The following is a 106,716-nucleotide window of genomic DNA, read 5'->3' as shown; positions in this document are numbered from 1 at the left end:
AATTTTTGTCTGCCCTTTTCCACCAAATTTAGGTTGGCCCAGTTTGTACTGTAAGAATCACTTCATAGTCATGCCCAAAATTTTGAGCTAGCGAAACTGCCAAAATGCTCTCAAATAAAGAATATTATACCACTTTCAGTAACTTAAGATTTTTTGGTCAGCACCAGGCCTGCACTAAAATAGTCTACACCACAAGCGTTAAGCCCCCATCACACTTATTTCGAATCAAGCAGAATTGGCTGGAATGAAAGGACTATTGTTTGACCACCAGTTGGTCATTTAAATCTACTTCGAACACCGTTCGAAAGTACCCCTCGAATGTTTTGAACAAGACCAAAACCTTCGGAACGGCCAAAAAAATGACAAAAATATTTTGAATGCACTCAGAATGCAGTCAGAATATTTAGAATGCGTAGCACGAATTATCAATCTGACTCCATTGCGGTTCATTTTGACTAGTGTATGATGATTCACCTGGTCAATTTACTGAATTTCAACTCCAGTTTGGTGAATTGGTTAGCACTTCTTAGCGGGCCTGGCGCCGGTCTGGTGCTGATAAAAGTAGGACTGAAGTAGCCCTGGCCTGGCGCAGACTATTCTAGCCTGCGCCATTCATAAACTCAAAATTTTACGACTTAAGGCCCGGTCCCACTGCACTTACAGATGCAAAGAGGATGAAAAAAAATCTTGCCATCTGTTAGAAAACGCTATGCATGTGTTGTGTACTCATTGCATACATACTTCATACACCCTATCCAATGAACATCCGTCCACGCAAAAAGCTTTGAGCTGCACAAAACTTAAAGATCGGATGAACATTCTGCCGGTTACGATGTAAATCCGTAACATATATGAGCAACAAACGTTCATTGTCCGTTCTCCGTGAAACGTCCGCTGTATTCCTCTCTGCATCCTCTGGGCATCCTTGCAACTCAGATCCACGAAAGGTGAAAAACGGAAAGAGGGGGGGGGGGAGATAAGGTACATGGAACGTCTATACATCGTTAGTAGCACGGAAATGGAAAGGATGTAAGCGTATGCATCTCGTAAACAAAGTATTCAAAGTATTCAAAACCCCCGGTAACCCCTTCGATCTGTTTTCACCCGCAAGGTTTCCGATGAACATCCGTTAACATCCCCGCTACATACTACCCACATCCGTTCTTTTCCAATATACTTTTTTCATAAATTTTGTCCATTTCTGGAGCGGATGAAAACGGATGGAGCCACCCCCAAAATTTTGCTTGTCCGCTGTGTCTTTATGATGAATGCGTTTTGTATCTGTCGGCCAGTGGGACCAGGCCTTTAGCCTGGGCCAGGTCCAGACCAGCAAGTTACTGAAAGCGGTATTAGCAAGCCAAATTGAATCCTGGTGGAAATACTGGAACAGGGGTATGATATTTTGGAAGAGTCGTTACTTCTTACCTAATTTTGATGAAATTTTCAGCAATTTGCTCTGTGAATTTTACTCTATTTAGATATAAATATTTTCAGCCCGGACCATCCCTTTATTTGTAAGACAATCAGACACTCGTAGAATTGATATATTTATTTGAATCAAATCCTAAGGGGTTTGGGATTGTCCATAGTAGCTTACTATGCAGAAATTTTGTCTTTTGTTCACTGTGATCAGGTGAAATGGTCTTTCACAATTATTCAGTTTGAACGTGGTTTGTCGCAGCATGTTGGTTGGTTTTGTTTTAGAGTCTGGTAAATGCAAAAATATGAATTATAATTTTCCCCCAAAACCAAAGCCATGATAATGTCGGCCATTTGTATGCATCCTTTTCATGCATGTAATACTAATTTACATGAAAAGTGATGCAGAATTTTGCCGGTTTATTCGTCAGAGTTATCTGTGTAGATATTTTGAAAGAAAGAAAGAGAGAGAGAGATAAGAAAAAAACAAGAAGAGAGCATTTTATTATGAGTTATTGGTGGGCCCATCAATCCTGCTAGAGCCAGTGATGGAATAGTGAGTGCCTCTTGGATTATGAACCTCCATTACCAGGTTGAAGTTCAAGGCTGCACAGACAATCTTTATGGAACACATGGGGCTGGGCCGAGAGAGGCAGGGGGGAGACATAGGGAAATCATGAAGACATTCCCTTGAAGGAAAGACAGTAACTGCACATAGCCTTTTCCACTGCGATGCAACTTAATTTATATTACTCATACTTGTAATGATTGGATTAGAGGCTGGTTGGTTTCCCCGAAGGACAAGCGCCCCTATTCTCCCTCTTTTTTTCTCTCTTTTTCCCCCCATCTCCTTCAGCTGACAGAGGGGTAAGTCATGCAGCATTAATGAACAGAACACTTGACTGGATTTTGTATGGAAATGAGATTCGACTCATAGACAAACTTGCAAGGAGCAAGTCTTCCAAATTCTCTCTTGAAGCCTAGTTTCCAGACTGACATCCTGATGTATCCATTTTATTCTGAAAATCCTTCGAAAAAAAATGATTTGACGTCACTTCGATATACACGCAGCAGCATATCGCGCATCTCTTTGATAACGGACTGAAGCACATTCATGGGCAAAATATATTTCTGTATCAATATTATTCTGAGAAGTCTGTGATCAGTACACACTTTCACATGTCGTTAAATCACAGTGCATGGAGGCTAGGCCAGCTTGATACAAATCCGTTTTGCATGTGCATCGGTGATGCAGAAGGAGCTAGAACCTAGTGATGTGGAGGGGAATCGGGACTAAAACAGTGATGACAAGATAGGTTTTATTAGGACAGGTGCCTATCCATGCATATAACATAGGTAGAAATTGATTTTTACCACTTCCACGTTCAAATACAGATAGCCAAGTACTGACTCACCTGTGTACTACAAGCCTTGCCATTAGTGATAAGTATACAGTGTTCATTCATGCGCGATAAAGGAACATCCAAACTTTGCTAGATAATTACTCTGTCCCTCCAATATAAATTAAGAAAAAAAAATTCTTCAAGTATTAAAAATGAAGATGTTCTTTGATGCATCTAAGTGATTAACCACATCCTTCTTTTTTGGTCTTATGTGAACAGAAAAGAAAACCACTGCTTTGATATTCACTGTATAATGAAGTAGGTTTCAGTACTCAATAGTCTTACAGAGCTTGAGCACAAAATGAAATAATGTAAGGTCTTCAGGGTTTATGGATATCTAACATATATATTTTTGGCAGCAAAAACAAAATATTGATAAAACATTAATAGATATAATGTCAAATGGCACATCTTTTATCAAGTCAAGAAAGTAGATGAGAAAGATCCCAATCTTATCTGCTTTATTGAACCGGTTTTCCCCCAAACCAGTTAATGAAACAGATTTCAAAGATCGCTTCACTAGTGTGCTCATTACCATCTTAAACAGGTTTCCAGAACCACTTTAGGTAAAGTGGTCTTGTTGCTATAGGACCGCTGTTTCGCACAAAATTTAAAACCTCAGCAGGCATTCTACACACTCGTAGTTCCGCATGAACTTTGCTTCCCAAAGAACGGTTGTGTCCTGACCTGCAGTGTACGCATATTAAAACCAATTTAATGGGGCAAAGCGGTCTTGAAAGTTGCATCTCGAGATGGTTTTACAAAATGGTTAGGATCACTTCTTAGACCACTTTGAGCATTACCATTACATGTTTATTGGTTTCTCCTGAACTGGCTTCCACTCAACTAGTTCAAAAAGTAGATGAGAACAGGGTTTTACAGGCTCTGTTTTGCCTCTTATTTCATTGTTCATGAAGGGCAGAAACTGCACAGTTGTCTTGCTCTTGGCCAACAAAAAAAGAACAGAAAATGTTTATGATGTAAAACTGGAATCGGTATTCAAGTTAGTGGTGCACACATTGCACCAAAGCCATTTATCTGGCTGCTTTTTTCCTCCAGTACTAGCTTTTATCTTGAGCTGTATTTTCTTGGTGATTAGTTGCTCTTCACTGCACGCTTGAATATTAGTTTCACCTGGTTGCTTTGGTTTGATGCATGCCTAGTATAATGGCTGAAGCATCCCACAGCGCACAACTGAATTTTGATGCAAATTTTATCCTACAAGAGCTCTACAGGATCGTGCGATATATTGTATGACCACCATATGTGTTTCATATATACAGGTGAAAGATCCGTGTAGAAGGAAATTGGCAAGAATATTTATTTTGTTAAAGGAAAATGAAACCATTGGAACAAAATAGCTTGTGTGAAAACAGAAAAATCAAAGAAACAGATCAACAAAAGTTTGAGAAAAATCAGACAAATAATGAGAAAGTTATGAGCATTTGAATATTGCGATCACTATTGCTATGGAGATAGCAAATTGGCAATGCGACAAAGATGTGTGATGTCACTGATGAACAACTCTCCCTATTACTTTAGTATATACTTCACTTGAATTGCCTCTTTTATCACATCTATCCATAGATCATGTGTTCTTTCTACATGAGGGCATGTAATACATATTTTTAAGAATACATAATGGATAAAGAGTTTGTATCATCGTAAGAAAAAGCAAAAAGAGACATTTTGAGGGTATTTTATAGTCCACCAAAGGGGAAGTTGTTCATCAGTGACATCACACATCCTTGTCGCATTGCCAATGGGAGGATCTCCATAGCATTAGTGATTGCAATATTCAAATGCTAATAACTTTCTCATCATTTGTCCGATTTTTCTAAAACTTTCTTTATTCTTATTCTTTGATTTTTCTGTTTCTACACAAGCCTATTTGTTCCAAAGGTTTCATTCCCCTTTAAAGATGCAACAACATAACAATATTTCAGCATTTTATTATTCTTATATTACTTTACATATAAAGAGAACTATGAAATTAGCAAAATAAAATCAGATCAGATCAGAAGAGGAATGGAATAGAATACCTAAAATATATACACACAAATCTCCAACAAATCGGCGATCAGAACACACATGACCCCCTCCCCCCCTTCCATCATACACATCTGATGAAGGAACGTATCCAAATAACGGGGAAAAATACATGGGGGTGGGTGCGATTCAGCCCCAAAGTGTTTAAATCCCCATTCATTGCAATGTTAAAGCTTATCCAATGTTGCAGTTTATGGCAATGATGTCTGAAAAGTAACCCCTGAAAATAAAATAAAAAATGACATTTTTTTTTTTTACTCCTAAATAAACAGTAAAAATTTGAATTTTTGATGATTTTTTTTAATCATTTCTGATATTTTTCTTGTATACATGGTGAAACATGATTCAACCAATGACCCTGTAGTTGTTCCATGGAGCAAGCATGACCTTCAGGAATTGAGCTACATGTAATAGCAGCTCCATACTTTGACTGCATTTATGGTTGGCATCCCTGAAGAGAGAGTGAGAAAGAGAATACAAGCACCCTACCCACTGCCCATCACTGATCAGCTAGATCAGCTAAACAAGGGGGGGGGGGGCTCAGGGTTGTTTTGCCCCAAGTAGTGCTCAAACCAGCCCTGGAATATAAAAAAACGATTCCTGGGAAATACAAATTCACTGCAATTTTAAAGCTTATCTAGTATTGAAGATTTAGGTGGTGGAGAGTTGCCCCCCCCCCCCAAAAAAAAAAAAAGCATAAATAAGTAAATAATTATAATTAAATGAATTAGAAAAAAATGAAATAGAAAAAAAGTAAATTAAATAAACAAAAAAATTTACAGAAATTGCCACGGTCAGTGAGACCCTGCAATTGAATTTCAATTTTCAATCGTTTGAAAGATGTTTGAATTTACTACCGACAATTGGTTGCATGAAAGCACCATTAAGTAAACCTCTTTGATATTTGTGTATGGTTCAAAAAAGCGCAAATGCAGCCATAGAAAGCCTGTCTTGATCAACGTTTGTTTACAGAGTTTCCCCCACTTCTGTGATAATTGCAGTAAATCAGATAATTTGCTGAATTCCTGTGTCCACAGTGGTCTGTAAGATTTTAATGAAAATAACTAAGCAGGCTCTTTACAGGAATGCCTCCCTCTCTTGGGGTTGTGTTTGGAGTAATGGGATGATTAGCGCTGCTAATGAGCATGAATTCTGGGTATGTAAATGCAATCAGTGAAGCATATTTGTGATATTTATAGTGAAATTCAAGCAGAGGCACTCTGAATCGGAACAAAGGCATGGTGAAACTGTTTTGAAAATATATAAAATATAACAAAATCTGCTGACATGATGTTTGATCTTGGCAACTAGTAGGAGGTATTGTCAGGTACAATCTTTAAAATTTTGTTCATTCTATTTTTTTCTCCATTTTTATGATCACCACTAACTCTCAATGTATAAAGTTTTCATCAATGTTGGAAAAAACATGTTGCATAACATGACTATTGGTAATTATGTCTAAGGCATAGTGAATCTTTGGAAAGATACAGTTTCAGGATATATTTTTCATTTATTTCTTTGCACAAAACACACTCTGAAACCAACAAAAGGCTTGTAGGTTTTAAATTGAAGCTGTACAAAGAAAGGCCATTATGTGAGCATATTTCATACTATTTTCATAAAAGAAAATTAAACTTTTATATGACTTCATTGATAGGGAGCAGTTAAAGAAAAACAATGTATAATAGAAGTTTGAATCATTTAGTATTGCATGGACTTTTTGACTGAGAAATTGGATCTTAATATTATTTGTAATCATAGATTGAACAACTGAGCATTTTTTTAAATCATAAATGTTAAAAATACATTAATGGAAAATAAAAATGATTTATGTGTGATGGTTGTATTACCATAGTAAGAATTTCGTAAAAGTGGTTTTACTGAAGGTAGATTACAGCATCTGCTGTGATTATGAAATTCATGCAATGTTCATATCATTTTTTTTCTTTTCTTAAAAAAGGGTATTTCAAGGATGTTTGAAATAAGTTTTAGAATATGCAGAAGTAATCCAAGACACTGCACCCTATAACAAAGAATACGTAGGATTATTAATGTATGTCATCTTTGGAAGCTGTATAAAGAATTAAACAAAAGAAACCATTTTTTTTTACTACTGGTGATAAGATTAGAAGCCTAACAATCCAACTTGCCTCTACTGCCATTACTAAACAGATGCAACCCAGCATGATGTCTGAGGTTTGAAATCTCCTCAAGTAAAGAATCTTTATATTCCCATTTCAGTAGTCCCTCTACCCCATCCGCTTGACTCTCGATCTTCCTCTCTCTTTTATTTTTGTTTAACTCCTCATAAATGTGCACTCTACCATCCAGACCTACAGTTGTGAAAACATAATTCAATATGATCACTTTGTTTCTCATAACTCCTCTCAACTATTTGGATATAAAGATAAAGAAAGGCTATATCCTCTAATCTGCAATATGCAATGTCTGTTTCTTTACTTCTGATGCGGCTAACCTGCAAGTGAACTATGGCTGGATGTAGTTTTGCCAATCTAAACTTCAATTTTAATAGCTGGGACTGTTCAAATACTGCATCATTAATCAGTCAGAAAGATGAACCAGACATGATTCTCATTCCCACGGGTCTTCGTATGTTTGCAGTCTTTGGTAATGGCTTGAATCCCTTGTGAAAATATCTTCTGCATGTATGATATATGGGTGTGCAATTTCAAGTTCAAGTACAGGGTCTGGAGGATGTAGACTAAGTTATTTCCTTTGAAAGGTCAATCGCACAGTACAAAAGAATCCACGCTGTACCGATACCATTCTCCCATATGTCACAAAATCACTTGTGATAACTGTGGATCCCTATGCCAATTTGCAGATATTGCTTCTCATGCAGAACTAATGTCATTAAGCCAGGCAAATGTTGGAACATAGTCCAGATTTTCCTTATTATTCATAGCACCATCTTTACCTTTAATCCACAAGACAATTAAGATTTGTAGATGCAGGATGTGCTAAATTTATCAGATTAGTATTTTCTTTTGATGTATTCTTTGTCGTTTATGAATGTGGTTGTGCTACATTCATTTCAAGGGCTTGTTTTATTTTTATCTATTGGCAGACTCTTCGGCTAGAGATTTGTAAAGAAAATCAGTCATCATACACACCAAACGTTTTTGGTGTGAACACACACATTTTCATTGGCTTGACAGTGTGAATGAAACGTCATTAGAATGGAGTCTCATTTTTGTCTCACCTGCGAAGCAGAGTGAGACTATAGGCGCCGCTTTTCCGACGGCGGCGGCGACGGCGGCGTCAACATCAAATCTTAACCTGAGGTTAAGTTTTTGAAATGACATCATAACTTAGAAAGTATATGGACCTAGTTCATGAAACTTAGCCATAAGGTTAACCAAGTATTACTGAACATCCTATTAAAGTTTCATGTCACATGACCAAGGTCAAAGGTCATTTAGGGTCAATGAACTTAGACCATGTTGGAGGAACCAACATCGAAATCTTAACCTGAGGTTAAGTTTTTGAAATGTCATCATAACTTGGAAAATATATGGACCTAGTTCATGAAACTTGGACATAAGGTTAATCAAGTATCACTGAATATCCTGCATGAGTTTCACGTCACATGACCAAGGTCAAAGGTCATTTAGGGTCAATGAACTTTGGCCGAATTGGGGATATCTGTTGAATTCCCATCATAACTTTGAAAGTTTATGGATATGATTCATGAAACTTGGACATAATAGTAATCAAGCATCACTGAATATTTTGTGCAAGTTTCAGGTCTCATGATTAAGGTCAAAGGTCATTTAGGGTCAATGAACTTTGGCCGAATCGGGGGTATCTGTTGAATTACCATCATAACTTTGAAAGTTTATTAGTCTAGTTCATTAAACTTGGACATATGAGTAATCAAATATCACTGAACATCCTGTGCGCGTTTCAGGTCACATGACCAAGGTCAAAGGTCAATGAACTTTGGCCGAATTGGGTTTATCTGTTGAATTACCATCAAAACTATGAAAGTTAATGGATTTTATTCATGAAACTTGTACATAAGAGTAATCAAGTATCACAGAACATCCTGTGCGAGTTTCAGGTCACATGATCAAGGTCAAAGGTCATGTATGGTCAATGAACTTTGGCCATGTTGGGGTTTTTTGTTGAATAACCATCATATCTCTGTAAGTTTATTGGTCTCGTTCATAAAAAGTGGACATAAGAGTAACCATGTATCACTGAACATCTTGTGCGAGTTAGAGTAGTATTCAAAGTCAGCACTGCTGCTATATTGAACCGCGTGATGCAGGTGAGACGGCCAGAGGCATTCCACTTGTTCATTATTAAAACAACAAAAATTAATGTAAAAGAAAGCACTCACCAGTTTCCAGAAGTCCTCTTTATTTACTTGATGTTAAATGCATTGTAGTGTCCAGCCTCACTTCAAAAGCTATAGATCTGTTGTGTCCAGCCTACCTTTAAAAAGCCAGGTCAAGAAAACTTGTCTGGTGGTTCACCTCCCCCTTTCATCTTTCACTCCCTTCTGAACACCTCTCCCCCCTAAAGTTCAACGCAGGCCCTGTGTACCAGCGCAGTCAGTCAGTTAGCATACCACTCATTCGGTATACTATCAGGATTAGATGTGGAGTTAGTTTCATGATTTGTCCTGCAGAACAGACCTGGGTCTCTTTACACGGAGCTCAGCCATTGATCGTATGTCTGGTTGCTGTGATTGATTGCATGGGTTATTGTATATGACCAGTTGTAATGATCATCCCAAAGATCAATCGCTATGCTGTATGTTACAGGGTCCCATGCTATCCAGGGTTTCCTGAATCATCTTAGTCTAATCAACCAGTCTGATTGCTGATGATTATGGCTATCATCTTGTCTGTGACTCTGTTACATCATACTACCATTATAAACTGCTGTAGGTAGCCCTGGTATGGAATGGGGGGGGGGTATATTTGCCCACCCCCTCCTGACCATAGGTTTACGAAACTACCTCTTTACATCTAACCTTGCATTTGTCAAGATAATATGATATTCCCCTTTCTACATAGTATGCTCAATGTCATCTCTGCCCCATAAACAATGCAAAGTATCTATCCCTAATAAAGGAATTTTAGATTGTATGTAAATGCAGACCAATGTTGGGAAATGAAACTCAGAATTTAGTTGACCACTCTTCCTTCACTTTTTGTGTATTTTCTTGAAAAACATCAGCTTTTTTTTCCTTATTAGCATTATTTTACAATCTTAAAACCACATGAGTGTATCACATCTTCACCAGAAAAAAAGGGGAAAATGCAGACCTTTTTATTGATTTTAGGGGAAATCCCCCAATTCCAACCCGGCCCATCTCCCATCATTAGATTATTTACCAATATAATCAATACCATAATTTGTTGGTTCTAATTATCATTCCCTCATCAGTCCCTCCCTGATAAACCTCATGACCTACATCCCCCTGGGATCTTGTCATTCTCAATTAACTCCATTACCACCCCATCAACCTCTGTGTACTCTGATGAACTTATCAACGCTCTTGAGGAACTCCATCTGGACCCCTCAACACAAATTGATCATAGGGTTGGTTTTTGCAATTGATTGCCATGATCGTTGTATGCAGTCATGCTTCTGTACGATCGATTTCCAAGCTTTTTGTTACGACGCCCATGTAAACAATTTTAGTCGCAGATTAATTAGCTCTTAAGCTCTTGGTTAAGACGGCTTAGTACCCCCACCCTGGCTCTTCAATGGCTTTTACAGATGCTTCACCCTCTTTTTGCAGAGTGGGTACCAGGAGCACTCATGCCAGAGAAGTCAATTTCCATGCTAATATGAATTGCCCCCACGTCATGGTGTTAGTTTGATACTTGTGAGCCGATAAGTGAATCGGATCATCTATTTGTCCATCCTGTCACGACAATTGTTGCCTTGTGTTTATCACAAGGTTCAGTTTATGATAGAGTCCCCCTCTTCAATTCAATTACGGTGCCTAATCCTAGCGAATGCCTGGCATAACACTGGAGCACCGGGGAGATACACAACCAATGCTCTATATACATTTATTCCCTCTGTGGTGAGCAATATAAAAAGAGGACTTGCATGTGCATTTGGGTCCGGTATTGATTTTCTCAAATGGTTGTACATTGCGTACAATGCAGTTACCGGTAATTGCAATGAATTGTTCTACAATGAGTGCTAAAGTTTGTGTTGTATGGACCTCTGATAGTGTCCAGATACATTTTTACTGGAATTGAACATTGGTTTAGCAAATGGCCTGCGATACAAACATATATTCAAACCCTACGCCTTGGTTTTGGATGAAGTTTAGTATCAAGTAATGCTTGAATATAACTTAGCAGTGTAAATCGGACCAAGTCATATTAAAAAATATGACATGTACATACTTTTGAGAAAGTCATTTAAATAGTTTTCAGTACATACATTTGTAAATGTCCAGTTCTATATTCATACTGCCATAATATTCATGTGTGAACCTGGGGGTGGAATTCCTTGTTGTATCTTGCTGCTCGGATTGATAAAAGTATTTTGACATTTAGAGAAATAAGTGACTTGTGTTAAAGGGATTGTTTCAATTATGAAGTACACAAAAAGCAAGTGAATGAATATATTTTAAAATCAAAACTTGAATAGGTATGTCATGAAGAATAACGATGATAGATGTAGGTAGATAAATTTGAACGAATTGAACAGATTGAAGAAAATTGAAAGCATAAGACTATATCTAGATAGATAAAGGAACATGGATTTGAAATGATAACTACATGTACCCAATGTGTGAATACATATTTAGCACATGTATCATAAAATAGAAACTATTACAAATTACTATTGTTTTGCAGTGATCAAATTCATGTTTATCATGAAAAATGTCCCTGTTTCAAATAAAGAAAGGCTTGGTAATATACATGTAACAGTTTAGTGTCATGTACTCGTCTGACATGCCATCACTTGAGAATTGGGTTAAGTGAAGAAATCTTTTCAGCGATTTTTGCAGGACCATATCATGTTCTTTGTTCCTCTGGACTGAATTGTGTAGAGCTTTTTTAACATGGGATCGTGGTACATTTTTTCAAGGTCGCAGGTATTTTGGCAATGTGAAAGCAAATTACGGGAACTTTTAGCCCGTTGTCGTTGGGCACGGCGGTGTGGGTGGCTGCTGGGCTAGTGATTTTGAATCTCGCGCCTTGCCTGCTTATCAGACCATACTGCGCATGCTTGTAACTTCAGGAACTTATCCCGAAGGGTATGTTTCGGGGCGGTGTGAATGCAGGAATAATTAACGGGTATTTTTTAGCATAAAAAAGTTCTTGTAATTTAACGGGATTCTTGTGATCGAGGCAGTTTGAAACCACCTTTTGAGGTTTTTTTTTAAATTGAATATTTTTTCAATCCCTACTGATAGAACTTGGTATAATGACGAGCTTAGGATATGCTCCTTTGATTTGTGATTGAAGGTCCCTTCAATATCTCTCATCATGACCTTTTGAATTGAATGGCAATTTATACAAGCTGATTGGAAAGATTTTTGCTTGGGAATGGCATTAGGGCATGTGAGCCTCCTTCCCTACAATGCAGAGGAGCTGTGTTTGTGAAGTTTGGTGGGTGGGCAAAGGCTTAACACAAATGTTTCTGTGTTGTGAAAAGTACACACTCCAGCAGATGAAATGAAACAGATAGAGAAGTGACTAATGATGTATGCATCTGTCAATAAATTATCATGGCCTGGCACCCCTCCCATGATGTGGTGAACTATCCGATAAGGAGGATGGGAGGAAGGGCACGTATCTCCCTGGGCTTTTCTGGCGCAGCCGGCTGCGGCTGTTCCAGCTATCTCATCAGGGGTAACTGACTGGCAATCAGCTAACCCCCTTGGATGACCTACTAGACCAACAACTCGGCATACCGGGGATGCAATTGAACATGGTGGGTCGCAGGCCAATGCTAACATATGAAGCCTGCGGGTGGGACTAGTGGCCGGGCTTAGGCTTCAGTCCTAGCTTGTTACCAAGCCCCTTTTCGGCCTCCTCTTGTTGGCATCATATTCCAACACTTGTGAGCTGCTAACTTGACTGATAGTAATAACTCTAATAATCTTGCTTGGATGATCACTGACGAAGTAACTGATGCTTGATTTGTAACATTTTCATTCGCCATCATGATATTGAGATTTTAAAGTCATTAAAGTACATTGGTGCTCATAAATTTGACGTCAAACTGAGCATAGCGTGTTGTGACAATTATATCTGGTGTGTGTTTGGACGGGCTAAGAAGAAATCATGGAGTTTATGAAGGTAAACAACCAGAAAGTCATGGTCATGGCCCGCGTTTGTATCGGTAGGTATCTTTTAACCCAAACTTCCGGTTCCTAACAACTTTTGGCACCCCTCTAACACACAACCGCATCTATCAGTTGGGGTTTAATATGGTGTTAACTTGGAGCGCCCTTGTGAGGCCTTGTTTTTTCTTTCTTGCCAGGCCGACCAGGACTGCCTGCACAGAACCTTGTTTCCCCGTCTTTGTTGCAGCCCAGGGGCTTTTGCTCAGTCAGGGAAAATTCCTGCCAGATTTATGGCAGTCGTGGAATGCTGCGATGCACTTGAGATATTAATAAAACCCAGACTGAGGGATAGACAGGCCATGTGCACGCCTGTGAGTTACTCCTCTACCCTAGCATGCCCCCCATATCACTCAGATATACCGCTGCCCTCTGTTATATTTATCACTGTTTTATATCTCTTTCAATGGTTATCGATTTCCTGTAAACAATCATCCCTAGTCGGGGATGCCATAGGGGAGTGAAATTTATTTAAGCAAGGATTTGTCATGATCATGTACCAAGTTGGCTGGAATGGCTAAGCAGCGCCTGTACAGAGAGGTTCCCCATTGGAGGGGCGTTCGCTCTCGGGATAAACGCAGTTTTCTCAAGGGCAAATCGACTCCACGGGATACAGCAGGTATTGCAATTAAACTTCTCTTCAATTCTCATGCATGGCGCAGTACCATTTCACATCTTAATTCATGTCATGAAATGTAGGGCTTCTCTTTACTACAGAACAAACATGCATGCATGTAGGCCTATGTGTAGAATGTGTGATATTTTCGCCAAGCGCTCATTAGCCATGAAAAGTACACAGCCTCGCCACATGTGGCCAAGTAATTATTTTGTGGTGGTGTGGCTAATGGGACGCCATCCTCTGGTCTTTATTTTTACTAAAGCCGGGTATGCGCCATCTTTCACTGCAACCTTGCCACTGTACCATACTAGAAAGAGCCATCTTGCCCGCATGTTTAACAAGAACCGATATACGACAGCTTGCTTTCTCACTTTCATCTGTATCGCATTACAAGCTTGAAGATTAAATTGCTCAAGCAACCCAATACTACGCTTTACACACTGAAGAGACAGAGTGGTGTCGCATGATCAAGTCAATAGATAGACAAAAACTCTCATTTCATAAAACTTCATCATTCAATACAGTACCTTTCATAATTATGAACCAATTTCTAATATAAACCAATCATCCTATTATGATATTACAATACTTTGTAAGCCAATGTTTGGATTATAATGATGTTGTTATAAATATTCATGGGCCATTAACTTTGCAGTTCTTGCTACATTTATATGGTCATGTACAGAAGTGGAGATGATATTGAGGTTGACTAGGGAAATTTACAAAAATTAGATAAGGAAAAAATGTAGAGCTGCTCCAATTTGCATGGAGTGATAGGCTATTCATTAGTATTGAAATGACATTGAAATTACATTCATCAACATATATGCAGACCAAGCCACCAATTAAAAAAGTGATATAGTTTACCCACATTGAATGTATTCGATTGACGATACTCTCCTTTTCTGCAATATTACTTGAACAATAACATTTCCTCTATTCCTTTGATTCATAGTTGAGTCTCACAAATTATACTTGACTTTTATTAAGCTCCTGCCCACGATGTTCTAGGGCCCATTTGATAAAACTTGTTATAACAATGAATTTTGCGATAGCAGTTTTAAGCTACTGAAATCATTTGATTTGATTGGCTGATGGTAAATGAAATCAAAATGATTTCTGTGGCTTAAAAATGTTGTTGCAAATTTATTATTATTGTAGCAAGTTTTAAGAAATGGGCCCCAGATATGGAATATGTTGTTGCCAAATTCTTCAAAGTAAAATTTCTCCATGTTAAAGGACAAGTCCACCCCAACATAAAGTCGATTTGAATAAAAAGATAAAAATCCAACTAGCATAACACTAACATTTTTATCAAAATCGGTTGTAAAATAAGAGAGTTATGACATTTTAAAGTTTCGCTTAATTTCACAAAACAGTCATATATACATCCTGGTCGGTATGCAAATGAGGAAACTGATGACGTCATCCACTCACTATTTCTTTTGTATTTTATTATATGAAATATTCTAAATTTCTCTTCATTGTCAAGTGAAAAAAAATCTCCCTGAACATGTGGAATTAGCATTGTTTAATACTTTATGGTTTAGTCAAGTTGGTCCTAATTGTCAAATCTGTAAAAAATGAAATATTGTATAATTCAAACAAAAAAAACAAAAGAAATAGTGAGTGAGGGACATCATCAACTGTCTCATTTGCATGTCACTCAGTTGTGCATATCACTGTTTTGTGAAAAATAAGCGAAACTTTGAAATGTCATAACTTTCTTATTTTACATCTGATTTTGATGAAACTTTCAGCATTATGCTAGTTTGATTTTTCTCCATTTATTCAAATCAACATTTTCTGGGGTGGACTTGAACTTTAAAGAGATTCATGAAGTCAGGCTCTGACCTGCTTTTGATTTGGAACTAAAAAATAAACCCACAAAATACTGCTTTTGTTTTAATGTATAAATTTAGCTTAATGACCTTTTCTGTAGTGTACCCCCTGACATGATATGCAATTAGTTGTGCTATAAATAAGACAGCATATTGGAATGAAAAGCTCAACTGATTTTCTGTATTGCATGATTAGCTGTGCAAGATAAATGATGAGAGAATCATTTAGGTGTAGGCCTTCAAGTAGTTTTTAATGCCTATATTATGTTACGTTGTATCTTTTATAAAGGTTCTTCAAATTGAATGGTATTATGGTAGTAAAGCACTGGCTTGCCCTCACATTTTGTTTCAACAATTGAACATGTATGATGTAATGATTGGCAATTCATTTTTTTTCTTGAATGTAATGTATTATTTGGGATTGTTTTATTTCATGTGTGTAATAAGTGGGATATGGTAGAATCAGCGCTTCTCAACCGGTGGGTCGCAAAGCTCTCTCAGGTGGGCTGCAAGAGGCTTCAGAGGGAGAAAAAAGTTATGATATATTTTACAGACCTGTCCGAACATTTATGTCCGATTGGTCTACGTGGTTCAAACGAAACAAAAGCACACTTAGTTATCATGCATGTTGCAAAACATGCACATGTGCACTAAGTTATGATGGCTTCGATCCAACTCTGATGTAAACCTCATGTATATGCATAGTTAATTGTCGCCTATCCCATTTACCGGACATTTGCAATGCAGATTAGACCTCAAACTGTTTACTTCAATGTGCTTCAAAGCTTTGTGTTCAAATTTCACAAAATATTTTTTTCTTAAAAAAGCGCTGTGATAGATCATATGCTATTTTATTTTTTTTTTTGGGGGGGGGGGGTGATGCCCTGAGCCTCTGTTAGTTATATCAGAATGTTTTTGGAAGATCTAAGCACTTCTTTTTTTTTTTTTAGTTTAGTTTTTGATAATTTCTGAAATGGATTAGAATGTCTGATATTTTGTGTGTGATTTGGAGGCCATTTTGTCTAATAGAACCCACACCCCCTCTCTTGATGATATTTCTGTAATCATTTTTAAGATGAAAACTCAAATTAACTTATTTACTATTCACACACAATTAGATACAGGTAGGCCTACTCTGTGGTCTTTCATTAAGTCAGAGTTGCCCAGTTACGTTGTAGGTGTGGGGTTAAATTATGGCAAACTGTTTGTCCTATTTACGTCATTGGCATTCTTCAATTTGAAGTTCAAATCAAATAATTGCTTCTCATTTAACACAAACTTTATCTGATGGAGGATTTGCGTTAGAATTTAACATCCCTGATTGTCCTGGTCCGCATTGAAAATTAAGAATAATCATAGTCCTACAGCGTTCCATAATGCTACAAAGCTTAAGAAAGACTGAGATATTTCTCTGGCTGCAATGCCAGGAATTTTGCTTATAAATTCTCAGCATTCTGATCCCCACGACCCCATGCTGCAGACAACGCACCAGTGAAGTTAAAATAGATTTACACCAAGTTCTGAATTGTTTTCGTCTTCATGCAATATAGGCTTTAGTTCTAGTTGTTTTGCACATTAAATCTTTATTTTCTTTCGTGCAAAAATGACCTCTATCATTAATGGATAAGCTGCCTTCTTTAGTCTGAATATTTTCCATTCATTTCATTACTTGAAATTTTATATGGGGGGTGGCTAGATTATAATCTTTTAAGGTTTACGATAGTGTACATATTCTTGAGGAAACAATATTTCATAAGGTTTTATCTGACAGTTATGATAATATAGTATACCCCGCTTTAAATATTTATCAAAATATCAAAGTGCTGTATGCTACAACTCTAGCTCCCCCCTCCCTTCCTTCCCCCTGCTTCCTTCCCACCTTCCTTCCTCCCCCCCCCCCCCCCTCCCTTCCTTCCCCAGTCAGTCTGTCCTCATATTCATACCAGATGTCTTCATTATCTTTGTAATGTGATTGAATGTGATTTCCTGCAGTGTAATGTATTCAGGAATGTAACCCAGATTCCCAGAGACAACATGGAAGCTGGGTTGCTTGGAATCATGAATGTAGAGTTCTATATTTTACTAAAGATGATAAATTTACTTCAGTGCTGATTTGTCATTCCAGACTTCCCCAAAATAGTAAATTTATCATTAAATAAAGTCTTTGCTGTTAGGACATGCTTGATACTATTTCTAAGCAACTAACATGATCAACATAAAAAAAAATGATGGAGGAACATGGACAGTAAAAAAAACATTCTCATTGAAAAATTAATTTGAAAAATAACTTTTCAAAACTTTTCTTTTATCATTTTTGTCCCATTGATTTTAAAAGTTACGTTTGGTTAATCCTTTTCCTTATTAGAAAGCTGGAAATGAATATAAGTATTTTTCTTCATTGATCATATAGCTTTATTTGATTGATTTATGCAAGTTGAGAGAGAGTGAGGTAGATGGATGGAAAAGTGGAGGGGATATGAAATAACAAGGAAACTCTGATTCCTCTTCCTGTTTAGTACTATATATCACATTTATACTAGTTTACAAAATTATTAAAACTAACATCAAGAGGAAAGTCCATACTATATGTCCATACTGTAGTCCTATTTATTGTTGACAGACTGTGCATGAAAAATCGTACTTGTAGTACTTGATTTGGTAGCCAATCTAGCAAAGGCTAGCTCTATAAGCTATGCATCAGAATCAGATGCAAGAGACTACATTCTACATTGGGTGGGAAGCAACAACAATGTATACACTCTCATCTTGTTGTTGTAGAGGCCATTCTCATTACACTTTCTAAAACTAGTTTACTGGAAACTGATTCAGGAAACCAGTTTGGAAGACCGCTTTGCTAGTGTTCCTATTTGATCACACGAAAGGGGTTTTCAAAATCATGTCACATAAAGCGATCTTGTTGCAATGGAAACACTCTCAGTGGGGTGACAGGTTTCCCACAAAATTCAAAACCGTAGCGTAGGTATTCTACACCTGTAGTGTGGAGAAGCGCGCTCAAAATCATTGAAAGTCGCTTTCTGAAGAACTGTTGTGTACTCACTTATGCTAAAACCATTTTAACGAGGCAAAGCAATCTTGAAAACTACATCGCGAGGATGTTTTCCGAACTGGTCTGGAAGATCGCTTCCAAGACCGCTTCAACCATTCTCACTACGCGTTCAACTAGTTTCCACCAAACTAGTTTTAGGAACGTAGTGAGAATGGTGTCTTGGTCTGTATTTTCTTTTTATTCACCAGGATTCAGTACAGGTTTTTTGTAGAAAGAAAGGAAAACAAAGCAAGGGCTGGAGAGTCATTGTTTATAGTCTTGCTGCATCAGACATACATATATAGCTTCCATCTCATGTAAAAGCAAGGAGCTTCCAAAAGCAAAGACAATAGCTGCAGCCTCCACTAAGATTATAGGCTGTGAATATGGTCACTCATGTTCATAGCAAGGACATAGGAGAACTTCCATGACCCCACCAAGTACCAATTGTCCGAAATCATTCAAACGCCTTCAAGCTCATTCACTAGCCTGTAGACAAGTGTATCCACAGTTCCAAAATAAATTTCCCGAAACTGTATCCCAGATTTCCTGAAATTCATAGATATTTCCTGGAATTTTCAAATTTGATTTTAAACAAAAATCGGGCAATAATACAGCGAGCCGAAATTTGGCATAGGTGGCCAAAATCAAGGAATTTTGCATTTTTTTTGTTTTCGCCCGCTTTACAAATAGGAACAAATTACAAAATGCGAGCACGGAGCACGAGCGGAAGATTTTGAGCTACGTATGGATGTAAAAAGTTATTTATATGTAACCTGAATATTGATAGATTCTACGTTTAATAGTTGTTAAATTGTAATTTTCAGAATTCCCAAAATTTCCTGAAATTTCGGGAAGAGTGGAAATACTGCTGTAGACAACTGATGAAGAAAATTATGGGTCTTGAGAAAAGTCTACAAGTGCTGAATTGCTACAAAGGATTAGTCTACCATTCAGTATTGATTTCATAGAAGTATCATGGAGGTTCATGTCTGCAAAAAAAAGTTTGAGATGTTTTTCAGACATGATAAATCTTGACTACAATGAATCTTCAGACTGGTAATCAGGCGGAATTTACTTCCTGTCTGTAAATGTAAAAGCACACCTGTCGGTAGAATGTTATCACAGACCCTCTTTATAACAATTTTATGGAGAAAAATAAAATTCATTTTTCAATTTTGTTCATTCTGAAGGAAAGGAAGCATCATTACTAAAAATATATAATTAGTTGTCAAGGGGTGTGGTGAGGGGGGTTGTTTGATTTTCTTATCTTTGTCAAATCGACTTTTTGGGATGGATTAGGCCATGAACAAACCTGTCAACCAGTTCGTTTTTGGCTTATTTAGTACCTTTTTTGTAACCAAAATAAGGCTGTACATTTTTTTTTTAAATATGTTTTTATATAATTTTTTTTATTTATAAAATCGTTATTTATTGAGAAAAATAATCTCTATATGTCTCTATTTCAGAAAACTTGCACAAATATGGTTATTAAATCAATGTAATGTCAGGTAACTTTTTCAATCATTTAGTGCAGACCAGGGTTAGATATACACATGTTTAATTTTTTTTTCATCTGCAAGAGCAGTGCACATTTTAGCTTGCATGCAGCTTGAGCACCGCGATGAGCGAGTGTGCCACGCATTTTATTATGGGAATGGGATGCACTTTTTTGGGGAAAAATACACTTTTTTTATCACAGAATACACTTTTTCATTCCCAAAGGTTGGCAGGTCTGCATGAATTGCAAAATTTAGGAGCCTTTAACATAAGGAACTTACTTGATGGTTATTTTCCCATGGAAACTTTGATTTTGAGGTCTGCCTAGTGTTACCATGGTACTTAAATACCACAATTGAAAAGTTTTCAGAAGTTCTTGGCCTTTAAAAAACAGGCCTCTGATCTTGGAGTGTAAACACTTCCTCCTTTTATCATCATTTCACTCATTTCTGCTACTTTGGGAATAGTGTTATAGGATCTTCATTCTTCACTGTCTAGCCACTGGGTGAGAAGTCGGAAACATTTTCATCTTCATCAGCTACGTGACAGAGGTGGTGTTCAAGTCGCAAGTTACTCTGCCGAGAATCCACCTTTTTTTTTAAGATGAAGCAGACACAGTTGCGTTGATTTATTTTTTTCAATAAATCATGATAGAGAGAACATTTGTCAAGATTATTCTTTTAAAATGAAATTTTACCACAGGTGATTTTTATTGATACTTGATTCATAGTGTCTGGTCTCGATGAGATAGATAGCAATTCATGTGTCAAACTGCAGCAATGGCATTACCACCTATAATTGGGGTAAGAACTTCTGTTGGCAAAAGTTGTGTGAATTCTTTCCCTTCCTGCAAAACAGATGTTACAGTTTTTTTTTTCATTTCGACTGTTGTTAGGACCCTGAAATGAAAATTTGGCATGAACACACTCCGAGTTTCCCTCCCTTTACTTCTCTCTCCAGTTCAGGAAGCAACTGCTCCACTTTTTTTTTGTAAGAAGCAGTCATCTCAAGTGAATTAGTCATCACAACATACACGCATCATATTCAAAACAAAATTCAAGTCTGGGGCTAGGAATTGGGTGGAATAGTTCCAATTTATGAACTGTTCAACATTGGTAACTTGTTGATGATCTTGAGCATTCAGGCGATACAGGAAATAGATATAATTACTTTGACCGTGGACTAGTCTTCTAGTGGTATTCTCCTGATGGTACATTATAATGCAGTTTTCTCATTTGAATGACTTTTCAATAATTTATAGTTTAGAGTGCTTTCTGACTATGTTGGAACTTTTAGGTTATTTTCCTGCTGTTATTGGTACAACAAAATCTGCAGTGAATTTTTTTTGAACAAATTGTTGATCAATCTCTGGAGGGAAATACAAAGCATGGATTTGAATTCATACTGGAACAAAATATCAGTGAAATCATTTTCATCAAGGACTGTCCTCACATGAACCGGGAAAGATGCTGTAGTGTTCATTTCCTGTGCATATCTTCATTCTAAATAAGATCAAATAATGACAGGTTTGGTCTACACATCCTGCAAAACATCTTGAATTGTTTTTTCATCACACAAAAAGTTGTAAAAATGCCCCAGATGAACTGGTTTGAGGTTTACATCTTGTGAAAATTCAACCAAATGAGTGAAAGGTTTGGGTTTTACATTCCTCTCATTGAGTAGAAGAAAGTCACCAACTATTTCTCAAAGCTTTACACATCACCTGTGAAACAGTATTGGAATGCCAGACAGCAGTTCTTTTGTGTTTTGTAAAGACCACTTACAAAAGGGTTTCCAAGATCTGCCTGAGAATCTTGAGGAGCTGCAGTGGACTTGGTACTTTGGCTGGATGATATGCCTGAGAATAAGAAGCGTTCTTGGGGTAAATCTGTCTGCTTTCTTCTGATTGCTTGTTCTCGCTGCCGGCGTTACATAAGGGGTACGTTTACAGAGTCACAAAATACTTGTATCTTGTTTTGAAGCGTATAACGTGAGGAAGTACATTCATGGCCAGTGCCTATGATATCTAAACATACAATATATTATTGACCTCTTAGGGACCATGCATGCTAATGTATGTTGGTGTATTTATAGCTCCTGCAACAACACACAAATGCTTTTGTTTTTTATTAGATAGGTAATGCCAATATTTCAGTTATTCATGGCTTGGTTGACAGTCCCTGATACTGAATAATGAAGACTGTTGGAATCCAACCAATTTTTTCAATGGTGGATATAAAAAAAACCCAAATATTAACAAATCCAAAATAATTATCTAACAAAAGACAGTCATCTACTCCTGCATGCCTCCTTCATTTTCTTATCACCAACAATGTGCATATCAAGGTTTTATCAAAATAATTATCATTTCAAATTTCATTGTTGATTTTGATTAAACATTTAGTTAACATTGTGCTTTATTTTTCTTATTCTGTTCTACTTGTTTGTTGAGCTTGTCTTGACTTTTGATAAAGGTAGAAATCTTCCTTGTAGTCAATCATAATTGCAGAGAATGGGTACCAATCTAATGAGTCAGTGTTGAAGAAGTCTTTTTGTAACATATGTGTAAAGACCAATCTTGCTAGAGATGGCTGAAGAGTGTAGGTTATCAGCATGTACGTAGAACATTCAACATTCGGAGGTACCCCATGATGGTGGCATGCAAATTTATGTACTCATGTGAACTTGTGGCTTTTGCCTGAAGGCATTTATAGCCAGGATAGTCTTTGTTTTCAAACATGACATTAAACTGAAGATGAACGCTCTCTCTCTCAACATCATACAGGCAATTTTATGATTTCCTTTAAAGTGTAATCCATTTTGTGTTGTGAGTTTGGGGCACAATGAATTTCATATTGACAAATGTTGCCCAAATTATCTGTTTTACTAATGAGGATGAAAATGTCATTTTCATGTTTTATGATTTTGAATAGTCTATTCCTTTTTGCAGACCTGTAATTATGGTATTTGAGCTGAAACAGCATACAGAATATTGCTTTCTTATTAGTGTTTTCTTCTTTTTATTGAATGCCCTTTTAATGAGGGTGTCTTTTTGTTTTATTTTTTCAAGTGTGACATCTAGTAGTCATTGCTTTCAGATTTGAATGCAGTTTTAGTCATTTCAAGCGATTCAGGTAACTTCAATTCCTTCATCCAAAATCTAGGATATGTATCTCTTTTCACTTTCAGAACACAAGCTTCACATGCCATGTTCTTATGACCGTATCTTTTTGTATTCATCAGCCAAAAATCGAAAAGATTTTTTTATTTGTAGTCAACATGACCTTGGATGGAAGTCTTGTCCACACATTCTAAGGGTGTGTTCAATGTCCTCCATTTCTGGTTGTTAAAGTATACGTCTTTCATATCGCTATGCGGAGGAAAATTTAAATGTGGATAAAGAAGCGTTTGAAAATGCATTCAGCTTAGATTTTACGACCTTCGGCATCGCGAATGTGACATTGAACACGTTTCACTTTCGAAACATCTTTAAATTTGCTCTCACTGTGGTAGCCTACACAAGCACGTGTCAGAATTTACCCTTCTTCTGGTGGGTAAAACTGCAATAAAGCTGCGCCAACAAAAGCAGGAAATGTAAAGATTATCGAAGTATACAGCTTTATATTTTCGACTCTGAACGGAGCACCATGTCGTGTTAGGTGTTCTGTCATGATTCCTGTTGCTGTTCAAATTTGAAAATCAACTTTGAACACACCTTAAATCTTTTATCAAAAGGGTGAACATATCCCCTCTTTGAATGTTTCGAACCCTTCCTGAAGTGTGTGTGTGTGGGGGGGGGCAATTCTCCCCTTCTGTTTTTTTTCTGTTGTAAAGTGACTGTCACCTTGATTGAAAGGTCAAGGCAGATGCATTAATTGACCACCACTACCTTCAGTTCCTGGAAACTGAGAATGGGTTAAGAGAGGGGTAGAGCCATAGGGTCAAGCTGCCCTAGAAGACTATGGGGGATGAGACCAATGCCAGGAGTAATCTTCAGAAATACACTACTTTTCTTGTGATAAAGGTCAATTCTTGGCCATCCTAGTAATACACTTAGGTGTTAAAAAGTTGGGGGGTTTTTAGACAAAAAAGGGAAAAATTAAATATTTTCTCAGCTGAGAATGGAGAATGCATGCTCCTGGAGTAGTCTGCAGGCACAGACCCTGATGGATAATTTAATAAAAAAGTGGGTCTTCGCAAAATTGCCTTTGGTACACTGGTCTTTATGCTGCGCATTCAGACCCCTTAAAGGCATGCTCCGGGCTGAAAATGTTTATAGCTAAATAAATAGAGTGAAATTCACACTGCAAAATGCTGAAAATTTGATCAATATGCTGAAAATTTGATCAAAATCGGATAATTGATAACAAAGTTATTAAATTTTTAAGATTTGCATTATTCCAATGAAACAGTTCTAGGCATGTCTTCTTGAATATTCATTAGATGGGCTGATGATGTCACATCCCCACTTTCCTTTTTCTTATGTTATCACATGAAATCATAATTGTTTCATTTTTTTCATGTATGTGAATGATGTGTCTCCATTATTATGAAATAAGTTGCAGCAAGAAATAACTAATATACTTATATCAGTTGTCGATCCAATTGTTATAGTTCTTGGTAGGAAAATTTTGAATAAACCTTATATCATATAATAAATAACAAAAGAACAAGTGGGGATATGACATCAGCCCACCTAATATTCATGAAGACATGCCGAGAACTTTATCACCGGAATAATGCAAATCTTTGAAATTGAATGAATTTGTTATCCAATTTTGATCAAATCTTCAGCATTTTGCTCCGTGAATTTTACTCTGTTTAATAAGATATAAATGTCTTCAGCCTGGAACATCCCTTTAACTCTAAAGGATTGCACAGCAGACTACTTCAGGGATGGGAACTGAAATTACATCAGGTGGAGGTGTATATAATATAATCTTGATATCAGTTTTGATAGACTTTGGGATAGGTCTGAAGTTGACTATTCATTTAGGGTCTATATCTAGCTCTTCTTGCAAATTGGGCTTGTTGAGATAAGCGCCTGCATTTAGAATTGGCAAACGAGTAAAACAGCAGCTACATCTGCCATAATCTATTTGAATCACTTTGTAATGCTTTGGAAAAGTGTCACTTTAAACTCAATCTATATATTAGATAAAGTATGTTTTCTTCACTTTGAATATTAAATGTAGCATCACAGATGCTAACTATTCCTGTTTTGCAAAATTTAACATTGTTTTTCCATTTTTTTTAATGCTGGTTACAAGGTTGATGTATCTGCCAAAGATTGATGGAGATTGGTTAATGCAGGTGTGTGTGTGTATTTGAGTTTTGTCAGACGTGTATCAATCAGATATGATTATTTACATCTGGGACCGACCTTTAACGTCACCATCCGAAAGACGTGACCAGGGCTCGAACCTCTGCATCAATTTGTAACTTCCCCACAGCTTGGATTACAGGCGCACGCCACAACGCCCAGTTTGTGTGTTTGTGCAGGGTTTCACTTTCTAATAGTCTCTGAAATGGGATAGACTGGAATATTTTAATGTTTTCAATCACACAAACATGTTTTTCACTTTAATTTCGAGGTTAATTAAGACGCTTTCTCCTTGAATTGTCCTTTGATTTATTTTTAAATTGGTGGATGATGAAAGCAAGTCACGTTTTTGATCTGTTGTAAGATGTAGCATTTCATTATAAAATTTTTCTTTGTGTCAAGATATGAGAGGTGTGAGGAAATCACCTCTATAATATCTTATTAGGCCTGTGTGTCAACTCCCAGCCACACCGCCCAACCCCCTCCAAAAAAAAAGTTATTGCAGAGAAACTCATATGATGGTTTCCTTTTGCCATAAGATCATGTGTATGTTATTAGATGAAACATATTTTTCAATAACTTAGATTCACATTTTTTTGTAGTCATTTGCAATTATTAGGCTAGTCTAGATATGGCTTGATAACTTTTCGCATTTAAATTCCATGGTTGCTTTTTTCCCTTGATTCAATTCCATACATGCCAAGGTTTGTTTTGTATTCTTTTTTTTGTAATAATATTGAGTATAATGACAACCGTTGTTTTCATAAAATTTGGTGATTTCGTAAGCCAACCATCTTTGTTTATATGTCTTCAGTAATTTTATAATCCTATAATGAGGCATGGGTAATTGATTTACTGTATTTGGATTTTGGAATTTAGACAAATATTGCAAATTGAGCTTGAACAACAGTGGTAGCCACAGAAATCGACAGAGTTTGATTTAATTAATGAGTATTGAAATTGCTTCTTTGTTGTGAGATGTAAGACTAATTGCTCTCTGACAGCTTTATTTGAAATTTAATCACAAGAGTACAACATAGCTTGCATAGTTCAAATTATGTACTTAATGAATTGGTCATTCTGGCATTTCAATCATTAACCCCTTACAATATATAAATGCTACAACAAAGTTAATTGTTGTTTTGCTGGCCAATTACAGAGGGGTGGAGAGGGAAAATAAACCGTGAGTGAATGAAAATGAAACTTGAAAAGAAGAAAGGTGACACATCTTGTGGTAGAAAGTGCTTTAGAATTACATCCATGGTGAGTTATTCATTGGTGTTCATTGAGTTCATGGTGAGCTGAAAGAAAGAATGGGCATGGGCAGGTCTCCATCAGTCCAATTTCGCTCCTGAAGTCACACTAAGTTTCTATCCCATTTACAGGCTAGTTTACAAAGCGATTCAAATCAATGCTGTTTTTTCCTGGGAATGCACCCCTTTTCCTTTTAGTAATATTAAACTGCAATACTTGGAATCTAGTTTGTATACATTAGTTGTTGCTATGTCTAGTAAAGCTTTCATGTTGTCAAGAACGTATTGTTTAAGGAGTAGGCCTGTTCATGAAATTTTTATTTTTTAAATTTTTTTTTTAGAAAACTGGTTCGAGAAACCCATTTCCATTAGCCCAATTGGTGAAGTTTGTGCAAGCTTGTAATATGACCTTGGGCTTTGGAGCATGCACACTTTGGGCTCCATTTTGGATTATACGTGATTATATCACATCAAGAATTGAGCATTTTGAGCCGAAAAAAAGATTGTATACTCGCAAGCAAGTTAGCAGGAAGATTTGCCAAACAGCATAATATTTAGCAATAAAGATTTTGTCAAACTGAAGTTGACTAGGGTGTGCAGTTTTAAGAGGAGGTTCACATCATTATTACAATTGATGTCAACATCGTTCAGGGCCCTGTATCACAAAACTGAATGTTTGATTGTGGGGGCTGATTTTCACAATTGATTGCATTGATTATTTCTTATGATCGATTATGAAAATCAGCCTTGTGATCTGAGCTTTGTTGTGGGGCCCTGATCAAAATGATTTTGCTACATAACAAGAGTGGGAAAATGGGCTGATAATAGGCTGATGGGTAGGGCTCTGAGGGGGGGTATAGTCAGTTAATACATAGCCCCGAGGTATTGGTACCCCTGCCTTGCAGAGTTGGTTGTCATTTGCTATTTGCAACCCTTCAAACAAATTAATTCAGCTAAAGAAGAATAGAGAAGCATAATTTTAAAATTAGTCTTGGTCCCAAGACCTGAAACTCCATTCCAACATGTTTCAAGCTAGAGGCCCTATGTACGTAATTTTACCACAGATGGCCATCATTCCTTGGTAAATCCATTTAAGCAAGTTATAAAAAAAATCATTAATTTACATCAAGTAGGGCATATTTTTACAACTTAATTCTTCCAAGAAAAACTATACATTGCATAGGAGGTAGGCCTATGTAAAAGACATTAGGTGCAACAAACGATTATTTCATGAGAAAGTCTTTAAAATCAAGGTTAATTGCCACAATATTATCATTGATCAAGATCTGGTACATTGAAATAGATTATATCTTGTGGAAATCATGACATTTTAGCTGAAAACAGATAATTCTGATGATCACTAACACAGGAAAGCATGTGTGGGAAAGTGTATTTATATTGCTGAGAAAAATACCTGACATTTGATAGTTTTCTGTGCTCATTTCTCAGCAATTGCACATTTTCTTCCAGAGCCACTGGACAAATATTTTTTATTCATACATACAAACACTTGGGTGGTAATGTGATTGGATTCTGTTTTATCTCATTTTGAGGTCGTTATCAAAACTGGTATTTATCTTTGAATGGACAGTCAAATTCTGGCAAAAAAATTCAATGGATGGAAAAATGTAGGCCTATATGCTATTAAATGTTAATGTAGAAATAAGATTTGAATTTTGAAATAATGATTAGGCCTATACACTACAGGTTGATATATCTATACCAACATTTTTAAAGTAATGTATTAGATGTGCATTTCACTAATACCTCTCATTGATGTAAATTTTCTTTGTTAGCTTATTTGACAGTTGTGACTGTATAGTGGATGTTGGACAGAAAATTTGAATTGTGCCTGTATGCAAACACTTCTTTTGTGTATTTATTGTGTACTTTTGAGTAGATTTTGATTAGATTTTCATTGGAATTTGTCATATTCTGGTCATTATCCTTCATTTCTGTGAAGTTAACTTTTCAAGGCTGTTGTTGCAGACTACCTGCTTGTAAGCAGAGGTCAAATTAGGCCTACTGCAGTGACCTCATCACCCGGGTCACACACGAATTCTTACCCGCCAAAAAGGAAAGAGCAGGGCACCCCAATCTTGTGCTTGTGTGTGAGGTCTTTTATTAGAAGGGATCTAGACGATCGGACTGCATGCTGACAATGAAGGCGATGGGAGGCAAGTCTGTGATGTGTGTATAATAAGAGGAGAGGGTGATGTCAAAATCATCTCATTCTTGGTGTAGAGATTGGCCTTGGCAAGGTGGTGATTACCAAGCTCGTTTCTTTTTTTCCTGCATGTTGTTGTGCAGCTTGTGCTTGCGCATGCATTTGTGGGTAGACAGCCGGACAGCACAGGCGTATGGACACCGTTGTGAGGCTGCAGTCTGGGAGTTGTGTGAGATTTTGATATGGGGTTGTGCGCCGGTGACATTTTAAAGAGAGGGGATGGATTGCAGCGATCGTTTGGGTTTCGACGGGATCGAAGGAGACAGAGATGCGGGCTAGGAATCCCGGTATGGTGTAAGACAAGATGGCGGGCGTCTTGATGGAGCCGACATGTGCCTGTGGCTATACACAGGAATACGCATCACAGCGTAGTAGTGGTTCACTGCTGCATCTTACGTGCATTACATCTGTGAGGAGCGACAACCAGGCCAAGCCGATTTGCTCCCTCGCATACATACTCTCCCACTAGCATACCTTTCTCCATATTCATGATTATGCTTGTGCCAGTCGGGGACGGCTGTGGGAACCACATGTTATTCGATGAGTGCGCCAAGTCTCCACATGGCCAGCTCGTTTCCTGTCAGCCAGCGAGGAAGCCCCCATGCATCCACCACCATCCCATGCTTTCAGGGGCGTGTTTGGTATGTATTCCATATGTAGCACTCCCCCCCCCCCCCCCTTCATCCCACCTTCTGAATGTTCTTGCTATAATCATGGCAAGGACACGGCTTTAATAGCTTTTACTTTTTTGAAAACAATTTCATTGTTATTTTTTCCCTTGGACACGTTAGAAGTTTGAATCCATGAAAAAGGATGATTTTTATTCATTTTTTGTAAAGAGAGGGTGGGGATATTGCAGATATCACACTTGTCATTTTTTAACATCTCATTTTCGTGAAATAAGTTTTTTTTTATAATTTAAACCAAACAATTTCCAAGAACTGATGAACTCTTAACTTTTATTGTGGATATTTTTAGTCATTTTGATGGGAAGTGAATAGATCAGCATGATGTGTATATCACCTGTTAGAGCCTACTGTGCAGGGGCCTTTGTGCCTATTCAGCAAGTTGACGCCTACACACACATTTTTTTTTACCCTCTTGTATTGTAGCATCATGAAGAAAGCCATATGGTGTGTGGTATGCTTCATGTGGAATATTTTACACCACCAGCAGCTGGTGAGCTTTGTTATTATTACATAATTATTTTAATTAGTTATTCTGTAATCATAATACTTAATTCTTGCCCAAGTCTACTTGTAAATTCATTTATTGTGTTATCAGAGTTGAAAATACATTAGTGCCTTTTAGTGGTACTGGTAGATACAAACAGCTGAATTGAATGTACGACGAGTGATTTTCCCTGAAACTATTTAAGACAACCTACAAGATGTCTCTAAACCTAGACTGGTTGTTTCTTGTGAGTATCAATTTATCATCCCAGAAAACTTGCACTTTTGTTTGCCTTGATTCAGATAGAGCTGATTGGTCTCTGCTCATGGAATTTGTATGTATTCCTCATTAGTGATAATTAGAGCCCAAGCAGAAGCTCTAATTGCCACTCCTTGGCTGTTCCACAGGAAATTAGCCGGATTAAAGAAAAGATGGATTTGTTTGTTTGAAGGTACTAAAAAAAGGCTGGTTTATTTGGGTGAAGCTAACCAGGCATAGAGGATTTCCTTTATAATGAGCCTGGGATTCAAGATTATCCTGAGATCCCACATCAAGCTGTGCAATCAGTGCTGGCTTTTTGGGCCACCTTGGTTCCTGGCCACACAGATGTGGTGTGTGCTCATCCATGCGTGGTTAACAGCCTTTCTTCTTTTGTCACTCCTGGCACGTGGAGACCTCTGAAACAGACTGGACTTGCCTTATCAAAATCATGGTCTTATCTGAAGAAAAGAAGGGTATTGTGTGTTAAGTGTGTGTGCCTTTCTGGCGGGATATTTCATAATGGAACAAAGCCCATGAAGGTATGGGCTGGGACTAGAAAAGAGCTGGGAGTGCAGCTCATGCCTGGATGGACAAAGGAGCCTTTTATTCAGCCAGGAAAACACCTGCTTGCAGGAATGAGGCAAGACTTGGGGAAAGATATGGTCATTGATCTGCCATTGCTCTTGGAAGGAGGTGGTCTGTGGTGTGATTGGAGGAATGCTCCCAATAGTGGGCCACATGGAAAGTATTGGAATTGAACGTGTCCAGATGGAGAGGGGTGTAGTTGTTCTGAGAGGGGGGAAGTACGTGACTTGTGTTTCTACACTAGAATGGTGGTGAGTTATTCTTTTTGACTGTCCAATTCTACAGCATTATGAGGATTAAATTGAAATGCTGCATATTGCTCTATTACTGTACCATATGAGAGATCCTTTGTCTGTTTTTCTATTGTGCTAAGCCTATTAAAATAATATTTTGGAACTCATGATATTCAAACAGTTGAAAGAAAATTGGGATTAATATGATTCCTTATCTGGTGATTTTCACTTTCAGAAAGACTTTGATCATTTTTTTTTTCATGATTTACTGAGTTTATTTTAACCTGTGACAAAATTCAAGATAATGTCATCCCATTGCTTTGTACACTAGATTCCTATCTTTCGTAAATCTACCTTTTTTCATCATTCGTCAGTTCCCATCTTTTAAAAATTATCTCTAGATCCGTCTATTGCAGTTTGTTGTAGTAATGTCCTGTTTTGCTTGATGGTGGGTTTAGATTTGTTGAACTTGTAATTTGCCTTCTTGTGTATTCAATATTGGATGTTATAACTGAAAACAATTGGAGACATCGTTCTGATGTATGTAGTGCTTTATTTTTGTATTTACACTTACAGCATGAACTTCAAGCAACATGAGTAATTAGCCATTTGAATTTTTTTTATCAGTTCTGTTGCATTGATTGTGACATAGTATCTTCATGCCCACCTACCCCCCCCCAAAAAAAAAAAAATTGCCCTCATCATCTAGCTACAATGATGTCTTGATTTCCATGAATGGGATAGCACACAATAGAAATCGGATGAATAGAGATTGTCGTAGAACAAAGAAGTAGGGTCGTTCACCATTTGAATTCAGATGTGCTTTGTTTGCATAGTCCACATGTGTGCTGATCAAAGTCAACATACTAAATTATAAGCTCTACCACTTATATAACTGGAATTACATGGAATAAACCGTCTTTTCTTGACTATGTAGTCGTCTATTTGAAAGCCATTTGTACTGAAACTGGAGAAAAGAAATATTCCTTAGAAAATTCGCCCCCCCCCCCCTTTGCATAACAAGCTATCGATTTTGAGTAAAGCTGAAATTGAACTGAGGAAGTAGCCTTCAAATTGCTCTTCCAGCAGCAGAAAAGGGTTAAAATTGGCTTAGCGATTTCTTAATCTGGACCATGAGTATCGTGTACCAATTTCAATATTTGACCAGATGCTTGAATCAATGGGCAAAGAATCCCTACCTGAGCATGCAGCCTTTCTATATCCTACAATTTAACCAGTCACCCTCACAAAAGTAGAACTCTCTATCTCTCTCCCCCATCTCTTTCTATTAGGGTATTTGTTCAGAAATCCTCAAGACGATTTCTCAAGTAATTTGACGACACAGGGTACCTATCACGGCCGAATTGCCTGTCTGCCCGGCCTGTATCATGCACTATAAGAATGAAGAATGCCTGAGATTGATGGTACTAAAATCCAGAGCAGATTTCATTTGTAGGTGACAGAGTAAATGTCAGATCCTAACTTGAAACCAATATTGCGCTTGATAGTCTACGCAGATAGATGCCCAATTGGCAATCATTCTACCCGACATTGTAGTGCAACGTATTGCTGCCATAATGGAAGACTAATACTAAATAGTTTCATTATACTAGCATTGTTCGTTGCTGTTTGCATACAAATTACACTATACCTTAGATGCAAATTAAAATATGGAAAATTGTAAGTCCTGAATAATCTCGAATTGCGGACATTCATTAGGTTGCTGCCAAAGTTGGTGATGCTGGAAATATTTTCATAAATGTAATGAAGGTTGCTATATTGAACTTTCCCTTTTCTGAGATGAATACATTCACTAGGGTCACATTCTTCTGCCCCTGTTCCCACGGTTAGGGATGTAAAGGTCAATTGAAGGTCACAGACAAAAGTGGAACTATCCAAACTTGCCTGCCTTCAAGACTGATCTTTCCTTTTATTATCCTGTTTTAGATTGCTGGTACTGCTTTTTTTTAAGAGTTTGCCGCCATGTTTATGCATTTTTGTTAATTGGTACTCTTATTTCATCTCATACCATAGCCATTTTTTGTGCTGGTTCTTAGTGAGAATGATTGAGGAGATGTTTTTTCCACTGAACAACTCTTCTATCGTCTGACTTCACCCCTCATACCAAGCATTTGTTTCTGTTTTAGCTAATCACATTCTACTCCAGAAAATTGCATTATTGTATGATAATTTGATATTGCAGCGAACAGGGATTTGTCAGGGCCCTTTGATCATTTCGGGGGGGGGGGGGAATCACCCTGAGGCCCCCCCATGTAATTTCTTATTGCCTCAAACTATGAACAGACAGCATTACACATATAGTGTACGTGATCCCTGAATAGCATCTTTTTATGAGCAACCATGGTTTATTTTCTTACCCTCCCTCTCCCCATGTCATCTTGTTTTGTTATCTCTCATCCCATTGTCAAACTTTGCTTAGTGGGGTCATCTTCCTGATGCTATCCCCTTTGTCTTTACTCCGCATGAGACGAGGAGCAGGCTGTCTCCAGATATGAATTAGCAGGATGAATATAAATCATTCTCTTTGCTATACAAGACGTTTTAAGCTTTTTTTTCTATCTTTTAAAAGTGAGAGAGGCATATCTTAATGTAGCTACGTGTAGGCCTATATGACCAGAACTTTGGCTCTCCAGAACGTAACAATTAAAAATTAATGTTAAGTTTGACAATGGTTGGGGGATGGGTGGAGGTGGGGGGGGGGATGTCGACTGGATAGTCATGTAATAGTTCTAGTACTGGTATGGTATCTTGTGAATGGAATGAATCAATGTGTCCAAAATATATTTACCTTTTATTCCCATGAAGATCATATCCCTTTTTAAGTCCTACTTTCTTTATAACAAAGAGTATTGTATATGCATTTGTTAAAATATTAGACCTACACTCAGAGTCTTGGTGCATTACCTTATTTTTCATGCCAATATTTTTTTCATGGTCCCTTTCTCATGCATTTCATTTTTTGAGGTGAGCTTTGACACAAGCTCTTGGAAACCTTGTCAGAATTTAATCAAGAAGTGGCAACACCCGACGATGCACCTGTGCTTATCAACCGTCTCTAATTAGAACCCCATGCTGATGAGGGATTCACAAACCCTTTAATGAAAATTGGAAGTGAACTGGGGTAGTGCTGATTCTTCACACATTTTTGGGTGTCAAGAATGGTTTGCTCTGATCCCAGAGCACCAGGGGATGCATCACTGTCTGATAGCATACTATTGGCTGTATTGGGGCCCTGACTGATCTAGTATTTCTTGGAAAATTATGTAACCTACTTTTGGATCTTGTCTACTATTCAGTCTGTTTAGTACCTGTGATTTTCATTCATTGCTAATAGATTTATCTACTTGTGTGTCTTATCAATTTAGGGTTTGATTTGGGTTCTTATCCATAATGCCTATTCTCAAGCCTTTTATTTTTAAAAATATCACGTTTTCACCATATTTCCTTGAATTTTCTCTCCCATTTTTTTGCAGAAGAGGAAAACTAGTGGGTGTGATTGATATATACATGTAAAAGACAAAAGGAAGATTTTTTTTATGTAGTTGTAGAAAAAAATATGAAGATATTACAATGCTATTTTTTTATAGTAATGAGATTGGCTATTCAATGATTGTTCAGGGACTTATGCCTCAAGTACTTCTGTCTAGTAGGGCAAGGCAATTGTCAGCGAAAGCGCCACACGTTCAGATGCATCAAGGGCAGTAAGGATACTCATAGCCTCATTATCATGCACCATTGTTAAATGCAGCGCAGGGTATTGTGCTTATCAATGCATTTTGCCATGATGCCCCTATGTGTGACTCGAACTTTTGAAGGGGTACCATAGGCATAACCATTTCTATGTTAAAATGACAGTGATTGACATTTGCCACATAATAGGAAGTGTGGTGGTGGTGGTGATGTTCAAGCTACACTTGAACAACGATGCATATTTAACAATGAATATTAGGATAATATGTGTTATCAATATTTAGTGTAAACACATCATGTCTTCTTTTCTATCTTTGCAGTGGAAGGGGAGGACGGCGAAATTGGGATGGTCAGCTCTGCGATTGATAGTCCAACACCAGAGGAGTCCCTTACCCCTTTGGCCAGACTCAAGAAAGACATCAACAGTGACAATGTCTTCAATAGGTATGTGTGACAATATTGATGTGAAGTATTGAATTAAAGCCAAAATGAACTTTTTGTCACAAGAAACATGTGTGCGAAGGGTGATTTCACCCTCATTGCAGCCCAGATTGCCCCTAAAACTTCTTAAACAGAACACTTTGAGGCAATTTTCTCTTATAGAGTGTCCCCATGGCAGAAACATGTTTGCATTTATAACATAATTGTGTGTTGCGGAGGATAATTACACCTGCAAAAGAAAGTAATCACTCCAATATGAAAATATTGTCTTGTCCCTAGAAAATTTATTTTTATGCAGTTTGCAATAACCCCTTACTTGGTAACATTTCCAATTTTAGTCTTTATCAATGATATAAATATACACAAGTCAACAGCTAGTCCTTTTTTTACAACAATTGTTTGACTTTGATTCTTCAAATCTTTGGTATGATTGCATTTTAGGCCTCTTAGAGTTGATTAGTGCCCCCTTATGCATTCCTTTCTTCTCATCATTTTCCGCCTCATTCATTCCCAATGCATATTTTGCCATCTGCGTCCCCAGCAGTTGGCCGATTATTATTGGACCCCTTGTGCACGGCTCTTGTCACAAGCCATTAGTATGCTCCAGCAGAAATCCAGCAGAAAAATAATAAACCCAGTATGAGGAAGGAATATCGTAGGAGGCAAAATATGCCTGAAAATTAAGTGTCTCTCTCTCTTCTCTGAGCATTTCATTTAATCCCCCCCCACGTTTTCTTTTTCATGTTATTGGTTATCTTTGAATTTTACATTGTTTTGCTGCCTAAAAACAAGGAAGAATATTATTAGGGGGATAGTTCAAAAGAATATATGTAACAAAGCAATAGTTTTATTTACTACAGTAATAGTTATTTGTCAATGCAAAATAAGTGGGCTTGTACCTTTCATGCAGTCATCTTACATCTCTTGAGATTTTTTTTTTTAGGAAGCCTTTGAATAGGGCACCCAGAATAGAAACCAGGCTTCCTTTCTGCATCTTTTGCACACTCCAGTTTATTGTTGGGTCTATTATCCCAGTACAAGAATTGCAGCTAGTGAAAAGCTCAATTCAGCTCTTCCTTTCAATGCAGAGTGTAATCTAATCACTCACTATTTTCCCTTCTTGAAGTGGTTGGTTTTATTGATGTGGTATGAATTCCTTAACCAGCTGCACACCTCAGCCAGGTCGTGACCTTAGAAAGGGGGTCATGTGAGTCTTACCTCGATGCCTTTCATTGGAAGAGAACTTCCTTTCAATAATTTCTCTGGAAGGATGCCTAGTCTACATTTTCCGACAACTTAAGTCATGAAAGTACATTTTTATAGACAAGTTGTCCCCACCCTTTCCTTGATCACTTTTTAGGAATAAAATGAACCATTACACATCTTGGGAGTTGATTATTCAACCATACTGTGTGAGAGCGTAGTAGGAAAGTGATTTGATAATTGTTTCCCAAACTGTATTATAACTGAGAATGCATAGACCTTTGACATTTCAATTTTTTCAATCTTTTCTTGTACATAATGTCTCAAAAATTGAACAAAGATGTAGTACATTATATAAAAATGATCCATTCATCTTTCCCTCAATATATGATAGATGGGCCAGATGCCCAAGGTGGGCCCTATTTTTAGAATTTTTTAGAAATCTCAAGAGATAAAGCTTGATCCAACCATGGCTGCGTTTATGCGACCTCAACCCAGAATCATGATTTGAATCACCATTTGAATCATGATTCAAAACAGCAACATGAATCACGATCCGACAGAATCAGCGTTTATACGACCATCTTTCTAACGCTGTTTCTCCCTAAATTCGGGCCGATCCAGTGCGCATCACAGTGCGCAGTTTGACCCAGGAAGTATAGGTCAACATTTTCGCGCGTGTTTCTAACTTCACGTCGGCTGCTAGATTTTTGCTGCCGCCGATCGTTTGTGCAAGTGCAACTCGGCTTCCGAAAAAAAAATCTTTTACTTCCAGAATTCCGTGTATTGTACCTCGTATTGTTTTTTTTTGTTTACTTGTATTCAATCTTTTCGGTTCATCAAAAATGGTGTTCGGTAGCCGTAGTACTGGGCACGAATTCTGTTAATTTTGTCTCGACAGGCGGTGCCACATCTCCGTTGAAATCCCTCCCTCGCAAGCGCCGCTGAAAGGGACTCGTAGATCGTCTTATATTTCTGTGAATCCCGGTAAGGGATGCTTGTGCTTCAGGCTGAGCCCAAAGCACAAGCAGAGCCCTGAGTTCGTCGTCAGTCCAATTTGTGCCTTTGGAACTTGAAGACATGATTGATGAAAACAGTGAAATCAGGGTGACCAGACGTCCCGTATTTCCCGGGATTGTCCCGTATTTTGCTCCTATGTCCCAGCGTCCCGACAAACCCTTCCCGGGACGCCTATTTGTCCCGTATTTCAGAATATTGAACAAAATGTAGTTAATACATTTAAAAGTGACGAGTTTTCATTTCATTTCAACCAACAGCTGACGAAGCAGGGACAACAATTAAATCGATAACTGTAAACTTTTGCAAGTTCTGTGATGAGTTCTTGCTAACCTAATACATTGCAAACGAACTGGCCTCCTGCCTGTGTGTGGCAGGCTACTAGCTAGGCATGGAGGATCGAAGCAAATTCTCAATGGTGCAAACACCTCACATGATAAACAGTTTTTCCACCAAAATAATCACAAAATCGATGGGAAATTCTTATGATTATACTATGGATTCTCAGATTAATGATTTGGAGGTGTAATCGGAGGAAAATGTTATTGACTTTTCATAGATCTAGTAATTGTTGTTTCAGCTTTCGTTTTGAGTCTTGGTGTGCACGATGCCGCGATGTTTCATCTAATTTTTAAGTTTGACGATATGTTTCACTTTGAAATTTTATTCATTTCTAAAAATGTTTAAAATTTTAAAAATACATTTAAAAAAACACCAAATAAAGTTATGATTTTTATTAGATGAGTGGATTTTTTGTTTACTTGAAGTTTGAACTTTTCCCTTTTTCTTTATTTCATATATACCCTATCCTTTCTGCTTGCCCTTTTTTGTTCCATCTATCTTTATTTCCTATCTTTCTTTCCTCGACATTTTCTTTTCTCTCTCTCTCTGTTCATTTTTTTTTCTTTCCTTCTTTATCAAATATACTTTTTTTATTTCCTTCATTCTTTCTTTCCTTATAATTACCTTGGCTTCCTTCTCTCTTCGTCTCCTGTTTCTTTTCGTTCTTTCTCTCCTTCCATTATTTTCTCTTTTTTCGTTCTCTTCTCCCTTCATTCTTCCCTTCCATTCTTTATTCCTTTCCTCATTTTTTCCCTTATTTTTATTTTCTTTCTTTTGTTTCTTTCAAAGAATGAAGGAAACATGTTTATTTCCTTCATTCTTTCTTTCCTCCTTCTTTTTCTCACCTTTCCCCCTTTAATTCTCTCCTTTATTTTGTCTTTCAGACATTTATTAATCTTCCCTTCCTTTCTTTCTTTCTATATTCATTTCAAAGAATGACGGTAACCTTTTTTTATCTTTTTTATTATTTCTTTCATCCTTTTATTCTAACTTTCTGTTATTTTTTCTGTTTTCCTTTATTTTCTTTCCTTCCCAATCATCTCTTTTCTTTCTCTCCTTCATTCTTTCGTTCACCTTCCCTTCTAATTCTTTATATTTTTTCCAAAAGTCTTATAATCATACTATGGATTCTCAGAAGCCCACACTTTGTGTGGGCTTCTTTGTTGATCTTCGTTTGTCAATTGTCCCGTATTTCATTTTGTGAAATCTGGTCACCCTGAGTGAAATATACAAATGACGCTACAGTACAACCCCGGGGTACAATACACAGAATGATAATTCCTAAATGCACATGACAATTGGCATATACCGGTACTAGTACACTGGCAATCTGCTACACGAAAATTAACCTGCACGAAACACAGCGCGCGCCTTTGAGTCGAACCCGGAAGAAGCACGACACAATGACGTCATAGAATCATGATTCAAATCACGATATCGTTTATACGACCCTTTTCGTTCGTGATTCTACAGAAACGTCTTTCCAAACGCCCCTTTTTCCGTGTTTCATGTTTGTGATTTGAAAGACGTTTATTTCCACTTTCGACTAAACGCAATCGTGATTCTGCAGAATCGTGATTTGAATCATGATTCTAATCATGATTCTAGGGTAAAAAAGTGTCGAATAAACGCACCCCATGAATCTACTACGAGTGAGTCCCTGATCCAACCTACATGGAATTTTATACCCCACATTTCAATCCTGGACCTCACTAGGTGGTTTCAAACCGCCTCGATCACAAGAATCCCCGTTAAATTACGAGAACTTTTTAGGCTAAAAATACCCATTAATTTATTCCTGCATTCACACTGCCCTGAACCATACCCTTCAGGATAAGTTTCTGAAGTTACGAGCATGCGCAGTATGGTCTGGTAAACAGGCAAGGCACAAAATTCAAAATCACTAGCCTAGCAGCTACCCACGCCGCCCGGCCCAACGACACGCTGGGATAAAAGTTCCCGTAAATTGCTTTCACATCGCCAAAATACCTGCGACTTTGGAAAAATCCCGCGAAAGTTCTCGTAATTTCGCCAAGTACCTACTATTTAGTGGGTATTTTCTTTCGGGGAAATTACGCGTAGTTTGCTTTCACATTACCAAAATACCTGGTATATTCTGATCGGGGTAAATTTCCCGATCAGAGAATACCTGGAACTGACGAACTTCGAGGCGGTCTGAAACCACCTACTGTCTGTCCAGACTGTCTCTTGCGAATTATTCTTTTACTTGGCTGGCTTTTATTCATGGGTCATAGGTCTTTCACACCTTTCAGTGGTGTAAAGGAGGAATAAAAGCTGGAAAGGAGAGGCACAATTGGGAATGGGAGGTACAGCATAGGGATATCCTGAGAACATACCATTCAGGATATATCACCAGATGCAGGGTGCTACATAAGCACTTGCCTGATTGCCCAGGGCAAGTGTCTTGAAGAACAGACCAAAGCTACTTGCCCGAATTGGGCAAGCAAAATTCTCACAGTAGAATTACCAAACGTAGATATGATATACGGACCCTAAATTTGGTCATGACGGGCAAGATAAAATCACTTTGTAAAAAGAAATGCAAGAACCAGGTAGGGCCTATATCAGTTCATGTCAAAAGATAGAGAAAAAAAAGGTCAATGGTTTCTTAAACCATATTTTCTTTTAAAGAATAAAACTTTTTTTCAATGATTTGTTCGGGCAAGTGAAATGGATTTTTTGGCAAGTACATTCAAACTATTTAGAAATTTACTTGCCCATTAGGGCAAGTGCATTTAAATAGTTATGTAGCACCCTGCCAGCTGTAATGCAGACCATGAAGAAATCATTTAGGATTGGTTTAGTTTGAAACAGTGATTTCAAGATCAATGAAGATCACAAGCCTACAATGATTTTTATTAATCAAGTCCATTTTTTTTCATTGCATAATGAGTGTTGGGGGGTTAAAGCTTTCATATCCAATCCATAACATTGTCATTTCTCGAAAAAATTAAAAATAAAGGGAGCTGGGTGCTATAGCCGAGTATCTTCAAATTCACTTGAATTGAATTGAATAGGAATATGAAGTAATTTACATCTAATTTCTATTAAAAAAGGCCTATCAAGAATGATTATCATAATGAAATCATTATGAAAGCGGTATATTCATAGACAAGTTTTCTCCTACTCGGCTACTGGGTTAAATGCATTGAAGGTAAGAGGGAGATTCGAGAAGTCTTAATAAATTATTCCAAGTTGACTGAAGCGAAGTGCATGTCAAATAAATTTCACATTAATCTACGTGTAGCAAATCAGTTTCCACTCTCAATTTATCTGTGAATGGTATGTCAATATTTGCACATTAACTTGATGCTTGGAGATGGCTCTTTCATTTCTCACTTTTATTTCCTCAAACACAATTGATTGACACTATGTAATTGGATTTGATACTTCAAAATAGCACTCAAAATTTGTGTGATCAAGATATTTATTGTCAAATACTGAACAGGGGGGAAAATGGGTGAGATCTTGAATGCTTCATATTCATTGCTAAAGCAATGTAGATGCTTATTATAAATACAATTCAGTTTTATTTAATTCATTCTCTCAGTTTGTCTAAGTTTTCAATAGGCCTGTATTATTAAGTAAATCAAATTCTCATTGTTTCTTTCTTTGAGCCTAGTAAAACGTAACTTACCTATTATTAATGAAAGACAATTCTTGTACTCCTCACCCATTACTTATTGTTATTTCTGGTGTTATGACTGTGAACAACTGTGTTTTCAAAACAAAAATATGCATACAAATTTTGATCAGGTCTATTGCGTCATTATCTAGTTAATGTAGGCTATTTGAATACGGGGGGGAGGTGTATTTTTCCCCTCACAACGTATTTCAGCTTTTGAGGGGGAACAGCTTACACTTGTCTGCATTGACCTTCAGCATTTGCACCCATCTCAGTAATCAACTCAAGATAAAAGTCACATTTTTGTTTTATTAACTAGCTAGGACCTTTCCATGTTCTCTTAAAATGCCTGCACATTAATACTGTACATACATTTGAGGTTCTAATGTAGACTGACCAGGAAACTAATTCAAGTCCTGCTTCAAACTTTCCTTTCTAATCATTTGTGTAGGTCAGTAATTAATTATGATACATTGAAAGTCTTATCTACTTTCTCTTTATACTCTTTTCTTTCCTTGATATATAGGCCTATATATTGACATGTCATGGATTGTACTGTTTTTCTTATCCTGTGCAGACAAATGGTTGCTCGTGGTCTACTGGACACCCTAAGAACGGTCTGCGACAATGAGGAAGATCGGGAAGCCGGGCTAGAAGCCATGAGTCACCTATCGGAAGATATCGGTTAGTATGTGCAACTATGTGTTTGGCAGTAAACCGTGATGACATTTTGATATCTGACTGAGATCGTCTTAAATCAAGCATAAGAACAATAGATGACTAATTGAATATCCCTGTTATGATGTGATTGTCAGCATCATGTTAATGATTTATGATGCGCCAGATCGACACTGGTGCAGAGTGCTGAAGGCGCAATAGTGCACAGTAATAGACAGTAGTTGCCAAGCTTTGAAAAGGCTCTTCTTGTATTGATATATACATAGACCTTATGTACATTTACCAGTTAGAGACTGAGCATGCATACATGTAGGCTAGACTCGTAGAGTCCATGGAAAACGTGTTAAAGCAAACCTTTTCAGTTTCTAAGGAGTTAAAGGAACTTGAATTTGACGGACTCCCTCTTGACCATCAAAGATATAACTAATGTTCCAATCCTGGGCCAAGTAAGCGATTGACTGTGCGAATGATTGCTACTATTGATTACCGGTACATCGATTGTTTTGTATGATCAGTCATAACTTGGTTATCATCTCAAGGAAATCTGATATTATCCTTAAGAATTGAATAAGCCCCTAATTTTCTTAAAGAGCACATCGTATCAATTTGTTTTTCACAAAGTCACTAGGAAATAAATGCTTGCACCTTTTGAAATAATTTATTTCATCCATTGGGAACTGAAGATGTTAGCTAAGTATTTAGAGAACACTTCACATTTACAAACAGGATGTATGCTTCTTTCCCTGTTATTTGATTGAACAACATTGATGAACTCCTGCAGAGAGGGTATCGTGTGTCAGTGTCTTTTGCTTTTGAACTGGTAGGCTGATGTAGATATGCAGGTAGTTCTTTTAGAAGTTCAGATAATGGTTCTATGGAATTAACTCGTACTCAAGGCGAGACATGGTTTCCTTGCAATAAAATCATCATTTTGTCAGTTTGTTGTGTGTGGATATTTTGTACTTGTAATTATGGCAACTTTTTGTGCTGCTCATTGTGTCTTAAGGATAAAGATCCAACAATCTAGACAAACGAGGTATGATTCTTTGGGAATTAGAAACGCTTTGGAAATAGGCATCTATTGATAAAGGTGTTGGTACATTAAATCATTTTATCTTTGGAAAATGTGAACTTTCCATTTCAAATTGATTTTTAAGAACCTGACATGGTGTACATGTTACTTCCGATTTCTTTGCAGCCATTTATTGAAATTTAATTTTTAGATAAAGAGCATTCCTTAAAGTGTTTGTCCACTTTTAATATCAAGTAGACCGAACCAATGTTTCTTTCAAAAATTTGTCAACTAATAACAGTCTTAGATGGAGCATCCTTGAATGTATGTGAGTAGCTTCCCTAAATACTATCAAATTGATATTTTGCTGTTTTCAGCTTTTATTACATGCAAACTGATGTTTGGGTTAACTTTCCCCTTTAAAGTACTTGAAAATGTGTAGAGATTGAACTTCTTACATGGTGGTTATGCATTGACCTACCCATGCTCCTTCCCTCTCTCTCATGAATATTCGTACAGAGCCGATGGTGCGAGCCGAACTGATGGAGCAGATACCGCACATCGCGATGCTGTGCCACGAACACCAGCTCCTCTTCCCATCCACCATCCAAGACTACATCTTACCTACGGTGGTGCGCTATCTCACAGATACAAACAACCAGGTATGTCCTTTCTAGTGTCCGAAGACCCCGGTCAAAGGTGCACATTATAGATTATTCACTTTTCATGAAGCTTTCCTCTGTACTTTTCTTCCCTTTATTTTGCCATAGAGGTTACCCCTCATCCTTCAATGTCATCTTTTCTTTGCCATTATTATTGCCCTGTATATTCAAAATTGTTGTAAAAGTTGCTCCACCCCCCCCCCACCGCGGGATAAATATAACGGGATCTGGTCGGTTTTTGCTTCGAAATGCTCGAGGAACCCTTGGGAAATATCTATTCACTGCAATGTTAAAGCTCATCCAATGTTGCATATTAAAGCAGTAGGTTGCGAAAAGTATCCCTCGAAATGAAAAAGACTTTTTACCCGCACCCCCCCCCTCCCAAAAAACTTTCTCCAGTCTTCCCATTTGTTGTATGTTGGTGAAGAAATGATGGATAAAGACTGCATGGAATTTCAGATTATACCCAATGCTTTCTTGAGTCAGACTGCTAATTCTCTCAATGCTCACACTCATGAAACTGACTCCAGAATGACTGATGGTGTACCATTTGAAATGTCATGAATTTTGTTGGTCAGAGTTGGTCTTATTAGTTAGACTGTATCATGCATGTTTTGTGTTCATGTGGGAAATACATGGCTTACAGCTGGCATACCTTTCACAGCCTCATTACAGCGCCACTAGACCCACATCAAAGTAATTTGAACATTTCTCCGTAACTCGGGGGGGGGGGGGAGTTGATCAAATAGGAGGGTTTGGGCGGGGCGGTTTCTTCCTTTCAGATACTAACGTGAACCTAGCATTCAAATCCAACTTCTCCTGATCAGTTGTTAACATGATATTCCTTTTGTCTGGAATGGGTGTTATTGTTTTGTCTACAAGTCACATGCTCTGTTGAAGAGATATGCTTTATGAATGTTACCTAAAATCTTATGTTGATAAACAGACATATAAATCAAATCCAAGTTTTATCAGCCAGGTTATGAGCTCTCATTAGCTCTTTCTAATAGGGGAAATCCCTTATAACTCCCACAAATTCTGGGGTCACTGTGAATATAATACCTAGAGTATATATTTTCTTTTCTATATATTTTCTATATATATATATATGTTCTGCACAAGTTGAATCTGTTGTAAATAAGTGGTTCTATTGAAAGTTTTACTCTTTCCCTCTGAATTTCTTTGAGAAGCTTCAGAGCCAGGTGAGAACAGAGAGAAAAAAAATCATATTCATCCTCATAAGTGAGGATAATCACTCTACAATCCAAGATATTGGGCTTTTTATCCCTAACCATTATTTTTCTTAAAGGTCAAGTCTACCTCAGAAAAATGTTGATTTGAATCAATAGAGAAAAATCAGACAAGCACAATGCTGAAGATTTCATCAAAATCGGATGTAAAATAAGAAAGTTATGACATTTCAAAGTTTCGCTTATTTTTAACAAAATAGTTATATGAACGAGCCAGTTACATCCAAATGAGAGAGTTGATGTCACTCACTATTTCTTTTGTTTTTTATTGTTTGAATTATACAATATTTCAATTTTTACGAATTTGATGATTAGGACCTCCTTGCCTGAAGCACAAAATGTTAAAATAATGGAATTCCACGTGTTCAGGGAGGATTGAAACTTCATTTCACATGACAATGACGAGAAAATCAAAATATTTCATATTTCAAACAATAAAAAACAAAAAAAGAAATAGTGAGTGAATGACATCATGGACTCTCATTTGGATGTACCTGGCTCGTTCATATAACTGTTTTTGTGAAATGAAGCGAAACTTTGAAATATCATAACTTTCTTATTTTACATCCGATTTTGATGAAACTTTCAGTATTATGCTTGTTGAATTTTTCTCTTTATTCGAATCAAGTTTTTGTTAGGGTGGACTTGTCCTTTAAGAAGGGAGTAATTTCTCATACTTCTGAATATTTATTAATGCTTCTTAAAAGAATACACTCTCTTTAAAGGTTATGTCATATCTTGGGGGTGTCTGTCATCTACTCCAAACATCTCTAGCAAAATGTTTTCCTGAGAATGTGTATTTTCCCTTTCTCTTTGAAAAAAAGAGCTTTTGAATATTGATCAAGATATGTGTCGAAACCGTAAACAGTCCTTATGTTTCTGTCTCTTAGAAGTCTCTGAATACATGCGTTATCTTAGATAGTCTCTTCAGTATCTTAGGCTATTCCTCAATCCATGATGAATTTGTCACACATTCATTTGATGCAGAATGTTCTCTCTCCATCTTGCTTCATAATTAGCGATCATGAATTTTTGTCAGACAAAGCAAGACTAAAGCGAGGGGGAAAAAAGCTGTCACTGACGTCACATTTTAGGGTGTTTTTTTTTCTCCCCGTGCATAGAACCCGATATGTGGAGCAGACGCTCTGGCTGTATGGTTTTAGCATATGCATTTAATATTAGATATTGCCATTGGAGGAAGTGGGTGTTAAAGTAACGACATGAATAGCAAAACATGCATTTTCAGAATACTAACAAGGAAAAAGAAATCCCCGATATAGTCCTGCGGTAGGTTTAATATGATAAGCACTGGCTGCAATACTGCGTCATAAAGCAGGGCGATATTGACGAAGGGTCCTCCCGCACTCGTTGCAAAACACAAGGGCTGTCCGCCATGATGGATAAATGGGATTTACATGAAGGAACGATGAGAAAGAATGACTCAAATTTTGCCCCGGGGCCAATTTCGGCAGTTGGAGTCTGTCTGAGGAGATTAATTTTCCCTTCTCATGAGGCTCCTCTATGCTCTCAGCATCTCCTTGCCAGAGATGCGGTGAATATGCTTCCGCTGCATCTCATTAACTTTTTGAACCCCTGGAAGAAAATGGCGCTGTCTGGCAGAGCGATCAGTCCTTGAATTAAGATGGATTCGTGCAATAGGTAGATGCTTCTTGTTCACCGGAGTGTGTGTAGCCTTCAAGAATGCATTCATCCATCTGTGTAGAATATTACTTTCGCTTGATGCATCCATGCCTATGGAAAAAAAATCAACCTCAGTTATGTTTTTTACAATTTATACAATGTAAATGTTTATCTATTACAAACTGGAGTAGGATGTTCCAAGGTTTGCATGTTGGACTAGGAGTTGCTCCTTTTAATTTTTTGTTTCTTGAAAAATGCACCATATTGAATAATTGTTTTAATCATATATTTAGACAGAATCACATTTTTGGCAATTCTAAGCTCTTGGTTTGATTTTTCTCTCTTGATAGCTTTACTATTGGACTCTCCTGGGAAATGCTGTTCTTCCCCCCCCCCCCCCACACAGTTAAAAAGGTAGATTATCTGGTAATATTGACTTGTGACTGAACGTAATTTGAAATTTTCCTCTCTTCATCTGTTGTTTCCCACAGGTCCGGAAGACCAGTCAAGCAGCATTGCTAGTCTTACTAGAACAGGAGTTGGTTGGGAGACAGGACATGGAGGAGCAGGTGTGTCCAGTCATTGTCCAGTTGTCCAGTCAGGATAGTTCAGATGACTACAGAACAGAGGCTGTGGCAGTAAGTCTATGTTTTCAATTTTCTCAGACTCCACCCCTTGCATTCAAAAGAAGATTCTGGCCCCTAATCTTGAGATGTTCTCTGGGCCTCTTAAAACAGAGGTTACAACGGATTGGAAAATGAAATATTCTGTTTTGGCCTTATTCTTGGATCTATTAACAAAACTGAATAGGGTATTTATACCAGGATTAATTTCATGGATATTTGTTTGAAAATTCTAGATAAAAATTTATGAATAGAAAAGAGATAAGTGATTCTTCGCTTTGGCTGGGCAGATATTCGCTGTATTTGCAGGGTAGTTGGAGCCTCTGAATTTTTGTTGTGTCCCCTCTTTGCATATATTTCCATATGTTACTCTGGCTACATGTATTTTCATTAACAGTAAAACTCGACTGAATCCAACTTTGTATGAAAAAATACAAAATTTGACTGAAATGACTACAAACGACATGATCAAAGAGAAAAGTCTGGTACAATGATTATTCAACTTTGATAAAGAGGTCGACTGTATTTGAAAAATGATCGATCTTTTTCAGAAGAAAAAATGACGAAGGTAGTATGAAATGGCGATAATCTCTTCAAATTTGAACATTTAGTAGATCAATTATAATCATAGCTTGAGACAGTTTTGAGAAACCACTTCTGTGCTTGTGATTTTTAATTGAACAGATTTGAACATTTCTGTTTCTATAAAGTGAAGATGAATGTATAGTGTTGTGGTGTGGTTTTGTGAAACCTCTCGAAACCTTTCCTACGGTTTCAAAGTTTAATTTCTCTCATCTTTAAAGTTAAATAAAGTAGGCATACATGTAAGTGTGTAATGGGTACATAATTTTATTATAATTTTAGATTGAACAAGATTAGGGAGGTTTCATAAACAATGGCAAGAAATACATCTTTAAAGTTTATACATAGTGATTATATTATTAAGGTAGATTTTAGCGTCTCTGATGAGAAGAGAGATTTGAGTTCCTAATAAAAGGGATCTACCTCAAATGATTTATTTTATGATGAAAAGGCCCATGTTGGTGTAATATGAATTCAGTAAATTCTCATTTATAACTGGTACATCATGACTGAATAAACTGTTTTTGTATTGAATCATGGTTCATTGTGTCTGATTTATAGTATGCACTGGTAGAATAATTTTAATTTGTGAGAAAATAACATTTTATGGAATTTATACCCCTTTCATAAACCCAATTATGCGGCTAATAGCAGCATAATTTGGTCGTAAAATTGGAGGAGGACAAGAGTTATCCGCATTACTCTGATGCTGCTATTATCCGCATAATAGCAGCATCGGGACAAGATTTTGAGTTTATGAACGCATTTCCAAATAATGCGGATAATTGCCATGGTGTGGTCTGAAGGTCACCCTTTTCCAACACAACTGCATGGGAGGGGGCGTGTCCAGTTGTCATGACGATTATCCGCCTTTTTTCAGGATGGGCGCTCGTAAAAATAATGCGGCTTATTTTCGGAGTTTGTGAACGCAATTTTTATTGAATTATCCGCATTACTCTTAGGCGGCTAATTGGAGGATAGGTTTATGAAAAGGGTATTATATCATATGGATCATATGGTATACTGGGGATCTGCTCGCATGCGAAGTCTAAATATATAGATTTAGAAAATCCATACTCTTTATTCCTTGGATTCTGGTCAAACCTTCGATATGTTTCTCTTGATATTCTGCCTTTATTAAAACCAAATTATATCGGAGCAAACATCCCTGAAAAGAACTGTACCCAATTGATACTTCAGTTAAACAATGGATTTCAATTACAGGGGAAAATGAATACCATAATCATCATCACGCCCCTGAAACTTCTCAAGAGTTCTTGGTAATAAGATGCAGCCATTGTATGCGCCCCATTCTTGTATTGGAATGTTCGATGGGTGATTGTGATATCAAGGGAGGTGTGTTTCTATTTAGTCTGTAAAACAAACCCTTATTAGTTATAAGAGCTGTCTAGATCAGATCAAGTTTTCAATGTATCCTGCTCTTTCTGATCCGGTTTCATGTTTGTAAAGGGTTATGCAATTCAGCTTTTTAGCCGCTATAGATACCCTCATTGTAATAATCCGTTTTACATAAATAAAGAATAAGTATCCCAATCAGAACATTCTCAATATCATTTGCAATCAAGTCAGATACCAAATTTGTTTGAGTTTCAATATGCCTGCCTGATTATTGCCAAATAGGACTTTCCAAATGTCATAACTATGGAAGGGTCATTTCAGATGGACATGCTGCACTTATATGCCTTTATAGCTAGTACATGAAATTCCCTTGTGCTATATGAATTCACTTGAATTTGGTCATCAAGGTAAAAATGCCGGTAAACTGCTATTAGGTATATTTTTAAATCTGGCCTTTTTTCGAAAAAGATGCCTTACAAAAATCTTGTCTGTGTGTGTTTTTGTTAGCTGGAATCCCACTCAGTGTATTTTCGCTGATATTTCTGCATTCCTCATTTTAATCATGTAAAGAACACCTCACAGATCTATAATAATTGCCTTGGTGCCCTTTTCAAGTTAAGAAATAATGCAGAGTTTCCATTGGAATATAATACAGGTTTGCTTTGATGCCTTTCTTTTGTTATTTTAATAAATTTTTAGGCTACTTGGTTCATTGATTGATAGATTTTATTTCTCATTTTATTGCTTCTCCCCCCCCCCCCCCCCGAAAAAAGATGCCACCTCGCCCTCTTGGTAAGGGCTTAGACATGCTCCCATGTTTAATTCATTGACAGGATTATCCTCAGGTAAATTGCAAGGGCTGATTCCCCCATTCTGTCTGATGGAGATGGTGTTTCTTAAATTTCAAGATTAATCATGAAGAATACTGATGAGAGTTGAACCTCTAAAAATTATGTCTGCATGGTTGATTATGTTGAGGCCTCAAATGGGTCTGCACCTTGAGACTAGCTTTATCTGCTTCACAAGTGCAGAGGCAAAGTGCACTCCCATCAATTTCTGTGTGTGGAAATGAGAAAACTGATAACCTGTTCACACAAAGAAATCAAGTAGCAAAAGTGATGTTCTCACTGTATATCAATAAAAGAACATATGCCTTTTGGAATATATGTATATCATCAGATGAGAACAAGACTGCCAAAGTTTCGAGTAATAATCTAATGTGGAGCATTGTGGATTAGTCTTCTAACTTTGAAACAGAGGGTCGTGGGTTCAAATCCCTGCCATGACGTAATTTCCTTCAGTAAGAAATTCATCCAAGTTGTGCTGCATTCAACCCAGGCGAGATGAATGGGTACCTGGCAGGAATTTATTCCTTGAAATGCCACTGCGCTGTAAAAGGCTGCGGGGCTAAAGCCAGGATAATAATATCCAAGTCCTTTGGAAGCGCATAGGGACGTTTTGACATAATGTGATATGCGCTATAAAAGAACGGCGTTGTATAGATATTTTTATTGTCATATGTTTCATTGAGAGATAGATACATTCCCTACTTAATAATATTTAACATTATTGTACACAATGTTGAATAAAATTGAAGGCTGAAGCCAGTCCCACGGCCCCTGGGATAGGCCGAGATCATGAAACACTTTTTTTTTAGCTGTGTCCGAATGGGGTGATATAAAAATGGTGAGAGGGTGGTCAAGAGAAGGTGTCAGGCAGTGAAAATAATGTTCTTTCTGTTTTAGTCGAGTCTCAACTATTGATTATGTTGAGAAGAGAGATTGTAAGTCACTCTGCCTGCTGGATATCAGTTATATATTCATTCAGGAACATGATTGTTTCCATATGTCTGCAGGAAACAACAGTTAAACTATTGAGTTACATTCGTTACTCAGTATTTTGATGATAGATGAATATCAGATATGATCTACATGTAATATTGGCTAGGAGTGTACTGTTGTCTGTTTCAATGTTTTATTCAGTGCACAGTTATTTGCATTTTTTTCATTGTGTTTGTAAGAAAGGTGAATAAGAAAATAACTTCCACATATTTTCATGTAAATTTCACATGGACGTGTTTTCTTAGAAAGTAAGTTCTTTTAAATGTAGGTCATTATTTAATCATTTTATGAAATTTTTGTTTCTAAAATGATTTTATTAAATAAATGCAATTTTACATGATGGGAAATAATAACTTTATATCCTTTTCAACTGAATTGGAACAACCAAGCTGATTTCATTTCATAATTATGCCCCCCCCCCCCCCTGAACAGAGCAATCCCTGACTTTTTGAAAATTGCCTTATTAAAATGAAGTCCACAAACTATTCTTGCAATGTAGCCTACTTTTGAAGTGTTTGAAATGTGCAGAGTTCATTTGACCCTATGACTGATACTAGTGAGTGAAGCTAGCTAGCTTGAGATAAAACAAAAGATAATGAAAACATATGAAAGATGAATTATTCACACACAAAACATTTGTGTGTGTTACACATTGGTTTGTGTGTGTATTGTAGGAACCACACACTGCTAGCTTGCTTGCCTCATGCACAGGGATATCAACCCAAATCTTTCCCGCTCAAACAAATGCCACATGTGTGTGCTGGACACTGCACACTTTCACTTTATACACAGAAACATATGGGCACACTCCTCACACACAAGTATACAACAAAGCAAAGGCATTCAGAAGAGGGATGCTGCACTGCCAATGTGTGTGCATTGAGCTTGTGATGCATTCATCATTGCCACCACTTTTTCATTTTCACATGGTGGACAAGGAACAGAATGTGAGTCTTCTCCAGCATTTTAATGGATGACGAAGGGAAAATTGAGGTCACATTACTTGATGGAAAAGAGAGGATCTAGTGGCATTCCGATGGTCGTGATAAATTGAGCTGCTCTCTGAGTCTGCCTGGTTTTGCTTGAGCATTGCATTTGCATCATGCATGCATCTTTTGTGTGGTAGGACCTACAGTTCTAATGCAGCAAGGAATTTTACTTGCAGCTAACCTTAGACTGGAACATTGCCTTCCATGGAATTGTATCATGGATCACCTGTTCTTTTGTTTTAAACTGAAGTTTTTGCATTCTGTACTGTGGAATTCACATTTCAATGGCCTGGCCTGGACTGACGTTAGACTTAGACTTAGAGATCTGAAAAAACCCTTGAATTTCAGAGAAGAGAAATGTAGACGGTGTAAACCTAACCTACTTTCTCAACTTGATATTGTTATTTCTTCAGTAGCTAGCTCATGTAACATCAGCCGTTAAATTACAACGCTTGCTGTCAACCTGTGACCGTGCAGTGTCGTGGAAATACAGAAACATTTTATGAAGTTAAATGGAAAGGATCTTGTGTAGATCTTGACCTAGAGTCTCTGTCCCATTTGAAAATGGCCGAGAGGAATTTACCAAAATCAAGTCTCAGCTAGACGTCTTGTCTGTATCCTACCTCAAGCTGAAATTACATCGTAACGTTAGTTTGTCATCAACAAGCCACTGCAAGAGCCACGTATGCTTCAATCCACTCCACCATCATTCTACATAATGGCTACACCAGCAAAACTAAGGAAAAAGCATCTCCAATTTATGCAACCTGATCAGATTGGACCCTTGCTGTGCGATGACCAAACTTCATTCCATGATTGCAGTTCACAGGATCGGTGTTCCCCAGGTGAAAGACATGGGTAGTGAGATTTGAATTTCACAAAACAATCTCACTATTCTGTTTTTCCCCTGGCGAATACTTATTACATCGCTGAGCTAGTCGCGTGTTACTACCTGGCTAGGCAAGCAGTGAAGATTCATTCAGTTTGAAAATTGGATTCGATATGAAGTTTGCAATGTAAGCACTGTTCTGTGGCCAATAACCTAAGCAGATGCAGATCTCTAGATCAACATTTTTATCTAGATCTAGATATCTTCTGTACTTTTGCTAGACCAAAACCAAGATTGTATGTGTTTGTTGATATGGTTTCAGAAGAGAAATGATTAAATAAGAATTAAATAAGATAACAAATGAAAATTTATGTTCACTTTGCCATGTATTTCTGTTTTTGTATATCTATGCATCTATAAAAATGTTATAATGTAATAAGTGCAGAATCAAAGCTGTCTCAAGCAAATGAAGGCCTTGCCATATGAGCTATGGTGGTACTAGCGCTAGATCATTGACTCATCTTTGAATTGAATGAATTATTTCTAATGACTGACTCGATGACCTTATCCACAGAGAAAATGCTGCTGGAATATTTTTTTTTTCATACATAATTGCCTGTGTCATGATCTGCAATGTTAAATACCCATGAGTGCATGAATCAGTCTCCCCCTCGAAGAAGGGAGTAATTGCAATTGAGCAGGTTTTAATTTGAGTTTGAGTACCAGAGAGATAATCTTGCCAGTTATCGTCCATAATTAAGTCCTCCCCCAAAGACCGACGACAATTAGGGCTCATCGTTGACAGACAGATACATCTGATCACTTGCACTCCATATGCCCATTACATTAGACCCTAATGAATAGGTTGCTGTATATGTCATGTGAAACTTGAGTTTATTCAGGGGCTTTAATATAAACCTATTGAAGTTCAAAGTCATTGAACCATAATATACAGTTCTTTGATGTTACCCTTCCATGACCCAAATAATCAAATCAGTTGAAGCAATTCTTCAGGTCGGAATTTGCATAGTAGACCTATTTTCATTTGATTATAAATCAAACATTTTTTATGCCCAAAGAGATGTGAATAAATCTTATTAATATTGTAGATGAAAGTTAATCAAATAATTTGGGAAGACAAGTTTTCAGCATAAGATTTCATTTATTTCAACTACATATTTTTTCTCACTTCTGATAATGTGCCTAGTTTGATCTTCAGCATTAATCCATTCTTTGTATCCCAAATCCTCCCCTCATTCATATTCTTCAACTTTACTCCTGCCCTATCTTCTTATCTCCTCTGTATCCTCATTTGTCCATCTACAGCTGATGAGCAAAGTTGCGCCTCTCGTTGGCAAGGAAATTACGGAGAACTACTTCTTACCCCAGTTTACAGAATTGTGCAAAGACAGTTTATTTCATATACGAAAGGTGAGTTTTATTTGTCTCTTTATGATATGCTCTGTCCAAACCCACGTGACTATTGCCCAAACCTAGTTCCCTTTTAAACATGTTTCACATATCAGATATAAAGTCAGACTTTTTAAAAGAACCTGTTCCCAGTCAAAGAAATTTCAGGCTTTTATTGGTTTTTAAAGATAGTGACCTCAGAAACATTTTCAGATGGATAATAACCAACCCCCCCCCCCTTACAAAAAAAAATTCTGGTCTAAATTAACTGTGTCAGATGTATTTGTAGTAGATTATGGAGAAAATAATGTGGCAAAATTAGATAATTTAACAGTGTTGATCTAGATGTTTCACTTTTCCCTTAATACATAATCTTGATTTTGTATTCCTCTATATTGTAGTATTGGCTATGAGTAGTTTACCTTTTCTCCTTTGGTTTGTTACCACCTCGGATAAGTAATCTGAAAGAATACAATTTCATACATTGTGCTTCTCTGGAGGTCTTAACAATAGGAAATGAAAGTGAGAAATGTGTGAGATAATGAAGTGAATCTCCAACAACAGTTCCTCATTAAAAAGAGATTTTTTTTTGCAGCAATCATTACTACCTCCCAACCTATTTATCAAGAGCTTTAGAAAAGGATATGAAACTGCTTTCAATTCCTTTTACCATTAATAATCGACCACTCTCCACATGTACACACTTCATATTTCAGTTCATACTTCCTTCTCCAACTGTTCAATCATCAAGTATGAAATATTTTATTGATAAAGACATCAGTTTCCAGGAGGAAATATTTTTACTTTAAAGTTGATCTGACCGGATTCTTTTTTCATTAACAATGGTGTATTTTTGTTCAAGGTTTTTTTTTAAAATACTGTTATATCATTCTTCCCTGAGGTTTACTTGTTGGAGCCTCCCATGTGTTGACTCCGATTATTCATTCCTTTTTAAAAAAATGTGTTTTTACCAGTTACATTAGTAAGATTAATGAATTTTAATAGTTTCAGGTAATCAAATTATTTCATATCTTTTGTGTTTATTTTGTTATATTGAAGGTCTGTGCTGCAAACTTTGGTGATATTTGTAGTGTTGTAGGAGAGGAAGCAACAGAGAAACTCTTGGTAAGAATATTAACTTGGATTTTGAAATAAGGGTACCACAGATATAGCAAGGACATAACACATGTTATGATTTGAAAGTGGTGAAAAGTTGCTTCATGTATTTGATTCAATTCTAGATAGCTATCATAGCTTACAGTTGACACTGTTGTTTTTAATTCTTTTTGGTTGAAAGTTTCTGGCCATGATCCTTCCCTTCAAAATGGGAAATCATGAATTGACCTCATTTTCCCCCTTTCTCAATATGACATTCTGGTTGTCAATATCCCTGTCTAGTGAGAGCTTGACCAGCCTTCACATCATGTGATGGCCATTATTGAGATTGACCATGAAGACTGAGGTGGTAACCTGACCCCCTGTGGTCATTCTAGTACAGTCCAGTCAAGAACATAGGACTAGTGGTCATTTGCATAAAGCAAACATTCCAGAGTTTTCATTACTGACCAAAAAACTCTGCTCCCCAGGGCAAGCCTGTAAGGTTGCATTCTACAAAAAAGAAACACTCTCTTAATAAAAGGAAAGGGTCAATGGCCTGGGAATAAAAGGTAGGAAAGACATTGATTACAGGTTAAAAGAACAATATTCTGAAGGTATATTTTCATTCCCTGTACAAAATCTAGATAGGTCCAAACTTGTGAGGGAAATAGTGATATCAGGACACAAAACATTTCAGCATCATTGTTTAAATTTAGAGGGGAAAAAATGGAGTACTGTAATATTTTAATATGCACATCAATATCAGACGTGCACCGAAGTTTGATTTCAGGTCCTTTAATATCATTTATTATTTTCAGTCACCGAACTTTCATTCTACCCTCATAATAAAGCCTAGTCATTCACTTCTGATGAAAAAGAAAATGAAGCTGCTAGCTCATTCTGATTTGCAAAAATAATGTATTAATTTTTTTTTGCCTTTGGTTTTCTTATTTTAAGCCCTTGCCATGTTTTATTTTCAGGTCATACATGTATGTTGACATTTTGTTAGTACAAAATGCTCTTGAATTCATTTTAGCTCGTTCCTCCCCCATCAAAAAAAACCTTTAAACAATCTCCATTGTCCTAATTTTCAGTCCTTTCTATACAACTGAAAATTCTATCTGAATATTTGTGACCCTACTGTTTCTCCCTAGGATATTTAAATGAACACACATGGATGAGTTGATGGTTAAATGAATTACTTGTGTCTTTGCTATTTTTTATGAAATTGGTCCCAGCTTAACAACAGTTCTACAAAATCACATTATTTGGGCTCCTGGGGCTTTCAAGGTCTGTTTGTTGGGTTCCATTCTGTGTATTTCAGAAAATGTATTTATGTGGTTTCATCATGGTCAAAAATGATTGTTGATACAGCCAGTTGAATTCAGTTTTATTCAATACCATCTATATCCTTGATGCTATTCATTTTCATATCCTTCAAACTTATATTATCTAAACAAATGTGGATGATTATTTTTTTAATAAAATTTAATTGTAAACATTTTCAATTCAAGATATTCTCATTTCCTTGTGGTTTATGAGATGTTTGTTTTATAAAGCTGTACATGTATGTGCACGTAGATTTATGCACAGATTTCTATATGAACAAAGTGCTTATGAAGTGCTGCAAGAAACAAACCTTTTTTTATTTATTCTCTTGATTTCCATGGAAATCAATTTTTTCTAAGCTTCAATACCTTCTATGTAAAGAAGGGTAATAAATAATTTGTTGCTTATACATGCTGAAAAAGGCAATAAATGCAGGTTTGGATTCTGCATTGAATTTACCACTGATAACTTGTATTGTGTTATTATTCTGTATGATTTTTCACAAGTCTGACTGGTGATAACGATGCCGTGTACCTAGAGTAGCCAAATTCGTTTACCAATCATTCCACTAGTAGCAAATGATAGCAGTTAAGTTTGGGATCTATTGATTTCTAGGTCATTAGAAATGCTCTAATTCAATTTGATGGTTGCACAGGAGCCGATGGTGTAACTTAGGGAGGCTGGATAAATTTCCAAAGAGATAAATTTCCAAAGAAATTTGATTATGAGTCAGAGAACTAAGAATATTGGAGCAATTTGATCGGCTGGTGGGGGGGGGGATGGGTGACTATTCAAGAAGCAGTTTCAGTGAATGTAGGGGGGAGGGGTTAATGTGAGATCAAAATTGTGAACAGTTTTTGAAGTGCATGTAGTGCAGATCGATGCAAATTTATAGTGGAGTGAAGTGGGCCTGTGGAAATCTTTCTCTGAATTATCCTCTGTGGGTTGGGTTATGTGTAGGAACAAGATCTCGATGTCACCACCCCCCCCCCCCCCCACCTCCTGATGACTCATAAAATGTTAACAGGATCTTATGAGAATGCTGCCTTGGTGTAACTTTGAAAGGTGATGGGTTCATCACCATGTTGATGTCCTACTTCTAGCTATGCTACATACAAAATGTCATGTTCTTGGTAGTGATAGGAATTTTTCTTTCTCTTGCTCTTTCACCCATTTTGGTAGAATGTGGTTATACATTGGTACAAAATTGGCATGACATGAAGAAATCAAGTGCTGTGAAACTTAGGATAGCCAACCGGAGTCGGGGGGGGGGGGGTATTTTATACTTCTGTTCATAGCAAATTATATTGAGCCTAGTAGCAATATAAAGGGGGGGGGGCACTTTTGCAACTTTTCTGGGTTAGTATTGACATTTATTGAGGTGAATGACCCCTTGTCCTGTTCATTTTTTTTTGGGGGGGGGCACATCCTGTCTCACAAGATATATACAACTCAATTACAGAAATTATTAGTATAAGAAACATGATAATATGTTGATAATGATTCACATTTATTTCTTATTTTCCATTTCTTTTCTACAATACAGTTACCAAGGTTTGAAGCACTTTGTGAGGACGGTGTTTGGGGAGTTAGGAAAGCCTGTGCAGAGTGTTTTATGACGGTATCCTGGGCCACATCCAAGCCTAAACGAGAGCAGGAACTCTCTAATCTCTTTGTCCATCTACTGCGGGATCAGTCTAGATGGGTAAGTTAAAGGACAAGTCCACCCCAACAAAAACTTGATTTGAATAAAAAGAGAAAAATCCAACAAACACTTAAAATTTCATCAAAATCGGATGTAAAATGAGAAAGTTATGACATTTTAAAGTTCCGCTTCATTTCACAAAACAGTTATATGAACATCTCAGTCGGTATGAAAATGAGGAAACTGATGACATCACTCACTCACTTTTTCTTTTGTTTTTTATTATATGAAATATGAAATATTTTGATTTTCTCGTCATTGTCATGTTAAATGAAGTTTCATTCCTCCCTGAACATGTGGAATTCCATTATTTTAACATTTTGTGCTTCAGGCAAGGAGGTCCTAATCATCAAATTCGTAAAAATTGAAATATTGTATAATTCAAACAATAAAAAACAAAGAAATAGTGAGTGAGTGACATCATCGACTCTCATTTGGATGTAACTGGCTCATATGTATAACTATTTTGTTAAAAATAAGCGAAACTTTGAAATGTCATAACTTTCTTATTTTACATCCGATTTTGATGAAATTTTCAGCATTGTGCTTGTCTGATTTTTCTCTATTGATTCAAATCAACATTTTTCTGAAGTAGACTTGACCTTTAAGAACTCAAACTTCATATATAGGCGGGGTAATATATAGTGCGGCAATCAACACCGCATAGATGCTTTATATTCATTTGTACTTATGCACTGTAATTATTTCTTTGCTTTCACTACTCCTTGTAATTTTAGAGCAGAATATTAGATATGCTGTATTATTTGAGAGTGCTTACAGTTCTCACAGGCTTGTGCCATTGAGTTTTGCATTTGACAGTCCTTCACGTTTATAATTTTGTTAAGCTCAATAAATAGCTCTCCTTAATTTTTTTTAGGAGCTCAATTGAGCTTTTCAGAACCGCTCTCCTTGAGGAGCTCAATTCAATACAATACATGTATGATAAATTGTAGATTTTTCTTAACATCGTATATGCAATAGCTGTGTAGCTATCAATAAATCTGTGGTGAAACTAGGCCTGGGTCAATACGTTTACAAAATATCACGCTCCTGCTTAAAAAATTTCACATTTTACATTTTAAATCAATGAAATGGCCATCTATTTTCCATAATTCCTTGAAATTATCTTTATTTAGTTGAAAACTATCATAAAAATGAATATTCACCTCTTACCCGACTCTGATTTGAATTTACACTCGGTAAATATTGTAGTCCCACATGTAGACTTCCATGGTGTTGCCATGAAAATCTTCATATGGGACTACAATATTTACTGAGTTTAAAGTCAAATCAGAGTCGGGGAAAGAGGTGAATATTTCATTTTTTCTTTAGTTTCCAACTAAATCAAAAAATTTCAAGGAATTATGAAAAACAGATGCCTATGTCGTGAATATAAAGATGTAAAATGTGAAATTTCAGCAACTTTTTGAAAGGCTTTTTAAAAAAAAATTTTTACTCCTTATTTTTCTTAAGGAGTGCGGTAGGAGCACCAGTGCAATCGCGCTCCTCAAAAATGAAGGTCTGGTTTGACCATATTATCTAGCTTTAGTTTTACACTTGATTTCTTTGATCATGTTCAATCATGGCTCCATGGTTCAATCAAGCATACAAGTCAAAGGTGTGTCATTGGCCCCAGATGTTGAAATCATTTAAGCAGGCATGATTTATGATAATACTGTTTGTCATTATCATTTGATATTTTTTCATTCATTTTCCTTTTCAATTTCTTTTTATGTAGGTACGAATGGCAGCATTTCAAGCATTAGGTCCTTTTATCTCGACATTTGCTGACCCAAGTATATCAGGCATTCATCTCTTATACAATGCAGATGGTACAGTCCAAGTAGCTGGCGTAGTGCCTATAGACGATGATTTTAATAGTAACAAACAGACAAATAACTCAACTAATAATTCAGATAATAGACTAGCAGAGCACACAGTTATAGATGAACGCAGTAACAATAAATCACTTTCTAGCAAAGACGGGGCAAGTAGCGAACAAAGTACCAGTCAAGACAAAAAGACACTTCATCAAGGGGTTGGGGAATTAAACTTCAAAGTAGGGGATGGGGAACCACCTGCTCATCATGATGACAGTCCAGAGTATAGTTCTTTCATGTTTTGGCGACAGCCAGTGCCTGTTCTTGGAACGGGAAATAAGGAATCGTCTAGTACTGATAAGGAGGGTGACAAGGAAGATGGCAAGGAAACTGAGGAAAGCAAAGGGGAAACGATCGAGATGGAATCAGTAGAAACAACGTCGCAGGACACTAACGACAGTGCAGGTGAATCAAGGACTAAAGATGATAGGTTTACAAGTACTACACAGTTTGTGATAGGAGGCAGCAGCAATACGGGTGCAGAGAAATCATCGCCCGACTCTGGCATCAGCAGCCCAGAGGCTGTGCATGAGGACAGTGATGGCACAGCCTCGGGCGAAGGTGCTGAGGCTAAAGAGCTGAAGAAAGACATCCAGAACTTGGTGCAGACAATATCCCAGATGAATCTAGAAGGCGACGGAGAGGACGCTTCGTCACAGGATAAGGACCATCAGACGGAGACTGACGGTAGTGTCAAGCTTCACACTGCTGATGTCAGTGAAGCCAATGACATCACAGAGATGGTAATGCATCTACCAAGTACTCAGACCCTGGAGCAACGGATTGATGACAAGACTCTTTCATTTGTTAATGGTGTTTTGGAAGAGGAAGAAGAAGTCAATGAATGGTCAGAAGTCGAGCCTTCCTTCAATCAAGTCTCGCCTATAGTAAGCAATTTTATACCTCTTTTTCATTTCTTTCTGTAGAAATTTTTATCTAATTGTTATGAAAATGTTGGTTCTAATGTAATGTGTTTGTTTCATCTTACACTCAAATTTGTAGTTCCAACTAAAGAATATGAATACGAACACACGTCAACTAGTGACTAAATATCTATTGCGTCACAAGTGCCCAAGCCTTTAATCATTGAAAACGAGTGATGAAATAGGTTCCTTCTTTAAAATATTCCCAAGCAACTTCCTCATTTCTAATGTTCCAAGCTCCAATTTGGATAATATCCTATTTACAAACTTTTGATAAAGATATATTATCGATGCCTATTAATAATAAACAGCCAAGACTTCTTTAGACAGTAATGTAATTCTGAAGTCCAGAAAACAGGCCGGTTTCAACTCCTTTCAATCTCTTGCCCCCCATCTTTGGAACAAATTCCCTCCATCTCTTCGATACCTCTCTTCTCTTAACCTCTTCAAGAAACATCTCAAAACACACTTATATAACCATAAACCTTAAAGGGGAATGAAACCTTTGGAACAAATAGGCTTGTGTAGAAACAGAAAAATCAAAGTATAAGAATAAAAAAAAGTTTGAGAAAAATCGGACAAGTAATGAGAAAGTTATGAGCATTTGAATATTGCAATCACTAATGCTATGGAGATCCTCCAATTGGCAATGCGACAAGGATGTGTGATGTCACTGATGAACAACTTTCCCTTTGGTGGACTATAAAATACCCTTAAAATGTCTCTTTTTTGTGTTTTCTTATGATGATGCAAACTCTTTATCCATGATGTATTCTTAGAAAATATGTATTACATGCCCTCATGTAGAAAGAACACTGATCTATGGATAGATGTGATAAAAGAGGCAATTCAAGTGAAATATATACTAAAGTAATGGGGAGAGTTGTTCATCAGTGACTTCACACATCTTTGTCGCATTGCCAATTTGCTATCTCCATAGCATTAGTGATCGCAATATTCAAATGCTCATAACTTTCTCAGTATTTGTCCGATTTTTCTCAAACTTTTGTTGATCTGTTTCTTTGATTTTTCTGTTTTCACACAAGCTATCTTGTTCCAATGGTTTCATTCTCCTTTAACTTGTCTTATGCAATTAACAGCGCTTTGTATCCTCTGGAAAAGGCGCTATATAAAATCCAATTATCATTAATAAAACAGCAGGTGCTTATAATGCTCATCCAAGAAAACCCACATCTAATATTAATACCGAAGAATGATATCTGCTTTCCCCCCCGACAGCAAGATGTGATTCCACACCTTCTTCTGGAGAACTATCTGTCCATGACGGACCCACGGATAGCTCAGGCTGTGGATACAGAGATCGCCAAGCATTGTGCCTACAGTCTACCTGGTGTGGCCCTCACCCTTGGTCGTAAGAACTGGTCTTGTCTCAAAGATATCTATGAAACATTAGCCTCTGACATGCAGGTGAGAGTCACTTCAAATTCATTATTTTCATAGCACGATACAGTGCATCAAGAATCAAATCAATGAAATGATTCCAAAATAAAATAAACATAATAGTAAAATTTAGTAACAAAATACATGAATTAATGACCAATGGTTTATCGCTAATCCCAGATTTACACTCATTCTTCATAGTGAAATAAAATCCTCCAATTAAGTTTTGAGATTGCAAGAGACAAATTTCACAGTGAAATTGTAGCTGAACATTAAAAAAAGATGAAGAGAAAAATAATCTTGTCTTGGTGAAGAAAGAGTTCTTCAGAAGAATAAAGCTGGGCTGTTCCATGAAGCCTGTACATCCAACCAACCTCCCGTCTACATGAGGGACTTTCCTGAAATTATCATGCCTCCAATACTTAACATGGGAAACAGGAGGGGGTAGGGTTCAGATGTACAGAATGGTTGGAATTTCCTAGTGGAAAAAAATGATAAAATGTGAAGAAAAAAAATCATTTGTAAGTACAAATAGTGCTTTATAAATAAATTGCTTATCCCTTTTCTTACAATAGTTCTAACAATTAAATGATGGGATATTTCTCTTTGGTAATTTAGGAAAATATAATTGATCATTTACAAACTTTGGCTTCTTTGGTTATACCAGTATAATCATGAAATGACATAATGATGAGAGGGTAGCACAATAAATTCCAAGAATGGTATTTGAAATAGGCCCTTTATCTATTTACTTTTCAAGCATCAAAATCCAATGAAATATCAAAACCTTTTTATGCACTGTCAAGTTTTCTATGCTAAAACGATACTGTACAAATAGAAGGATTATGGATGGCAAGATAAGGTCGACTTTTGGACTTGGATCTCTTTTTACTTTAGATTACTGAAGGCTATCTTGATTTTATCAGAGAAATGCCATGCTGATTAAGCATAGTTCGATAACATTGCCAATTTGCATTATGAATCTACAAAGATAAAAAATTCAGGGTCGTGTAGCACTAAAAGACAGGATCTTTTGATCGATTGTTAGGCAGAATTTTAGTATTGATCGCAATTGATGTGCAATCACTTATGCAAATCATTTCATAAAGGTACAAACGACTTATGGCATGACTGGAACATGTTCTTAGGTGCCAAGTTGGCTACATAGTAATATGTTATATAGCCCAAGAAAGGGTCACCAATCATGTGTAATGTCATTTGCAACTTATTTCATTTCATTTATTGGTTTATGCTACGCTTTCATAAACACATTAACAAAGAAAATACAATAATTACATATAACTGACAAGCAAAACATAGAAAAAAACTGCATGTTCTATTAAAACATATCAATATTTTTTAGAAGGTTGCAGGAGTTGCCACTATAAGCTAAGCTTGACTGTGTGGCAACCCCAAAAGCTTTATGAAGCAACTACCAGGTCCTTTTAGTAGGATGTTATTTGCAACTTGATCCTTTAAAAAATGCACTTTCCCCTTTCTCTTAACAGGCTCTCAGTATCACCCTGTCTTTAAATAATTTGAAGAAATCCAATTCATTTCTTCAATGTGAAAAGCTTTATGAAAAAGGGGTCTAGAAGACTCTTCATCTTAGACAATTTTTAATTGACTGTCAATATCAGTGTATTTACTCAACTGAGAAGCATGACTTTGATATCTTTCAGTGTATAACAACTTGTCCCTTGGATGGGATGTTAATTTTGGGCCTCATGTAGAGAAGAGTCACCACCTATCACATGTTAATATCCCACTGCAATATTTGTATAAAAGAATAGGGAAGAGGGAAGTGGTGAACCTGCATACCCCCAATCAGTTATATTGTTAGGAGAGACTCGCAGGTCACAGTGATTCAGTTTGCTTTTTGTCTCCCAGACATAGGTTACAATAAAACTACTAAGTATAATTGTCTGTGATGGCAGCCATCATGCAGTTCAATTCAGTTTATTTCACATTTGAATAAAAAGACAATACATGCAATTTGATAAAAAAGCATATAATAATTGAGATCACACAAAATACAGAGAATAGAAATTTGTGGAATTTTACAAAGGCCAACGGCCTATCAAAGGCAAATCGCAAACGGTTGTACACAGAAAAAAGTGTTACTAACAGAACTAACCTATACAAAAACACAAAGTGAACAACAAAACGGCTTAAGGAACAATTCACAAGTTTATAACACTTTGTTTATATCTTTGTTTATAAGAGTTGAGTTAAGGACATGATTTAAGATCATTTGGTACACTATTCCAGGGAGTTGGTCCAACATATTTGATTGTAGTTCGTGAGAAATTATATTTGAAATTGGGCAAATAAAAGTTGTCAGACTGTCTGGTAATGTAATTACTAACATATTTGTTTTTTCACAAATAAATCATCATAAGAAGAGGGAAGAGAAATTGTGAAGAAATAAGTACATGAAATTTGCAATTTGATAGCTGTTTATATGATGGATAGTAAGTCAATTAATTTTTGTTAACACAGGTTGTGTACTGATTCTTGGGGAGGATTGGTATTAACTCTTATTGCACGTTTCTGTAAAACGATTATTCAGCTTAATTGTGTTCAGGTTCTTATCTTCAATGGCTTTCCTTTCAATCTTATTAATCACACCAATGTCTCTCTTCTTTGCAGTGGAAGGTGAGAAGAACATTAGCTTTCTCTATCCATGAGATGGCCTTGATCTTGGGAGATGCCATCACATCATCAGACCTTGTGCCTATCTTCAATGGCTTTCTAAGAGACTTGGATGAGGTTAGGATAGGAGTCCTCAAGCACTTTGCCGATTTTGTCAAGGTCAGTAGACAGCTTGTCGAAACCATGTTTTATCATTAAAGTAGCTTTAATATTTTGTTAACTCCAGGTAAAACATTCATCTACTGTGCCCAGTTACCATGGTAGTTATCTAATCACAAAGTGATCATGATCATAAGATAGTTATGCAACAGTCCCCTGACAATGCAGGCAAATCAAAATCCATTAACCACTGTTCATGTTATCTTTCTTGCCTGTGCCTGGTATTTTTTATTTTTTTGTATATCCAGGATTATGTACTAGATATGAAGTTTGCAAAATTTGATTTCACAATTGCTGAGTTGCTGTAAATTCTCTTTTATCGAATTGTACAATTTTAGTCAAAATAATGGCTTGGTCTGGCTCACTAAATGTGTGAAAAACAAGTGATATCACTAAAACAACTACTTGCACTTAATTCATTCACCCTTTTGAGCAAAGGAACCTTCGAGAATTTGCTATTAAAACTTGTTATTCTCTGAAGATGCATTCATTCTAACGTGTTTAAATTTGCTATTTATAAATAGAAATTCTATGGACAACACATAAACATAGATTTTAGACAGCAAAGAGGCTGCTGGGCCCACAATCACAGGGGCAAAATGAATTTTCAGATTCTCCTCGGAACAAACATGAATTTTTTTAATCAATTTTTGCTTTCTTCTTTGGCAATGGCAGTTACTACAACCAGAGCTAAGGAGACAGTACTTGAGTCGGATGACAGACTTCCTGACGACAGACAACCAAAGGAACTGGCGCTTCAGGCTTGAGCTAGCAGAGTGAGTATGCATGGAAATCAGCAATGTTCTGTGTTTCACAAAGCAGCTTGCTGATGAAATCTTGCATCCGATTGGTCGAGAGCAAATTTGTGGAAGTCAGTGAAAGACTTTAAAAACATCCCCTAGGGTTTGAACAAAAAAATAAGAGACAAGTTGATTTTGTTCAAGGATCTAAAACCAGTAACTTTTAGAAAGCTGAAATGAGATCTAGACATGTGGAAATTAATTTCATTTCAATTCATTCTTGGATATTCAATGTAAATCATTCTTTTGCTGCTGTTGCCCACATGCACTATACAACTTCAGGGTATTCATAGAGTTAGATGTGAATTACTGATAGTGACATTATGGATTGATAAAAATCTTTAATGAATTAATATTTTTTAGCTAATTATTTATGATGTATGTCACGTTACCACTAGAAAACTGAACAAAATGAATGTCAGGACATTTTTTTTTTTCAAGATGCTGGGGTATAAGTATTAGCAATTCAAACCTAGCAACAGCAAAAAATCTTTAACTCAAAAAGATGACACAGGCATAGATTATGATCCCCATACTCCGATTTCACTCTGCTTTCCCACTGAAATGTTGTTCCCAGTTTGAAAACATTGGTGATAATGAATTCGATATCTCTGTGCTTTCAGGCAACTGATCTTGCTGTGTGATCTGTATGATCCTAGTGATGTGTGTGATAACATCTTACCCATAGCTACCAAGCTTGCTGGTGATAGGGTGGCTGATGTCAGGTTTACGTCATATAAACTGGTAAGTGATAATTAGAAATAGACAATCATGAAAGCATCATCATCCCCACGGAGATTATTTATTACTCGTTCTGCACAATGAAAATACTTAATCTACCTGTATGTAATTTCAGTTGATGATTTTTTGTAATTTCCCCCTTTACCACACACCACAGACATCTTATATTTTTAGTGATTCATAATTCAAACTTCCATTTTGATGTGATTTCCATGCTCTTTATGGTGTTACTCTTTTCTTTCAACAGTTGAGCGTGATTGCAAAGATTATCATGTCCTCCAACAATGGTGACTTGAGAAAGACCTTCGTCCAAGAGATAGTCACCAATTATGCTCAGAGCCCAAGATGGGCACACAGGCAGGCGTAAGTCTTCATCTAGTCTCTCAATCACTTATGAATAGGGTCACATGAATAATGTTTATCTTATCCCATACTTTTGCCTACAATTTTAAGTGCCCCATGTAGCAACATCTCCAGAGCTGCTAACCAGTACATTTTTGCAACCAAAATGAGGAACTGTGTTTTTTCTTCCTAAAATGTGATTTTTCTCATATATTTATTGACAAAAATCTGTGTTATGTATCTATTTGATAAAACCTACTCAAGCATAGGTAATTGGATGTCACTTTCAAATTTCAAGTAACAAAAATATGTAATTTTTTTTATCTGCAAGAGCAGAGAATATTTTGTCATAGATAGTAGATTTGGGGATCGAAGAATACAATTTTTGATTCCCTCAAGGTAGTCAGGTCAGTGGCACAGAAGACAAAAGTTTGAGGAGACAGCAAGCAGTCCTGATTATTTACAAGTGTTTGGGAATATTTAACATCAAATCCCGTTTGTCAACTCATTCTCCTGAATGTCATTATACCACACTGACAATCAAAAGTTAATCATTTATTCTCCAGATCACTGTTTGATTTTGTTCTATCTTTCCTACAGGTTTTGTCATCTATGTCAGCGCCTACTCCAGGATCAGTCTGTTGAGCCAAACATCTTTGCCGTTGAGTTTCTTCCTGGTTTGCTTCATCTTGAGGAGGATCCTATTCCTAATGTGAGGCTCACACTGGCTAGGACGCTCACAGAATACATTCTTCTAATCAGTAAGTCCATTTCCAGTTTGCTCTTTTGTTTTGCAAATGAGTTTTTGTAAAGCAGTTAGGATCCACCGGGTGTGAAATGATTTGTCTATTGATATACAAAAGTTCCAGTGAAAACCATTTTCAATTTTCTGAGAAAATGACATTTCATTGATTTTTTACCATTCGCTATGTAGGAATACTGCTCGCATATGACGTCACAAATCAAATAATTGAAATTCTAATAACTTTCTAATTATTTGATGAATTTTTCTCAAACCTTCGGCAATATTATTATTTTTTCTGCTATTTTTACAATAAACTTTTTGTCAGGGTGAACTTCCCCTTTAACTACCAATACAAACCAGTATTTGCCATATATGGTTAAAGGGCGGGTCAATAAATTTTACTCTAACCAGGCAAGGCTTTTTTTTTGCTGTTCTCTGGCTTGTGAGGGTGTGTGGTCCGAGAGGTGTGGCCGGTTTGAACACGGAACACGGTTCATCACAATACAGAATACTATTCTGTAAGTTAAAAAGAAAATGGACACCTCACAATTCTTCAATATAAGGAAAAAAATATGTCATGAACACTAATCATTATATATGACCAGAAAGAGTATCTTCTCCCAAATAATTTGATACCATATTTGTGTGGTATGTCTTCATGCTTGGATAATCAGTTGGTATTCTTTGCAGGGATGTAAATTTTGATTTGCGCAAAAGCACCAATAAGCACGACAATAATGCATCCAGATGTCAATGATGTCATAATCCTACAAGGTTTGCATTAAAATCCATTGCACAACACCTTATCAATGATTAACATTGAAATTGTTTGATAAACACTTAGTATAAATTAAAGTTTGTTTCATTGAAAAGGGATTTACAAGTATGTTTCCCAACTCATGTAGGATTATGACATCGTTGGCCTCTGGATTCTTCATTGCATCCATGCCTTACTTTGGCGCAAATCAAAATTTACATTACAGGGCAATTTCTAGCTAAACAAACCGGGAAATTCTATTGATGACCAATAAAAAATTGTTGTCCATGGGTGAATTAGAGGTGAAAATGTTGCACGTCGTACAAGACATTTCTGAGTTAAGTACTAAGATATTCAGAAATAAAATTTCCACGCATATAATTGTATATTTTTTGGTGGTTATCAAATATTCACATGGCTTCTCACTATAACTATCATTGACAAAAAAAATTGATTGGTCAAGCATTCAGCTAAGAGAGTAGAAATTGTTGAAATATCCTCTAGACACGTATGGAATCGCCCCATAGTAGAAAAGTAAATTCTGATTATCCAAGCATGGAGACATACCGCATAAATAGGGTATCTAATTATTTGTGAGAAGATTCAGGCCATATAAATTTATTATGCAAAAGGCAATCGGTGCATTTTAGGGAAATTATCCTGCTGGGTACCCATTCTCCTCACCTTGGTTAAAAGCAGCACAATGTGGATCATGTTCTTGCTGAAGGAAATCTCACCATGTCTGGGATTTGAACCCATGACCCTTTGATTCAAATGCCAGAACCATCAGACCACAACATTTCCAGAATGTAATTCTTGATTTCATCACACTTTGCAATTTGAATGACATAATTTCTGTAATATTGTAAGATAGAGATGATGAACCAAATTCCAAACTGTTAACCGAAAGGATGAAGTCTATGCAGGTGTTTTAATTTCAACAGTTTTTGATATGTACTATTTTCTCATTTTTTTTCTTGTACAGATTATTTTGATCATACTGAGAACCCTTATCGGGACGAGATGCTGGCATGTCTTAGTCGGCTACGAGGAGATGAGGATCGGGATGTTAGGTACTATTCCTGCCTGGGACCTTCAGGCGATGCCAAGGTTCATTATGCAGAAGGGGTAAGAGAGTTATGTTTCAACATTCCTCCATTCAAAGTTGCTCTTTATTTTGTTGGGGAAAGCCTACTTATTGAAATTTCGTTGATCTTGAAAGAATTTCATAATTCAAAGATCTTTCTTGTTTTTATAATCAAGAGGAAAGTGCATAGCTCATGTGAGAAATATACAATTTTAACATCTTTAACTTCCCATAGTTTTATCACAGAGTTAGATCATTGCCTGGATGTAATGATGATATTCATGTAATGAAATGTTGAATCTAGTGGTGCATTGTGTCTAGATTTGTCTGTCCTTACACTTTCTTTGACTGATGATACTTAATTGATTTTGAAAAGGGTTGTTTAGTTTTAAAAGCCATTTATTACGTCTTTGGATGTTTTGTTTTATATTAGCTCACATAAAGACCATAGAGTATGTATCCGGCATGAGCCTCCAGACTTTGTAGTATTATTAAGAAACACTTTGACAGAATCAAGATAAAATGTTGTTTTGGAAATGATCATGCTGACCAGAAGGAATGAAGGAATGTGTAAAGAAATGTGACTTACAGTTTTCCCCTCTTGCATTTTATCACCTTTCAGGAACTTCCCGTATAACAAGAAGTGGGCTTTCTTCCTCACCGGATGGACTTTCGTACATACTTCCTTCTTCCACAAGTGTGCTGCATACATACTACAACCTCACTCACTGACAATGTGTATGCCTTCAAACCCCCAACTACCATGCCCATGAATAGCTTTTAACAATAATGATATTCCTGCAAAGCTCTTTTTATTTGCAGAAGGAGCGCTCAGTTAACAGCATAGAGCCTTTGAAGAAAAAAAAATGGCTGGTATTTTCATAGTATTGATTAATTTTACCTAAGGTAAAGTTAGACCATATTTTCATGGAATGCCAGTAGTCTATCTATTCATCTAGAACAAATGATTTAAATTCTGCAGTAAAAATTATCTAGAACAAAATTATGATATAGGTTTTTAAAAAGATGGAATTTTTTTCATGGATGTCAAGGCAAACAAACACAAAATAGCATTCTGTAGAAGTGTGGATGAATTTCCTATTTAGTAGAAATTCATTAGATAAATAAATTTGGGTTAAAATTATGAGAAAACAACGTAACGTCTTTAGACCCCAAGATTTACACCCCATCATTGCATACCTTGTGGTGGTGTGTGACGTCCACGTATCTGCCATTTTGGGACAATTATTTATTCACAATGACTTTATTTTCATATCGGTGTAATACCTCAAATTTTCATGCCAGCAGGATTGAGTAATCAATGCAAGTGTTGAAATCTGTACAGATTGTAAGGGGTATTATGTTCTGTAGCATGAGCAATGCAATTTGTTACACTGAACCTAACTAATATGTGCAAGTATGAAGCTTTCGATTGATGTTAACATTGATAAATACATGTATGTGGGAGCTGTTTGCTGTAAAGGTAGATTCAGATTTTGGTTTTCAATACTGTTAGATAATGGCAAATTACATTGATATCCCTCATGTTTGTGTTGCGATGGTCACTGGTAGGTCCTCCTAATTTTGTTCTTTATTGCCTATGATGGGCTCATTTTGCAAAGAGGTGCAGAAGTTGTAATGTGAATTCAAACAGAGATCTCAAATGTTTTGTTTTAAGAAGAGTATAAAAGACAATTGATTTGAGTTTGATTTGAATCTCTGACATCTTTTTGTGACATGTGACCCCTGATCCTGCATTTCGCTCTTCGCTTGAGCTCTTTGCCCTAGAAACCACTTATTTCAATTGCATTAGCCATTCCCAATACTACTATCCCCCTGTTCCTTCCAAAATTACAAACTTCTTCTTTCCGAGTGATTGACATCACTGCACATTTGTGAGATTTACAAGTTCACGACCACAACGAAAGGCCTACTTAGATTTAGGAAGCTTCTCTGTTGTGTAGTGCACTTGTGTTAAATGCCATCTTAATTCGATGCTTTTTTGTAATTGTACTAATCTTCTCTTGACCTGTCTGGTTATGTCCCATATTTGTCCATATTGGAAATCCCCATTATGAATGTAGCTTCTCTATATATATATCCCTTCATTGTTTTACTGAATAGATATCACATCAGATTTATCATGATGTATGATAATGATGTACAGTTGCTTGTCATCTTTCATTTGTGGCATATTCTTGTTATAAATGAATAATTCAGAGTGATTTCAAACTATTCTTAAGTCATGCATTGAATTTTTAAATGTCTATTTTATAGTATGATATTGTCTATTTTTATATTCTTTCAAATGTGTGTACCGTTTTTTCTTGGCATATTTTTCATCCTACCAAAGTGTATATATCTGATTGCTTTTTTTTTTAATTATAAATCCTGAGCAAGCCATTTTTAAATTCTGAAATTATAAAACAATTTGAATTCATTATTGAAGATTTCATTGAAACCAAAATCATGAAATATAAACCATGACAATACTTAAGTGTGTCTGATAAAAGTGATATTAAACCATTTTTTCCCCCACTGAATAAACAATTACCCAATGGAGTGTTTAATCTACAAATCAAATACTGTTTAAATTCACCATATTCTATCAACCTTTGCTCAATGGTACTAATCAAGTACTTTTTTTAGGAAGCAATATAATGAGTTAATCGCACAGTATTTACTTTGCAAGTTCATGTCATGTGCATGATCCATTTATTTTTTCAAAGTATATTTTGTTAACAGTATATAGTTTCTCTTCGTTGTATCTGTACTATGTTTTTATTACTATTGTTTACATTGAATGATGCTGGTTTTGTGTCATGCTGCATTTATTTTATCGTAGATAGCTTCAACATCCCCGTTCTCCTGGATAACATACAAGATTATCAATGCTTTATCAAACATGGAATAATTACCAACAAAAAGTTAGATTTTATTTGAAATAATAATATATCTTGAGCAATTTCTCTTTTGCTTGCGTGATGCCAAATAAATCAATACCTAGTTCCAGCAGTAACTCTTCTGTGTACATGCCTATGAGATGACACCATCAAAATTCATGAATCTTCTGAAAGAAAGGGATAAGTACCATGCACTCACTATGTGTTGCCTTTTAAGGTAGACAAAAGTGTAATCATCCTTTATGTTCGCTTTAATTGCTTGTTTCTCACATTCTTATCCAACCCTTTTTGTCTCGCTGAGAATACCATCAGAATTCTGATTGCTCAGTACAGACCGTACTATTGAATTTTATCAGTTACTCTCATTTTACTTGTGCCTTTTATTGTAACGTGTGTGGATCAGCACAAGTTGTGTTTCAAATGGTTTTTATACAATGGTCATAATCCAGATTTTATGAGTGATCTGTATGATGGATAGTATTACATGTCACTTTTTAATGCATGGTTTATGCTCGCTGTTCGTGAGTTCATCAAAATCAGCAGGTTTTTTTTTTTGTTAATTTCACCATGCCCATATAAATCTGTTGTAATAAAAAGCTAATATTTCTAGAATTGTCTTTCATCGTGATGGATTGACGAAGTGAATATACTTAATAGTACTTGATATATTAGCAATGTGCTATTGGGAGTGACAGTTTTGATGTATTGCAAAAATATTGTATCTTTGTTTTTATTGTAGGTTTCATTAATAAAGGGACATGTATGTATGATATTGAAGACAACAGAAAAAATGATTAATATATAAGCATACTTTAACTATGACTTGTTAAAACTGTACTACTAACAACATAACACTGTATAGGGTGTATGAAATCGTTGCTGTTAACTTTTATAGTCTGAAGAAAATGTGCAAAGGTAGAACATTGAAAAGAAAAATGAGATTTATCATGTTGTGTATAGTCCAAAATTAAATTCTGAATTGTATGAAGATGAAATTCTGGAGTACTTTCTCACTTTGTCCATGTTTCTTCTGGTTGTGATGAATTTGCTTTGTATTATGTTGTAATTTTAACACTTAGTAAAGGGGAGGGGGTGACAAATTTCATCACGTCGCTGCTCGCTGACTTTTTACTTTCAAGTTTTGCACATCTTTTGAGACCAAATTTGCGACGCCCAGGCGCGTGGTTCTGAAATTACGCAGGAGCAAATGTTGTGACACCACGGTGACATCTGTTCTGATAGGATGATGCAAGAAAATATGTGCAATCAATTGCAAATTTGCAATTGATTGATTAAAATTAACTAAAGCAAATCAATATGACTTCAAAAAGCAGTCCCAACAATCTAGTGCAAATTTGCAATTAATTGAAGGACTCCTGATTAATCCTAGAACCCAAATTTGACTAACCATTGATTGCAAGTTTCTTGCAACTCAACAATGTTTTGTGGGATGACCTATTGTGATGCCCGGTTGGTTCATCTATGAAGAGGATTACCGGTAGAATTTAGTGGTAGTGAAAATTTGATGATAGATGATTGCGTCGTGGCGATGGTGTAGGAAATGGGTGGTTGTGATGGTGATAATGATGATGGTGATGATGATGACGATGGTGATGATGGTGGTGATGGTGATGATGATGATGATGATGATGATGATTATGGTGATGGTGATGGTGGTGGTGGTGGTGGTGGTGATAATGGTGATGATGATGTTAATGGTGGTTGCAATGATGATATAATGGTGCTGATTACTGATGATTATGATCACGATGTTTCAATATATACGATCACATTTTTTTGGGTGTATTTTGCAATCGTTATATGATAATAATGAATTCATTTGATTAGCTTTGGGAAACGTTTCCACCTGGTAAAAAGGTAAAGACACTACAAGTTCATTGACATCCTTTCTCAACCTTTATTCTCTATGGATTGTATGCTACAAATCTTCCACTCTCAACTGTGTTCCCACTTTATAAAATTACAGCCCGGATGTAGTTTTTGATAATGATTATGAAAAACTACACCCGGGCTGTAATTTTAGAAAGTGAGATAATGTAAGATCTATATCGACTTAAAAACACGATATTTTGAGCGCCACATAACCATTTTTAACATGATGAAGAAAAAAAATCTCATTACACGGGGAATACGAGCTAACATGTTTTGTTTTCTTTGCCGATCCTCCCTCTCCTCTCATTTTTTTTATCTTAACTTTTCTTCCTTCTTTATTTTTTCCCTTCCTCTTCTTTCCTTACCTCTTCTTTCCTTTTGTCTTCATTCTTTAATTTTTCTTCTCTTCTCTTCCCTTATTCTGCATTTTTTTTTTTTGGGGGGGCGCCGCCAATAGTGTGCCGTGGCTGCTTCGACCCCTGGATCCAATTCCCAATATATTCATTTCAAACAAAGGGAGGCAAGGGATTTTAGGTTATTAGAATTCTTTTTTTTATTATTAGAATTTCTTTTTCTTTCTTCTCTATATATCTTTCTTTCATTCGCTTCCATTTTTTGCAGGGGTTCCTTCGTCCCTTCGCCTCAGGAGCCATACCCTTAAGAGTCTATCATATTTTTTATTATTTCCCTTTTCCTCTCCCTCCCCCTTCCACTCTGTCTATATCTTCTTTTATCTTCCTTGTCTTTCCCCTCTCCATTTCCCTTTCCCCTTTTTTTTTTGGGGGGGGGGGGGCGAGTCCCCCATATGCTATTTATCTGCGCCTGGTGGCGGTGACAGTGAAAGTCGTATAATGTTGGTGGCTTGCTGGCGATGACGAAAAATCCAGGGCTTCATGAGGGCACAGAAAGATGAGTGAATATTTTGTGGCGCACTACTTTTTACAAGCGAAAGTCAGAATCTTTTCATCGTATTTAGGAAAAAAATAATGTCAGTGGCTTAAAGATCGGGGTGAGCCGCTTGGGAGGCTCTTCCATGAAAGAGAAGGAAAGAGAATGGTGAAATATTATATTATTTTCTTAATAGCATGCCAAAATCTATCACAAAATTAGATTTTCGTTAAGAATGTCAAAATATTTGCCAGCTAACAACTTGTTATAGATATTTCTTGATAGTTGGCTCATGACGCTCTTCTTTAATATGAGCAGCCCCCCCATCATTGGATCTGCGCCTTATTTTGTTCATAAAATGTTATATGTTAATTATTTTTTTTAAATAAAAATTCCCCTTTTTTTAGAATACCACAATTTTTGATAAACTAGTTGAAGCAAAATAACTTGCTACAATTTCGTGCTTGGAAGATGGTTTTGGAAATATTCCAAACATGAATTTCATTCAATATTGTTTTATAGGTGACCTGACAATTTAAACAATCGATTTAAATTGTAATTTCAATTTCAGTCTGCTTATTTCGCACACACTGTGTCTTATGATTTAGCCTTCTCGTTTGTCTATGTAACAATACATTCAGATTTTTAATATAACAAACCTATTCAACATAATATCTAGCAATGATAACGGGCCCAGGTTGGCAACTCAGACGCCAGTTGTTTAATTTTCCTTCTTAAATGTTGCTATTTTAATCTCACACACACACTTTTACAAAAAGTCCACACATTTGGTATTCATAAGAAAATAGTAATGTGAATAAAATGCCTTGTTCAAGGGCATTAGTGCTGTGCTGGGAATCGAACCCCCGATCCTGGGATCCAGCAGGCGACTTATACCACTCGGCCACGGCACCTCCACTCGGCCATGGTACTTCCACACACACACACACACACACACAACACGGAACTTTCTTTTACATTTATGATGAAAAATGCAGATATTCCTTAACCCCCCCCCCTCCTATGGAAGCTTAAAAGTGCCACCGAGATGTTGAGATAATTATCTTGAGAAGTCGACATCTTCATAGCAAAAGATCAGATAACGAGATCCTGGATCTCATCATGTTGACATCTTGTAAAAGAGATGATGAGATGACAAGATACCGAATCTCATCATGTCAACATGTTTTAGAAGAGATGATGAGATGACAAGATCCCGGATCTCATCATGTCAACATCTTTTAGAAGAGATGATGAGATGACAAGATCCCGGATCTCATCATGTCAACATCTTGTAGAACAGATGATCAGATGACAAGATCCAGGATCTCATCATGTCAACATCTTTTAGAAGAGATGATCAGATGACAAGATCCCGGATCTCGTCATGTCGACATCTTTTAGAAGAAATTGTCAGATGACAAGATCTTCGATCCATGATCATGTCATCTTAATCTCTTCTTAAAGATGTAGACATGACGAGATCCAAGATCTTGTCATCTGATCATCTCTTCTACAAGATGTCAACATGATGAAATCCGGGATCTTGTCATCTCATCATCTCTTCTAAAAGATGTTGACATGATGAGATCCGGGATCTTGTCATCTCATCATCTCTTCTAAAAGATGTTGACATGATGAGATCCGGGATCTTGTCGTCTCATCATCTCTTCTAAAAGATGTTGACATGATGAGATTCGGGATCTTGTCATCTCATCATCTCTTCTTAAAGATGTCGACATGATGAGATCCGGGATCTCGTCATCTTATCTTTTGCTATCAAGATGTCGACTTCCCAAGATAATTATCTCAACATCTCGGTGGCACTTTTAAGCTTCCATACCCCCCCAAAAAAAAACTTACATGAAGGCCTATTTACTATTGTAAAACAGTTGTTTCCGGCGAGATGCGTGCAACGCGTTCGGCGAGAAAACAAACAAATGAACAAAGTCAGAGGCGTTGATCCGGGGGGGGGGGGGCGATCGACCCACCAATGAAAAAATTGGGGGGGGACAAACAAATTGTTTTGCCCCCCTCCCAAACAAAAAATCCGCATGTGCAAAAATAAAAGTCTAAGATTGAAATGTTACACAGAAATCAGTAAGCGACATTGAGATACACAACTCGTTCTTTATTTAAAATCGTGTTTAAAATGTCGATTTTTCAGATTGGAATAAAAATTGTTCAGCTCGCGCTATCAAAAATACAGGCTTATAAACCACTTTGTTTAGGATTTACCATAAATTCTTTCTCTTTGTTTAAGAGTTCTATGATAATATTGTTGTTGTGCTCGTCGGCGTTTATTTTTTTTAGTGAAGCGATGAATTGAAAATGAGGTATTTCCTTGTATTTAAATGCAAAATTGAATTCTCCTGTTAATTTTCCTCTCTATATACGACTTAACACAATATTCTGTAGTTACTATCGACCCATGGAGCTATGGTCGACCTTTTGAGGCCCCTTGGCAAAATTACAGAACGAGCGCCCTCGGGGAATATGTCGTCTGCTTCACTATTGTCGGCAAAAAGTATAACTATAAATATCATTATAAAACTTTGACTCCGAAAACCAACCCGACAGAATGGTTGTTCCCTATATTGGTGCACTAAGCTTCAAATTCTGTAGAATAAACAATATTGAATAGCTTGCAGTCAAGCTCGATAATCATGTAGTGTTTTTATTTATTTTGACATGACTTCTCAACGTGTATGTCCGCACCAAAGGTCCGCACACCCATTTATCGCAGGTGCCCGGCTGCATAGCATCTTGCTTCTGATCCACCACGGCCTTGCCAACGCACTGCACTGGATGATCGTGTGTTACCGTTATGTACACATCTCGCTGCTTACGGTTCGAACGAATAGACTATACTACCGTACAAAACCTGACGATTTATACACGCAATAATATCTACGCTGCCGTGGAAACGAGATAGACAGCGATTACTGGAAAAATCTAATTGACAAAAACTTACACATGATATTTTGGACATTTCCCTGATCAGTCTCGGAGCCAGAATTACATTGAAAATGGGGACAAGCTGTTCTTCTACACGAAGTGTCAACGGAGATTCTACTGCAAAGTGAGTAGCCAAATGAAAAACTGTGGTACGGAACATATTTAGACTGTATGCGAACATGTCTCTATGAATTGTGAAGCAGTCCCATTCATTACTTTTGTAGTTTGTGACATGTTTAGGCCTACTTGACATGCTTGATATCAATAAACTTCAGCAGAGACTGAGTCCAGTGCTTGAATTAATAGGTCATAACTTTGGATGCCTTTGGTTCATTGTAAAAATGTCAGAAAAAAATTGTCAGGGGTTGCAATGCCAGTGACGGTAGCAATGGCAATTGTCTTGATGGCTGAGTCAGTGAGTGAGAAGGAATTGATGGCTGCAATTTTTTGCAAACTTTAATTTAAATTGAAAATAGTCGAGGTAAAATTTAAAATGCCAACGGGTGAAATTTGGCAGATGAATAAAAGTTATATTAGTAAGTTGGCTTTTGACTCTTGCTTTCATTTTGGTCTAGCCAAAATATTAAGTTACTCCAAATCCTTGAAAATTTTCAGTCAAAATACTAGGTAAAAAATGAATAGGCACTTGCTTCACTTGGTGCCCTGTTTGGCCCGAAACTGATTTTCATATTATTTTGTAACTAATAATTCATTATAATTCAGTTCCATATGCACCCGACCAAAAATAACAAAAGATTGTTGAAACTTCTGGTTCATTCACGATTCACCTAAGATTTTTCTATCATTTTTTTACTTTTGCGTACCTTACTTGGGACTCGAACTCGTTTTATTTGCAGTCAAGACCTTTTCCCGCCTAGCTTGCGAGAAGCGCTGATACCGGAAGGGGTATTTTAACGATTATCAGCCGATAGTTTGACTAGTCTAGACTCATAGACCCTTTACTGACTAAATAAACCGATGTCTATGGACAATTACATTTTGACAATTTGACGGAATAAAGCCATAGTTTTGTATGTATTTTCACTCCCCATCTAACCCAGGGAGCTCCCGCCCGCGAAGCGGGTGGGAGCCTAGGGGCTTACCGTGTATTTGGCCATAGACACGGGACTAGGGTAATTTATGGTCAAAACATAAATCAAACTGAATTGTGAAAACAGAAATTATGCACTTACCACGATAATATGGATGAAGGTCTAATGTGTGGCAGTATCCTGACATCAAGGCACAGACTGGAACCTCGAAAAAATGAAAAGTTTTGCTGCGATACCTCTCCTAATTATTTCAAAATTCATAAAAAAATGGCGATTGAGACTGGGGTAGGAGAGAACTTTTCAGGTTATCCCCAATCGTATATGTTCTATGTCTAGATATATTTTTCTGAATCTTCTCCATGTTTTTATTTTCAATTTTAGTGGGGGGGGGGAGCATTTGGAACTCTTGCCAATTGTTTTTTAATCATTTCGTTGCTATCACAAGTGAGTTATTTTTTTCATTTATTTATTCCGACTAGCAACTGTATTATTCAATTCATTGCTTATGACTCGCAAACGTCTTACTTGATATATGACTACCGACCATCGCTAGTGTCCATACATAACCCTACATCTTAGACGAAATTAGGCTCAGAGCAATTTTCGCAGTAGGAAATCCCGGAGAAAATATCGTGTCAATGGTCGCTTTGTGTGCACCTGATACCCTTTTCATAAACCCATCCTCCAATTAGCCGCCTAAGAATAATGCGGATAATTCAATAAAAATTGCGTTCACAAACTCCGAAAATAATCCGCACTATTTTTTTGAGCGCCCGTCCTGAAAAAGGAGGATAATCGTCATGACAACTGGACATGCCCCCTCCGATGCGGTGGTGTTGGAAAAGGGTGACCTTGTGACCGCACCATAGCAATTATCCGCATTATTTGGAAATGCGTTCACAAAGTCAAAATCTGGTCCCGATGCTGCTATTATGCGGATAATAGCAGCATCAAAATAATGCGGATAACTCTGGTCCTCCTCCGATTTTACGACCAAATTATGCTGCTATTAGCCGCATAATTGGGTTTATGAAAGGGGTATGAGTGTCTAAGATTAAATGCATTGTTCTTTCTTCTTTTTCAATATGAGTGTTGTTTGAAGGTGCTAAACTACGTTATATTGCTTTAGTTCACTGAAAGCCTTGAATAAACTAAAAAGCAGTAAGGGAGATCTGGGTTAGTTGGAACATTTTTGACAAAAATGGCTGTAAAATCCAAATAGATTTAATTGAAAAACAATCAATAGATCAGCTTGAAGCATATATCTAAGGGCTTCAAATGTACCCCATAAAATTTTTAACACTATGATGGTTAGTGAAAAAATCCACCTTGAACAAGTCAATCGCAAGCGGGGTCAATTTGACCCCCCCAGTTTGATAAGGGTTTAATATTGCATTAGGGGCCTACGATAGGCCTTAAATGGAAACACTCAGACCTAATTTAGAAACAAAACAAGCATGGTATACAATACATGTTCCAGAAGAGTGTGAAATACTGTATACATATTTTCTCAGATCCAATGTTTTTTATTCATAATTATGTTTGGAGTAAGTTGGAACACGTTCCAACTAGCCCCTTTAATTTTGTTTCAACTAACCCCGCAGGCCCATTTAAAATTGATTAGCTTATAGCACAAAAAAGGGACTTCACCGTGGCATATTAATAACCTCATTTCGTAGCTTTGTACATGTGTCTATTATACCCCCAAACTGGCCAACTTGATCTATAAACTTCTTTGAAATAATAAAACATTTCTGAAAGAGAAAAAACTTACTCAGAAGGTGAAAAAACAAGAATTCCTTTCTAACTTTACCAGGCTTGTTGCACATGTGCTGTCTGTAATATGGTGGATGGCTGTTGATAATGGCAATAAATTGAGGGCAGTATTGCAGAAATTTATTTAAAGGCATTAAAGAAAATTACAATGTTTCAACTTACCCCATGTTCCAACTAACCCCATCTCCCCTTCTTTGTACTTCAAAATACATAAGATTATAAAACATCTTCAGTGATCAGGAATACCATATTGCCCCCACCCTAACCCCCCTGTGATCCTGTGTGCTTTAAAAAGTGTAATTAATGCCAAGAAAGCAAAAGATCCTTCCACAAATATATTGGAGCACCATATCCCCTCTGAATTTCATGGAATTATTAGAATGTTTCTTTTTTATAAATTTCAAATCAACTTTTTGTCGAAGAGGAGTTCCCTTTAAATGCTTGTTTGATTCTTCTCTCACAGTCCAAATTTATTAGTTGTTTGGACTTGGCCTTAAAAAGAATTGTTTCATTTCACCCATTCCAGACTTATGTCTACCTGCCCAATTTAATTTGTCAGACATGTATTACATATTGATTTTAGCATTCAGTAATGGCCTGCTGTGGGTGTGACAACTGTTGCTAGTCCAGTGCGCTGATCAATAAGTTCTTTATGTACTCAATCAATAACTCTTACACCCCAATTACTTATCCTCTTCCCATTCCTAAGTCATATCTATTCAATTATTTTTGCAATTGCTCATTTGATAAAATGTATTTAGCAGTGCTGAATGTTTAGTAAGGAACTGTACTCTCATTATAACATAAGCATTTCTTTATGGGCTTTTGTTGGAAAATTGACAGCTCTGAGTGTCAATAGAGGCACTATTGACCCCAATTACATGCCTGCCTTCATATGCTCCCATGGATGCATCTTTACAAAAGGCAATCAATGGGACTAAACAAGGCTTTGCAGATCAATAATGTTAAAGCTTGCAATTGAATATAGTGTTTGTCATTGTTACGGGAGCAGCAGACTGCATTTGATTCTGTTTCGACTGCTCTGACTCCTCTTTAGGAATTCCGAATGAAATGTTGGAAATTCATCATCCATAAATATCCAATGGCAATTACAATACATGTACGAATAAAATAGGAGTTAAAAATACATTTGCGAATTTTGGGAAACCTTGGAGCTGACGATGAATTTGACAAATACAATCGTAGGTGATGATGTTCCTGATTTCTATAGGAGATTGAGTTCCTTTGACTTTCTCTGTGAGACCAGGGTCCCTTAGTTCACACAAAGGTTAGCGATTTATCATACGCTTGATTTTCACGATTGATCATTGTACATTATAGTCGATGGAGTCAATCGTAGAAAAATGTTCTACTCTCATTGTTAAGTTTTGTGTTACGGCATCCAGATTGGATCTAGGTATCCTCTAAGATACTCTCCCAAGTGATCTGAAAAAAAAAATGAAAGAAAATAAAAAGAACATTGATTCATGTTTGACATTGATTAACATAGTTGGTGTAGATTGCATGAATTTCAACCCAATGAAAAGTCAAAGGCAACGTTCTGTTTCATCAAAGACTTGTATTAATTAAACAAGTTTAATATCAGACAATCAAACTGTTATTGCAAATTATTATCCTTGCAAGTTTTGTGAAACAGGATGCAGATGTCTTTCATGTCATATCTATGTTCTTCTAAAAGACATGTATACCCCCCTTCCCCGAAAAAGAGAATTTAAAAAAATTCAAGGAAAAAAATTGATTCATGTTTCCGTTGCTTGATGAGAGACAAGCTATAAATGTAGCCTATTAGGTTTATGGATATTGGAGGGAGAAGGCATCGTTCATTGATCACGAAGCCATGTATTGATTAGAGGTAGGATGACCCGTATCACCTTGGATACCAGCCATACTTCCACTGCTACTCTTCAAATCTCCAAATTAAATGCTAAATAATGCAATGCAATGTAAACTTCCCCACAAGCATTGATGGCATGCAGTATACTTCATGGGGAAGTTATTAAAAAATTATTGCAATCCGGGACGAGATTAGGCTTTGTTTACATCGGATGGCTGGTTGTTATAGCAATGTATCAGTAACATGTTTTTTTCTGAAACATAGTAGAAAGCATGGAAATACAATAAAGAGAAAAGATAATATTTGAGGTAGATAAAAGTGAATAGTTAGTAACTCAGAGTGTCTGTGTGCTGAAAGAATATGATGGTGATTAAGATAGGGTAATGGGAGTGATGATGAAGTAACAGATAACGGTTTTGGATGATATTCATGATGATGATTATGATGGTGGCAATGATGATGATGGTGATGATGATGATGATGATGGGTGATGATGATGATGATAATGGTGATGATGATGATGGTTGATGGTGATGATGATGATGATGGGTGATGATGATGATGATGATGATGGTGATAATGATGATGGGTGATGATGATGATGGTGATGATGATGATGATGATGGTGATAATGATGGGTGATGATGATGATGATGATTATGATGATGGTGATAATGATGATGATGATGATGATGATGATAATGGGTGATGATGATGATGGTGATGATGATGAATCGATGATGATGGTGGTGATGATGATGGTGATGATGATGATGGGGGATGATGATGATGGTGATGATGATGTCGATGATGATGGCGATGATGATGATGATGGTGATGATGATGGATGATGGATGATGATGATGGTGATGATGATGATGATGGGTGATGATGATGATGATGATGATGGGTGATGATGATGATGATGATGATAATGGTGATGATGATGATGGGTGATGATGATGATGATGATGATGGGTGATGATGATGATGATGATGATGGTGATAATGATGATGGGTGATGATGATGATGGTGATGATGATGATGGGTGATGATGATGATGATGGGTGATGATGATGATGGGTGATAATGATGATGGGTGATGATGATGATGGTGATGATGATGATGATGATGGTGATAATGATGGGTGATGATGATGATGATGATTATGATGATGGTGATAATGATGATGATGATGATGATAATGGGTGATGATGATGATGGTGATGATGATGGATGATGGATGATGGTGGTGATGATGATGGTGATGATGTTGATGAAGATGAAGAAGAAGATGATGATGAAGATGATGATGTTAGTGGTAGTTGCAATGATGATTAGGTAATTATGATAATTGTTACAATGTAATGGTGGAAGTGATGATGATGGGTGATGATGATGTTGATGATGAAGATGAAGAAGATGATGATGATGAAGATGATGATGTTAGTGGTAGTTGCAATGATGATTAAGGTAATTATGATAATTGTTACAATGTAATGGTGGAAGTGATAATAATGATGATTATGGGTGATGATGATGATGGGTGATGATGATGATGATGGGTGATGATGATGATGGGTGATAATGATGATGGTGATGATGATGATTATGGGTGATGATGTTGATGATGAAGATGAAGAAGATGATGATGATGAAGATGATGATGTTAGTGGTAGTTGCAATGATGATTAAGGTAATTATGATAATTGTTACAATGTAATGGTGGAAGTGATAATAATGATGATGATGGGTAATGATGATTATGGGTGATGATGATGATGATGAAGATGAAGAAGATGATGATGATGAAGATGATGATGTTAGTGGTAGTTGCAATGATGATAAAGGTAATTATGATAATTGTTACAACGTGATGGTGGAAATGATAATGAAAAGATAATGGCTGTGGCATGGTTGCAGTGAGTAGTGTTATTGTTGATGAGAATGTTGGTAGATTGTTGGTAGACAATCACCATGGTATAATCTAAAACAAATTTCAGGCATAAATATTTTTAAAAAGGGGAAAATTTTTGAATTTACATGCTACATGTATCTCAAACAATGATGACACACAAAGTCATCTTATACCCTTTTCATAAACCTATCCTCCAATTAGCCGCCTAAGAGTAATGCGGATAATTCAATAAAAATTGCGTTCACAAACTCAGAAAATAAGCCGCATTATTTTTACGAGCGCCCATCCTGAAAAAGGCGGATAATCGTCATGACAACTGGACACGCCCCCTCCGATGCGGTTGTGTTGGAAAAGGGTGACCTTGTGACCGCACCATGGCAATTATCTGCATTATTTGGAAATGCGTTCATAAACTCAAAATCTTGTCTCGATGCTGCTATTATGTGAATAATAGCAGCATCAGAGTAATGCGGATAACTCTTGTCCTCCTCCAATTTTACGACCAAATTATGCTGCTATTAGCCGCATAATTGGGTTTATGAAAGGGGTATAAGATTGGCTTAAAAAGCCTCCAAATCAATTTCTATTACATGTGACTGGTTTGACAGGATCCAGTCATATATGATTCTGTAATTATCTGTTGCTGTGTGTAAATTAATATCTTAATTAATGCCTTGTCAAAAGTCTACTCCCATCTCTTCCAAATTCCAAGGTTAGACTAATTGCCTATATCATGCAGGGTTTTTGTTATTTTCAGTAATGAATTTTCAATGATTGTCCAACCTTGAATTAAGGCAGGAATACTGCAAAGCTTATTAGATGTGGGAGAAACCCCCACCAGATGCTTAAAGATCCCACTCCCACCCCAACACAATTTTTCTTTTAAATATAGGTGGTGAGAAAGGTGTTAATAATGTGTGCAATAAAAAAAAATCCAAATTGAAACAGACTCCCATGTATACAGAGTTAGAGTCATTAAGGGCCTTTTCATACGTGTATCTATGATGATTGCAATTCGTCTTGAGAATCATTGGACCTTTCACACGCTCACTCGAAAACTGATTTGAATTCAAATTCTCAAGCGAAGGTGTCAGTTTCTCTACATCAAGAAAAAAAAATAAGAGGTAGACTATACAGTCATAGATAAAGAAAGAAACCAATGTTTGATCAGAATTATCAAAACTGAATAATTATGATAATATTTGAGAGTAATATACATTTTGGGGTCTTAAATGCATCCTGTGTCTATTAGCATATAGCACTTTGTAAATATGTCAAGCCAAATATTTTTATTGAAGGCAGCCAGTGCATTATGCTTATTCAAAGTTTACATTTGAGTCTGTAAATTGATTATGAGCTTGTATTGTTTCAATTGATTTATTTGTCTAATTATCACAATACATGTAGGCCTATGCTATTCTGTTACGAACATTTGCAGTGCATGCTCAGAACCCCAGTACGGCTTACATGTATGTGTTTTTTCTCAGCAGCGCTGAGACATTGATTACATTACAGAAGGTAATATTTACCCAGCTGAGATTTTAATCTACAAATATGGCACTGAAATGCGTCATAAATGTGTTAGAGCCCAACCCCTGTATTTTTCTGGGGGAGAGTTTCATGAAAGCATCTTGTCTTCAATTTTCAATGAATATTGAATTTGTTCTGAGCCAATCAGATGCAAGGGATTTTATAGGAGCTTTCGTAAGTTTTCAGTGATAATCACTGACAGATTTCTTGATGTGCAATGAACTGATTGCTATCTATTTTCAAGTACCCGTAATAAGCATTTTTACTTCATAAGTAACACTTTAATCATTGATTTAGTTTTAGTTTTAATACTTGTACATATGTAGATTCAGGTAATAATTTGCTGGTATCCTATCGTAATTTTCTTTGGATTTTTTAATATTACTGCTACACACTATATTTTTCACAGGTTTTGATGTAGGACTATCAAAACTTTTCCTAAAGCTATCAAATAATGACCAAAACTGCTAATCAACTTATAGAATTAAAATTATTCCTAAAGGTGGTTAAAAAATCTTTGTGCTGCAGGTACCTAATCTTGCAATATATCAAATAGGCCCAGCATCAAATATTTCATATTTGTTATTATTGACATAAAGTTTGCCAATTTATTCATTGTTCATACAGCATTTCATTGAAATTAATTTATTCTTTTGTCTGTTTGTTAACTTTCTTTTATTTGTTGAACTATTCATTTATCTTCATTAACTTTATCTTTGAATTTTCAAGTAACACTTCATTAACTTTATCTTTAAATTTTGTTGAGCTTGTTCTAGTTATTAAGTTGCTGCTGTGTATATTTTCTATCTCCTGTGATATTCATGAATTTTCCTGTCCCTACTTGAAATTAATTCCCAGCAAGAGAGAATGTGAGGCCCAAGAAGTAGCGTGTGAATTATTCATGTTTTAGATTTCAAGCCTTTTCTCAAAAAATGTCTCTTTTCATATTCTAAAGTGTTTGGATTCATACCGCATGAAAATAACTCCCGAGAGAGGAACATTCATTTGAAAAATAAGTCACATCTCCATCGGCCTGACTTCCAAATTCAGGCAAAAAAAAATCAGAACATAGCCTACCGCTTAAAATCTACATTGTTGTATAAGCTTAACGTTGCAGTGAATAGGGATTTTTTTGTTGGGGGGGGGGGGGCTCTTTTTAATTTTCTGGGGCCTTCTTCATTTTCTAGGGCTCTTTTGATTTTCTGGGGCTCTTTTTTTAATTTCCTGAGCCCCAATGTAGGCCCTATGTTTTTTCCCTGCTGTTCATAAAACTTATTCATATTATTATCATAAGTCTTTGTGAAATAAGACCCAGGTCTAGAAAATCATTCTGATCAGAACAATCTCAAGATAGTAGTGGAGGCACACTTATTATCAGCCGTATTCTTATTGAACTTTGGTTGAGCAAGTCATGTCAGTAGTATGGCATCATCACTTAATTTGATCATTGACATGCGACATTATGTAGTTCATTATGATGTCATTGAGTATCTTTGCGCTTAATGCTGCGCATGGCAATGCTTTGTTGTACGCGTTGTATATTTCATGCATTCGCGCGTGTGCACCAGACTATTGAAAACTTTGTCATATTGAACAAAAAGTTTTGTACATGAGCCTACGGGATATTTGTCATATTTCGTTACTTTTAGGAATACGCTCTGGTATTGAACAGACAATTGATGCAGACCAAAATAATGCATATACATATACATCACTAAAACACTTTATTTATAGATAATAATGCACAATAATCGATGCAAACAATCGCCGGAATCTGTCTCTTGATCAGTCACTAAGGGTGTGTTCAATGTCGGTTTCCAAATTTAAACGGCAACATTGATTATGATTGAAAACGTGATTACAACACGTGGATATAATGAGAAACAAAGGGTGTGTTGAATGTCCTCCATTCCCGGTCATAAAAGTAAAGGTCTTTCAAATCATGATTTGGAGGAAAATATGAATGTCGAAAAAGATGCGTTTGAAAACACGATCAACTCAAATTTTACGACCTTGAGCAACGCAAATGCGACATTAAACTTAATTGAGTTTTGAAATGTCTTTAAATTTGCTCTCATAGAGGAAGCCTACACAAACAGAACTGACCTTTCTTGTGATGGGTCAAACTAAAGCTGCGCATAGGAAAGCGGGAAATTTAAAGACGATCAACATGTAAACAGCTTTGATATATATTTGACACTGAACAGTGCACCGCTGATCGTGTTTGTGTTTTGTGTTTTCTGATTGAGTTTTCAATCATGATTCATGTAGCTGTTTAAATTTGAAAATGGACATTGAACACACCCTTTTAGCTTAATATTACATGGCCCTGGGCTGATGAAGAACCTTGCCTGGTAGACTGGCATGAGTCACACTGTGAAAGACAAATCATGGTCATCATTTATGAAATTGGTTCTTTGTCAAATCTGACAGTTCACATCCTGCACAAATTGCAAATGTAAAGGCCTTGCTTCCTAAAGAGAGTACCTCCTTTATTGTATTCAGAGAAAAATACTTGTTTAGTTTGAAATTTTCTATGTTTTGCACATGAAGGCATTTGCGTGTATAGAGTATTGATATTGATTAGCATATTTGTTCATTGTTGCTCTTGAATTTGAGTTCGAACTTCAATAATAGTCTGATATCAGTAGCTCATTTTTCATACGTGTATCATGTGGATATGGAACCTTATCTCACTGAGCGCTTCTCTGATGATGTGCTCTTTTTTTAGTTCACCTTTTGAGATAGGACAGGGAGTGGGGGGGGGGGGGTTGAATTTACTTTGTAGATGCCAGTGACGCCGCAATGAGCCCGGATATAGTTTGGGAAGAGTTTCATATTAATGTGTAAGAATTGTTATATTGATATTTGAATCTTACAAAAGTGTCATGAAGAATATTTATATCTTTTTTTTTCAATTGAATAATTTTCTTAGAATCAGAATAACCAGGAATGTGTTGGAATGAAAATTCTTTGGCTATTCATGCATGTTTGAGGTATGTTCTATTAAAGTATTCTGTCTGTATTCTGTGAGCAATGCAAATTAATGCTCGGAGCTTTGTAATTGGACCTATTCCCTAGCCCGACATTGCCTACAGTACATGCCTACACATTGCCTACAGTACATGTATCATCAGATGACAATATCCAATGATATCCAGAGATTACTAGTAACCTGAATGCTTTATCTTGAGGTGGTTTTATGAACCGCTTTGTCGCTTCCAAGATTGCTTCAACGTTCTCATTACATGTTAAACTAGTTTCTAGTAAACTAGTTTTAGGAAGGTAGTGATAACGGAGTTGAAGCTTCTTTCACCCCTGATAAGAATTCATCATTGATAATCTATTGATGGGGGTTTATTGGGATTCACACTGCCCAAAGACTAGCTGTCAATTATTTGATGCTGTTGAATTTGCATCACTGAGTGAGAGGTGTATGCGTTTTTTTATGCCAAGGAAGAGAGATCTATTTTAAGATCATCAAGTTTCATTCACCAAGCAGTTATCACATTTGTTTACGGCGCCATGGATACCACTTTTGTTTAAATTTGCATCCACTTTGGTGCTCCATTGTACCCTATTTGCAGATGTTGGAGGCTTCTACTGTGTTGTGTGGATACCGACTTTGTGTTCTTTCTGTGTGCCTAGCACTTCTTCTTGAAGGAAAAGTGACGTAGGGATGTGTTTTGTTTTGGTGGGGGAGGCAGGGTAAGCATTATGAAACATGTTAAAGGGGTCTTCCCAGTTCCCACAAGGCTGAGGGTCTATGAGGGGCTGAATTACAGGGTAAATTTCCGATTCATCTACTGCCAACTCGTCCACGTACCACATGATCTACTTTCATTTAGTCTAATGCCATTCCATCCAACATTTTGTTTAACAACCATTTGGTCAAATTACCATTTTGTCAAATCTTTACTTCGTCTAATCACCATTTCGTCTATGACCATTTCGTATATCCATTTCATTTTCATTCATTTCATTTTTGCACTTTATCCAACTAGACCAAATGATATGGACTTAATGGCTATTTGGCAAACTGGTTATTAGACGAAATGGTGAGTGGACGAATTGGCATTAGATGTATTGGAAATAAACCAATTACATTTGACCACATCAAAATGCTATCCTGCTCTGTCTTATTTTGTAAATCTTACTTTTGGTTTCAAATCGTATTCCTAGTGTACGTAGTTGACTTCAATTTGGTTAAAAATACTATAGTGTTTTCTGGAGTGTATATTTCAGTTTTTTTTTATCAGGCTAAGTGGGAAATCTTTTGATGAAGACGAACATAGATAATACTCGCCTCCTTGACCCTCCCGTCTTGAAGACATTTTTCAGTCCTTTATTATATATATATGTAAATTATTAACTTTAAAAAAGTTCAATTTAGTTTCAGCACTATTTGATATTGATGTTTGTATAAAATGATAGTTTCTGCGATGTACAGTATTGATAAGGCATCACTGCTAACAATAACAGACCTTCAGAAAAAGTTTATTTCTTGTTTCATGCTTGTGACATGGGAATCCTTTCATTTTTTCTGTTTTCTTCATTTCTTCCATTTTCTTCATTTTTTAGGTTTGCATTCTTCAAGACCATAAATATACTGCATTTTTACTATAGGATTTTATGCATTTCAAAAAGCTTATTTCTGTGTAGATTTGCCATTAGCTTTGCCATTAAAAATCAAGTATGGACAAGTTGTTTTGATCAAACAGTCCACTCTCTTTTAGTGCTTTTATGACTGTGCCTGTAAAATTATTATTTAGAGAGAATGTATAAAAATTTATTACGAATCTGTAAATTTACTGCTAGCCTAAAGTGCCATTTGTGATTTATGAAGAGATTTCAGCGTAATCTTCTTTTCTATAAAAACACCCATACTGTGCACATTCAGTAACTTCGTTTGATGTAGAATAAAAAAAAACACTTTTGTTTTGAATAAATGTCTTGTTCAAAGGCATGGATCAAACCCCTACTTCTATTTATCAATGATAGTCGGGTGCTATATAGACCACTTGGCAGCTACAGCATCTCCGTCTTCCCTATGTCAGAATACATAGGTTATGTTTCATGAGATTACAATTAGCCAGTGGTAAATACGACTAAAAAAATATCAAACATGATTCAGAAATATCTTATACCCTTTTTTTTCATAATTTGTGCTTTAATGAAATCTGCTCCATAGAAAGGTGGCCTCAAACTACCCAAATTCAAAGCCTGCAAAATAATGCTCAACCTTTTTAACCCTTCAGCAAGGCTCCACATTAACTTTTTTTGGTGGTGGCCCGTTCGGGCCACCAAAACCTTCAAATAATTTTTTTTGGTGGCCCGCAAAATATAAAGAAAAACATTAATTAAAAATGAATAAAACAAACTGAAATATTCTGCAATCACTAACACGTACCACTATTCTTTGTACATCTTGTATGTAAATCGTGCTTGCTGTTATTTTACTTTGCTTAATTTGTGGTAATATATAAATTGTTCTATCATTGTAAATATGAAATGATTGAAAGAGAATAAAATAATTGTATTGTTCCCAGGTTGTGTAGATTTTTAATCTCCGTATAGACGCATACTCATAATAGTAAAGTAAATAAATAGTGCATATATCAAACTCAGATAGATTTACAAAACAATGATTTTTCCTTTCTTCCTTTGATTGTAGAACCTAGATTATGCAGGCCCCAAATCCAGTTTATTTTCTCTTTTCCAGCATATTATAGCAGGAGAAAATCAGATGCTGCAGAATAAAACAATGTGTACAAGGGGGAAATAAACCAAAATAATTTTTAGAATAGTATATTGAAAAAAAGAAAACAAAAATTGTAAAAATGAATACGGTAAGTGAAATAAAACAAGAGAAAAAATGAAGAAAGAAAAAAACAGAGAACAGGTCATAAAAAAAATTTGAGAAAAAACAAAAGAAAATTTAAGAAAAATAAATAAAACAAAATTATCAAAAAAATGGGGAAAATTATTATTATTCAGTAGAAACATGTTCTTTAATCAGGCATTTTCAATGGGAAGGGGTATAAATGGTTTAATCACTGAAAAAAAATGAAAGAAAAAAATAAAATAGCAAAAGTTATCTGGAAAAAACAGTGAGAAAATTCCTTCCCTATATTTGACAAAATGATGGAAAAAAATCACATGTCATATCAATGAAATGCCTTCCCAAAGTATTTACTTCCTTGAGAGTGGTTTAAGAAGTCATTTGTAAACAAGAAAGAAAGAGCGGCCTATTTATTTTTGGCTCAAAGAGACACAGCTTCGAAATAAACCAAATATCAACATACATACAAATGCACATATGGGACTGTGATGTACTCACCTATGTGTTTTATGTGTATTAATGCATTTGGAAATCGGTCTTTTTGAGTCAAAAGAGAGGTCATAATTCCTCCTTTTAATGCTTGCAATTAATCAGGTTTCAGTAATATGGACTGTAGAAGGGCATTTCATTGGTGTAAAATGTGACTTTGACGTAGATTCCAAAGTTCTGGGGAAGATTTCTTAGCAGTAACATTTCGTATCGCAGCTCCCTGGGTCTGAATATTCTGCTCGTGCACAGCTAGCTGCATTGGTTTCATGCATGCAAAGCTCAGCCAGACAGCCGGCGCGGCCGGCTACTGTATGCTAGCGGTAGGCCTACATACTGTCATGACTATGCAATCTTTGAGTGTGTGTGTGTATTTGTGTGTAGATTAACAAAAAAGGCGCATGACGAATTGGCTTGCAATTTTAACTGTAGAAGGTTGATAAATGCATGCAAAATCGGGAGAAAAATTGCGCTACTTTGAAAATTATTGGTTGCCCGATTCGGGCCACCAAAACTTAACATTTTTTCAATAATGGTTGCCCGAGATGAATTTTTGGTGGCCCCGGGCCACCGGGCCACCGCTAATGTCGAGCCTTGCCTTCAGGCAAATTCATTTTCACCTCCTTTCTTTAATATGTTGTTGTATCATCAAGCACGGAAGCATATTTTCTTTTCTTGTATAAAGGTAAGTTTTATAGTGCACCCCCTCCCCCCAGCCTTCCTGGAAAAAGATATTGTAAAATCAAATGCTCTTGATCTAGATACATGTGATTGTATGTGTGAAGCTGTAAGCGTGAATATCTTGACCATTGACAAGCCCACTCAGTACATGTACTTACTACTCATTAAAGTGCAATTCAGCATTGTGTAATAATTAATGACGTTGTTCATGATGACGTCAAACTGTTTAGTTTTTAAAGATTGAAGAAGGAAAGGGGAATTTACCATAATTTGCCCTACTTTTTAGGTCTGTGGTAAGGGAAGAGAAACAAGTCAAATATTGATATGTTATTATCATTCTTGTTGAATTGAAGTGATCACAAACCAAAGATGTTTAAGCTGTTTGATTAGTTGTTGCTGTGCATAACATAAGTGTTTTTCAGATTTGTTGTTAATAGCAGTTAAAGATGCTAGACGACGGTGGATGACCAATGGTCAGTTTGTGGTCGGTTAGATTTGTGTCATTTTTGAATCACTGAGCTGTCATGGTTCCAAAAGTCCAATAATGTACAGCCTCTTTATACCAAGAAACCCACTTATACCCTTTTCATAAACCTATCCTCCAATTAGCCGCCTAAGAGTAATGCGGATAATTCAATAAAAATTGCGTTCATAAACTCCGAAAATAAGCCGCATTATTTTTACGAGCGCCCGTCCTGAAAAAGGCGGATAATCGCCATGACAACTGGACACGCCCCCTCCGATGCGGTTGTGTTGGAAAAGGGTGACCTTGTGACCGCACCATGGCAATTATCCGCATTATTTGGAAATGCGTTCATAAACTCAAAATCTTATCCCGATGCCGCTATTATGCGGATAATAGCAGCATCAGAGTAATGCGGATAACTCTTGTCCTCCTCCAATTTTACGACCAAATTATGCTGCTATTAGCCGCCTACTTCATTTTAATTGGGTTTATGAAAGGGGTATTATAGTGATAAGAAAAACTATCATTAGGCGGTTTCAAACCGCCTCGATCACAAGAATCCCCGTTAAATTACGAGAACTTTTTAAGGCTAAAAAATACCCGTTAATTATTCCTGCATTCACACCGCCCCGAAACACATCCTTCGGGATAAGTTCCCGAAGTTACGAGCATGCGCAGTATGGTCTGATAAGCAGGCAAGGCGCGAGATTCAAAATGAGTAGCCCAGCAGCCACCCACGCCGCCGCGCCCAACGACACGCTGGGCTAAAACTTCCCGTAATTTGCTTTCACATCGCCAAAATACCTGCGACCTTGGAAAAATCCCCACGAAAGTTCTCGTAATTTCGCCAAGTACCCACTATTTAGCGGGTATTTTCTTTCGGGGAAATTACGCGTAGTTTGCTTTCACATTACCAAAATACCTGGTATTTTCTGATCGGGGTAAATTTCCCGATCAGAGAATACCTGGAACTGGCGAACTTCGAGGCGGTCTGAAACCACCTATTTATACTTAGTGCAGTCCACAAACAATTCTTGACTGAATACAAAGAACTACAAGACCAAAGCACTATATTTATTTTGTAAAACATAAATCTACCGGCTTCCTGCAAGATGGGACTCAGGAATAATTTTTTACAGCTAGCCTATGTTTTTATCATGCCCTTTTTAATTTGCTGATATTTTGAAGTTTACTTTAAATTTTGATTTTTTTTGCGTCATTGGATAGCCTGCAATGTACACTTTCAATATAAAATGAAACATTAACAAAAAAATAATCGTAATAATTACCCTTACATGTAAGTCGCTTCTGCTTGCCCACAGTATTGAGCAAAATATTTTGTCATCAGATTGATTTCCAGAAAGTCATAACAATTCACCTTCTATAACATGCTCTCTTAAAAATGATATACATATATGTGACCGCTCAACTGTGCATAGCTTGAAATAAACTACTTACAGAATAGTGAAAATATCACCAATAACATTTGTATTGCTTCCAGTTGCTTAGCAGGCAAACTATATTAATTATAATTACATGCATGTATGAAAACCTTGTGTAAATGATGTCTGATTGTCTTGGAAGTACCAATATTGGGTGAATACAATTAAATTAATTTGATATTGGTCACCCTGGCAACAATTTTAATCAAACTGTGACAAGCTGATTGCTGTCTAATGATAATGATAATCCTCATATTGACAACATTCACCCTTCATTTGTTCTGACAAATAAATTAATACACTAATTATTCAGTACAGACAGCCTTCGGAACTCACACCCTGTGAGGAGCATATCCTCGTTCATATTCACAACTTCATGAAAATATGTGAAGTGTATTGAAGCCCAATTAAAAAAAGGGGATACATAAAAGAAAAAAGAGAATGCTATGTTGATCAATGCATTGTGTTGTAGCTTTGCTGGAATCTATAATCATGCATTCTGGGTTGCTATGATGCTATCCCATGGCAACAGTGTTTCTATTACACATAGATCCAAGGCCGATGGGAATTCATATCGATATAGGAAATGAGCATCTAATGAAAGGCGGGCATGGGAATGGGCCGACGAGGGCTGCAGAAAACAAAATCAACAAATGTGTGCTGGAGCCAGGCTTTCATGATTGATAAGCTTGTTCCATCATGATTATAACTAAGTGGATCTGGGTGGAAATAAGTGGCATTACAAATTCCACCACATCTTTACAAAGGGTTGCATAACTTGCTGGGACCTTTCTATTATTATAGGGCAGCATATATCTGCCAAGTGTTCCTATTCAGAAGGAATGTTGGGGAAAGAAAATTGTCATTTCATCTTCTTGTTCTTATTCCTATGATAAAATTTCTGTAGAATTGAATGAGAAATCCAAGAATTTCCATTGAATGGAATGTTCCCATTTATGAACATTTCTGAGTAATTTTCCCTTTTTTATCTGCCTGTTTTAGAGGTGCGTAGATAGGGAGGGGGTGGTCACCCCACAAAAAACATCCCCCAAAAGAAAGAAAATAGAACGGCATAGCCTTGTTGTTTTCCCTTCTTAAAAAGAAAGAAAAAGAAAGAAGAAAAGAATAAAAACCTTAACGAGACATTCTTCTCTCTCTTTATACAAAATTTTGCTTCCGTGTGGAAATATTGAAAGTGTGTTTCCCCTTTGTTTTCCCCATACTATTTTGCTACCCCGTCCCCCTTTTGTATTTATTGTCAGAGATTATAAAGTATACATTGGTTTAAAGTATGAAAAGTAATTTTTTTTTTATTGCATTAACACAAAATTTCCGCTCTTCTGGTCGGAGTTGGTAAATACTACTGCCCCGTCCCATTATGCTAGTTCGTCTTCTCAGCAAGCAATTTCTGGCAAGTATCTGCTCTAAGAGGCAGGCATAGAATTTGTGCTGTGCTATATGCAAAAGTATATACGATGAATCTTAATTCCATTAATTTGAAATTTTGAATATCACTCAAGTTTCATGATCACTTCAATAAGAAGTGATTAATAGGAGCGTAATTAAACATATTTTTCTTCTTTTCTTTAAAATGTATCACAGAATTTTCCATGCTTTGCGTGGATTGGAAAGGAAGTAACCCTCACGGCCTCACCTTGTATCATCCCTTTCTCATTTTGAGTTCTTTTTTCTTCTTAATCGATTTTTTTTATCTAAGAAAACTCAAATCAAGTTTTTATGTGCTCTGTACATTGAAGTGTTGGCATGCTTCGCGTGCACTTATCGCTCCCTTCTAACTTAACACTGTTGCTGTGTTGAGGCAACAATAGTAATTAATTGGAATAGTGATTGACATAAAACCATATTGCAACACTAACCCTAACAAACTTATACGAATTAAAGCCTGGAGCAGTTGTCACAGGAGCAAATGTCACCACATGAGCTGACCAGGTATTACCAAGAATTCAAATTTGCTTTTGTCTCGCAGCCTTTTCTCTGTATTTCTATCCTCCTTGGCAACTCTAAACTAAGAGGTATGTGAACTAGTGTTGAAGATCATGAAAAAGAAAGACAATAGTTATATGAATTGCTGCACTAAAAAATGGCTTGCATGATACAGGTCCACCTACAAGACAGACATTCTCACTTTACATGCATAAAACTATTTATCAAACATGTATCAAAATTCCACTATGGCATGTAAGATTTCTGACAAATATTTGAAATTCATCATGGTGATAATGTTTGTACACTCAACTTGCTTTCAGTATGGATATGCCTGATCTGTAATTGGCACACACTGAAAAGTAGTTTATAGGGGGAAAATTTGACTTGATTAGGGCATGAGATGGGGGGGGGGGGGTTAAGAGCTCTCCTAAATCCACACAGTGCTTAATATTCCCCCTTGAGTTGGATGAATCATCATCTTCAGAATATCAGGTTCCTGCTTTAGCTTTTTGATTGAGGCAAGGGGGGGGGGGGGGGGGGAGAAGGGGTGAACAAGTGGGGAAGTCCACCTTGATGAAAAGTTGATATGAAGAAAAAGAGAAATCAAATGAGTGTAATGCTGGAAAATTCACCAACATTGGATGTGTAATAAGAAGTAATGGGTTTGAAATATAAAATTTTTGCTTACTTTCACAACCCCCCCCCCGTTATTAATGCGTCTCGGTCAGTGAGCAATGTAGAAATCAGCACCCACTCACTATTTATTTTGTGTTTTCTGTTATGAAATATGTCAATTTTCTCTTCATTTTAAATGTGAAACCAAGTTTAATTCCCTTTGAACATGTGGAAAAGCTATTGTTGTAACCTAAAATAGTGATATGAACAAGAGTCCCCATATCTTTAAATCTGCATATTTTATTTAAAAGATAGTGACGCATACAATAAGATACAAAAGAAATAGTTATTGAGTGATATCATTGACTTTCTCCTTTTCATATCAAAGTTTGCATATAACTGTTCTGTGCAAAATAAAACAAATTTCAAGATGTCATAACTTTCTTTCATTTACATCTGATTTTGATGATATTATCAGTGTCAAGTTTGATTTTTCCCTTTCTATGCAGAACAACTTTTTGTTGGGGTGTACTTACCCTTTAAAACAATGCAGGCATGGATCCAGAGAATGTGAATTTGTCTGAAAGATTCGACATGCAATCAAAAAAATATGAAGAAAATGGTAATCCCATTATATGGGATGCGCAATGAAGGCATTCTATGGGACGCACCATTATATCTTGAAAGGTGCGTCACCCCTGGATCTGAGCATGCAATAAACCATCATTTTCCCCCTGTATGTAGTTTTGTTATCATCTAGCATAGGTAATGTGTAGAGTAATGGGTTATTGACATGAAGTGCTGAGTCAGAACTCTTAAGAGTTTTTTTTTAATCTGCATTCTGATGAGAAGCTCACAATATACAAGCTTTCTTGTCATTCCTAGTGTTCAGGGGAATATTATCTTATCATTGGAGACTGTTGTAGGAATGCCCCCAAAGTAGTGGAGAAAGGTAAAAGTTGTATACGGGCAAGCCAGAATTTCATTAATGTGTTTGTTGTTTTCAAATGCCCATTTAATTTTCATTCTCAAGTATTAATCATAAACAGAAAACACTGTGATTACAAACAGTGGTATTGAAATATAAATTGTTTGTATTGTAAATACTCTGTTAAAAGTACAAGAAATTACACACGTCATTGCAATTTAAGCTTGGTATGGAAATAGAATATCAGTATTATCATTGTCATTAAAACCACACAACCCCCCATAATGAAAAATTGGCCACACCCACATACCTGTACAGGGCTGCGTTTATGCGACCTCAACCCAGAATCATGATTTGAATCACCATTTGAATCATGATTCAAAACAGCAACATGAATCACGATCCGACAGAATCAGCGTTTATACGACCATCTTTCTAACGCTGTTTCTCCCTGAATTCGGGCCGATCCAGTGCGCATCACAGTGCGCAGTTTGACCCAGAAAGTATAGGTCAACATTTTCGCGCGTGTTTCTAGCTTCACGTCGGCTGCTAGATTTTTGCTGCCGCCGGAGCTAACGCGCGATCGTTTGTGCAAGTGCAACGTTTACTCGGCTTCTGAAAAATAAATCTTTTACTTCCAGAATTCCGTGTATTGTACCTCGTATTGTTTTTGTTTACTTGTATTAAATCTTGTCGGTTCATCGAAAATGGTGTTCGGTACGTAGCCGTAGTACTGGGCACGAATTCTTTTAATTTTGTCTCGACAGACGGTGCCACATCTCCGTTGAAATCCCTCCCTCGCAAGCGCCGCTGAAAGGGACTCGTAGATCGTCTTATTTCTGTGAATCCCGGTAAGGGATGCTTGTGCTTCAGGCCTGAGCCCAAAGCACAAGCAGAGCCCTGAGTTCGTCGTCAGTCCAATTTGTGCCTTTGGAACTTGAAGATATGATTGATGAAAACAATGAAATATACAAATGACGCTACAGTACAACCCCGGGGGTACAATACACAGAATGATAATTCCTAAATGCACGTGACAATTGGCATATACCGGTACTAGTACACTGGCAATACTGCTACACGAAAAGTAAGCTGCATGCACGAAACACAGCGCGCGCCTTTGAGTCGAACCCGGAAGAAGCACGACACAATGACGTCATAGAATCATGATTCAAATCACGATATCGTTTATACGACCTTTTTCGTTCGTGATTCTACAGAAACGTCTTTCCAAACGCCCCTTTTTCCGTGTTTCATGTTTGTGATTTGAAAGACGTTTATTTCCACTTTCAACTAAACGCAATCGTGATTCTGCAGAATCGTGATTTGAATCATGATTCTAATCATGATTCTAGGGTAAAAAAGTGTCGAATAAACGCACCCCAGAATCACCATAAGACTTACGATTACTGTCCGATCCCTGGCCCAAAATGTAGTGTTTTGATCTTACAGTCTATTTGTTCATGTAGTCTCATTCCTGCAAAACTTTGTGATATTTATACACAGCCAGAGGTACTCCCAAACATTCTGTTTATTCTGAATTAAACAAAAAATCAAATGGTCATTGCAATTTACCAAGGGACATATATTTATTTTTATGTATTTTATCAAAGGTTTATGTATCAATTCTAGTCATATTTTTGAACGTCATTTTTATTTCATTCTGCCATGTAGAAATCTAAGATACAATATATGTAAATTGAAGTACAAGTAATTACCCTTGGAAGACTAGGGATAGATAAAGTGAACTATAAAACAAATATGAAAAATGTGTTTTGTCCCATTTCATAGGGAATCAAAAGAATGTATCAAAATAGTAGAATATAGAACGACGGCGGAATACATATGTACAGGATGATGCTACCATTATGATAACACATCTTGTGGTTGACTTAAAGGGGAAGTTCACCCTGACAAAAAGTTTATTGTAAAAATAGCAGAAAAAATAATAAAAAATATTGCCGAAGGTTTGAGAAAAATTCATCAAATAATTAAAAAGTTATTAGAATTTCAATTATTTGATTTGTGACGTCATATGCGAGCAGCATTTATACATAGCGAATGGTAAAAAATCAATGAAATGTCATTTTCTCAGAAAATTGAAAATGGTTTTCACTGTAACTTTTGTATATCAATAGACAAATCATTTCACACCCGATCATGAAAAGAAAACAAAATTAAGTCATCAGGAACCATACAAAATTTGAAATTCATACATTTTATATTACATAACACATGGGGCAGCTGCTCGTTTATGACGTCACAAATCCCAAATTTTGAACTCTAATAACTTTTTTACTCTTTAACAGATTTTCCTCAAACCTTCACCAATATTTTTTACTATTTTTTCTGCTATTTTTACAACAAAGTTTTCTTCAGGGTGAACTTCCCCTTTGACTTAAGAAGATAATCCCCTCTGAATTTAACCTCCCCCCCGGGTGAGAAGGAGAATGATTGGAAAGCAAATTGTGACATTATCTGCCTGCTATAGTTTAAATCTACATGTAGTTAAATCTCTGTGACATAGACCTCTCCAAGTTGTTGAAAAGAGATGAGAAGGAGCTTTTGGTATAGCTACCAAGATGTATGATCAAAGACAGCCCCCTCGCCACTCCATCTCTACATGCCTCACCCCTATTTTTTGTTACTTTCTTCTGAAGATGTTGAACTATTCTATCGTTGTTTTCCTCTGTACATAGAATGTCTTGCTCAAGTGCAGGAGTACTGTGGCTAGGTTTCTATCCACAGATTTTCATGTGTGTAATCAGGCACATTCCACCACAGCATCTCACTTTCTTTATTTGTACATTACAAATGATAGTCGCACAATCCTAAGAGCATTATTTAAAAAAAAACATGACTTGAACCCACATAGCCATACTACTTGTACATGTGTCTTTCAACCACTGTATATAGATATAAATCTGCATATATTTGTACATATAGGACTTTGGTAAAAATGGTAAATGGTGATTTTTTTTACCTGATTGCTAAGAAAGCATGAATTGTAAGCAAGCAACCAGAGAATTGATGGCTTTAGATACCCCCGAGGGACCTGGTGATGAGGATTTATGCCTTGCCAAAGGGCACTAGAGCACCAAGTACATGTACCCATTTATCTCACCTGAGTTGAGTGTAGCAACTGTATATTAATGCTTTCAGTTTCCCAAATATTGCCACAAGAAGTGAACCCCAAACCTTTTGATATAGAGTGCAAGAAACATCTATCAGACCAAACCACCTCAAGCATATTTGTTTCAAAATTCAGTTTAATTGACTTAATGTATGTACTTCTCAACTCATTAATTGATCAATTTATTGATTTATTTGTATTTTATGTATCCTGACTGATGCAAAACATTTATAGGGTGCTTGATTAGGTGTTTCTAAGCAGGTTGTTTTCTGTTTATAACTTAAAACCTGGTAACAAAATGAAATGGCCATTCTTGAATGGTTTTGCTATATACACCGGTAAAGAGAAATGTGTGCATGATATGCGCCCAATGAGTTTCTGAATTATTGATTGAACAAGGGTAGATTTTTGTATAATTAGTTTATTGAATAATTGATAGACTATTCTTAGTACACGCTGGAGACAGCTATTTGTCTTGTTGCCATGTTCATCACACTAAAGGGGAAGTTCACCCTGACAATAAAGTTTGTTAATAAAAGTAGAATATTTGATGAAAACATTGGTGCATATTTTATGAAAACCCATCAAAGAATAGAGTGGATTGACATTTTGAAATTTTTGATTTGTGACATCATTATGCGAGCCGCTCCCCCATTTATTTTTATTAATAGATATATAGGGTATGTCAACAACATTTCCTCCTGCGACAACTTCTCTGGGCTTAATTTTGTCTAAGATGTAGGGTTGCAATATTCTTATGTTAGGTTTAGGGTAGGTATATTGTTTTACCCAGGGTTGAAGTTGGTCATTCAATTAGTGAGTGGAATTTCGAGCGGAGCAATTGTTGCCGGAGCAAATGTCATGGAACCATATTAAGTAATTCTAGGAATTCCAATTTTTTAATAGAACATGATGAATAAGAATATATTTATATCATAGAAGGAGGTATGAAATGATGTGTCTGTCTTTGTCTGGTTATGTATTCCCCACACAAGTAAAAATCAATAACAGCATTCTGAGAAAATGGCATTTTTTCAGTATTTATTTCACACATCATGTGGAGCTGCATGCTTGTCTATGACATCACAGATTACACGTTTTAAATTTCCATTTTTCTGTTATTCTTTGACGAATTTTCATAAAATCTTTACCTTTGTTTTTCTCCAATTTTCTGATGTTTTAAAAATCAACCAAGCCGGGTGAACTTCCCCTTTAAAAAGGGTGGGTGGGTCTGTTTTATTAAATTCATATTTAAAGGGGAAGTTGACAAAGTTTTATTGTAAAAATAGCAGAAAAAAAATGTTTAGAAATATTGGAGAAGATTTGAGGAAAATCCATCATAGATTAAAAAAAAGTTATTTGAATTTTATTATTATTTTTTTATTTGTGACATCATATACAAGCAGCTTCCCTATATCATCTTGTAGTAAAAGAAATTAATTAAATGTCACTTTCTAAAACATGAAAATCAAATCATTTTTATTGTACCTTCAGTATATCAAGAGACAAATAATCTCATACATGCTCCTGAAAGAAAAAAAAAGATAGTCATGAAAAAGTCATCATTAAAAAATGAAAATAATTTAAATCCCATAACATATTCACCAGCTGCCCGTATATGACGTCACAAAAAACCCTTCTAATAACTTTCTTAATCTATGATTAAGTTTCCTCAAACCTTCAACATTTTTTTTGTTTTATAATTTTCTGGTATTTTAGAGCAATTTTTTTTTCATTCATTAAAGGCATCCTTACTTGCCAGCAGCCTATAATTTGATCTGCTATTTCATTTTTCCCCCTGAATATTTAACATCCATTTCTAAGAATATTATCCTGTTTTCATTTAGACAAGAAAAGAAAAAAATGACTACTTACGGCTGTACAATATTTATTGTTATACCATTTGCTTTATGCAGTGAATTTGCGTTGTCTGAATGTATAATGTTCATTCCATGATGGCAATCAGTGTTACATTTGGTGTTCAGATTTCATTGGAAGTCATCTTGACAAACAACCCCAGGCGTCGCTAGCTGTAATTACATTTTCTAATCATGTATGGTGGGGCTGAAGCTCAAGTTGGAAAGAAGAAGAAGATGTAGAAAAAGAGCTGTTTAAAGTAAGGTATGAGCATGGATCCTAGATGCCTACTATTATGTTGGATATACACCGACATTAAATTAGGACAACAAATTGGCCTAATTTCTTGGGGGCTGGGTGGGAGGGGGGGGGGGTGCTGTATTCTGATTTATTCTACGGGTAATGGTTGAGTCCTTGAGGTAAAAATTGGTATTCTACACTATTTTGTAGTTTCTTGCAGCCTAAAGTTGTAATCATTTCTCAATCATTGCTCCAAATCAGTTTTGGTAATGAATTGATTTTAGAATATTGTTTTAGGATGATAAAGCAGTTATTAACATCAGAATTTATTCATTTTCATCATTATCATCATGAAATCATCATGATCATGATCATGATGTCGTGATCATCGCCATCTTCTTCTTCACCTTCATCAACATCATTATCATCATCACAACCACCACCACCACTATCCCACTTTCATTATTATTAGCGTCCTCCTGTTCTCCCATCTTCTTCAGATACATTATTTTAATAGCAGCTGATGTTTATTAGTAACTTAAAAATAAGTTGGTGGAAACGAGATTCGTCCTTTAGATATTCCATGAGATGGAGCTTGGATCCTGTTATGTAGTTGTAGCATAGACTTACAACCGTGGTTGTAGCAATGCAGCTTCTGCTTGGGCTACACACCTCATCAGCCAATCACACAGACATTGTCATTGAAAGGCATTGTGTGCTTGTGAGCGGCCATGGCTGTGAACTTCTGGATCAGGTTACATCCCTCATCAAAATTTCACAAAATGGAGATTACCGTGGACGAGGGCGGGGTGTTGAGAGGGATGTGAGAAGGGAGAGTGAAAATGGATGGTTGAAGATGAGGGTGAGACATGGGGGAGGGGGGGGGTTAAGGATGAAAAAAAGGAAATTGAGGGTTGATGTTGGGGTAGATGTGGGGGAGGGTGGGGAGAAATTTTAAGATTAGGGTGGGATGTTGGGTTATGAGTGGGGGAGGGTTGGGAGATTACAAGATGAGGGTGGGGTGTTTAGAGGGAGTAAGGATGAAATATCATGATTACAGGATAAGGGTGGATGGGAAGTTTTGGAAGGAGAAATAAGAGTGAAAACTGATATTGCAGGATGAGGATGGGTGGGTTCTTGGAGGGAGGGGAGATGTAAGAGTGAGAAAGGATGTTGCGGGATGGGGGGGGGGGTGAGAGTATAAATTACTGGGCGAGGATGGGATAGGGGAGTGAGTTATAAATGTGAAACCCATCCAGGTACCATGGTGGATATGTGAGCAACAAGCTGCTCTGGGAGGTTGTCTTTATATCCTTGATAAAAAGACCTGGATGGAAGCTTGCTACTGAAAACGAGTCTCTGGCTGTTCTGTGTTTGCTCAATTTTGTATAATATAGGAACTTTCTGTGTATTTTAGACTGAATGTTTGCCATCCTTTGCATGAAAATTCCAAGTGATTGCTTGACATTTACATTATGATAATGTATAGGAGAAGATGTTTATTCCATCTTGGATGAATTAATGAACAAACTTGCTCGACAGAAAAGTTTTCTGTATGTGAATTCAGTGAAGAAAAGTTATATCTTTGTTGTTTTGCTTTAGTTTTTTATTCCATCATTTCATGATTAAGCTGAAGTGTGTATTAAAAAAAACTGGGAGAGTGGATGATCCAGATGAACAAAAAGAGAGTTAGAAAAGGGAAAGTATAAGAGGAAGCTCTTAAAATGCAATAAATTTTGCTAGTTATTTAACAACTAGTAGCATTTGAAGGCTGCATTCAATTGACACATTTTCCTCCCTAGAAACCTGTTTTTCAAAGAGTCAAACCACAGTTGTGCCCAAGTGATGTTTTTGTTGGTCATAAAAATAGACGCAATTCAAAACGCAAATGTGAAATGATGAAAAGTTGTTTTAAAAGGGTGATCATGCAAAATGACGGTTGTTAATAATCAATTGAATGGAACGGATATGTCACTATGGTTCCACATGTATTAGACTACACTCATCTTAAACTGATTTTCCTTAAACCAGTTTAGACGATCGCTTCGCTAGCATCCTCATCACAATCTCCTGAACTGGTTTCAAGAACCACTTCCCTTAAAGTGGTCTTGTTGCTTCGGGAACTCAGTGCGGTCACATGTTTTACATGAAATTCAAAACT

At 36.5% G+C, this 106,716-nt stretch overlaps 1 protein-coding gene across 7 annotated transcripts; it reads left to right on the top strand.

Moving 5' to 3' along the window:
* The first annotated feature begins 22,048 nt into the window (after nucleotides 1-22,048).
* On the top strand, nucleotides 22,049-74,041 carry LOC121407046 (serine/threonine-protein phosphatase 4 regulatory subunit 1-like). Of its 7 annotated transcripts, none has more exons than XM_041597956.1 (17): nucleotides 22,049-22,169; nucleotides 35,317-35,440; nucleotides 42,223-42,329; nucleotides 43,855-43,997; nucleotides 47,380-47,526; nucleotides 54,438-54,542; nucleotides 55,581-55,646; nucleotides 58,495-58,653; nucleotides 60,392-61,420; nucleotides 62,696-62,884; nucleotides 65,510-65,671; nucleotides 66,347-66,447; nucleotides 67,095-67,215; nucleotides 67,460-67,575; nucleotides 68,155-68,315; nucleotides 70,042-70,184; nucleotides 70,766-74,041. In XM_041597956.1, the coding sequence occupies exons 1-17, from the start codon at nucleotides 22,085-22,087 to the stop codon at nucleotides 70,778-70,780; spliced, it is 2,973 nt and encodes a 990-aa protein (XP_041453890.1). In that variant the 5' UTR covers nucleotides 22,049-22,084; the 3' UTR covers nucleotides 70,781-74,041. The 7 variants fall into 7 exon arrangements, with proteins under 7 accessions (XP_041453890.1, XP_041453892.1, XP_041453891.1 ...); XM_041597958.1 differs by lacking the exon at nucleotides 22,049-22,169 and adding an exon at nucleotides 29,537-29,674; XM_041597957.1 differs by lacking the exon at nucleotides 22,049-22,169 and adding an exon at nucleotides 30,149-30,212.
* Nucleotides 74,042-106,716: the final 32,675 nt, after the last annotated feature.

Source organism: Lytechinus variegatus, chromosome 2, assembly GCF_018143015.1.
Source record: "Lytechinus variegatus isolate NC3 chromosome 2, Lvar_3.0, whole genome shotgun sequence".
In the NCBI taxonomy this organism is placed as follows: Eukaryota; Metazoa; Echinodermata; class Echinoidea; order Temnopleuroida; family Toxopneustidae; genus Lytechinus; species Lytechinus variegatus.
The sequence above is the reverse complement of the archived record's forward strand: the minus strand, read 5'-3'. Positions and strand labels throughout refer to the sequence as shown.

What these genes read in the sequence shown, in the direction of transcription:
- LOC121407046 (XM_041597954.1), top strand. Translation starts at nt 31,001, where the DNA reads ATGAAGGTATGGGCTGGGACTAGAAAAGAGCTGGGAGTGCAGCTCATG. An exon ending in ACAGAACAGAGGCTGTGGCA is followed by an intron (nt 47,527 to 54,437) that starts GTAAGTCTATGT and finishes GTCCATCTACAG; the next exon opens with CTGATGAGCAAAGTTGCGCC. An exon ending in ACTTTGCCGATTTTGTCAAG is followed by an intron (nt 65,672 to 66,346) that starts GTCAGTAGACAG and finishes TGGCAATGGCAG; the next exon opens with TTACTACAACCAGAGCTAAG.